The following is a 144,179-nucleotide window of genomic DNA, read 5'->3' as shown; positions in this document are numbered from 1 at the left end:
ATTAAAAAAAAAACTTTAAAGAACATACAATTCAACACACACACACACACAAAAAACCCACAAACAAGTCAATTAAAAACTGGGCAGAGGACCTAAATAGACATTTTCCAAAGAAGATATACAGATGGCCAATTAATCAATGTAATGTCTCTTTTTACAAAGAGGAATATATGCATATATTCCTTTTGTAATTAAAAATAATTTTTAAAAAATCAGAGAAGGGTGAAATAATTATCCAAGAAGAAAGTAATGGAGATCATGTTCTTTTCTAACAGCTTTTTGAGATACAAATCACTCTCCATACACTCATTTAGAGAACATAATTCAACTCGACCATTCTCTTACATCGTTCACAAAGATAAACTTGAAATGGATGAAAGACATCAATGTGAGGAAAGAATCCATCAAAATCCTAGAGGAGAACATAGGCAGTAACCTCTTTGACAGTGGACACAGCAACTTCTTTCAAGACGTGTCTCCAAAGGCAAAGGAAACAAAAGCAAAAATGAACTTTTGGGACTTCCTCAAGATCAAAAGCTTCCGCACAGCAAAGGAAACAGTCAACAAAACAAAGAAGCAACCCACGGAATGGGAGAAGATATTCGCAGATGACACTACAACAAAGGGTTGATTTCCAAGATCTATAAAGAACTCCTTAAACTCAACAACCCAAAACCAGATAATCACGACAAAAAATGGGCAGAAGACATGAACATACACTTCTCCAAAGAAGACATACAAATGGCTAACAGACACATGAAAAAATGTTTATCATCATTAGCCATTAGGGAAATCCAAATCAAAACCTCATTGAGATATCACCTTACACCAGTTAGAATGGCCAAAATTAACAAGACAGTAAACAACAAGTGCTGGAGAAAGGGGAACCCTCTTACACTGTTGGAGGGAATGCAAGTTAATGCAGCCACTTTAGAAAATAGTGTGGAGATTCCTCAAAAAATTTAAAATAGGGGCGCCTGGGTGGCTCAGTGCGTTAAAGTCTCTGCCTTCGCCTGAGGTCATGATCCCAGGGTGTTGGGATCGAGCCCCGCATCGGGCTCTCTGCTCAGCAGAGAACCTGCTTCCCTTCCTCTCTCTCTGTCTGCCTTTCTGCCTACTTGTGATCTCTGCTGTCAAATAAATAAATAAAATCTTTTAAAAAATTAAAAATAGAGCTACCCTATGATCCTGCAATTGCACTACTGGTATTTAACCCAAAAATAGAGATGTAGTGAAAAGAAGGGCCATATGTACCCCAGTGTTCATAGCAGCAATGACCACAATTTCCAAACTGTGGAAAGAGCCAAGATGCCCTTCAACAGATGAATGGATAATGAAGATAAAGTCCATATATACAATGACATATAATGCCTCCCTCAGAAAGGATGAATACCCAACTTTTGTATCAACATGGACAGGACTGAGGAGATTGTGCTGAGTGAAATAAGTCAAGCAGAGAAAGTCAATTATCACATGGTTTAATTTACTTGTGGAGCATAAGGAATAACATGGAGGATATTAGGAAAGGAAAGGAAAAGTGAATTGGGGTAAATCGGAAGGGGGATGAAGCATGAGAGACTATGGACTCTCAGAAACAAACTGAGGGTTTTGGAAGGGAGGGGAGTAGGGGGAGGGGTGAACCTGGTGGTGGGTATTAAGGAGGACATATATTTCATGGAGTACTGGGTATGGTGCATAAACAGTGAATCTTGGAACACTAAAAAAATAAAATTAAAAAAATGGAGAACATAACTCAGTGATTTTTAGCATATTTACACAGTTGTATAACCACCACCATGGTCAAGTTTAGAACATTTCATCATCTCCAAAAGAAAGCTGTATCCTTCAGCAGTAACTTCCCATTGTCCCCAGTTTCCCCCAACAACAACTAATCTTCTTTCTCTCTCTAAAGATTTGCCTGTTATGGACATTTTAAATAAATGGAATAATACAATATATAGTCTTCTGTGTCTAGCTTCTTTCACTTAACATATCTTTTCAAGGGTCATACATATTGTAGTATATATTAGTACTATACTCCTTCCTAGTGACAATATTATGGATATTAATAATATCCATATATTTAATAATAGGGATATGCTATATATTTTTTATTTATCAGCTAATGAACATTTGAGTTGTTTCTGTTTTTTGGCTGTTGTGAATAATGCTGCAATGAACAATCATGTACACGTTTTTCTGTGGACAGTTGATTTCCTTGTGTAAATGCGTAGAATATAATTTCTGAGTAAAATGGTAACTCTAAGTTTATCCGTTTTAACTGTCAGTTTACTAAAATAGCTGCCCCACCTTACATTCCTACCAGCAGTGTATAAGGCTTCTCATTTCTCCACATCCTTTCTAAAACTTGCTATTATCTTTTTTATTATAGCCATCTTAGTAGCTGTGAGTGGTAAAGTTGTATTTTTAATAGTAAATTCTCTTAGGTAATTGCCATATATATCATTGGGATTTTGATTAAGTACATGAAAAAATCCATATGATAGAACACTAAGAAACTAAAAATTGTGATCCAGACTCATGTTAATAAATAAGGGAAGTTATCCATGATACAGTGAAGTTTGCACAGTACCATCCTGTGGTTTTCTCTAGTTGATACAATTACAAGTTTGCATTTTCTTATGTTTTGTAACTTTTTAAAAAAGATTTATTTATTTATTTTGGGGGGCAGGGAAAGAGAGAATCTCAAGCAGACCCTGTGCTAAGCGGAGAGCCCAGTGTGGGGCTTGATTCCATGACCCTGAGATCATGACCTGAACCAAAATCAGGAGTCCAACGCTCAACTGACTGAGCCACCCAGAGAACTCGATATCTATAAACTTTTAAAGTAAGAAAGAATAATGCTATATAGTATTTCCAAAAACAATGAGGATTTATTTCTACCAAACTGCAAATTATCTTTAAGCAAGAAAAATGTCACTTCTATTCCCTTTTGCTACATGCATAAAGGTTATAAAATGGCTGCTCAATATAATATTTTTATTTTATTTTATTATTTTTAAAAGATTTTATTTATTTATTTCTGGGGAGGGAGTAAGAGAGACAGAGAGAGAATACAAGTAGGAGAAGTGGCAGGCAGAGGGAGAAGCAGATTCCCTGCTGAGCAAGGATCCCGATGCAGAACTTGATCCCAGGACACCAGGATCCTGACCTGAGCCAAAGGCAGATGATTAACCAACTGAGCCACCCAGGAGTCCCTATATTTTTCACTTTTTAAAAAAGTTTTATTTATTTATTTGAGAGAGAGAGATCACAAGCGGGGAGAAGTAGATTCCCTGCTGTTTTATTTATTTATTTATTTATTTATTTATTTATTTATTTATTTATTTGAAAGAGAGAGATCACAAGCAGGGAGAAGCAGATTCCCTGCTGAGCGGGGAGCCCAATGCGGGACTCAACCCCAGGACCCTGGGATCATGTCCTGAACTGAAGGTAGACACTTAACCAACTGAGCCACCCAGGCGCCCTTCAATTTCAAATTTAAACAAATATATGCCTTATTTAACTTCATGACTAAAATATTTGAAACATGCCCTTAAGATCTCAGAAATGTATTTTTTAATAGAGAAAAGTAATTTCTTCTCCATCTCTCACATTTCAAATTAAGAATAATTATTTGGTGACTTTGCTTTGTAATTTCACTTCAGACCTATAAACATTTAAGGTCCTTGAAGATGACATGTCAAATGCCACAGTCTTTGGTGGCTCTTTATCCCCTTCTGTTTCTCATAGATATGTGCTACTGCTGACCGTTTTGATAATTAGGACTTGGTTTTCTGGCCCCGCACTCTTCTAATCCTCAGCCTGCATATGTAAGTCATACTTGACCTCCTTCATCAGCACAGACCTTGAGGCTTTACTTGCTATCTCTGATGGTCTCCTCACTCCCACACGCCACCTACTGGCTCCACTTTGATAAATCCCATGGCTCCATCTTTAAGCCTCACTTTCTTTTGATTTCTGTCTGTACATTTTGGAAGTTATTTGTGGTTCCGCTATTATACAGTAAATTACTTAGCAATTTTTAAATATCATCCAGTAAAGTATTACCTACAAATTAGCAAACCAGCAAATACTATCGAAGGGGAGGCATGGGCAGGGGATGTGCTTAAGGCGTAAATGAGAGAGACACCCTCCAACTTCTTAATCTAATTCTTTGGATTGCTTTCTCTGCATTTGACAAGTTTTTGGAACTTTAACTTCAAAAATAATTAGGATACATTTAATCCTATTTTATTTTTATTTTTAAAAGATTTTTATTATATATTTGACAGAGTGAGAGAGACCACAAGTAGGCAGAGAGGCAGGCAGAGAGAGAGGGGGAAGCAGGCTCCCTGATGAGCAGAGAGCCCTATGCGGGGCTCAATCCCAGGACCCTGAGATCATGACCTGAGCCGAAGGCAGAGGTTTAACCCACTGAGCCACCCAGGCACCCCTTCATCCTATTTTATAGTTGAGTGATTTTACACTGTATATATGCACATATATATACACACACCACATCTTTAACCATTCATCAGTCAATGGGCATTTGGGCTCTTTCCATAATTTGGCTGTTGTGGAAGATGCTGCTATAAATATCAGGTACATGTATTCCTCAGAATTAGTATTTTTGTAAATATCCAGTAATGCAATTGCTGGATCATGTGGTAGTTCTATTTTGAAAAAAAATTTTTTTTAAAGATTTATTTATTTATTTGGCAGACAGAGATCACAAGTAGGCAGAGAGGCAGACAGAGAGAGAGGGGGAAGCAGGTTCTCCGCTGAGCAGAGAGCCCGATGCGGGGCTCGATGCCAGGACTCTGGGATCGTGACCTGAGTGGAAGGCAGAGGCTTTTTTTTTTTTTTTTTTTTTTACCATTTTATTTTTTTTCAGTTATTTATTTTCAGCATAACAGTATCATTATTTTTTCACCACACCCAGTGCTCCAAGCAATCTGTGCCCTCTATAATAACCACCACCTGGTACCCCAGCCTCCCACCCACCCCCCGCCACTTCAAACCCCTCAGATTGTTTTTCAGAGTCCATAGTCTCTCATGATTCACCTCCCCTTCCAATTTACCCCAACCCCCTTCTCTCTAACTCCCCATGTCCTCCATGCTTTTTGTTATGCTCCACAAATAAGTGAAACCATATGATAATTGACTCTCTCTGCTTGACTTATTTCACTCAGCATAATCTCTTCCAGTCCCGTCCATATTGCTACAAAAGTTGGGTATTCGTCCTTTCTGATGGGGGCATAATACTCCATAGTATATATGGACCACATCTTCCTTATCCATTCATCCGTTGAAGGGCATCTTGGTTCTTTTTACAGTTTGGCGACCGTGGCCATTGCTGCTATAAACATTGGGGTACAGATGGCCCATCTTTTCACTACATCTGTATCTTTGGGGTAAATACCCAGGAGTGCAATTGTAGGGTAATAGGGAAGCTCTATTTTTAATTTCTTGAGGAATCTCCACACTGTTCTCCAAAGAGGCTGGGCCAACTTGCATTCCCACCAACAGTGTAAGAGGGTTCCCCTTTCTCCACATCCCCTCCAACACATGTTGTTTCCTGTCTTGCTAATTTTGGCCATTCTAACTGGTGTAAAGTGATATCTCACTGATGGCTAGTGATGATGAACATTTTTTCATGTGTCTGATAGCCACTTGTATGTCTTTATTGGAGAAGTGTCTGTCCATATCTTCTGCCCATTTTTTGATATGTTTGTCTGTTTTGGGTGTGTTGAGTTTGAGGAGTTCATTATAGATCCTGGATATCAACCTTTTGTCTGTACTGTCATTTGCAAATATCTTCTCCCTTTCAGTGGGTTCCCTCTTTGTTTTTTTGACTGTTTCCTTTGCTGTGCAGAAGCTTTTGATTTTGATGAAGTCCCAAAAGTTCATCTTCGCTTTTGTTTCCTTTGCCTTTGGAGGCATATCTTGAAAGAAGTTGCTGTGGTTAATATTGAAGAGATTACTGCCTATGTTCTCCTCTAGGATTCTGATGGATTCCTGTCTCACATTGAGATATTTTATCCATTTTGTGTACGGCGTAAGAGAATGGTCGAGTTTCATTCTTCTACATATAGCTGCCCAGTTTTCCCAGCACCATTTATTGAAGAGACTGTCTTTTTTCCACTGTATATTTTTTCCTGTTTTGTCGAAGATTATTTGACCATAGAGTTGAGGGTCCATATCTGCGCTCTCTACTCTGTTCCATATGTGTGTCTGTTTTTATGCCAGTACCATGCTGTCTTGGTGATCACAGCTTTGTAGTAAAGCTTGAAATCGGGTAACGTGATGCCCCCAGTTTTATTTTTGTTTTTCAACATTTCCTTAGCGATTCGGGGTCTCTTCTGATTCCATACAAATTTTAGGATTATTTGCTCCAGCTCTTTGAAGAATACCGGTGGAATTTTGATTGGAATAGCATTAAAAGTATAGATTGTTCTAGGAAGTATAGACATTTTAACAATGTTTATTCTTCCGATCCAAGAGCATGGAATGGTCTTCCATCTTTTTGTGTCTTCTTCAATTTCTTTCATGAGTGTTCTGTAGTTCCTCGAGTACAGATCCTTTACCTCTTTGGTTAGGTTTATTCCCAGGTATCTTATGGTTCTTGGTGCTATAGTAAATGGAATAGATTCTCTAATTTCCCTTTCTGCATTTTCATTGTTAGTGTATAAGAGAGCCACTGATTTCTGTACATTGACTTTGTATCCTGCCACATTGCTGAATTGTTGTATGAGTTCTAGTACTTTGGGAGTGGAGTCTTTTGGGCTTTCCATATAAAGAATCATGTCATCTGCAAAGAGAGAGAGTTTGACTTCTTCATTACCAATTTGGATACCTTTTATTTCCCTTTGTTGTCTGATTGCTGTTGTTAGGACTTCTAATACGATGTTGAACAAGAGTGGTGAGAGTGGGCATCCTTGTCGTGTTCCTGATCTCAACAGGAAGGATGCAAGCTTTTTCCCATTGAGGATGATACTTGCTGTGGGTCTTTCATAGATAGATTTGATGAAGTTCAGGAATGTTCCCTCTATCCCTATACTTTGAAGCGTTTTAATCAGGAACGGATGCTGGATTTTGTCAAATGCTTTTTCTGCATCAATTGAGAGGACCACGTGGTTCTTTTCTCTTCTCTTATTAATTTGTTCTATCACATTGATTGATTTGCGAATGTTGAACCATCCTTGTAGCCCAGGGATGAATCCCACCTAGTCATGGTGGTTAATCTTTTTAATGTGCTGTTGGATCCTGTTTGCTAGAATCTTGTTGAGAATCTTAGCATCCATATTCATCAGTGATATTGGTCTGAAATTCTCCTTTTTGGTAGGGTCTTTGCCTGGTTCGGGGATGAGGGTAATGCTGGCTTCATAGATTCAGGAAGTTTTCCTTCTGCTTCAATTTTTTGAAACAGCTTCAGGAAAATAGGTGTTATTTTTTCTTTGAAAGTTTGGTAGAATTCTCCGGGGAATCCATCAGGTCCTGGGCTCTTGTTTTTTGGGAGGTTTTTGATCACTGCTTCAATCTCATTACTAGATATCGGTCTATTCAGGTTGTCGATTTCTTCCTGATTCAATTTTGGGAGTTTATAGTTTTCCAGGAATGCATCCATTTCATCTAGGTTGCTTAGCTTATTGGCATATAACTGTTGATAATAACTTCTGATGATTGTTTCTACTTCCTTGGTGTTCATTGTGATCTCTCCCTTTTCATTCATAATTTTATGTATTTGAGCTTTCTCTCTTTTCTTTTGGATTAGTGTCACCAATGGTTTATCGATCTTATTGATTCTTTCAAAAAACCAGCTTCTAGTTTCATTGATACGTTCTACTGTATCTCTGTTTCTACCTCATCGATCTCAGCTCTAATCTTGATTATTTCCCTTCTTATGTGTGGAGTTGGTCTGATTTGTTGCTGATTCTCCAGTTCTTTAAGGTGTAGAGACAACTGCTGTGTCCTGGTTTTTTCAATTTTTTTGAGAGAGGCTTGGATGGCTATGTATTTCCCCCTTAGGACCGCCTTTGCTGTATCCCATAGGTTTTGGACCAAAGTGTCTTCATTCTCATTGGTTTCCATGAATTGTTTCAGTTCTTCCTTGATCTCCTGGTTGATCCAAGCATTCTTAAGCAAGGTGGTCTTTAGCTTCCAGGTGTTTGTGTTCCTTTGGAACTTTTCCTTGTGATTGAGCTCCAGTTTCAAAGCATTGTGATCTGAGAAAATGCAGGGAATGATCTCAGTCTTTTGGTATCAATTGAGTCCTGATTTGTGACCCTGTATGTGTTCTGGAGAAAGTTCCATGTGCACTTGAGAAGAATGAGTATTCTGTTGTTTTAGGGTGGAATGTTCTGTATATATCTATGAGGTCCATCTGGTCCAATGTGTCATTCAATGCTCTTGTTTCTTTATTGATTTTCTGCTTCGATGATCTGTTTCTGAGAGAGGCATGTTAAGATCTCCAACGATTAGTGTTTTCATATCAATATGATTCTTTATCTTGATTAACAGTTTTCTTATGTAATTGGCTGCTCCCATATTTGGGGCATAGATATTTACAAGTGTTAGATCATCTTGGTGGATAGTCCCTTTAAGAATGATGTAGTGTCCTTGGGAATGCAAGCTGGTGCAACCACTCTGGAAAACAGTATGGAGGTTCCTCAAAATGTTGAAAATAGAACTGCCCTATGACCCAGCAATTGCACTACTGGGTATTTACCCTAAAGATACAAACCTAGTGATCTGAAAGGGCACGTGCACCCGAATGTTTATAGCAGCAATGTCCACAATAGCCAAACTATGGAAAGAACCTAGATGTCCATCGACAGATGAATGGATAAAGAAGATGTGGTATATATACACAATGGAATACTATGCAGCCATCAAAAGAAACGAAATCTTGCCATTTGTGACAACATGGATGGAACTAGAGCGTATCATGCTTAGCGAAATAAGTCAAGCGGAGAAAGACAACTATCATATGATCTCCCTGATATGAGGAAGTGGTGATGCAACATGGGGGCTTAAGTGGGTAGGAGAAGAATCAATGAAACAAGATGGGATTGGGAGGGAGACAAACCATAAGAGACTCTTAATCTCACAAAACAAACTGAGGGTTGCTGGGGGAAGGGGGGTTGGGAGAAGGGGGGTAGGGTTATGGACATTGGGGAGGGTATGTGCTTTGGTGAGTGCTGTGAAGTGTGTAAACCTGGCGATCACAGACCTGTACCCCTGGGGATTAAAAATATGTTTATAAAAAATAAAAAATTTAAAAAAATGATGTAGTGTCCTTCTGGATCTCTGACCACAGTCTTTAGTTTAAAATCTAATTTAAAATCTAATTTGTCTGATATGAGAATTACTACCCCAGCATTTTTTTGAGGCCCATTGGCATAAAAGATGCTTATCCATCCCTTCACTTTCAGTCTGGGTGTATCTTTAGGTTCAAAATGGGTCTCTTGTAACAACATATGGATGGGTCCTGTTGTTTTATCCAGTCTGCAACCCTGTGCCATTTTTGGGGCGCATTTAGGCCATTCACGTTGAGGGTGATTATTGATAGATACGTTTTTATTGACATCGTGTTACCTTTGAAGTCTTTCTTTCTGTAGATTGTCTCTATATTTCTGTTCAATGATATTCTTGGGCTTTTTTCTCCTTTAAAGAAGCCCCCTTAATATTTCCTGCAGTATTGGCTTGGTGGTTGCATAGTCTTTTAAGCCTTGCCGGTCTTGGAAACTCTTTATCTCTCCATCCATTTTGAATGTCAGTCTTGCTGGATAAAGTATTCTTGGCTGCATGTTCTTCTCATTCAGTGCCCTGAATATATCTTGCCAGCCCTTTCTGGCTTGCCAGGTCTCTGTGGACAGGTCTGACGTTATTCTGATGGGCTTTCCTCTGTACGTAAGGATCTTCTCTGTCCTAGCTGCTTTCAAGAGGTTCTGCCTACAATTATAATTCTTCATTCTTACTATTAGGTATCTCAAGGACTTTTGAGAATCTGTAATCTTGGGGGGAAAACTTTCGGCCTCTAGTACATGAACGCTGGTTCCATTCATGAGATTTGGAAAAATTTTCATGAAGAACTTGTTCCACTATATCTTCTAGACTTCTTTCTTTCTCATCCCCTTCAGGGATTCCAATAATTCTGACGTTGGAACGTTTCATGGCATCACTTATTTCCCTGATCCTATTTTCGTGGCTTCTAAGCTGTTTGGTCCAGGCTTCCTCCTGACCCTTTCTCTCTATCTGTTTGTCCTCCAGATCACTAATTCTATCTTCTGTCTCAGTTACTCTAGCGTTGAGAGAATTTAGATTAGATTGGAACTCATTGAGAGCATTGTGAAGCTCATCCCTGGTAGCTTTCAGCTCTTCCCTAATATTGAAAACATGATCTCTGGTCGTTTTCAGTTCAGCCTTAATCAATTCTGTTTGGTCAACCATGGCTTTCTCCAACCTAGCTATTGCTTGGATAATTGTTAGCCTGAATTCTCTTTCCAACATATTTTCTATGTTGATAGCCATTAGCTCTGTTGCATAAGGTCCATCCTCTGTATTTTTCTTCTGTTGGGCATTCCTCCTCCTAGTCATTTTGGTGAGAGATGGCTGAACGTGTGTAGCTGGGTGTTTCGACTGTGGTGCAGTCAAGGTGCACCCTGGAATGCTTCTGAGCAATCAGGGTTCCCCACCCAAATGAGAGGAAAAAGAAAAGGAAAAGAAAAAAAGAGAGAGGGAGAGAGACAGGAAAGAAAGGTGAGATAAAAGAGAAGGTTTAGCCCAAATGGGCCCCAAGGTAAGATTTATTAAGTATACAAACAGACACAGACAAACAAAAAAACTGATAAAAGTATATGACAAGAGAAAAAAATATATATATATACATATTTGCATATATGCAAATAAAGGAAGAACCTCGTCAAAAAGAACCCTGAGTGTAAGATTTATATACTATCAGGACAAACACAAAAACACAGAAATACTGGTGGAAGAAAAAGATGGGAGAGTGGTTGTAAATTCTCAGTGTGGGTGAGGAAGGTTGTTTTGATTCTTCCTGGATGTATCTTGATATCTTTGTTAAAGGACTCAACTTTCCTAAGATAAGGGGGGATTAGGAATTGGTTTACCTATAGGGGTGGCATTGATTGGGGAAAGGGGATTACCTTGAAGTTTAACTCTATGTGAATATTAGAAAATAAAAATTTAAAAAAGGAATAAACTAAACTAAACTAAAATTTTAAAAAAATGAAATTAAAAAAATAGAAATGCAAAAGGAAAACACTGGTGTATGTATCAAAAAGTTCAGGTTAGAAGGTTATTATGGAATTTGATGTACTGGACATCTCACTGTGATGGTAAATAGGTTAAAAAATTATCTATATAATAATAAAAAATTAACTATATTTAAAAAATGAGCCAGAATAGTGGGATCGAATTAATAATAAAAATTGTCCTATGAAATAGTGGTGGTTGTTCTCTTGTCATCTTTTTTTTTTTCCTTTCCCAGTTGGTTTTCTGGGGGAGGGGCCTGCCACGTGGGTTTTCAGTCCCTGAAGTTCTCTCAGCTAAGTCCTCCCGCCCCCCTCAAGGGGTTGGGCTCTGAGGAAACTGTTTTTTTCAGGCTTTTGTTCACTTTTGTTTTTCTCTCTCGCCTTGACCGCTTTTGATGGTTTTTGTAGGCTTAGAGGAAAGCAAAGTGCACCTGACCTCCCTCTCAGAGAGAAGCCTCAGTCTGGCTGCAGAGCCCATATAAATCCCCCCTTGGCCGCTGGCAGAGCAGGTTCCTAGTCACGGTCCCTGGGGACTCAGGATTTTTTGCTTGTACCCGAAACCACGGCAGCAGCAGCTGTCTGGGCAGCTCCAGACTTCCAGAGAAGTTCCAAGCAGCGATCACACACTGAGATTTTCCCGCTGGCCCGGGCTGGGAGTGCCTGGTCTTTCTGGTCTGAGAGCACCGGGCTGGCATTTTTGTGCATCTCTCTCAGGGGAGGGCGCAGGGCACGACTCGGATTCTGATGGCACAGCAGGGCACTTTCGTGGGGACTGCAAGAAGGCTGTGCTTCTGTTGGCTGGCGAGGCTCCCAGCCCCTCACGTGAGCCAGGCACCACGCACTCTCAGGCACGCTGGTGGTTCAGGGACTGAGACCTGGTTTCTCCGCCGCACTCTCTCTGGCTCTGCGCCAGGGGTGGCTGTCCTGGGTCTGGGGACTTAAGCCCCGACCCTAACGCTCTGATTCCCGCAATTCCCCCCACCCCCCACCCCGTGATCCTTTGCTCTTTTTGAGTGCTTTCTACCAGACTCCCCAGTTAATGCTGGTCCCCAGACACAGGGCACTCTTGTATTGGGATATTACTTTCTAACGGGTCGCCTCTGGTGGCTCCCTCCCCCTTTTGTTTATCTTCCGATATCAGTCCGACTTTCCCACTCCGCTTTACCTGCCCACTGGCGTCTTCTGCTCCAGTAGAGATCCAGACATGTATAATTCTGATCTCAGGCTGATTTCGTGGGTGATTGGAGATCTTTGGAAGGTAATCAGCTCACTTTAGGGTGCAGTTTGAACGGGCGCCTCCTCCTACTTCCCTGCCATCTTGTCTCCCCCTTCGGAAGGCAGAGGCTTTAACCCACTGAGCCACCCAGGCGTCCCCTATTTTGAAATTTTTAAGGAACTTTCATACTGTTTTCCAGAGTGGTTGTACAAGTTTGCATTCCCATTAACAGTGCAAAAGTGTTCCCCTTTCTCCACATACTCACCAATACCTCTTGTTTCTTGTGTTGTTAATTTTAGCCATTCTGATTCCTAATTATAGAGAACAAACTGATGGTTACCAGAGGGGAGGAGGGACGGGGGTGGGTTAAACAGGTGATGGGGACTAAAGGGTGCACTTGTGTGAGCACTGGGCATTGTATGGAAGTGTTGAATCATTAAATTATATACCTCAAACTAATACTACACTGGATGTTAACTAACTGGAATTTCCATCTCAGTCTGAATTCATGAGTATTCAGAATGCTTTGATAGTTATCTAGCTAAATTCAATGGACCAGATGAAATGAGGGGCCCTATTCTACCACCATCTTGCCTCCCTTCCAACTAACTGGAATTTAAATAAAAACTTAAAAAAATAAGTAGGTTAGCAAAAATAAATGAGTTACATATATCATCAAATGATTTTGAACAAGGATGTCAAGGCTACCCAACAGGCAAAGGATAGTCTCTTCAACAAATATTTAAATAGTGCTGGGAAAACTGGATATCCATATGCAAAAGAATGAAGTTGGATCCTTACCCTATACCATATACAAAAATGAACTAAGAATGGACTAAAGTCTGGGGTGCCTGGGTGGCTCAGTGGGTTAAAGCCTCTGCCTTCGGCTCAGGTCATGATCCCAGTGTCCTGGGATCGAGCCCTGCATCTGCATTGGGCTCTCTGCTCAGGAGGGAGCCTGCTTCCTCCTCTCTGCCTGCCTCTCTGCCTACTTGTAATCTCTGTCAAATAAATAAATAAAATCTTTGAAAAAAAAAAAAAAGAATGGACTAAAGTCCTAAACATATAACCTGAAACTTAAAACTCCTAGAAGAAAGCACAGGGGGAAACTTTCATGACACTGCATTTGGTCGTGATTTCCTGATTTGACATCAAAAGCAAAAACTCAAAAACTGGACTACATCAAAGGAAACAGTCCAGAGAGTGAAAGACAATCTACAGAATGGGAAAAATATTTCCTAACCATATACCTGGCAAGGAGTTAATATCCAGAATATACAAAGAATCTCTACAACTCAACAACAGTTAAAAAAAAAAAAAAACCTGATTTAAAAGTGGGTAAAGGACTTGAATAGACATTTCTCCAAAAAAGGAAATACAAATGGCTAACAAGCACATGAAAAGGTATCACTAATCATCAGGGAAATGCAAAACAAAACCATAACAAGATATTACCTCATACGCATTAGGATGGCCACTATCAAAAAAAGAACAGAAAATAATGAGTGTTGAAAGGATGTGGAGAAATTGAAACCCTTATGCAATGTGGGTAGGAATGTTAAATGGTACAGCCACTACGGAAAACAATATAGAGGTTCCTCAAAATATTAAAAAAGAGTTACCATATGATCCAACAATTCCACTTCTGGGTATACATCCAAAAGAATTGAAAACAGGATCTTGAAGAGATATTTGCACACCCATGTTCAAACGCGACATTATTCACAACAGCCAAGAGGTAGAAGCAACCTAATTCCACTTTTTTACCAAGTATGTGCTATACTGAATGCTTAAAAATGGTTAAGATGGCAAATTGTGATATATGTTGTTTTTTCTACCACAATAGAAAAATTAATTTATTCTATAATCTGAGAAATTAAAAATGAATAAATAAAACATTGGATCAAAGAGAAACTAGTAGGGGCACCTAGGTAGCTTAGTTGGTTAAGCATCTGACTTCAGCTCAGGTCATGATCTCAATCCTGGGATTGAACCCCACACATTGGGCTACTGGTTCAGTAGGGAGTCTGCTTATCCCTCTCCATCTCTCTCTCTCTGTTCCTCTCCCTGCTCATGCTCTCTCCGTCTCTCTCTCAAATAAATAAAATCTTTACAAAAGAGAAAGGAAAACTAGTAAAGAAATGGGAGCAGATTACTGGAAAGTAGCTAAAATAATATGACTAGTATTTAAAGAAAAGAATACATACATCAGGAGATGGAGAAATTATACAAGACTGAAGGAGAACAGGGAAATAACTGGATCTTAATTATAGCCAGAACACTTGTCACTGGAGAAAAAAAGAGGACCCCTCCCTCTTTGAAGAACATTCTGGACAGTCTTGCCTAAGGACTATCATCTCACTGAGCAGGTAGTCCATTCCTGCAGCAGCTTCCCCCTCTAAATTTCCCTCACCTACCTGAGTATAGGTCTTTTGATGACTCCTTCTCAACAAACCAAGGCTCATTATCTTGTTCCAGAAAGGAAACCAAAGTTGGTTTAGGAAGAGAGAGTCCTATTGACAACAACAAAAAAGGACTTAGTTACACCAACCATATCCAAACTTCAGACCCAATTCCTTGGTAAAGAAGGGAAAAACTCAGAGAAATATGTCAAGATTGTCTAAAGGGTGGGGAAGATGAAGTTTAGCCACAGTATGAAAGGCTGCCATTTCAATTCTATAAAGTTCAAATTGCTCGGTTCAGATGCATAAAGTCATAATGGCATCCAGAAAATTTACAGCAGAGGATGGAGGCCTTTTAGGTAGGTTTTTTTCCTAGTACCAACTACTATTTACTATTGGGTAAATTCAAAAAACCTATGCTATATGCATATACAAAAGTTGTCTATACACAAGTCTATATATATAAAGAGGAATCTCAATTACTGGTGCAGGGGAGAGCTTCCTTAGTCAATGAGACAAAGTGGCTGTAGTTCTCCAACGTCACATCTCTGTACAAGTTCCTCTGCTTCAAGTCCAGAAATTTGCCCTCCTCTGTGAGAAGTCTACAGCCACATTCCTGAACATCACTGCTTGCTGAAAAAACAAGGCTATGTGTTACTTGTGAAATTCATCATATATCTCTACTTCACTAAACCCCAAATCTGATGAGGGATGACTTCCTGGTTCCTTGAGGGAAGTGCTCCTATTAAAAGACTGAGCACAAGGTTTGCTGATCAATTCACTGAATGAGTATATAAAGACTTAAAAAGAAGAGAACGGTCTGGGGTGAGGCTCTGGACTGTGAGTCCCACCACTGTTGGGATGGAGAAGCTTAGAACCAGGCTCTTGGAAAGAAATTACTGTAATCCTGGGAAGAAGAAAACACCAGTAACCTCAGTCATGACTCAGGATTACACGCACTGTTCTGTTCTACTCTTTTCTTTCTTCTCTCTTCAGCTTTATTCCCTCTTCCCGTAGACCCTTAGAGACAGGCTGAGTTCAGAGAAGACGAAACTAAGGAAGGAAAAGAAAAGGCAATGAGAAGTAAGACTTACTAAGAGCTCTCTGGATCATCAGGTTAGATATGACTCCCATCACTACAAGAGCATCTATCTGACTTAAAATAATTCATTTAGCTATATGTTTATATTGTACAGTTTTTTGCATCTTTACATTTTGCAACAAAAATTTAAAAAAAAATAAAAGAATATCACTTTCAGTCTCTTTCCTATTCCTACTTTCCTTGCTCATGCCATCTACTCAACACACATAAACACAAGGGACATATGAGGGAATGTAGAACATAATAGCTGTCTCCTACACTAAGGACCAGCGTTATACTTCTTGAATGGATGGCCTTCCAAACACATAGCAAAAAAAAATTCGTCATACAAAGAACTAAAAAAACTTCGACTTATAAGGACAAAGACAACCAACAGATGCAAATGCCAAAATGACACAGATGGTTGAAATTATCAGTGACTGTAAAGAAGCTTTTATAACTCTGCTGATGAATACTCTTGACATGAAGAAATGTAGAAGATCTCAGATTCTGGGAAATGGTAGATTAGGAAGGACTAGCAATCGGTCTCCCCATCTAGACAACAATTGTGTTGGGAGAATCTGATGTAACTTTTAGAACTCTGGAGTCTGCAGCACCTGGGAGGCTCAGTAGATTAAACATCCTACTCCTGATTTTGGCTCGGGTCATGATCTGAGCCAAAATCATGAACCCTGTTGATGTCAGTCTCCACGCTGGGCGTGGAACCTTAATAAGATTCTCTTCTTCTCCCTTTGCATCCCTCCCCTCCCCCAAAATTGGGTGTGCACTGTTTCTCTCTCATGAAAGAAAGAAAGAAAGAAAAAGAGAAAGAAAGAGGAAAGAAAAGAGGGGTGCCTGGGTGGCTCAGGGGGTTAAGCCTCTGCCTTCAGCTCAGGTCATGATCTTAGGGTCCTGGGACTGAGCCTCACATCGGACTCTCTGCTCAGCATAGAGCCTGCTTCCCTTCTCTCTCTGCCTGCCTCTCTGCGTGCTTGTGATCTCTCTCTCTCTGTTAAGGAAAGAAATAAAATAAATTTAAAAAAAAAGAAAGAAAAGAAAATGAACTCTGGATTCTATTGAAGACTTGCAAGGAAAGGGTTGCATAATAAATTCTAGTCACTTTTGGTCAATTTCAGCTCTTAGCAAAGTAGTAGATATCCAATGACCATCCCCAGCCAAGTGGCAGGCGCCTGTGCATATGTTCCTGGAGCTGCTTGCACATAGCTTCCAGGAACCAGGATGAGAGAAAAGGACCCTGTCCTCCAAATATTGGGGATCTTTCCTCTGATTGCTGATTGTTGCTTCTGATTGGAGATATGCAGACAAAGAAGCAGGTTATTGTTGCTACAATTCCTTCTTTGTTGCAAGCCCCTCCCTCTCTAGCTCAAGTGACTTCCAAGAGATTTAAAAGACCAGCATCCCTTTACTCTCTCTATGTGTTTCATTTTTTCCCCTTCTTGGGAGGAGACCTCAAAGTCTATGACATTCAAGAACAACTGTATATCATTGGTTGGAAGAACAAATATTGTTAAAATGTCTATACTACCCAAAGCAATCTATAGACTTAATGCAATCCCTATCAAAATACCAACTGTATTTTTCACAGAACTAGAACAAACACTCCTAAAATTTGTATGGAACCATAAAAGACTGGAATAGCCAAAGAAATCTTGGGAAATAACAAAACTGGAGGTATCACAATTTCAGGCTTCAAGTTAAATTATGAAGCTATGGTGATCAAAACAATATGGTCCTGGCCAAAAAAAAAAAAAAAAGACAGACACCTAGATCAGTGGAACAGAAAAGAAAGCCCAAAAAGGAACCCATAATTATGTGGCCAATTAATCTTTGACAAAAGAGGAAAGAATATACAATGGAGAAAAGACATTCTCTTCAACAAATGGTGTTGGGAAACCTCAACACGACATGCAAAAGAATGAAACCGGACCACTTTCTTACTACATCAAAACAAACTCAAAATGAATTAAAGACCTAAACATTAGACCTAAAATCATAAAAATTCTCAGGGAGACCACAGGCAGTGATTACTCTGACACCAGCTGCAACAGCATCTTTCCGGATAGTTCTCCTGAGGCAAGGGAAATAAAAGCAAAAATAAACAATTGGGACTACATCAAAATAAAAAGAAAGAAACAAAAAAAGAGGAAAGAAAAGAGGGATGCCTGGGTGGCTGAGTGGGTTAAGCTGAGCGAAGGAAACAATCAACAAAACTAAAAGGCAATCTATGGAATAGGAGCAGATCTTTGTAAATTACATATCTCATAGTATCCAGGGGTGCCTGGGCGGATCAGTCATTAAGTGTCTGCCTTCCACTCAGGTCATGATCCCAGGGTCCTGGGATTGAGCCCTGCATCAGGCTCCCTGCCCAGGGGAGCCTTCTTCTGCCTCTCCCACTACCCTCTCTCACTGTGTCTCTCTCTATCAAATAAATACAATTTTTTTAAAATTTAGTATCCAAAATATATAGAATACATTAAGATCACAATTCAACACAATTATTAATTATGATAGTGCTTATCCACAAAGAGGAAAATGTCTTTTTTTTTGCATTATTGAGAGGGTCAGGCAAGTAACAGAAGGTATATATAGTAATCTCACCTTTTATACTATAGAACCATGCAAGTAAAAATTTGGAAATGCATTCTTGAAAATAACGAGTAATTCTGGATGATGAAATTATAGATAATTTGAATCTGATTCTTTATAATCTCAAGTTTCTGATTGCTTTTCATTAAGTTTGTAACACTGTCATCAGAAGAACAGACTATAGGGGCGCCTCGGTGGCAGTGGGTTAAGCCTCTGCCTTTGGCTCAGGTCATGATCTCAGGGTCCTGGGATTGAGCCCCACATCGGGCTCTCTGCTCAGCAGGGAGCCTGCTTCTCCCTCTCTCTGCCTGCTTGTGATCTGTCAAATAAATAAATAAAATCTTTAAAAAAAAACAGACTATAAAGTCATTTTTATTTTGTGAAAAAAATTTAACCAGAGATAGCATAAGAGCACCCTACAGGGTAAGAAAATTATGACTAGGCTGTAAACACATGCCTGTGACAGGAATATAGGCCATTAAGAAAATAAGTGTAACTGAAGCAAACACCACCATCATGTTTTAGAACATTAAAAAAAATTACACAAACACTAAAAACAATATGTATTAGTTGTAAAACAAAATTCTATTACATATCTAACCATATCCCCACTGTTTTTTTTTTTTTTTTGTTTTTTTGATATTATCATCTTAAAGGTCGTTCCAAGACTTTGATTTTAGGCCTGGTCTTTTACTTTTAAAAAAATGATTTTATTCTTATTACTTTGGCATGAGGGTCAACCCCCACTCTGTGATTCTCAGGAAAGTATTGGGGTGGGATAGTGAAGCACAAAATCAAGTTGCTGAAAAATTTGTAGTTTACAGTTTGAAGGGGATTTTCATCCCCTGGAAACTACTCTAAGTTTAATAATTAATTCTCTCAATCACATGAATACACTGATCAACATCTTACTTGCAAGAACCATCACAACCTACTGTAACCGCCTGCCCTTCCCAGAGGAACTTACTTGTAAACCCCGGATATAGGGGCGGGCCAGGCCGGATGGAGACATCCAATCAGTGGGGCGGACATATATTTACTGAGGTGAGTTGAAATCCCATTGGCCACCTGTGTGTGGGCCGGTATCAACCACCTCTATAAAGGTTAGTCTGCAAGGCTGGGGGTGCGGGGAGTAGTAGGAGGAGTCAGAATAGCTGTTAGGATAGCCGTTAGAATAGCTGTTGGAATAGCCGTTAGGGTAGTCTTTGGGAGAGTCAGAGGATCGTGGTCCTCCCCGTCATCGTAGTGGTAGGCTGCAGCACCAGGTGAATGGTCTCGCCACCAACAGCTTCTACGCCAGCAGTCTCGCCACAGGAGCAGCCTTGCCACCACCAAGCCCCCACCGGCCAGGAGCGGCCTCGCGGGTCCCCACCTCCCCCAGCCCAGCCGTGAGCAGCCTTGCCACCCCAGGCCAAGGCGCCGCTGCAAGCGGCCTTGCAGGAGCGGCATCATTCTGGGGAGTGGCCTGTCCGGGGAGCGACCTCGTCAGCAGCGGCCTCGTCCTGGGAGCGGCCTTGTCCAGAGTGGCCTCTTCTTGGGAGCGGCTCCAACCGGGGAGTGGCCACGTCCAGAGCGGCCTTATCCGGAGTGGCCTTCTTGGGAGTGACCTTGTCATCGTCTCTTCGTAAGAGATGGCCCCTACCAGTCAGTTTGATTTTTGATGCTTGGCCCGAAATAAAGCTTTGCTTGATTTTCGCTTTGTGTCAGTCTCGCTCCTTTGATCTCAGGGACACTAACACCTACTGCATATGTTCACTCCCCCCCCCATCTAAAGCAAGAATCAAGTAGATGTGGCCCAAGACAACACAGACTAGGCTGCTCAACCTCAAGCCAGAACTGGCTGCCGCTAAGAATGCCTGATAAAAATTTCCTGCAAAAAACCATGCCCAGGGACGCCTGGGTGGCTCAGTTGGTTAAGCAGCTGCCTTCGGCTCAGGTCATGATCCCAGCGTCCTGGGATCGAGTCCCGCATCGAGCTCCTTGCTCAGCAGGGAGCCTGCTTCTCCCTCTGCCTACCATTCTGTCCGCCTGTACTCGCTCTCTCTCCCTCTCTCTCTCTGACAAATAAATAAAATCTTTAAAAAAAAAAAAAAAAAAAAAAAACCATGCCCAAGCCTCAGTCCCACTCCTCCCATCAGGAGAGGAGGGATATCAGAACTGACCAGAATCTGTCCTGTTACAGGGATCTCTTGGGACAGAGTATTGGAGTCACAGTGGCAGTCGGAGGCACTCCATAACCATACACGCAATGCCACGGTCACGGTAACAATCGCACACTCACCTCGCATACACACACGATACCTGTACCGTCATAGGCACCGCGCACTCGCAGACACGGTTTCTCGGAGATAAACCATACCGGGGATGCACACAGTCATACCAGCAGAGTCATGGGCTCCCCGCACCTACACACACATACACGCAGTCGCACAACGTCACAATCATACACCCACCACGGGGACATGGTGATTGTCAAATGCAACGTCACAGGAGCCGCGCACCGTCACACCCAGCCACCCCATCCACAACCTCTAACCCTCAGCCCGCTAGCGGCCTGAAGCTGTGCACCCGCTCTGTTTCCACGCGGGGTCAAGTTGCCTCACCTCAAGCCACCCCGGGGTTAGTTCCAAACTAGCCCAGCTGAGCGACGCTTACTGCAGTCTCCCAGGACTCTCCACAGGAAGGTTAAGGTCCCGCCCCCGTGGGAACAGACTCAGAGCTGATGCGGAAAGTTGAGTAGGTCCGCAGAACCTCTGGGAAATGTAGTCTGCAGCCAAAGTACGCGAAAAAAATGGCGCCACCTGGGAGGGATTTGAATTCCTGTCCCCACGCTTCAGGAATCTCGGTCTAGAATCGGAGCGAGGCTCCCAGGCGTGGCCCACTCGCCTGAGTATGCGAGCTTCTGCATCAAGAAGCAGGAAAGAACTCCCAAGTCCCTGAAAGAACTTGATATGGGAAGTTGCAGAGCTATCTGAAAACTGTGGTCTGGAGATGAGAACACCAGGAATCTGGTGAAAGGGACTTTGTAGTCCACCGAGTGTGGGGATGGGACTTGGCCTTACTAGAGGTACTCAGAGGTTGATTTCCTGGGTAGGCATTTTTATGGTGGCTGTGATGTGTGGTTAGTCAGGTGGGTGATAAACACTTGGCATTTCAGACCCTGTTTTTAAAAAAATGGCAACACAAAATTCAACTGAGTCAATTTGAAGATTTGATTGGCTTTATTGAATATTTTATCAGCAAAAGATAAGTTTATTTAGAAATGAAAGACAATCACAAACCAAAGCGAAACCGTTACGCAAGGCCAGGAACAAAGGAGAGGTGGTGAGCTTTTTTTAAGGAGAAAAGAGTGAGTTGGGAAGGCTGTTATAAAAGTCCGTTGGAGAAACTGGGAATTAAAAGTATGGTGGCTTCTCATTGGCTGAGCTGTTGCCCTGGGGATAAGGAAAGTCTGTTCCTTGGCTGGAATAGCTGTTTCTACGTGCAAGGTCAAGACAGTCTCTGACCCTTGGTCTGCAACTGACTACTAACGCTAGGGCAGCAGTGTCCCTGCCTAAACCTCCTGAATACATTTTAGTTAGGTTTCCCATTGCTAATTTTCACAGAACCATTCATGAATTGGGCAGCATCCCCCCCAACAAGTAAATAGGAACTCAAAGGAACTGTGGCAAAATGGAAGACATTTATAGGATGAAAGGGGGAAAGATAAAGAAAGAAAGGATTACCTCATCTTCTTTTGGCTTATGTGGCAGATTACCTCATTGGTGCTGACGGGAAAACTCCACAGACTGACCAGTTAAGACTATATTCCCTCCTAGGGTTTGGCGCTCAGTGCAGAGTCTGCTTGAGAGTCTCTTCTCCATTGGCAACCCTCCCCTCCCAACTTGTGCTCTCTCTTGTAAAAAAACAACCTTGATATAGTCAAGATACAAAACATGCCCATTCCCCTAAGGATCCTTCATGTTTTCCTAGTCAGACTTTTTCCCCTCCCAACTTCACCCCCTCTTTAATCCCTGATACCCACTGCTCTTCTCCATTTCTCCATTTTGTCATTTGAAGATCTTTATACATAAAATGGAATCACACAGTAATCTTTTATGCTTTTTTTTTCCACTCATAATTATATATTTATACAGACTATTGTGTGAATCAATAGATAATTTCTTTTTATTGCTGAGTAGTATTCCATGGTATGGCTATACCACATTGTAACCATTTATCATTGGAGGATATCTGGATTATTTCCAAATTTTGGTTATTATGAATAAAACTGCTTTATTCATGCACAGAGTTTTTAAATGTGTTATGAAATATACATAATATTTGCCATCCTAACTTTCTGTAAGTGTACAGTTCAGTACTGGACCACTCTTTTACACCATACCTAAAAATTAACTCAAAATGGATTAAAGGCTTGAATATAAAACCTGAAACTATAAAAATCCTAGAAATAAACAGAGCTGTTAGCTCTTGACATTGGTCTTGGTGATGATTTTTTGGACTTGACACCGAAAGCAAAAACAATAAATAGACTACCTCAAATGAAAAAGCTTCCATACAGCAAAGGAAACCATCAACAAAATGAAAAGGCAACCTACTGAATGAAAGAAAATATTCGCAAACTTCACATCTGATAAGGGATTAATATCCAATATATAAAGAAGCCATGTAACTCAATAGTAATACAAAAAATTTCAATTAAAAAACGAGCAGAGGAACAGAATAGACATTTTCCTAATGAAGACATACATATGATCAATAAGTACATGAAAATATGCTCAACCATATCAAGGAAATGTAAATAAAAACCATAAAAAAAAAAAGGGGGCGCCTGGGTGGCTCAGTGGTTAAAGCCTCTGCCTTCAGCTCAGGTCATGATCCCAGGGTCCTGGGATCGAGCCTCACATCGGGCTCTCTGCTCGGCAGGGAGCCTGCTCCTCCTCTCTCTCTCTCTCTGCCTGCCTCTCTGCCTACTTGTGATCTGTCTTTCAAATAAATAAAAATCTTAAAAAAAAAACCATAAGGAGATATGCCCTCATACCTGATACAATGACTATTATCAAAAAAACAAGAAATAAGCATTGGCAAGGAAGTGGAAAAAAAAGGAAATTTTATGCACCATTGATGGGAAATGTGAATTGGTTTAACCACTATGGAAAACAGTATGGAGTTTTCTTAAACAATTAAAAGTAGAACTACCAGATGCAATTCTACCTCTGGGTATTTATCTGGAGGAAATGAAAACACTAACTCAAAAAGATTTATGCACCCCATGTTCATTGCTGCACTATTTACAAGAGCCAAGACATGGAAGCAATCTAAGTGTTCATCAATGAATGAATGGAAAAAAAAATGTGGTATATTTGGAAAGTGGAATATTATTCAGCCACAGAGAAGGAAATCTTGCCATTTGGGACAGCAGTGCTGGATCTTAAGGGCACTATGCTAAGTGAAATTAGGCAGAGAAAGACAAATACTGTTTGATCTCACTTATATACAGAATCTAAAACAAAACAAAACCCAAATTCATAGGTACAGAGAACAAATTGGTGGTTGCCAGAGGTGACGGATGTAGAATGGGTAAAATGGGGAAAGGTGGTCAAAAGTCCAGTTATAAATAAGTCCTAAAGATGTGATATACAATATGGTAACTATAGTTAGAACTATTATATTTTGTGTATTTGAAAGTTGCTGAGAGGATAGATCTTAAAAATTCTTATCACAAGAAAAAATTTGTAACTATGCGTAGCGATAGATGCTAATGAGACTTGTGATTATTTTACAATATATACAAATATTGAGTTCTGTTGTTGAAAAAAATCAGTTGTATTTATATACATTTGTAATGTACAACCTGAAAATGAAATGAAAACACAATTTCATTAACAGTAGCATCAAAGTAATATACTTAGGAATAAACTTAACAAAAATGTAACACTTAGAAAACCACAAATCATTTGGTTAAATAAATTATAAAAGTCTTTTAAAAATTTTTATTTATTTGACAGACAGAGATCACAAGTATGTGGAGAGGCGGGCAGAGAGAGGGGGAAGCAGGCTCCCCACCAAGCAGAGAGCCCAACACGGGGCCTGATCCCAGGACCCTGAGATCATGACCCAAGCTGAAGGCAGAGGCTTAACCTACTGTGCCACCCAGGCACCCCAAATTTTAAAAGTCTTAAGCAAATGGAAAAACATCTCGAGTTTACAGATAGGAAGACTTAATATTGTTAGGATGGTAGTACTCCCCAACTTGATCTATAGATTCAAAACAATTCCATCAGAATCACACATGACTTATTTGTAAAAACTGACAAGCTGATTCTGAAATTCATATGCAATTGCAAGAAACCTAGAAGAACCAAACCAATCTTGAAAAAGGAAAACAAAGTAGGAGGACTCCTACTTCTCTATTTTAAAGTTACTATAAGGACAATCACACACTATGATATTGGTACAAGGATGGGGATGCAGATCAATGGAATATAATTAAGAATTCAGAAATAAACCCATACATCTATAAGATCAATCAATATTGACGATTAAGTTGAGAAATACTGAGCAGGCTTTTAAATAAAAGTGCTGCAACAACAGCACAGCCACCTGCAAAGAATGAAGTTGGGCCCTTATCTCTCATCATTTACAAAAATTAACTCAAAATGGGTCGAACTGCTAACTTCAAGAGCTAAAAATTTTTTAAACTTATATTTTGCTAGTTAACATACAGTGTAATATTGGTTTCTGGATTAATATTCAATGATTCATCACTTACCTATAGCACCCAGTGCCCATCACAAGTGCTGTCTTTAATACCCTTCCCCCATCTGGTCTATCCCCTACTCCCCTCCCTCCATCAACCCATCAAACCCCCAAAGGATACTTAAGTGTTGGCTGAACCTGGTATGAGTAGAAGAGGGTGACGGAAATAAAGTAGAATAAATAGGACTTGATGGAAGAAAAGTTTCATGAGAATTATTTAGGACAAGAAAGAAGAATATGGATGCAGCTATTACAGAGATGAGAGTAGAAAAGGACTATGAGGAAGAGAGTAAAATGTGAAATAAAATGGTTGGTTATGAAGATTGTATGCTTCAGATTATGACAAGCCTAAGATTCAAATTCCAGTCCTGAAAATCACCATCTGTGATCATGAACTAAGGACATGTTCTCTATCCACAACATATTCTACATCATCAAAAATCTTGATAACAGTATTTTTTTCAGGAGTGCCATAGGAGGGTCGTCCATGTCAGGAAGATCAAGGAAAACACATGTAAAGCTTACACAAAATAAGTCCTCAAAAGCTATTACATTAAGCACTTACCAACTCATTCTTTGAGGCCAATATTAAACATAGAGTTACTGTATGACCCAGTAATTCCACTCTTATACATACACCCAAGAACACTAGAAATGTATATTCATGTAAAAATTTGTACACAATTGGTCATTGCAGCATTATACACAATAGCCAAAAGTAGAAATAATCCAAATGCCTCTAAATAGATTAAGGGACAAAGAAAATGTGGTATACCCATACAACAGAATTTGTTAATAAAAAATACATGCCACAACACAGATGGTCCTTGAAAACATTATTCTGAGAGAAGAAGCCAGTCACAGAAGACCACACTGTATTTATAAGAAATGTTCAGAATAGGCAGATCTGTAGACACAGAGGGTAAATTAGAGTTCCTTAGGGTTGTCAGGGTTAGGACAAATTGGGAGTGATTGTTGGTAGGTATAGGGTTTCTTTTTGGGGTGATAAAAATATTCCTAAATTAACCAATGTTCCTAAATTGCCTCACCTAGAACAAATTGACTACCCCTGCAGTTTCGCCAATGATAAACCATCATCACCCTGGTTTTCTCCAATGGATTTTCCCTCAAAATAACTTTCCAACTTCCTCCTTTTCCATGAAAGAGTTGTTTCTCTTCTTTGTTAGCTGGACTTGTCTACCATTTTAGCCGAGGGTTCTCCTCCTGAATTGCAATTCTGTTATTCCCAACAGACTCATTTTGGTGGTAAAATAACTTACTTTTATTTTTAAGGTTAACAGATACAAGTTCCAGAAGAGTCTTGGGTGGGGCTCCACTCTTCACTGTGGACAAGCTTCGTGCAGTCACCTAAGACAAGCTCGATGGAAGTGGCCTCACCCTTTTCACCTCTAGACTACATTTCCCAGAAGTTCTTGCGGCTCTGATCAACTTCCGTGGGAACGCAGCAACATTTTTCTATTTCTTTAGAAACATGTGGCTCCTAGGCACTAGCAGGGCCCATAGAGGGAGCTTATCTCCAGGATGTGTGGGCTGTCTCTCCTGGGAACCTGGCTCGGAGACTGCGCGTGGATCTAGAAGACCCCTTGCAGCGATCTGGAGATGGGAGTGGGGGTATCGGCTTGGCTCAGGCTTATGCGCCAGCAGGAAATCCAAGCGCCAGACGCCATCTTGTCTGAGCCGACCTGCTTCCGGACTACATTTCCCAGAGGCCTCCGGAGGAATAGGGCCGCTCCTTCGCTCGCTTGCCCGATCCTCGGCCTCCCGGCAAGGGGAATTACAAGGTGAGCGGCCTAAGCGTTGGGGGCTCGACCAGGCTGCGCTGGTGCATCCGTGGGTTGGGGAGGAGCAGCCTGAAGGGGCGGTCTGGGCGGGTCTGAAGTCTCTGGCGCGTAAGAGTTCGTCAGACTGGGGGAAGGGAGGAACAGGGTTCCATGTGTGCGACCGTGACCTTATGTGACCGTGCGGCGCTCTGTGTAGTGGTGTGATTGTCTGTCCCTGTAGTGGGTGTGTCATTGCGACTGACCATGCGCGAACCTCTGTTTGCAGGTGTGGCTGGATATCCCTGTTGTAGGTGTGTGGTTCTGTGACGCTCCGTGTGTGTAAGGTGTGGCTGTCCCCACCGGTCGTCTGTGAGTGTATGTTCGTTTTGTGTGACATTGTGTGTACGAGATGGGGAATGTAAAGAATCTGTGATTATGCGGTCATGAGTGTTATCTGAGTGTGTGTGTGTGTGTGGTTTTATTTGTATGAATGTTAGCACGCTGAGCCTACTGGATGTCTGACTTTATGAGGACGTGTGAGTATGAACATGTAACTTTTTGTGACACCGTGTGTACAGTTGGAGGGTGCCTGTTATTGTTCCCAGGGTGGCAGTGTGTGTTGTCCCAGTAGTTGTGTGAGGTCCAGAGAAGATTTTGGTTCTGGACAGCAGAAATTTCTTTCCTTCTGACATGCTCAGACAGGAATGCTCTGAACAGCCTAGACTCTGACCTCTCTTCAACCCTCCTCTCCATGGGAGGGGGGGGCTGTGGTGGAGGGAGTAGGTGTGAATCCAGAGCTACTACTGCTCTGGTCAGTCTGGGCCACAAGAAAGGCCTGGCATCTCATGATTCCTTTCTCGTTCCTCAGCTCTGCTCTTCTCAGTTAGGTCTCCAGAGGAAGAAGGAGGAATGAATGTTGAGGAAGCCAAATAAAAGGTGCTAGGGGGTTTCCTTTTTAAGCTTTTCTTCTGGATGGCATTGTTTAATGTGGACTCAACTATGTGACCTGGACAAATTTCCATTAAAGAAAATGATAGGAACCTCAAGGGGTGGACACACAGATCCCAAGAGTTCCCTTCATTTTTTTCTACATAGTGTTCACTTGCTAATTTAGAAAATAGCTCAATTTCTCCAGTGTATTAAGCTTGTGCTTCTTTTTAAACATGCACATACACACATACATATGTACATATGATTATTTTAAAGAATTTGGAAAATGGGAAGTTACAGAGAGCAAAATAAACTCCTGCCACCCAAATACAACCATTGCCAATATATTGATCGATTTCCTTCTAACACATTTCATGTGTACAGTATACATTATTTTCAAGATCAGAATCTCAAAGCATTTATCATTTCATATTTTATGTTTTCACTAAAATTTATAGCTATTATATAATTAATTTTTCCTTGGTTAAAAATTCCTGAATATTACATATTTCCACAAAAGTGTTTAAAATATAGACATACAGTTTAAGAATTATAAAGGAAAACACTATATAATAAAAACTTGTGTCAGCCCTCCAGAAGCCTCTGTTCTTCCTGTCCCCAGAATAAACTTATTCTCTTCACCTCTTTAGGTAACCCTTATTCTGACTTTGGTGAATAATGTATTTTCTTGTTGTGTTTCAAAAAAAAAAAATCAAACAATTTATCATATATTTAAACATCCATAAGTAATATAGTTGTGTCTTTTATAGAAATTAAATTGTTCTGGGTAATATTGTTTTGAGTCTTGTTTTTTTACCACAATATTGCATTTTTTAGACTTATCCTTATTGTTATAAACCCCAGTTATATATTTGGACATTTGTTTTTTCTTGTTTTGGGTTCACTTAAAAGAGTTGCTCTAAACATTTTTAAAAAAGATTTTATTTATTTGACAGAGACCACAAGTAGGCAGAGAGGCAGTCAGAGTGTGGGGGGGAAGTAGGCTCCCCACTGAGCAGAGAACCTGATGCAGGGCTGGATCCCAGCACCCTGATGTGTCCTATCCATACGATGGAATATTATTCAGCAATAAAAGGGAATGAAGTTCTGGTAACACACCACAATATGGATATACCTTGAAAACATAATAAATGAAAAAAATCTAGTCACAAAAGGCCACATATCATATGATTCCATTTATATGAAATGCTATACAAGTCAATAGAGGCAGAAAATAGATTTGTGTCTGCTTAGGGCTGAGGGAGGAGGGGAAAAAGGAGATTGCCTGTTAATGGGCTTTCTTTTGTAGAAGTGAAAATGTTCTAAAATTAGATCATATGGATATAGTAAAAAAAAAATAGAATTTATGTATTTTAAGTGATTGACTTAGATAACATGCAAAGTATATCTCAGTAAAGCTATTTAAACAAAAATCAAAGCTAACCTAAAATTAGTGGAGGAGAATCTAGATAAAACCACGTTGGCCATGACCTGATAATTATTGAAGCTAGTACATGGAGGATTTTCATACTGTTTAAACTCTACTTTTGAGTGTGTTTGCAGATTTCTGTCATTAAAGGGTTAAAGAAAAATAGAACTAACCTAATGCCCAATGAAGCTAATATGTAATACTAGAAGCATTCACAGTAAAATCAGGGAGAAGGCACTATCAAAAGTATTATTTAATCTTTTTTTCCCCCACTAAATCCATTAGAAAACCAGTACTCCATAGGAAACAACTGCTTTATTTTTTCCCCATAACTTCTATTAAGCTTCTCTGGGCCAGTTAATTTCCTGCCTCTGGATAAGTCTTTCAGTCACAGTTGAAAAATAAACATTCCTCTGGTTCCTTTCAGTCACAAAATTGGTCTAATTTTAGTAATTAGGATGTCTGTTTCACTGTACTAATTTATGCCATAAATTTTAGTTTTTAAAAAAAAGTTATAAAAGTTACACCTTGTTTTATGTGGCAAAAACATATAGGCAAAGTTGTTGCTGTTGTTATTATTATAATTATTATTTTAGAAAAACTGAACTGTAGGGTAAGAATGAGGAGTGCCTCTGTGTATGGCTGAGGTGAGGAGTTCTGGGGGGATGGGAGTTCACAGACTGTCTTGGGCTTGAGAAGAGAGAAGACTTCATTAGGGAAGTCTTAGTCCTTCTGATAAGAGCATACTGGGTTCCTGAACAAAGGGTACCATTTGGGTGAATTTGCTTGAGGACCTGAGTGAGGACCACAGAGGAGGGATCTCCTTAGGCCGGTCAAAGCAGCTATGTCTTGGGTTCACTGAAGTGGGACAAGGTCTGGCCTGAATCACTTGGCTGACGCAAGAACCTGGATTAATCAGATGAAGGAGAGGGAATAGGAGTCTGTATTCCTTGGAATCCACTAGTCAGGATCCATTTCTCTAGAGCTAAGGCCTTGGACTTCTGGGGTTGAAGAAGTAGGATTTATCCCATACTCCCACTGACCACAGTTATGTCATAATACCTGGAGTGATCAGCTGAAAGCCAGTGTGGTTTTCTAGAACATTTCTTTGCTTCCCCAGTCTGCTTTCTCAGAATACTATCCTTTCTCAGGAAAACAGCCCCAAGAAGGATTCATCCTCTCCTGAATACTGAAAGCCATGGCCCAGGTGAGTTGATGCTTTTTTCTTACCTTCCTGACATTTAGTTTCAAAAAGAAAGAAAGAAAAGGAAAGGAAAAAAATTTTCTAATGGTTATGTGACTATTTGTTTTCCTACTCCTAACTTTTTTTTTTTTTAAGATTTTATTTATTTATTTGACAGAGAGAGAGATCACAGTAGACAGAGAGGCAGGCAGAGAGAGAGAGAGAGAGAGGGAAGCAGGCTCCCCGCTGAGCAGAGAGCCCCATGCGGGACTCGATCCCAGGACCCTGAGATCATGACCTGAGCCGAAGGCAGCGGCTTAACCCACTGAGCCACCCAGGTGCCCCACTACTCCTAACATTTTTGACTATCAGGTTCCCTTTTCCCCTTCAGGATCCTTGGTCTCCTTTCCCCATCACTCTAACCAGATAATACATCACCATTCTTAAGTGCCCTCTTCTTTTGACCCAGCATTAATATTTTCCTCTGGCATCTCTTTTCTCAGCCCTCTCCCAGGAGCTATGATGGAAAGGAAATGAATTCTTTTTTTTTTTTTAAGATTTTATTTATTTATTTGACAGAGAACACAAGTAGGCAGAGAGGCAGGCAGAGAGAGAGAGAGAGAAGCAGGCTCTGCACTGAGTAGAGAGCCCGATGCGGGGCTCGATCCCAGGACCCTGGGATCATGACCTGGGCCGAAGGCAGAGGCTTTAACCTGCTGAGCCACCCAGGCACCCCAGGAAATGAATTCTTATAAAAAGAAATGAGAGTAGTTTTGTAGAATGAACTTAGTTTTTCCAGTGACTTGAAGAGATGGAGAAGTACAAGTTGCTTAGGTGGGAGCAAGCACAGGTTTGTTCTACGGATCGGTATTTACCAGTCAGAATAGGAAATGATGTTGATAGTTCCAAATGTTCCAAATGCGACACCTCCTGGTTTATGAGCTTGGAAGATTGTGGTCTCGGTAGCTGATCCTATAGGTCTCTGTGACTTTTAGGGCATCCATGAACGAATTTCAATTTAAAGTTGAACAGGAAATGTGGGTCATGAGGAATTTCCATATGACTCACCAGTTTGTTTGTTGTTGTTTTTAATCTCAGAAATAAAGATACTCCCTAAATGGAGATACTTGCATCTCTTTTAGCTATTTACAATAGAATACATCCATATTTTAATGAATATTCCTATATTGCTATCTTGATTAATCAAATTTTTCGACATTTTGTAGTTATTTTTTTGCAAGGTATGTGTGCATTTAGATTTGCTATATCACACTCTACTTCCTTATCCCACAACAGTTATATCACAATTTTGTTTAAAGCAATGCTATTTGTGTGCTTAGATCCTTGCAGATATTCTATTCTCTACCAACCCCCTTTAAAAATTTTCATAATAATGAATTTCAGACATAGGAAAGTGGAGGAGTTAAGAACTCCCATAGACTTACCATTCAGCTTCACCTCCCAGTCAATCTTGTTTCATTTATATTGATACCTGTTTCTTCCTTACACATTACCCTGCCCTCACTCCTATATGCAGGATTATTTTGAAGAAATACAAATTGTATTTCTAAAAGATAAGGATTATTTTTAAGAACAACCATTATGCCATTATTGCCTCTAGAGAAGTTAGAAGTAATTTCTTAGTATCATCAGTATCTAGCCAGTGTTCAAATTTTTATAATCGTTGAATTCTTTAATTGCTTATTTGAATTAGAATCCAAATAAGGACTGTGCACTGCAGTTCACTGAGGTCTTTTGAATCTCTTATTTTGTAGGTACCCCTTCCATCTATTTTCTTTCTGTGTATGTTTTTGTTAGAAAAGGAAAAAAAAATGGTTTGTTGTCCACTCTTCGGATTTTGCCAATTGCATCTCTGTGGCATCATTTAACTGTTTCCTGAAAATTGGTAGTTAAGTCTAGATGCTTGATCAGATTCAGTTGGGATTTTTTTTTTTTTTTGTCATGAGTATGTCATAGGTGGTGATATGTGAGTCTATCAGGAGGCACATTATATCTAGTTCTGTTCCTTTTTGTAATGTTACCCACCATTGATGGTTACTGTCTAGACTAGAGGTTTCAGAATGATATTTTAATTCTGTCATTCCTCCTTCATAGATTAGGTGAAATTCTCTTTATAAATTAAAACTTCCCATCAACTGTCTGGTTACCCTAAAGGATAGTCTATCTAGGAAAGAATATTTGAATAATGAGTTAGTTTCTTAGAATCCTAAAAAGGTGACCAGAAGATTTTTTAATTCATTGTTGTTACTAGCTCATAATTTAAATATTTTTTAATCTATAGGTCCATTATATTAGATCCTCATATTATACCGTTTTTGGCCATAGAGAGGCTCTTCAAGTTGGTGCCTGAGTCCTTGTAACATGATTCTAATAGTTTTTGATAGCTCTCTTGCTTTCTGATACAATAGAATAGTTCAGACTCATCCTGTGCATTTCTGACTCAATCCTGAAATCATCTCTTTCCCCAAAGGACCTTGGTTCTTTTCATTTGAATATGATACTTAAGGACTACAATGTAGATACTGGGGTGTTTATTTGTACTGGATAAATTATTATTTCTAGGCCTTTTCAATAAATAGAATCAGGAACTTGTTTGTTTTCAATATAAAATAAACTGATTACCCTTTTTGTTCAGTTAACATATAATGTTATATTTGTTTCAGGTGTACAATATAGTGATTCAGCAATTCCATATATTACTCAGTGCTCATCAAGATAAGTGTACTCTTAATCCCCTTCATTTATTCCACCCATCCCCCAACAACCTCCGCTCTAGTAACCATTTGTTTTTTCTCTGTGGTTTATAGTCTTTTTTTTTTTCTTTTCTCTTCTTCTTCTTCTTTTTTTTTTTGGTCTCTCTCTTTTTTTCCTTTGTTGGTTTGTTTCATTTTTAAAATTTGACATATGAATTAAATTATATGGTATTTGTCTTTTTCTCTGACTTGCTTATTTTCCTTAGATCCATCCATGTTGTTGCAATGGCAAGATTTCATTCTTTTTATGGCTGAGTAATATCCCATTGTCTATATAAATACCATACCTTGTCCCTTCACCTATCAATGGACATTGAGGTTGCTTCTATAATTTGGGTATTGTAAGTAATGCTGCCATATAAACATAGGGGTGCATGTATCCCTTTGAGTTAATATTTTGTATTCAGTAATGCAATGACTGGATCATAGAGTAGTTATATTTTTAGTTTTTTGAGGAACTTCCATACTGTCTTCCACAGTGGCCATACCAGTTTGAATTCCCACCCTAGCGCAAGAGGGTTCATGTTCTCCATGTCCTCACCAACACCTGTTGTTTCTTGTGTTGTTGATTTTAGCCATTCTGACAGGTGTGAGGTGATATCTCATTGTGGTTTTGATTTACATTTCCTGATGAACAGTGATGTTGAGCATCTTCTCATGTATCTGTTGGCCATCTGTATGTCTTCCTTGGAGGAATGTCTGTTCATGTCTTTTGCCCATTTTTAAAAATTGGATTGTTTTTAGGATGTTGATTTGTATCAGTTTTTTATATATTTTGGATATTAACCCTTTGTCGGATATGTCACTTGCAAATATCTTCTCTCATTCTATAGGTTGCCTTTGCAAACTTTGTTGATTGTTTCCTTTGCTATGCAGAAACTTCTTATTTTCACGTAGTCCCAATAGTTTACTTTTTCTTTTATTTCCCTTGTCTCTGGAGACATATCTAGAAAGATGTTACAGCTGATACCAGAGAAGTTACTGCCTGTGGTCTCTCCTAGGATTTTTATGATTTTAGGTCTCATGTTTAGGTCTTTAATTCAGTTTGTTTTTGTATATGGTGTAAGAAAGTGGTCCAGTTTCATTCTTTTGCATGTCGCTATTGAGTTTTCCCAACACCGTTTGTTGAAGAGACTGTCTTTTCCCCATTGTATATTCTTTCCTCTCTTGTCAAAGATTAATTGGCCACACAATTGTGGTTTTGTTTCTGGGCTTTCTGTTCTGTTCCATTTGTCTATGTGTCTATTTTTGTGCCCGTTCCATACTGTTTTGATTATTACAACTTTATAATTTAACTTGAAGCCTGAAATTGTGATAACTCCAGTTTTGTTATTTTTTCAAGATTGCTTTGGCTATTCCAGTCTTTTGTGGTTCCATACAAACTTTAGGAGTGTTTGCTTTAGTTCTGTGAAAAATGCTGTTGGTATTTTGATACGGATTGCATTAAATCTGTAGATTGCTTTGGATCCTACAGACATTTTAATGGTATTTGTTCTCCCAGTCCATGAGTATGGAATATCTCCATTTATTTATTTATTATTCATCTGCAATTTCTTTCATCAGTGTTTTATAGTTTCCAGAGCATAGGTCTTTTGCAACTTTGGTTAAATTTATTCATAGATTTTCTTTAAGATTTTATTTTTGGATGTATTCTCTACAGCCAACATGGGGCTCAGACTTAAAACCCCAAGATCAGGAGTCACATGCTCTACCAACAGAGCCAGCCAGGTACCCTCTAGAAATGTTATTATAAAATTAATTACTCCTGCATCTATTTTTAAGATCCAAAGATACTGATTAAGAGTGATACAATACAGTCATTCATTTGCTTTACCCCACAGTACAAGTGCAATAGTCTCTGATTATTTCTTTTATTACACAAGTAATACATATGTTTATTGTTTCAGGCATCAGTGATGTTCAGTGATGTGTCTGTAGACTTCTCACAGGAGGAGTGGGAGTGCCTGGACCCTGGTCAGAGGGACTTGTACAGAGATGTGATGTTGGAGAACTATAGCAATCTGCTGTCAATGGGTAAGGGCTTCTATACCAGTAATTTAGAGTTCTCCTCTGGCATGTTTCTTCCACAGTGAATTTCCCAGCTGCTTTTCAAGTTACCGGCTGAATTTCTGCTCCCTATTCCCAAATAAGTGGTTTGAGCTGCAATGCAAAGGAAGAGTTGGAAATGGGCAACTCCAGTGACTGTGGCAGAATCTTCGACCTCTTTCTTTGGCTGTTCCTGTAGTGGCATCTCCTCTTTGGTCATCAAGGGACTGGATCTGATTTCTGGATCTGGTTTACCCACAGCGTAACCATGTCCCATATCTTTTCTTGTGAGCAGGACTTTACATTCCTAAACCTCAAGTTATCTCCTTATTGGAACAAGGAAAAGAGCCCTGGATGGTTGGCAGAGAGCTGACAAGAGGCCTGTGTTCAGGTGAGTGAGAAGCGATTGGGTAGGAGCAAGGCACCACAGGTAAACCCAGCACTTTTGAGGTGTTGTCTAGGCTTGTGGGAAAAAACCAAGTCCTCTTAGAATGAGTTTACAAATGACCCATTTCATTCCTTCTTTCACTTACTACTCTTTCTGCTACTCTTCTCCAACAACTGCCATAATTTCAAATAGGAGGGGCTCTTCACTTCCCCTCCAATAAAACACTTTTACCCGGGGCACCTGGGTGGCTCAGTGGGTCAAAGCCTCTGCCTTCCACTCAGGTCATGATCCTGGGATCCAGCCCCCGCATCGGGCTCTCCGCTCAGCAGGGAGCCTGCTTCCTCCTCTCTCTCTCTGCCTGCCTCTCTGCCTACTTGTAATCTCTGTCAAATAAATAAATAAAATCTTAAAAACAAAAACAAACACTTTCACCCATATTTTAGATTCAGTTCCTTGCTGCTTTCCTTCCTCTCACCTGAATGGTTTGTGTGTATGCATGCCTGCACATGCGTGTATGCACTGCCCTGCCTCCAAGTGCTGGTCTTCGTGAATATTACTTGCCAATGACTTGTTTTATCAGTTGGTTGTGCATTTTTCCTTTACCCAGTGTTTTTCATTTACTGATTTGTGCAAAGGAGCCTGCCAGGTGCTGTTGTTTGCTAATCATGTCACCTATTAAGAACTTGGGAGTCGAAAAGTAGTGCTAAAATATATCCATGAATAGGGGGCACCTGGGTGGCTCAGTCAGCTAAGCGACTGCCTTTGGGTCAGGTCATGATCCCAGGGTCCTGGGATCAAACCTCACATCGGACTCCCTGCTCAGTGGAGAGCCTGCTTCTCTCTCTCTCTCCCTCTGCCTACCTGTGCTCACTTGCTCGCTCTCTCTCTCGCTCTCTCTCTGTCAAATAATAAAATCTTAAAAAAAAAAAAAAAATATATATATATATATATATATCATGAATAATTTCCACCAAGTAGAGTCTAGTAAAGAGAATCAGGGAGCTCAGAGGGAAGTCAGAGGCTCAATATGCAGAAGTGGAAAATCTGTACTGAATGAATAGTTGGGAGGCTTGCAAGTGATTGCGGTCACCTCCTGTGATGACGATGTTGGGGAAAATGAAAAGGCCTATAATGGAAATGAAGAGGTGGCAGAGAAGGCGAGATTTAGGATAAAGTGTTACCTTATCTTAAATGCTCCAGAAGAGCATTACTATATAGTAAGTATTGGTCCCGGTGCTGGGATTACAGCATTGAATAAAACATTCAGAGTTTTGCTCTGGTGGAGCCTGTGTTCTAGAGGGTGAGGGAGAAAAAACAGATATGTTTTTAATGTCAGATAGTGGGAAGTGGTATGAAGGGAGGTTAGAGAAGGCCTCTTTGATGAGGTGATAATTTAACCAAGACCTGCAGGAAGCGAGTAAACAAATGTTGTTAAGTATCTGGTAGAAGAGATTCAGGCAGAAGGAAAAGGAAGAACAAAGTCCCCGAATGAGGAGCTTTTTAGCTCTTACCATTGTGACTGGAACGGAATAAGCAGAGGGACTTGTGGGAAAGGAGATCAGCAAAGTAGCAGGATGTACGTGTGTTTGTGTGTTTGTGTGCTAGGTGCATGTGAGAGGTGGGGTGTACCTGCTGATGATTTGGGGTCCTGTGGGCCTTGGCTATGGGCTTTGGATTCTTTTGAATAGAATTTAGGGCATCTGTGAACTTGGATAAGAAGAAAAAAATACATCTTTATATTTAGTAAACTCAAACTGAAAATTGCATATCTTCCTACTGTGGTGTTTGGAACAAACCATAGCAGTATTAGTAGTTCCTGTGACTTTGACATGAATGGAAATCACAGACATTTTCATATCGTCTTACTGTTAATGTAGACATATTGAAAAATAATTCATGCTGTCAGTATTTCAGAATTACTGTAGTAGTAGGCTCAGTGCTAGGTCTTACAATTTAATGTATTAAGAAAACTCCAGGGTGTCTGCATGGCTCAGTTGGTTTTGTCTACCTTCAGCTCAGGTCATGAATCCAGGGTTCTGGGATCGAGGCCCACATCGGGCTCCCCGCTAAGTGGGGCATCTGCTTCTCCCTCTCCATTTGCCCCCCACTCCCTGCCCCACCACTCATGCTCTCTCTCTCTCTAATAAATAAAATCTTTGAAAAGAAAAGAAAACTCCAGATGGAGGGAAGATCCCCCTGTAAAGGCCCTTCTAGGAGGGGAAAGCTTGATGTGTTTGCAGAACTGAAAGAAAGTGGGGTTACTGGGCCAATGAGCAAGCAAGAGTGGAGTGTGAGTCAGGATTGGAGATCAGTTGGTCTTTACCAGTGAGTGTGAGGAGTTTGGTTTCAAGCAGTGGAACACCAGGCCACGTTAATTTGGGTTGCCAAATGGATTAAAGAGTGTGAGAACTTGGTGGGGAGATGGGTTGGGAGGCTACTTCAGTGGTCTGAGTAAGAGATGATTCTGGTTTGGAAGAGAGGCCATTGGCAGTAGACATAGAAGAGGATAGTTTTACAGAGGTTCCATGCCCTCTCCCTGTGGAGTCAAGTTATATCACCTTCCTGGCGCATCAAGTGTGTTCACCAACCAGAAAGTCTGAGCTTTGGTGTACAGAGTTTTTATTGGGATTTAATCACACTGGCATGACTGAGTGTGTCATTGGCCACTCAATCTCTGGCTCTTTTCTCCTCCGCAGAAGTCCAGTAGCTGTAAGTCCCAACCCCCTAATAACATGCTGAATCTTTCTGGTGACCAGTCCTACAACTATCTAGGTATTGCCATGAGTCACTTCATTAGCATAGCAAAACCCAGTCCTATCACTCAGGAAATTCCAAAGGTTTTTGAAGCTCTGTGTTAGAAACCAGGGACAAAGACCAAATTTATTCTTTATCATACTGCAGAGCCCAGAAATCTTCCCCAATGTGTATTTGTTCCTCTCAGGAAGCCTTTAATAGAGGTCAGGAAATTATCCACTTTTTGTGGTACATATAGTATGATGGTTTCTTACGTGTACATACATGCATGCTTATATACATGTATGTATGACTTGTAATCTTTTCATATGCCCAAGTATTGTATGTTTACTATCCTTCCCTTCTGATTCTGATGCACATCAATATTTGAGAATCATTGTGGGTTCCTTTTTCTGTAGTCTCCTCCCTCACAATCTGCATTAGATCTCATTAATTTCAGTGCGTTTGGGGGGTCTCTTTTCAGATTAAACAGATGTACTTGAGAACTGTATGTCATTTACTGTGAAATACTGTTTTCACTTTAATTTTCCTATTTCTATTATAAAAGTTTAACTTTTCCCAAATGGGTGGTGGGAGTAGGGTGGTAAGAATATTTACCATTTCATTTTCTTTCAGATCTGGAATCAATGTGTGAAACCAAGTTACTGTCTCTGAAGAAGGAAGTTTATGAAATAGAGTCATGCCAGAGGGAGATAATGGGACTTACAAAGCATGGCTTTGAGTACTCCAGTTTTAGAGACATTTTGGAATATAGAAACCACTTTGAAAAACAACTGGGATATCAAAGTGGGCATTTCAGCCAAGAAATACTCACTCATGAATACATGCCCACATTTATTCAACAGACATTCTTTACTCTACATCAAATAATTAATAATGAAGAGAAACCCTATGAATGTAAGAAATGTGGAAAGGTCTTTAGTCAGAATTCACAATTTATTCAACATCAAAGAATTCATATTGGTGAAAAATCTTATGAATGCAAGGAGTGTGGGAAATTCTTTAGTTGTGGCTCCCATGTTACTCGACATCTGAAAATTCACACTGGTGAAAAACCCTTTGAATGTAAGGAATGTGGCAAGGCTTTCAGTTGTAGCTCATACCTTTCTCAACATCAGAGAATTCATACTGGTAAGAAGCCCTATGAATGTAAGGAATGTGGGAAAGCCTTTAGCTATTGCTCAAATCTTATTGACCATCAGAGAATTCACACTGGTGAAAAACCCTATGAATGTAAAGTATGTGGGAAAGCCTTTACTAAGAGCTCACAACTTTTTCAACATGTGAGAATTCATACAGGTGAGAAGCCCTATGAATGTAAAGAATGTGGCAAAGCTTTCACTCAGAGCTCAAAGCTTGTTCAGCATCAGAGAATTCATACTGGTGAAAAACCCTATGAGTGCAAGGAATGTGGCAAGGCCTTTAGTAGTGGCTCGGCGCTTACTAATCATCAGAGAATTCACACTGGGGAGAAACCCTATGATTGTAAGGAATGTGGGAAAGCTTTTACCCAGAGCTCACAACTTCGTCAACATCAGAGAATTCACGCTGGTGAGAAACCCTTTGAATGTCTTGAATGTGGGAAGGCCTTTACTCAGAACTCACAACTTTTTCAACATCAGAGAATTCATACAGATGAAAAACCATATGAATGTAGTGAATGTGGAAAGGCCTTTAATAAATGCTCAAATCTTACGCGACATCTGAGAATTCACACTGGTGAAAAGCCCTATAACTGTAAGGAATGTGGAAAGGCATTTAGTAGTGGCTCAGATCTCATTCGTCATCAGGGAACTCATACTGATGAATAATAAAAGTTAAAGCTCTTGTTACCTAACTGATATTTTAAACAAACAAACAAAAAAAATCATGTTTGGTAGTTACACTTTCACTATTTTTTGTTTTTAAATTTTATTTCGTATTTCTTTTTAATTCAAATGTATTTCAGTCTAAGTTATGAATTAAGATTCTAAATTGACATTTGCCCATCCCATGTCCCCCAATCTTGTACTAAGGACAGTTGTTCAGTAATTATTTTCTTGCCCCTTATTTTATTTTACCTTCTTGGTGAGACATTCTTGTTTATATTTGCTTGAATTTATTTTTCTTCTCTGATCTATGTGTTTGTGCTTACACCAATATCATGCTGTTTAAAATTGTGTGACCTTGTATTTTTTAATTGTAGAATTACAACCTTGTTTTTGAAGTCAGTATTAATCTTTCATTTCATTTCACAAATGAAAGATTCTGAATCTTTCATTTCACAAATTTGTATTTTCTTACATAAAATGGAAAATCAGAAAACCAGCAACTAAAAACCAAGATTAACAGTAATCATAGCAACTATCAATGGCTACTCTGTAAAGATGATAGAGCAAACCTCCCAGATTCTGTTTTTAAAATCATGGTATGCATGCGTGTTATCCCTTCACTTGTTTTTATATCATGCCAAAAAATATGGTTGCCATTTTATTAAATACAGATTTTTTAAATGAGTTATATATACTTAATTACTTTTCAAAGTGACTTTATTACTCGTGTTCTATTTGCATCTAAATGTTTGCAGTTATGAAGTATGCCCTGATTTTTGACCTTTGAATCTTTCTTTTAAAACACCTATTTCAATCGCTGAAATTATGCACATTTTCTCCCTGTAAACTATTTTGTTCCTTTTTATCCACCCCAATCTCATGCTAGAAAGGTAATTAACCAGTTATCAATGTGTTTACATCTAGTTTTTGTCTTTACTTTTCACTTTTATATGTTAGTGGCATTTTATTTCTTATGTATTATTAAAGATAATCATGCTGTATGTGTGGGTTTGTTGTGAGGATTCAATGAATTAATAAATGTAAAGTGCTTAGAACTATTCCTATTGCATAGTAAATGCTTAGTAAAGTTGTCCACTGTGTTCCTTGGTACACTCATTTTCAAGTTATCTTTATTATTTGTAGAGATTACTTTTTTAAAAGTTTATTTAAGGGGCGCCTGGGTGGCTCAGTGGGTTAAGCCTCTGCCTTTGGCTCAGGGTCCTGGGATCAAGCCCCTTGTCGGGCTCTCTGCTTGGCAGGGAGCCTGCTTCCCCCTCTCTCTCTGTCTGCCTGCCTCTCTGCCTACTTGTGATCTCTCTCTGTCAAATAAATAAATAAAACTTAAAAAAAAGAATAAAGTTTATTTAAATAATCTCTATACACTATGTGGTACTTGAATTCATGACCCTGAGATTGAGAGTCACACACTCTTCCAACTGAGCCAGCCAGGTGTACAATATTGGAATACTAGAATATAAAATCCTTTACTCAAATCCTATTTGTGTAAAGGACTTTAACCATGTTGTTTACCTTTGTCTAAGAGAATTCCTAATGGAAAAAAGAGATGAATGTAATGAGATATAGGAAAGGTTTTCTCATCACTCATTATTCAGCATGAAATTTTAAAAGAAAAAAAGAATTTGTGGATAGTCTTCCTTCAGACTCCATCTTCTATGCCTGCACAAGATTAATGCCAGTCTGAAGCCCTGTGAGTATGACGAATAGTTGAAAGCATAGCTGTCAAAAAACAGGAAGAGATAAGAATATGATTCCTAATAATTAGTTCTTCCCAAAACGGAAAACATACAGGCCACAATATTTGACCAGAATGGAAGAAACCATAACAACAGGATAGCCGTCAAATACCTGAATTTTAACTTAGTGCTCCCTATTGATTAACATGGGTTAGGGAACTAAGTCCTTAATGTACATATTATTTAATGTGAAAATGCACACAATTGAAAAACCTGTGAATGGCATGTTGTATTGGAAGTTTTATAAACCATTATGCATGTATATATTCAAATGCTAGAGGGGTCATTACTAAACATAGAACTCAAGGAGCTTAAATAAGCAAAAACAAGTCTAAAATTTGAGTAGAGAAAGGCATTCTTAGTTATGCAGAAATAAATGAAAAAAGTCGACAAACTGAAATAGAAAATTTGATTATTTGACAAAAAAAGTAGACATTTTAGTCACTTGTGTGGGGAAATAAGGATGATAGATGAGCAATACTGTGCAATTGAAATGACTACATATTTTAAAGGACTTTATCTTTCTGGGTTATGACAATGTTCTGAGATTTGTGGCGTATGGTTGTACAACTTTGTGAAGATACCAAAAACTACTGAACAGTATACTTTAAAAGGGTGAATATAATAGTATATGAATTTTATCTCAAGGTAAAATACTATAGATATTTTTATACCATATGTGAAAATCTGGACAAAGTATGGGGATTTTTATAAAGAAATTGAACTGACATCAGAATTGACTAGAGCAGGGTGCCTCTGCCTTGGTTCAGGTCATGATCTCAGGGTCCTGGAATCGAGCCCCACATGGGGCTCTCTGCTCAGCAGGGAGCCTGCTTCCCCACTGCACCCCACCCCTGCCTCTCTGCCCAATTGTGATCTCGGTCTGTCAAATCAATAAATCTATATATCTATCTTTTAAAAAATTGACTAAGGCAGAGGTGTAAAATCTTTTTTTTTAATTTTTAAAGATTTTATTTATTTATATGACAGAGATCACAGGTAGGCAGATAGGAGGAAGCAGGCTCCCTCCTGAGCAGAGAGCCCGATGCGGGGCTCTATCCCAGGACCCTGGGATCAAGACCTGAGCTGAAGGGAGAGGCTTTAACTCACTGAGCCACCCAGGCGCCCCAGTGCTTATATAATTTTATCATGTATATAAGTTTCTTATAGCCACCACAATATACAAAACTGTTTAATCACCACAAGGCTACCTTGATGCTATCACTTTATTTTTTTTAAGATATTATTTATTTATTTGACAGAGATCACAAGTAGGCAGAGAGGAAGTCAGAGAGAGAGAAGCAGGCTCTGTGCTGAGCATAAAGCCTGATGCAGGGCTCGATTCCAGATCCCTGGGATCATGACCTGAGCCAAAGGCGGAGGCTTTAACCCACTGAGCCACCCAGGCACCCCGATGCTACCACTTTATAACCTTGCAAACAACTTCCCACATCCTTAAGCCCTGGTGACTATTAATCTGTTCACCATTTCGATAATTTTTAAAATTTCAAGAATGCCATATAAATGGAGTCATACAATATATAGACTCTTGTGACTGGCTTTTTTTTTTCCCTCAGCATAATTGCCTTGAAATCCATCTGAGTTGTTGCATATACCAATGGTTGAGTAGTATTCCATGATGTGACTATGCCACAATTTTTTTTGTTTTTTATTTGTGTTTTTTTTTTAAAGATTTTATTTATTTATTTGACAGAGATCACAAGTAGACGGAGAGGCAGGCAGAGAGAGAGAGAGAGAGGGGAAGCAGGCTCCCTGCCGAGCAGAGGACCCAGGACCCTGAGATCATAACCTGAGCCGAAGGCAGCGGCTTAACCCACTGAGCCACCCAGGTGCCCTTATTTGTGTTTTTTTTTTAATGTGCCACAATTTTAAAAACTATTTCTCCATTCAAGGATATACGAATTATTTCCAAGTTTTGGCTATAACGAATAAAGCTAATATGAACATTCATGTACAGACTTTATGTAAACACAGTTTTCAGTTCTCTGGGATAAATGCAAAGTAGTTCCATTGCTAAGTCATATGGTAAGTGCATTTTGAGATTTATAAGAAACTGCTGAACTATTTTCAAGAGTGGATGTGTTGTATTATTATATTATATATACTGCAATACATAGGTGATCTAGTTCTCCACATCCTCACTCCCCTCTGCTGTTGTCACAATATTTTAGCCATCCTGCCCCTGAAGTAAAGTAACCTTGCAATAACAAATCTTATTATTATTATTATTTTTTTTTGCCTAGTACAGTTTTCTTGTTCCTGCTCTCTTCTGACTATAAAATCTCTTGCTTTGTATGGCTCTTTGGAACTCCTTTTTACCTACTAGATTGAGTGCTACCCAATTAAGGAATGTGGAATAAAGCCAGGGAGATCTTTAAGTTTTGCCCAATTGAATTTTAATATAGCAGAGGTCTCTAGATGCCTGGCATCTCACCCTGGGATGATTTAGCACAGATAAGGCAGATAAGGAGATGGTTGGGATATATAGATCCTGGTTTGGTTGGTTTATATGTAAAAGACATGCTTCTTGCTAAGTAAGCCCTTTGCTAGCTCTAAGAATTGATCGGCCTGGGAGGGAATCTCTCTCCAGGACTGTAAGGCTCCCAAATGCCCAAACATCAGGAATACAGAAAATAAGAAAACATACTTAATGCAACTGGGCTTGTGGTAAATAGATGCCAAAGAGACACAGACAGAATCTAAGAAAACACAGAACTCATATATACAATAGAATCATACTCATCAATAAAAAGGAGTTAGCTATCGATAGGTGCAATATCTTGGCTGGAACTTAAGGGCATCGTGCTTGATGAAAAAAAAGCCAATATCAAAAGGCACACCTTGTGTGGTTCTATTCGACATCTTCAAAATGACCAAACTAGAGTGACAGGGAGCAGGTGAGTAGCTGCCAGGGGACAGGGACATGGATGGGTTGAATAGGTGTGGCTATTAAGGGGTAGCAGATGGGGCTCATCTGAGGTTATGGAACTGACTGTGGTGGTGGTTCCCGGAATCTATACATGAGGTCAGCATGCCCCACACAGCACACACAGACACATGTGAGCATATGTACAAACTGATGAAAATGGAGTATGGTGTGTAGCCTGGTTAACAGTATTATACAGAATCAGTTTCCTAGTTTTGATATTGTATCACAGTATATGTCACTGGGGGGAAGCAGGGAGAAAGGTTCAGGACTGAACATACTACTTTTGCAACTTCCTGTGAGTTTATAATCATAAGAGATTAAAACTTAATCATAATTTAAAAAGTAAAAAATATAAGTAAAGATGTAAGAGTCAATACCAATCCCAGACCAACCTAAGAGTCTTATTTTTGTTCTATGTTTCATTTTCTTGTACAAATACCTTTTTCTCCCAATTTTCAGACTTGCAGAGCCGCTCTGGCCTCAGCCTTTCCATCCCCACAAAGGCGTCTTGGGTGTGGGGGCTGGGGCTCCTGCTCCCAGGCATAGCCATCACCGGGGAGCTGAAGACTGTCAAGACTGTTGCCATGTGCACAGCCTCCCCTCTGGATGGCCTTGTCAGGGTGTCCTTGCAGGCCCCACGGTTTCGCGGTGGACGCAGGGACTTACACAGCTTGTGGGCAACCCGTGCGCATGCGCAGTGCTCTGACTGGGCTGGGTGGGCGTTACCTGTGTGACGTCTACTTGGACAAAGAGAGTAAACAGAAAATAGCTTCATTTTTGTCTCTCATTGTCACTTTAAATATGCTCAGTGGAGCTAGATCTTCCCTGATCCCGCAGTAAAATTTATTTAAAGATCATGATTTTTTTTTTAATCACTTCTACCTACTACAAATGGTTTCAACTCAGTAATAAAAATGTCCAGTCTTTATGGCTGAGTGAAAATTAAGACTCCTTCTTCTGCTTCAATCTGTTTGCAGTTTATGGTAAATTGCTTTTTCCAAAAATGAGTGCAACTATATTTTTGGTCCCACTTGGTCTTCCAGACACTTGCCACTTTTCCCATCAGGAAGTGGAGACAGTTTCCCCTTTCCACTGAAGCTGGGTGGGCCTTATAAATTGCGAGTACAGTGGAAATGATGCTATGTGTTTCTGAGGCTAGGTGTGAAAAGTGATATAGCTTCCAACTGGATCTTTCTTGGGACTTTTTCCTAGAACCTTGAGCTGCAGTATAAGATGTCTAAGGCTACCATGTTCTTAAGAAGCCCAAATTAGCCCACACAGAAAGACACATGGAGAACCCTAAGATTACATTAAATAAGAGAGATGTCCCACCAGCTCCCAGTGGCTTTTGGAACTCTGCACAATTTTTCAGGTTCAGCTATCATGAAAAATTTGAGCCCGAACTGTCCAGCCAGATTGTTCCAGGATTCCTGACCCAGGGTAATCATGAAAGATAATCAATTATTGCTGTCGTTTGAAACCATTAAACTGGACAGACTGGATATTCAAACAGACAATGATAGATCATATATGACAACAGAATTCTGATCTACAAACTTTGTAGCAACCAACTAGTTTCCAATCAGGAAACCAAACTACAACCTTGGCAGTGATCACCCTACAACATTTAGGCTTTGGACAATGACTGCTAGCTCCTCCCCGCCCCCACCCCTCGCCTCTGTTCTGTGTTCAGGACCAACCAGAAAAAAACCAAATTCGATCCCCAAACCAGCCATATAATATGCAATGCTTCTTTATGCCAATAACCTCCAGTGTATTTCTGAAGCCTTCCTTTTTTCTCTCTAAAGTTTTCCTGCTCCCCTGCCTGCCTTTGAGCTCTGCCAAACGCAAGTGATGGTGGCTGTAATACCAGTAATTTGAAACAACCTAAGGATAACAGGACAATTACATAAGTGGCCTGTAGAATTTACAAAATACTGCTGAAGTACACTTCGTGTTCAATATATATTTGATTGAAAAAGCAGGTTAAGATGATGAAAAATATTCACATAAAGCATATAAGCTTAAATACAGCTACGTCTGAATAGAGTGATTTCAGGCATTTTTTACACCTGATTGCAGAGGGCGGAGACACGTATCTGTTTTTGTGCGTTTGGCTCCAGCCTGCACCACCGGCACGTCTCCTGCTGAGACCGCGAGTTCACCTGCCCGGGTCTCTAGTCTCCGGGAGGGACTACGAGCGCGCCCCCCGGCCTCCGCGGGGGCTTCTGGGAGTTGTGGTCCAGCCGGTAGGCCCCGCGTCCAGCCGCGGGCCTTCTGGGTCTGCAGCGCGGGTCGGCTGGGTTGGTTCCGGAACGCGGCACCTGTAGGTCTCGTGGCGGCCTCGGTGCCCAAGACCTCCAGACGGACGCCCAGAGAGGTGAGTCCCCCCGTTTTACGGGTCGAGGGCGGCGGGAATAGCGGTGAGTCCCCGGGTCGTGTGAAGGGGAACCGGGGAAAACCGAACGTTCGGGGCTCGCGGTGTCTGGAGGGAGACATTAGGGGGCTTCTGGGTTCCACTGAGATGCGGCGGATGACTGTGTGTTCCCAAGTTGGTGAGCTGTAATGCATCCTTGGGTTCGGTGGGGCGGGAGGGGGGGCGGCAGAAACCGGGAGCCTTTGGTTAAATCTCTCCAGGCATTTTGGTTTTGGGGGAAGCTGGGTCATGGCAACCCCAGGCTGGTGGGGAGAGGACAGTGAGGTAGGGTACGGCGGCGTGGGGAGGGTCGGGGGTGGAGACTGTCTAGGTCTACCTGTTCTAGGGTGTTTGTGGAAGTGGCTGGATCTGTGCCTTCTGGGGTTTGAGAGATGAGGGAGGAGTTAGTAGTAAGTGGTTGCTCCTGGATGTGGTATGTGGTGGGGAACTTGAGTCTTCTGAGTGAGGCTGTGTTCTGGCATCCCTGGATTTGGAAATGCAGCTTGGACATTGAGGAAAGGCAGCAGAGTCTTGTTTCCCCGCTTTTGTTGTAGATGTTCCTATGAGACCACCTTCACCTCTGACTCAGAGGGCTTTTCCAAAAGTGAGTCAAGAGATGGTTATTAGAAGGATGGGCAGGCTGTTCTGGACACCAGGCTAAACCAGACCCTCCATGGATTGCCAGAGAACTCCCCCACTTTGCATCTAAGAAGTCCTAGAGCTCAAAGAGGTCAGTAGCTTCTTAGAACTCCCAGGTGCCATGGAGTTAAATGACCTTCCCCTGGAGCCTTGGCTCTGGAGATGGCAAAGTCAGGAGTGTCTCATCTGGTAATCACCTGCACAGGTATCTGCAAAAGAGAATTCTCCATACTCTTGGCCAGAAAGGCTATAGGGATGTTGTTTTCACTTTGTTGTCTCAGTGGAAGCTATAGGCCCAGATGTTAAAGGCGGAGTGCCCCAGTTGTGAATTTGGTATCCCAGGTGACCCCTGAGTCACAGCCTGGCTGTATCTCCCCAAAGCCCCTCTGAGTGCAGAGATTGCAGGATACCTGTGTTCTATATTCTTCATGGTCTTGCAGGTGATGTTGGTTCTTGACGCTTTTTTTTTTAAGTTTTTATTTTAATTCCACATAACATACTGTGTTTTATTAATTTCACGTGTACAATATAGTGACCCAACATCTCCATACATCATCCTGCACTCATTAGGACAAATGCAGTCATTAATGCGCATCATCGATTTAACCCATCCCCTAACCTTCTTCCCTCTGGTAACCATCAGTTTCTACTCTATAATTGAGTTGGTTTCTTGATTTCTCGCTCTCTTTTTGTTTTCCCTTTGCTTGTTTGTTTTGTTTCTTATGTCTACATATGAGTGAAAGCATATGGTATTTCTTTTTCTCTGACTGATTTTATTTTATTTTACTTAGCATTATACTCAGTAGTTCTATCTATGTCATTGCTAGTGGCAAGATTTCATTCTTTTTTATGGCTGAATAATATTCCATTGTGTGTGTGTGATACTGCCTCTTCTTTATCCATTCCTCAAATGATGGACACTTGGGCTGCTCATATCTAGCCTATTGTAAATAGTGCTGCTATAAACATCAGAGAGCATGTATCTGTTTGAATTAGTATTCTTGTGTTCTTTGCATAAATATCCAGTAGTGCGAATGCTGGATCATAAGGTAGTTCTATTTTTATCTTTCTGAAAAACCTCCCTGCTGTTTTCCATAGTGGCGACATCAGGTTGCATTCCTACCAACAGAGCAAGAGGGTTCTTTTTTCTCCATATTCTCACCACACCTTTTGTTGTGTTGTTTTAGCCATTCTGACAGGTGTGAGGTGTTCTTTCATTGTACTGTTCATTTGTATTTCCCTGATGATGAGTGATATTGAGCATCTTTTTATGTGTCTGTTGGCCATCTGTATGTTTTCTTTGGAGAAATAGCTGTTTATGTCTTCTGCCCATTTGTTAATTGGATTATTTGTGTTTGGGGTGTTGAGTTTTATTTAGTTCTTTATAGATTTCTCGGATACTAGCCCTTTATTGGATTTGTTATTTACAAATGTCTTCTCCCATTCTGTAGGTGCCTTTTGGTTTTCTTTGTTTCCTGTGCTGTGTAGAAGCTTCTCATTTTGATATAGTCCCAACAGTTTAATTTTACTTTTGTTTCCCTTGCCTAAGAAGAAAGAAATTGCTATGGCCAATGACAAAGAAGTTACTTCCTGTGCTCTTTTCTAGGATTTTTATGGTTTCAGGTCTCCATTTAGGTCTTTAATCCATTTTGAATTTATTTTTGTGTACGGTGTAAAAAAGTGGTCCAGTGTCATTCTTTTGCATGTTGCTGTCAGTTTTCCCAACACCATTTGTTGAAGAGACCATCCTTTTCCCATTGCATAGTCTTTCCTGCTTCATCAAAGATTAATTGACCATATAATTGTGGGTTTATTTCTGGATTTTCTATTGATGCTTTTATTTTCCTTTTAGGTGAGGTTGGATCTGCACAGGCTGGCTATGAGGATTTATGGCATGTGACTCAATTTCCATTTCTCCCAGCTCCCTATTCTGCCTTCTTTGGACTCTGCTGGCCCAAAGTGATCTGTAAAAAGAGGAGAAAATGGCCCTCAAGTTCCTGGCAGCAAGACACCCAGCAAGTGGGATGTAACCTCTTTTGTGCAGTAGTCCCCGTCCCCAGTCATGTGACATGTGTTTGTTCACTTCCTTGCAAAGCCCATCAGGACTCTAAGACAAACATGAAACACAGCACAACTTTAAGATACTCCAGAGGAAAGCCCACTCTCCCTCCTCCGTGCACTCACCCTACCCCATGACCACATCAGAACTGTGGCACACCTTAACCTTCCATTAGTTTAGGCCACAATTTAGGTCACAAATGGTCCAGTATCTTTTCCACAAGCCCCAGTGTCTACTTTGGACACTGAGAAGTGCTGTCCTTCCTTGAGGGCTTTGTAGGCCTTGTTAAGGTTTTGGGTTTTTACTGCAATGGATTTTAAAATTTAAATGGCACCAAATTTACAGAAGAACTGCAATAATAGTACAAAGAACACCAGTATTGCCTTTACTCATATTCATCAATTGCCAGGGTTTTTTTGGCCACAGTTACTTTATCATTGCATCTCTATGTATTTATCATTTTCTGAATCATTTGAGGGAAGTTGTAGACATCATGTCTTTCACCTATAATTACTTTGGCACACATCTTCTATATGCAAGAACATCCCCTTAAATGACCATAGATTTAGAAAATTTAACACTGATTCAGTACTATTGTCTGATCTCCAACCCATAATTAAAATTTGCCAGTTGTCTTAATTACTTTCTTTACGGCTTTTTTCCCCTGTTACCTCTCTTTAGTCTTCTTTATTTTTTATTTTTATTATTTTTTTTAAGATCTTTTCTTTTTTTTTTTATTTGACAGACAGAGATCACAAGTAGGCAGAGAGAGAGAGGGAAGCAGGCTCCCTGCTGAGCAGAGAGCCCGATGCGGGACTCGATCCCAGGACCCTGAGACCATGACCTGAGCCGAAGGCAGTGGCTTCACCCACTGAGCCACCCAAGCACCCTCTTTAGTCTTCTTTAATCTGGAACATTTTCTTTAATGTTTCTCTGCCTTTTTTTTTTTAACTCTCTAATTTCATTTTATTTTTTCAGTGTTCCAACATTCATTTTTTATGCACCACACCCAGTGTTCCACGCAATACATGCCCTCAATACCCACGACCAGGCTCACCCATCTCCCTCCCTTCCAAAATCCTGTTTGTTTCTCAGAGTCCACAGTCTCCCATGGTTCATCTCCCCTTCCTATTTCCCCCATTCACTCTTCCTTTCCTTCTCCTAATGTCCTCCATGTTACTCCTTATGCTTCGCAAGAAAGTGAAACCATATGATAACTGACTTTCTCTGCTTGACTTATCTCACGCAGCATAATCTCCAGTCTCGCCCATGTTGATACAAAAGTTGGGTATTCATCCTTTTTGGTGGGAGGCATAATATTCCATTGTATATATGGACCACATCTTCTTTATCCATTCGTCTGTTAAAGGGCATCTTGGCTCTTTCCACAGTTTGGCGACTGTGGCCATTACTGCTGTGAACATTGGTTCTTGATCTTGGTTTATGATGGGTGCGGGCTCAGCTATTCTATAGAATGTTCCTCAATTAAGATTTATTTGATCGTTCTTCTTGATTAGATTTAGGTTTTACACTTTTTGCAGAAATGATGCAGAAGTGATGTGTCCTCAGTGTGTCATTATCAGATAACATATAATATTGATTTGTTTCATTACAAGTGATACTAACTTTGATGACTTAACTAAATTAATGTAGGGTTGGCAGCAGTCAGTTAAGTGTTTGACTTTTGATTTTGGCTCAGGTCATGGTCTCAGTGTCCTGGGATTGAGCCTGCATCGGGCTCCATGTTCCGTGCAGATTCTCCTTGGGAATCTCTTTCTCTCCCTCTCTCTCTGCCCCTCTTTCCACTTGCACTCTCTTTCTCTCAAAATAAAATAAAATAAAATCTTAAAAAAAACCAATGTAGGGCCTGCCAGGTTTCTCCACTGTGGAATATTTGGGGTTTGGAACAGAAGAGGCAGACCTCTTAAGCCAGCTGTCACTGTCATGTGGAAGGTATATGGAAGCCTATGAGGACAGTGAAAAGATTACCAGGGCTACCAGGGTTGACGGGAAGTGGTGGGTAGGAAGAGTGCAGAGGATTTTTAGGGCAGTGAAAATACTCTGTATGATACCATAATAGTGGGTACATATCATTATACATTTGTCCAGACCCAGAGAATATACAAAATCAGGAGTGAACATGATATAAATTGTGGACTTTGGCTCATTATGATGTGCCCATGGAGGTTACTCAGTTATGCTGCATGTACCTACAGGGGACATTGAGAATGAAAGAGGCCATGCATGTGTGGAGGCGGGGCTTATATGGAAAATCTTTGTAGTTTCCCCTCAATTTTGCTGTGAACCTTGAACTGCTTAAAATAAAGTCTTAAAAAACCTACATAACATCACATTTACCATCTTACCCGTCTTTAAATGAACAGTATGGTAGGGTTAACTATATGAACATTGTTGTGTAGCTAATCTCTAGAACTTTTTAATCTTTCAACACTGAAACTCTGTACCCATTGAACAGTAACTCGCAATTCCCCCCCACTCCCCACTCAGTCCTTCACTTCTTTAATCACGGTTTCCCTTAAGTCTGTGAGGATGGCTGTATTGGCCCTTTTGAAGTCTTTTTCTGATGAATCTGACACCTGGTCATTGTCACAGGCAGTTTCTATTTCCTGCTTTTGCAGGGTGTGGGTCATACTTTCCTGTGAACCTGCATGCCTCATCGTTTGTGATGAAACTGGACATTCTAGATAATATATTGTAGCAACTCTGGGTACTGGTGTTGTCCCTCAGCCCAGCTAAGCCTCATTATTTGCTTACTCATCTGCAACATGCTCAGACCTATGAGGTCATAGATTTACTTTGTTTCTCAACAAAAAACTACTTTCTAACTTACAAAATGACATATTAAGAGTTCTGGTAGGGGCATCTGGGTGGTTTAGTCAGTTAAGTGGCTCCTTCAGCTCAGGTCATGATCCCAGGGTCATGGGATCAAGTCCCACATTGGGCTCCCTGCTCAGCAGAGAGCCTGCTTCTCCCTCTCCCTCTGCCTGCTGCTCTGCCTACTTGTGCTCTCTATCTCTCTGTCAAATAAATAAATAAAATCTTTTGAAAATAAAATAGAGTTGTGGTAAATTTTTCCTCATGCTGAGGAGTCTAGTTCTTTAATTTAAATTCCAGCTTCTACTGAGAGAGCTGGTTGGCTGGCTCTCTTGCAAGGCTGCTTTTGTGTGCATAGAAAGAACTAGGGGTGCCTGGGTGGCTCAGTTGGTTAAGCGGATGCCTTCAGCTCAAATCATGATCTCAGAGTCCTGGGATCGAGTCCCACATTGGACTCCCTGCTTGGCGAGGAGTCTGCTTTTTCCTCTGCCTGCCATTCCCCTGCTTGTGCTCTTTCTCTCTGTCAAATAAATAAGCAAAATCTTTAAAAAAAAAAAAAAAGAAAAAGAAAAATTCTTGGAAAGGAAAAGCTACTTGAACAAAAAGGAGTTTAGGAAAGTGGTACTTCAGGCAGCAAATTTACAATAGTGAAATCTTTATAATAACCATAACTGATTAGGAAATTAATAAATGAAGGAGAAAAGATTCTATTCACAAAAGCAGAAAAAATATCAAACTCATTTCCTTGAACCTAAGGGGGAAAAAACATGCAAGATCTTTAAGAAGAATGCAATAAACTCCCTGAAGGACAAGAAATTTACCCATTTGTTTTTTAGATTTTAAGAGGTGATTTAAAGTTACAGCTGTATTTAGAACAATGATAAGTTTTTTTAAAAAAGAATATTATGGAAAAATAAATGTTCCAGAAGTCACTGGAAAATGTATATATAAAACACACACACACATACAAACTTTAATTAGTGTCAAGAATATCTCATCTGTAATATATGTAAACATTTAATAAACTCTTGGATTCATCACTCTTTGTGTGTTTTGGATTTTAGATCTGGATTTCTTTTTTTTTAGTGGGCCAGAAGTACAAAGGAACAGTAGAAAAATTATGATAGCCTTTGATATAGTAATAGTAATACAATCTAGTATGTAAATCAAGAAATGGTAGGCTGTCAGGGATCTTTGGCCCTTTAAGAGTATTTACTTTTTAAAAGGCTTTGTAACCTTTATTATAAATGTTAATGAGGGTAAGGTAATTAAGGAAATTTTGGAAAACTACAAAAGACAGAAATAAAGAAGTTGGGGTGCCTGGATAGCTCAGTCCATTGAATGTCTGTCTTCGGCTCAAGTCACCACCCGAGGGTCCTGGGATCCAGCCCTACATCAGACTTCCTGCTCAGCGGGGAGTCTCTCCCTCTGCTATTCCCCCTGCTTGTGCTCTCTGGCTTCCTCTCTGTGTGTCAAATAAATAAAATCTTAAAAAATAAAGAACTCCCAATTCCAACAGTTTTTAATAAAAGAATAAGATATAGAAACTGAAAGACCTCCCATTTCTCCCCAAAGGTAACCATTATAAACAACTTGATATCTCTTTCCAGACCTTTTGCATTTACTTGTAACCAACATGTGTGTATGTATCTGTTTTTTTTTTTAATCTGCAGTCTGCATTTTTTTTCTCCGAACATTGTAACACGAACCTCTTTCTAATGTAATCTATAACATTATCTTCTCTTTAAAGAATTTTTAAGACTCTCTGTTATTGTGTAACTTTGCTAACTAGAGTTTTTTAGAATCACTGTAATTTTATAAATTTGTACAAAGACTTTAAGTGAATGTGCATTGCATACAACAAATTATACAAATAATAAGGTAAAGTGTGGAATTTTTATATAATTGCACATTGAAGAAACCACCACCCAAATAAATATAGAATATTTCTGCCACCTTACAAAGTTCCCTTTGTGCCCCGCCCCAGTAAGTTTTTCCATAGGGAACCACTATCTCTGATTAGCTTTGCCTGTTCTAGAAGTTTGTACTCACTTCTTCACTTAGCATAACATCCGTGAGACTTGTCCAACTGAATGTTAACATTCAGTTATTTCATTTCTTAGTGTGTAGTCTGTATTTGTTTAAAAACATTTTGCTTATTAAACATAGTGCCTGTTAAAAGTAATAGATATTGCTGAGTAGAAAAGTTAAACATTTGTAAACATACAGTTTATAAACAGTTGTAAACATACAACTGAGTAGAAAGTTAAACATGAAATTAATTAGCCAATGTCTAGTTTCCCATCCAATGAATTGATGATCATTTACTTCTATGTATAAAAGTCATACTTTAACCAACTGAGTCACCCAGGCGTCCCTATGTATAAAAGTCATACTTTAAAAAAAAAACTTACAAAAATGCATCTTTACAGACTGGCTACTTTCTTTGTGAAGTTCTATTAAATTTACCTTTGTCAGTATATACAGAGGTGCCTCATTCTTTAGCAGATGCACAGTATTGTATGGTCAGGTGTGAATGTACTTTCTGATGGTTGAAAGCTCTTCATGGCACCTGGGTGGCTCATTGGGTTGGGCCTCTGCCTTTGGCTCACATCATGATCTCAGAGTCCTGGCATGGAGCCCCGAGTCAGGCTCTCTGGTCAGTGGGGAGTCTGCTCCCTCCTCTCTCTCTGCCTACTTGTGATCTCTCTCTCTGTCAAATAAATAAATAATTTTTTAAAAAGATTTTTAATTTATTCATTAGACAGAGATCACAAGGAAGCAGAGACTCAGGCAGAGAGGGAAGGGGAAGCAGGCTCCCCGCTGAGCAGAGAGCCCGATGTGGGGTTTGATCCCATGACCCTGGGCTGAATGATCATGACCTGAGCTGAAGACAGAGGCTTTAACCCACTGACCCACCCAGGTGCCCCAATAAATAAAATCTTTTAAAAAAAAAAAAAAGAAAAGTCTTCACTGTTACAAATGTCTGCTACAGTAATTATCTCTGCACTCATATCTTCATGCTTTTGTGCAGGTCTTACACATAGAGTTGGAATTGTGGGGCCGAAGGTGTCTTGTACATTTAAAACTTTTTTGTAGTAAATGGAACTTTTTGTATTGAGGATTAGTTCACACATGATAAGCTTCACATATTTAAAGTGTTAATTTGATATATTTTGAGGTGTTTTTATACACTTGTGAAAAATATCATCTCAATCAAGATAAGGTTTCTATCACCCCTAAAAGTTTCCTCATTCACTTTTGAAATCCCTACTTTCTGACCCTCAGGTTGGTGTATGGAAAATTTCTGTCCCTCCACAATTTTGCCGTGAACGTAGAGCTGCTCAATTTGATGGATAAAATGAAATTGTTCCCCCCAAGAAGACTGTACCTGTGTATGTTCCAACAGCATATGAGATCATTTTCTCATAGGCCCTAGTGATACAATTTTTGGATTTTAGAACATTTACTCATCTAATAGTAAAAAAGAGAAATTCAAGAATTCCCAGATTTACCTTTGGAGAATTGCCAATTTATAATCCCAAGGTGAGAGGTTCAGGACACCTTCACAGAGGAGGCCGTATTTGCTGCCCTGTGACTTGATCAGTCTGTGAAGCTGTAGTCTTGGAGAGGTTAGAACTGGTACCCCTGGTAAATGGGGCCATGCTTTGTACACAGTAGGTGCTTAATAAATGTTTACTACTTTAAATGTGCTTTAGATAACTGTGCTCTTGCTTAGATAGAGAGTTCAAACATGAAGTCTTGGCTGCTGGGACATCTCTCCTGCCTATAGGAACAAAGGAGCTCCCCCACCCCACCCCAGGAATTCCATCTTGGGTGGTGATGATGACACTTCTGGAAACTTCTTCCAGATATTCCAGGTGGACTTTGGAGAGGCTAAAGAGAGATCCCCCAATAGAGACACTGGGGCTGAAGGGATTTCCCTCATAACAGAGAAGGCAAGATGTAGGAACAGGTAGATGCTGGAGTGATCTCAAATCTGAGGAGAAAGGTGAGAGATAAAGCACACATCAGGCACACATAGTAGGTATTTGGTGCATTTTTGGAAGAAGAAAGAATCTGATTTGGGGGGGGGCATCTGTAAAAATAGAAAAAGAGGAAAAGACATGCCAAGGGAGGGCATGTCAGGTAAAGATAAACAAGGACAAGTGTCACCAGCTGAATGTAACGTGCTCCCTTCCACCATCTTGATAACTAAGATGCTGGTCTGCTTCGGGCAGCCAGGTTCATTTCACACTCCTTTCTTCTTCTCCAGTACTGCCTTCTGAGGGCTCTGCCTTTCCTCCAGAAGAGGAGGAAATGCCCATATTACAGGTGAGTTGGAGTCTGCCTTCTCACCCTGGTGAAATATCACCTACACACCTCATTTTTAGGCTTGGGAAAGGAGGGCAATATAACACATATAGTGTGCTGGCCCTGGGCCAGACATGTATCACTGTACTTCTTGTTTCATTCTTGAATAATTGTCTGAGCATCACTTGTAGGGTATAAAATGGTATATTATACTTTGGAAAGCAGTTTCAGAGTTTCTTATACAATTAAACATACAATTACCATTGAACCATACATTCCACTGTAGGTTTGTTTTATCCAGAAGAAATGAGGTCCACACAAAAATCTGTACGTGAGTGTTTTTTGGCAAAAGATTTATTTATTTATTTATTTATTTATTTATTTGACAGCGAGGTAGAGGGCACAAGTAGGCAGAACGGCAGACAGAGGGAAAGGGAGAAGCAGGCTCTCCACTGAGCAGGGAGCTAGATGCAGGGCTTGATCCCAGGACACTGGGATTGTGACCTGATCTGAAGGCAGACACTTAACTGACTGAGCCACCCTGGTGCCCCAGTGTGACTGTTCACAGAAGCTTTATTCATAATAGCGCCAAACTAAACCCAAATGTCCATCAGCTGCTAAATGAATAAACAAAATATGTTAATCCATATAATTAAGACCGACTTAGTAATAAAAAAGGACAAACTACTAATGCATATAATGACATGAATGAATCTCAAAGACATTATGCTGAGAAGGATAAGCCAAACACAAAAGGGTACCATGGTATGTGATACCATTTACATGAACTTCTAGAACAGGTTAAAAATCTATAGAGACAGCAGACCACTGGTTGTAAGAGCAAGAAGCAGGGGCAGGAATGAACTGGGAGCAGCATAAGGGGGCTTTCTAGAGTGATAGAAATGGTTTATATCATGGTTCAATTACCCAGGGCTATTCTTTTGTCAAGAGTCATCAACTCGTATGCTGAAGATTCACATAATTCATTTTGTGTAAATTTGTACCTAAACTAGAAAAAAAATTGTAAACAGAAACAATAAAAGAACAACTCCCCTCTCAAAAAAAAAAAAAAATAGGGGCACCTGGGTGGCTCAGTCATTAAGCGTCTGCCTTCGGCTCAGGTCATGATCCCAGGGTCCTGGGATTGAGCCCTGTATCAGGCTCCCTGCTCAGCGGGAGTCTGAGTGAATCTCAAGCTTATTCTCCCAATTCGTACAATGTGGTGTGGACAGCACCTCTGGAATTGTGTAGCTTTTCATGTACTCTGACTGAAGTTTGAGTCTTCCCATCAAAGAAATTTTAAGGGCTGGAGAGCTTTAAATGTATCTCATATATTTTTTCCATCTTCTACATAATATAATGCAAGCAGGTGCATGGATGTTTGCCCAAATCATGACCCTAGAAACTGCCAGGACTTCTTATAGTTGTAAGGATTCACGGGTACATGTCAGCTGCATTCCTCCATAGGAATGGGTATCAGTGTGGATGACTATGTCTGTCGTTTTAGCAGGTGACATTCAAGGATGTGGCTGTGGACTTTACCCAAGAGTAGTGGGAGCATCTGGACCCTTTCCAGAGACACCTGTACAGAGAAGTGATGTTGGAAAACTACGGGAATCTCATCTCCTTGGGTGAGAACAGCATCTTCCCAAATCCATCTGCTCTCTCAGCACTTCAACCCAAGGGATTAAATCCTAAGGGGACTAGCATTTAGGGTCATATTCCAGATCCCTTATGGCAGAGCATATCAGATTTGAGAGTGCAGAAAAATACCTGATTGTTAGAAATGCCAGTTCCTGTCTAGATTAAAGACAACTAAATGCAATGCTAAAAAATGTCCAGGAATAGAGTGCCCAAAGGGACATAATTGAGATGATTGGCATTGTTTGCAAATTAGCTAGATTAAGTAATAATATTGTGTGAATGTTAAGTCTGATTTTGATGACCTTGCTGTTTTTACGGGAGAGAATGTCCTCGTTCTTAGGAAATACCTACTGAAGAATTGGGTCATAGCGAGCCATGGGGTCTGTAACTTTCCCTCACATGGTTTGGAAAAGAATTGTGTGTGCGGAGGGAGAGAGAATAATAAAGTAAATGGGCCGAATATTAACAACTGGTGAATATGAGTCAAGGTTCTTGGTGTTACTCTTGCTGGTGAATATGAGTCAAGGTTCTTGGTGTTACTCTTGCTGGTGAATATGAGTCAAGGTTCTTGGTGTTACTCTTGCTACGTTTCTATAAAATACGAGGTTATCCAAAAAACCTACAACCATGGGTTCTATCACCAACATTGCATGGATCTGGGATGGGGTCTGCATTTTTGACAAGTTTCTTCAAACCATACTTGGGGCTCCACTTCCTGACCTCATCACTGCCTGTTCACTACACTGAGCAATATTACTGTTTTATATTGCAAATGGGTCTCTCTTTTTTTTTAATTTTTTAAAAAGATTTTATTTATTCATTTGACAGAGAGAGAGATCACAAGTAGGCAGAGAGGGAGGCAGAGAGAGAGGAGGAAGCAGACCTCCCACCGAGCAGAGAGCCCGATGCAGGGCTCGACCACAGGACCCTGAGATCATGACCTGAGCCGAAGGCAGAGGCTCTAACCCACTGAGCCACCCAGGTGCCCCACAAATGGGTCTCTTTACTGAAGTTCCCCAAAATTCCTGGAACTTCTCGTTTGAGAAATAAATACACGTTTTTATGAGTGTATAAGTAAATACAAAACGTGATATCGGTGTACAATAGATTTACTCACCTTTCTCAGTCAGAGGATCTTCACAGATACCAAAGCCTAGATCTGACTTGTGTTAGGGCCTTCAGTCACACTGCAGGGCCCTAATCCACAAGTCTTTCCCCTCAAGCAGGGCATATACAGTACAAACCAGAGATGATTTTCCATTTTGAACCAAGAAGATGAAGTATGGGTGGAGGAAGAAATGCCAAGAAGCTCCTATTCAGGTGAGAACCAGCCAGCCAGGAGTAAATGCCATCAGTAACCACAAATCCATGAAGAGATGGGTAGCAGTTTTAAAAATACATATTATTTGGGATGCCTGGGTGGCTTAGTTGGTTAAAGCCTCTGCCTTTGGCTCAAGTCATGAATCCAGAGGCCTGGGATCGAGCCCTGCATTGGGCTCTCTGCTCAGCAGAGAGCCTGCTTCCCCTTCTCTCTCTATGCCTGCCTCTCTGCCTACTTGTGATCTCTGTCTAATAAATAAATAAAATCTTTTAAAAAATACAAATTATTTGACTTTTTATGTTTTCAATTGAAAATATGTAAATATTTTTTGATTGGAGACAAGTACCTTTTTTTAAAAGATTATTTTTTATTTATTTGACAGATGGAGATCACAAGTAGGCAGAGAGGCAGGCAGGGAGAGGAGGGGAAGCAGCCTCCCTGCTGAGCAGAAAGCCAGATGCGGGGCTTGATCCCAGGACCCTAAGATCATGACCTGAGCCGTAAGGCAGAGGCTTAACCCTCTGAGGCACCCAGGTGCTCCGAGACAAATACCTTTCTTATAAGAGCATTAAATGCTCAGGCTCCTTACATGCTTATGAATCAGCCTTACCATCTTATTTGTTCCTCATTAAAATTTTTGACAGGTGTTCACTCCATATTTGATGTGTGTGTGTGTGTGTGTGTGTGTGTGTTAAGCTCTACACCCAACACATGGCTTGAATTCATGACCCTGAGATCAAGAGTCGTATATTCTCCCAACTGAGCTAACTAGGTGCCCCTGTTCATTTCATACTTGTAAAAGTTATATTTTTAACTTTTTGATAATTATGCTTTAAAAGCGCTAACACATTTGTAGTTCATGGAATTTAATCCAGTGTTTTAGTAACACTTAATTTCCTCACTAAGGAGAGGGCCTTCTATATGTTCCTTTTACCACTGAAACAAAAATGAAAAACCCAAGGTCAAGAGGACAAAAACCAACAGCCCAACATTTCTCTACTTTACAGAGCTTTTTGGTCTTCCCAGCACTGCCTGAGAGTGTGTCCAGGTGCACTGTGCATCCTTCGACAAAACCCCTGCTCACTTTTGTCATCTCATTTTTTGGTCCCAGGTGTCAAGGATGAGAATGATGGGATTCTCCCTTGGCAAGTATCTCCAAGAGAAAAACCCTACCGTGTGGGGCTTTCTCAGTGTGGCCAAGACTTCAGACAGCTCAGAAACCACCTACTTCACCAGCAAACCCATACAGGAGAGAAGCCCTTGCCATATAATGGGCGTGGAATAGCCTTCAGTGTAAGGACAGCCGACCTTAACCTTCCCAGGCTCCTATCCAGAGAAAAGCCCTACCAGTACACGGAGCGTTCCAGAGTCTTCAACTCATGATCCACTCTGAGAAGGCACAGGAAGGACCACGTGGGAAAGAAACCTCACACATGTGAGGAATGCGGGAAGGACTTCAGCTGCAACTCTAACCTGTCCATCCACCCACGAGTCCACATGGGTGAGAAGCCCGATATGTGTCAAGTGTGCAGGAAGGACTTAAGCTGTAGCTCCAACCTCTCGAACCACCAGCGTGTCCACATGGGCGAGAAGCCCTTCAGATGCCGTGACTGTGGCAAGGACTCCATCTGCGTGGCAGCCCCGCAGATCCACCAGAACGTCCGCCCAGGAAGGAAGCCCCATGCTTGCGAGGTATGTGACTGGGGCTTGACTTCACGCTCTGCACTGGCGTGACACTGGCAGGACCATGCAGGAGACAAAGCCTACGTGTGTGACACATGTGGCCAAGGTTTCAGCCAGAGGGTCAACCCAGCGCATCCATACTGGGGAGAGACCATTCTGGTGTGAGGCCTGTGGGAAGCAGTTTGGCCGGAGCAAGGACCTGGGCCTCCACCAGAGGGTCCACACCAGAGAGCGGCTTTATAGGTGTGGGGCTTGTGGGAGGGGCTTCAGGCACCGCTTATCCCTCAAGAGACACCAGGGGGTGCACACAGGGGAGAGGCCCTATCCCTGTGCCATGTGTGAGAAAGTGTTCAGTCAGAGCTGGGGGGAGTATCAGGCTGTGTCTGCTGAGATGCAGGGCCTGGGTCAGGCTTAACAGTATAGGGCACTTATTTCTGTTTGTGTGGGAAAGACATCATAAGTGTGCAGCTAAGTAGATTTTCATGAAGCCAACACACCCCTGTTGGAGCTCCTGGCTAGAGAAACAGAACATTTCCAGCTTTTCTTGGAGAACGTCTGCGTGCTCCCTTCGGCTTGCCACTCCACAAAGGAAATCACTCTCCTGACTTCTAAAATGTATATTAGTTTTGTAAGTTCTAGAATATCATGTAAGTGGAATTACACAGCATGTTGTCTTTTATGCAGGACCTCATTCACTCAGTGTTTGCAGGAATCACCCATGTCCTTGTATGTACACCAGAGATCACCCATTTAGCATTCCATACAACACAACTCAACACAACTGCCTTTTGTCCGTTTGCTTGCTGAGGGACATTTACATTTGGATTGTTTCCAGGTTTCAGCTGTTGCTGTGAACATCTGGGTACACACATATTTTGTGTCGACGTACTTTAATTCCTTTTGGGCATAAACCTAGGAGGAGAATTGATGGGTATTCTAAGACTTTTTAAAAAACTGAGTTTATTGAAGTCCTAAAACCCATGATGAAATTTTACTCTATGTCAATATACAGAAAATAATTATGCAATTTAACAATATTATACATTGGATTTTTACATGTACCTGGAAATTTTCAAACAAATATAGAAATAGAACAGTGTAAGCAAATTCCTGTCCCCATCATCTAGCTACTCGTGATGAATTGTCTCCTTTATTCTACCCTCCTCCCTTACATACACAATCCTGGAGTATTTTATTTTATTTAAGATTTTATTTATTTATTTGAGAGAGAGACAGTGAGAGAGAACATGAGCAAGGAGAAGGTCAGAGGGAGAAGACTCCCCATGGAGCTGGGAGCCCAATGTGGGACTCGATCCCGGGACTCCAGGATCATGACCTGAGGTCGTCCAACCAACTGAGCCACCCAGGCGCCCAATCCTGGAGTATTTTAAAGCAAATCCTAGACTATGATATTGTTTCATCGCTAAATACTCTAGTATATATCTTCAAAAAATAAATATTCATTTAAAACGTTTTTTCAAGGAATCACCCTTTGCTTTAAACTTTCTTTTTAAGATTTATTTATTTATTTGGCAGACAGAGATCACAAGTAGGCAGAGAGGCAGGCAGAGAGAAAGGGGGAAGCAGGCTCCCTGCTGAGCAGAGAGCCCGACGTGGGGCTTGACCTGAGAACCCTGAGATCATGACCTGAGCTGAAGGCAAGAGGCTTTCACCCACTGAACATCCAGGTGCCCCTAAACTTTATTTTTGTAATTGAGGTAAAGTTCAGGTAACATAAACTTTACTATTTAACCTTTCCAAGAGCACAGCTGAGTAGTTTTGAGTAAATTTACAAGGTTGTCTAACCACTACCACTATCTCCTTCCAGGGCCTTTTCACCAGGCCAAAAAGAAAGCCCCTTCCCATTAGGCAGTCACTCCCCATTCTTCCCTCCTGCCTACCTCTGGCAACCACTAACTTGCTTTCTGTCCCTGTGAACTTTTCTGGACATTCGACATAAATGGAATCATGCAGCATGTGGCCTTTTATGGCTGCTTTCACTTCCCATAATATTTCCACGGTTTATCCATGTTATAGCAGGTGTCACTGCTACATTTCTTCTTACAGCTGAACAATATTGTATTGTATGGATATAGCACAGATTTTATCTATTCTTCAGTTGATGGACATTTGAGTTGTTTCCAGTTCAGAGCTATTATGAAAAATGTTACCATGAACATTCATGTACAAGGTTTTCATTGAGTATATGCTTTTGATTCTCTTGGATGTATATGGAGGAGTGGAATTGGTGGATCATATGGTCATTCCATCTTTCACTTTTCGAGGAGCTGCCAAATTGTTTCCCATAGTGGTTATACCATCTTACTTTGCCACTAGCAATGTATGGGGGTTCCAGTTTTTCCACATTTTCAACAGCAGTTGTCATTCCCTGTCCTCCCCCTGCCTTAAAAAAAAAATCCTAGTCCCATTGGTAGCTGTGAAGTGGTATCTTGTGGTTTTGATTTACGTTTCTGTAACTACTAATGATGTTGAGTTTCTTCTCCTGTGTTTATTGGCCATTTGTATATTTTCTTTAGAGAAATGTCTCTTCAAGTCCTTTGTCCATTTTATTATTTTTTTTAAAGATTTTATTTATTTATTTGACAGATCACAAGTAGTCAGAGAGGCAGGCAGGGGAGGGCGGTGGGGGAAGCAGGCTCCCCGCTGAGCAGAGAACCTGATGTGGGGCTCGATCCCAGGACCCTGGGATCATGACCTGAGCCAAGGGCAGAGGCTTTAACCAACTGAGCCACCCAGCTGCCCCTCTTTGTCCATGTTAAAACTGGATTATCTTTTTGTTGTTGAATTGTAAAAATTATTTATATGTTGCTGTCATTTGCAAATATGGTCTCCCATTCTGTGTGTTTTATTTTCACTCTCTTGGTGATGTCCTTTGATGCACAAGTTTTTAATTTTTTAAAATTTTATTTTATTTACAAGTTTTTAATTTTGATGAAGTCTAATTTATTTGCTTTTTTCTTGATATTTGTGCTTTTGATGTTCTATTTTAAGAAATGGTTACATAATAGGGGCACCTGGGTGGCTCAGTGGGTTAAAGCCTCTGCATTCAGCTCAGGTCATGATCCCAGGGTCCTGGGATCGAGCCCCACATCAGGCTCTCTGCTCAGCAGGGAGTCTGCTTTCTCCTCTCTCTCTCTCTCTGCCTGCCTCTCTGCCTACTTGTGATTTCTGTCTGTCAATAAATAAATAAAATCTAAAAAAAAAAAAAAGAAATGGTTACATAATAGAAAGTCACAACATTTTATACTTATATTTACTTTTAAGAGTTTCATAGTTTTAGCTCTTACATTTAAGTCCTTGGCCCATTTTTAATTAGTTCTGTATATGGTGTAAGGTGGGGTTCCAAATTCATCCCTTCACAAGTTGATACCCAGTTGTCTCAGTACCATTTGTTGAAAATGTTATTCTTTTCCCACTGAAGTCTTGCATACTTTTTGAAAATCGATTGACCTTAGATGTATGGGTTTATCTCTAGCTTCCCAGTTCAGTTTCATTGATACGTGTTTAGCCTTTGTCAGTACCATACTGGTTTGATTCTGCAGTATTGTAGTAAGTTTTGAAAACAAGAAATGCGAGTCTTGTAATTTTCTTCTTCTTCTTCTTTTTTTTTTTTAAGATTTTATTTATTTGTCAGAGAGAGAGAGGGAGAAAGAGCAAGCACAGGCAGACAGAATGGCAGGCAGAGGCAGAGGGAGAAGCAGGCTCCCTGCCAAGCGAGGAGCCTGATGTGGAACTCGATCCCAGAATGCCAGGATCATGACCCGAGCCGAAGGCAGCTGCTTAACCAACCGAGCCACCCAGGTGTCCTTGCAATTTTCTTCTTTTTCAAGATAATTTTGGCCATTATGACTCATTTGTAATACCATATAAATTTTAGGATCAGCTTGTCTGTTTCTGGAAAAAAAAAAAAAAGCCATTGGGATTTTGATAGGGATTGCATTGGATCTGCAGTGGCTTTGGGAAATATTGCCATCTTAACAACATTAAGGCTTAGAATTCATGAACACAGGGTGTCTTTCAATTTATTTAAGTCTTCTTTAATTTCTTTCAACAGTGTTTTATATTTTGCAGTATACAAGAATATTATTCTTTTTAAAAAAATTTATTTATTTATTTGACAGAGATCACAAGTAGGCAGAGAGGCAGGCAGAGAGAGAGGGGGAAGCAGGCTCCCTGCTGAGCAGAGGCCCGATGTGGGGCTCGATCCCAGGACCCTGGGATCATGACCTGAGCCGAAGGCAGAGGGTTTAACCCACTGAGCCACCCAGGTGCCCCAAGAATCTTATTCTTGTTTTAAATTTCATTTTGGGATTGTTCATTACTAATATGTAGAAATACAACTGACTTTTGAACATTGATTTTGTATCCTGGAACTTTGCTGAGCTCATTTATAATTTCTAATAATTTTTAGTGGATTGTTTAGAGTTTACTATATACAAGATCATATTATCTGTGAATAGAAGTAGTTTTGCTTTTTTTCTTTCCAATTTGGATGACTTTTACTTCTTTTTCTTGCCCACTTGCCTTGGCTAGAACTTCCAGTATAATGTTTAAGAGAAGTGGCAAGAGGAGACATCCTTGTCTTTCTTGTTCCTTGTCTTAGAGGAAAAAGCTTTCGCTATTAATTTTCACAGATGCCCTTTTTTCTTTGTTCTATTAATATATTTCATTCATGGATTTTCCCATGTTGAACCAGCCTTACGTTCCTGGGATACATCCCACTTGGTCATGGTGCATAAGTTTTTTGCATGCAGCTTAATTCAATTTGCTAGTATTTTATTGAGGATTCTTGGCATTTCTATTCATAAAGAATGTTGGTCTGTAGTTTTCCATGATGTATTTATCTGGTTTTGATATTGGGGTAATACTGGCCTTATAGAATTAATTTGGAAGTATTCCCTTCTTTTTAATTTTTTTGGAAGAGTTTCAGAAATATTGGTGATAATTCTTTAAATGTTTTGGTAGAATTCACCAGTGAAGCCATATGATTCTTTTATTTGTTAGAGGTTTTCTTAGTCAATTTGGGGTGCTATAGTAAAATAACCATAGATGTGGCCTAAACAACAAACATTTATTTTTCATAGTTCTGAAGCTGGGGAGTCCAAGGTCAAAGTGCCACCAGATTCAGCATCTGTTGAGGGCCTTCTTTCTGATTTGCAGACAGTTGCCTCCTTGCTGTATCTTCATATGGAAGAGGGAGAGTCACATAGAGAGCACACTCTCTGGTTTCCTCTTACAAGGGTACTAGTCCTGTTGTTGGAACTCTGCCCTCATGACTTCATCTAAGCCTAGTTATCTCTCAAAGACTCCACCTTGAAATACCTTCATGTGGGGGATTAGGACTTGAACATATGAATTTTGAGAGAGACAAAAACATTCATTCCATAACAGAATGTACTGGCTTTCTGATTCAATTTCCTTATTTGCCATGAAAAGACTGTTACATACTCCTTTTGAATAGGTTATGGTAGTTTGTGTGTTTCTAGGAACTTGTCAGCTTCATCTGAGTCATCTGATTTGTTTATAAAATTGTTCATAATGTTCTCTTATAATTTTTTCATTTCTGCAAGTTTAATAGTAATGTCCCAACTTTCATTCCAGATACTAGTAACTTGAATCACCTATTTTTCTTAGTCTATCTAATGGTTTATCAGTTCTGTCAATCTTTTCAAGGAACCAATTTTTTATTTTATTGATTCTCTCTTGTTTTTCTATTTCTTGTTTTATGTATATCCTTTCTAATATTTATCATTTCTTTCCTTCTGCTTACTTTGTGTTTATTTGCTCTTCTTTTTCTAGTTTCTTAAGGTAGAAAGTCAAGTTATTGATTTGAGGTCTTTCTTGTTTTTAATGTAGCCATTTATAGCTGTGAATTTTCCTCTGAGTACTGCATTAGCAGAAGCCTTGAAGTTTTGATGTGTTTATGTTTTCATTCATCTCAAAGTATTGTCTGAATTCTGTTGTGATTTTTTTTTTCATTGATCCACTGGTTGTTTCAAACTGTGTTTAATTTTCATGTAGTTGTGAGTAGTCAGATTTCCTTCTCTACTGATCTCTAATTTCATTCCATCTGGTCAGGGAAGATACATTATATGGTTTCAGTGCTTATAAATTTACTGAGGAGTGTGTGTGTGTGTGTGTGTGTGTGTGTGTGTGTGTGTCTGTCTGTCTGTCTGTCTTAGCATGTGGTCTGTCCTAAAGAATGTTCCATGACACTTGAGAATAATGTTTATTCTGACGTTAGGTGAAGTGTTTTACATATGTCTGTTAGTTCTAGTTGGTTTACAGCCTTGTTCAAGTCCTATGTTTCCTTGTTGATCTGTGTGTGTCTTTTAATAAATATGGGGCTTGAGGTCTTCAACTATTATTGTTGAATTGTCTATTTCTTCATTCAATCCTATTGGGTTTTGCTTTGTATATTATATGGCTCTATTGTTAGCTGCATATATATTTTTGATTGTTGTGCCTTCTGAAGACTGACACTTTAATTAATATATAATTCATTGTCTCTTTAACCTTTTCTCATTTAAAGTCTACTTTTCTATGCTATTATAGCCATCTCAGATCTCTTTCAGTTACCAACTGCCTAAATGTAATTTTCCATTGTTTCACTTTGAAACTATATGTGTCTTTGGGTCTAAAGTGAGTCTCTTGGTGTGGGTGCCTGGGTGGCTCAGATGGTTAAGCATCTGTCTTTGGCTTAGATCATGATCTCTGGGTCCTAGAATTGAGCCCCGTATCAGGCTCCCTGATCAGCAGGGAGTCTGCTTCTCCCTCTCCCTCTACCTTTCCCCCAACTTGCCCTTGCTTGCTCTTTCTCTCTTTCAAGTGAATAAATAACATTTTTAAAAATAAATAAATAGGGATGCCTGGATGGCTTAGTAGACTAAAGCCTCTGCCTTTAGCCCAGGTCATGGTCTTACAGTCCTGGGATGGATCCCTGCATCAGGCTCTCTGCTCAGCAGGGAGCCTGCTTCCCCTCCTCTCACTCTGCCTGCTGCTCTGCCTACTTGTGATCTCTGTCTGTCAAATAAATAAATAAAATCTTTAAAAATAAATAAATAAAGTGAGTCTCTTTTAGACAGCATGTAGTTAGATCATTTAAAAAATCCATCCTGCCAATATCTGCCTTTTTGTTGGAAAGTTTAATCCACTTACAATTAAATACTGGAACGCCTGGGTGGCTCAGTCAGTTGAGTGACCAACTGTTGATCTTGGCTCAGTTCAAGATTTCAGTCCTGAGTTCAGCCCCGCTTTGGGCTCTGCACTGGGCATGGAGCCTACTTAAGAAATAAATAAGGGCACCTGGGTGACTCAATCAGTTAAGCTTTTGCCTTCAGCTCAGGTCATGATCCCAGGGTCCTGTGATGGAGCCAAACATTGGACTTCCTGCTCAGCGGGGAGCCTGCTTCTCCTTCTGCCTTTCCCCCATGCTCATGCTTGCTCTCTCATGCTCTCTGTCTCTCAAATAAATTAAAAATATTTCAAAAATTAATTAATTACTGGGGCACCTGGGTGCAGTGTGTTAAGCATCTGACTCTTGGTTTTGGCTCAGGTCATGCTCTCAGAGTCATGGGGTTAAGCCCTGGTTCAGGGTCTGTGCTCAGCATGGAGTCTACTTGAGATTTTCTCTCCTTCTCCCTCTGCCCCTCCAGCTTGTGCGTTCTCTCTCTCAAATAAATCTTTAAAAATAAATAAATAAAATAAATAAGTACTGATAAAGGATTTCTGCCATTATGCTATTTGTTTTTTATGTTATACATATTTTGTTCTCAAGTTTATTACTGCCTTTTACTTTGATTTTTTTTTTTGAGTGTACCATTCTGATTCCCTCTTTATTTCTTTCTCTATGTACTTTTAACTTATTTTCTTATTGGTTATAAGGGGGATTACAGCTGACATCTTTTTTTTTAAGTTTTTATTTTAATTCCAGTTAGTTAACATACAGTGTTATATTAGTTTCAGATATATAATATAGTGATCCAACACTTCCATTCATTACCTAGTGCTCATCACAACAATTGTACTCCTTAATACCCATCACCTATTTGACCCTTACCCCTACCCCTCTCCCCTCTGGGAACCTACAGTTTGTTCTCTATAATTAAGAGTCTGTTTCTTGATTTCTCTCTCTCTCTCTTTTTCCCTGCCTCTCTCTTGTCCTTATGCTCATTTGAGTCTTAAATGCCACATATGAGTGAAATCATATGGTATTTGTTTTTCTTTGACTGACTTATTTCACTTAGCATTATACTCCATAGCTCCATCCATGTTGTTGCATATGGCAGGATTTCATTCTCTTTCGTGACTGAATAATAAGCTATTGTATATATGCACCCCAACTTCTTTATCCATTCATCAATCAATGGACACTTGGGCTGCTTCTCTTGTAAATAATGCTGCTATAAACAAAGGGATACATGTGTCCCTTTGAATTAGTGTTTTTATATTCTTTGGGAAAATACCCAATAGTGTGGTTGCTGGGTCATAGGGTAGTTCTATTTTTTTTTTTTTTTTTTAGGATTTTATTTATTCATTTGAGAGAGAGAAAGCATGAGTAGGGGGGAGGGGCAGAGGAAGAAGCAGACTTCTTCCAAGCAGGGAGACCTGAGGAGGGGCTCAATCCCAGGACCCTGGGATCATGACCTGAGCCAAAGGCAGCTGCTTAACCAACCAACTGAGCCACCCAGGTGCTAGGGTAGTTCCATTTTTAATTTTTTGAGGAACCTCCATATTGTTTTCCATAGTGGCTGTAATAGTTTGCATTCCAACCAACAGTTCTCCATTCTTGCCAACGCTTTCTTGTGTTGTTGATTTTAGCCATTCCAACAGGTGTGAGGTGATCTCCCATTGTAATTTTGATTGCATTTCCCTGATGATGAGTGATGATGAACATCTTTTCCCATGTCTTTTGGTGAATTGTATGTCTTCTTTGGAGAAATAACTGTCCTTCAGCCCATTTTTTAATTGGTTATTTGTGTTTTGGCTGTTGTTTTGGCTGTTCTTCATATATTTTGGATATTAACCTTTTATTGGATATATCATTTGCAAATATCTTCTCCCATTCCATAGGTTCCCTTTTACTTTTGTTGATTGTGTTCTTCACTCCACAGAAGCTTTTTATTTTGGTGGTGTCTCAGTAGTTTATTTTTGCTTTTTGTTTCTCTTCCCTCAGAGGACCTATCTAGAAAAAGTTGCTATAGCCAATGTCAGAGAAATTAATGCTTGTGCTTTCTTCTAGGATTTTAATGGTTTCAGATGTCACATTTAGGTCTTTAACCCACTTCAGATTTACTTCTGTATATGGTATAAGAAAGTGGTCCAGTGTCATTCTTGTGCATGTTGCTGTACAGTTTTCCCAGCACCATTTGTTGAAGAGACTGTCTTTTTCCCAGTTGATAGTCTTTCCTGCTTTATTAAAGATTAATTGGCCATATAATTGTAATATGTTCCCCTCTAAACTTACCTTGTTCAGAGTTTTTATCATGAATGGATGTTGTACTTTGTCAAATGCTTTTTTCTGCATCTATTGAAATGATTATATTGTTCTTACTCTTTCTTTTTTTTAATATGATGTATCATGTTGATTGATTTGTGAATATTGAAACACTCTTCCAGGAACAAATCCCACTTGATTGTGGTAAATAATTTTTTAATGTATTTTGTTGATTTGGTTTGCTAGTATTTTGTTGAAGATTTTTGCATCTATGTTTATCAGAGATATTGTCCTGTAATTCTATGTGTGTGTGGTGTCCTTATCTCTTTTTAATATCAGAGTAATGCTTCCTTCATAAGATTAATTTGGAAGTTTTCCTTCCTTATCTATTGTTTGGAATAGTTTGAGAAGTATAGGTATTAACTCTTCTTTAAATCTTTGTTAGAATTCACCTGCAAAGCCATTTGGCCTTGGACTTTTAAACAAAAGTTGGGATTTTTTTGATTACTGATTCAATTTTTTTACTGGCTTTTGGTCAGTTCACATTTTTTATTTCTCCCTGCTTCAGTTTTGGTAATTTATGTTTCTAGGAATTTATCCATTTCCTCTAGGTCGTCCAATTTGTTGGCACATAATTTTTCATAATATTCTCTTATGCTTGTGTGTATTTCTGTGGTGTTGGTTATTTCTCCTCTGCCATTTGTGATTTTATTTTAATCCATTGTCTTTTTTTTTTTTCTTGATAAGTCTGGATAGAGGTTTATCAATTTTACTGATTTTTTTCAATAAGTCAGCTCCTCTTTTCATTAATATGTTCTATCCTTTTAATTCTGTATCATTTATTTCTGCTCTAATCTTTATTATTTCCTTCCTTCTGCTGGTTTAGGTTTTGTTTGTTGTTCTCTTTATAACTTCTTCAGGTGTAAGGTTAGGTTGTTTATTGGAAATTTTTTCTTGCTTCTTGAGATAGACCTGTATTGGTATAAACTTTTCTTTTAGAACTGCTTTTGCTGTATCCCAAAGGTTTTGGACTGTTGTAGTTTCATTTTCATTTGTTTCTATGTGCTTTTAAATTTCTTTTCTGATTTTCTGGTTGACTCATTTGTTGTATAGTAGCAGGTTATTTAATATCTCTTTCTACACACACACAAACACACAACTCACTCACACACTTAAACACTTTCCAGGGGCACCTGGCTGGCTCAGTTGGTAATTGTCTGCCTTCAGCACAGGTCATGATATAAGGGTCTTGGGATTGAATCTCGCATCAGGATCCCTGCTCTGAAGAAGCCTGCTTTTCCCTCTCCCACCCACCATCCCTGCTTGTGTTCCCTCTCTCCCTGTGTCTCTGTCAAATAAACAAATAAGATCTTAAAAAAGAAAAAAAAACGCTCTTTTGAGGTTTTTTTCTCAGATTTGGACTGAGATCTCTGGAGATTTGAAATAAGATCTCACAGGATATGGACTGAGATCTCAGGAGATTTGGACTGAGATCACCTGACTTCCTTGAGTTCTTAGAATATCTGAAATGAGTTCTCATGAGATTTCAACCCAAATCTCTTGAGAATTGCTGGAATTCTCAGGAGATTTGCACTGAGATCTCTTGAGATTTGAAATAAGTTCTCACGAGATTTGGACTGAGATTGTGTGATTTCCCTGAGTTCTCACAATATTTGAAATGAGTTGTCATAAGATTTGTGTAGAGGGGCGCCTGGGTGGCTCAGTGGGTTAGTGCCTCTGCCTTCAGCTCAGGTCGTGATCTCAGGGTCCTGGGATCGAGCTCTGCATCGGGTTCTCTGCTCAGTGGGGAGCCTGCTTCCTCCTCTCTCTCTGCCTGCCTCTCTGCCTACTTGGATCTCTGTCTGTCAAATAAATAAATAAAATCTTTAGAAAAAAAAAAAAAAAGATTTGTGTAGAAATCTCCTGAGAATTGCCGGAGTTCTTAGGAGATTTAGACTGAGATCTCTCGAGATTTGGAATAAATTCATAGGATATTTGGAATGAGTTTTCACAGTATTTGGGTAAAAATCTTATGAGAACTGCCTGAGTTCTCACAAGATTTGGACTGAAATCTCAAACCTCCTTCCAGCGTTTCGCACTGCAGCTGACCACTGCCTCCAGTGGCGGGAGCCTACATTTCCATTTCTCCCAGGGTCTCACAAAGCAGCTTAGCACTGCTTCCAGTGACACAATTCTGCACTGCCATGCCATCAAGCAGGTCTCATAATTCAGCTTTCCACCACTGGAGGCAGTGTTGAGCTCCAGTGCAAAAGATGCTGAAAGGGGGCAGTTCAGCTTGCCACCAAGGGAGGCAGTGCTGAGCTGCAGTGCACTGGACACTGGAAGATGGGCTGCTGGCACGTCTGGACAATGGATGCAGTGGACAGATACAGTGCAAGGCGTGGGAAGGAGAGGCAACGTGGATTTCCTCCATTGGAGGTAGTGCTGAGTTGCAGTCTGAGTGATGGTGGAAGACTTGCCAGTGTGGCTTGAGACCACTGGAGGTAGTTGTGAGCTGCATTGTGAGACTCTGGAAGTGGTGAGTTGCTCTGCAGAGCAAGAGTCACTGGAAGGCATGGCAATGCTGCTTGCCACCACTGGAGGCAGTGACAAGTTGCACTGCAAAAGACGCTGGAAGACGAGTCAGTGCAGCCTGTCAGCGCTGAGGGCGGTGGTGAGGTGCTGGGTGAAAGATCCTGAGAGGTGATGCACTGCAGCTTGTTTCTACAGGATGCAGTGGTGAGCTGTATAATCTGTTTACCCAGGCTCAAGAGTGGTGGTAATAATCCCTAGAGTTGTCCCCCAACTCAGCATTGTGCCTCGTGTCCCCAGGTTTGGTGGTAATGGGCTGTTAGAACGGTGCAGGAGGGACCTCCCAGTGGGGGTCTGGAGCCTGGAGGAAACCAGACCTGACTCACATTGCATTTGGAACCAATGAGTTGAGTGGGGGTTTGTTTTGGTTTTGGAAGAGTAACTTCACTTCCCCAAAAAGGACAATGCATCAGTCAACTTTAGAATGAAACTAATTACTACTTAAGAAACTAGCATGTGTCTCCCCTTCTCCCAGGAACTGGAGCAGATGTGCAGGCCTTAGGTCAAAGGTGCCTTCTTATCCCTGCCTGACAACACTTCCCCATTCTGGCTCCACAAGACCCAAAGTTTTGAAATCAGCCTCTGAGTCAGTCATGCAGCTTGTCCCAGGATGTCAGCCTTCAGAGAAATAAACAGGTATGTTCGGTGCAATGTCACATCCATGTTAAGATGGGAGGTAAAACTTCTCTTTATCCTCAAACCTCCTGAGCATTTCTCTTGTCTCTAGTGGAGCCACAAAGTCAGATGAAGCAGCTGTCAGCAGTCTAGAATGGGTGCCCGAGTTCCTTAGTTTCCCTGCAGGGAACACATGGCAGAGGATCCTATTTTCTCTGCTTCATTTCTGGATTACAAAGGTACTTGGAACATCTCTTTCCGAGGCAATCACTTTGATTAGAAAGGGAAGACAAGATTTACTCTTTGTGTGTTTTTAATATATAATGTGTTCTTTCATCTAATAGTATTTATTCCATTGGGCCTAGATTGTGGTGGTGTGGCCAGCATCTATAGTTAGGTGGCTGTTTGCAGTCAGATAGAGACTTGGATGGTGTCTGGTCATTTGTCAGAGACAAGTGTTTCCTAACTGATTAGTCTTTTCATCCAGAGAGTTACAATGAGGGCAGAGGAAGAATTCAAAATGATTTCAAGGGGCCTTCTATGATTTAAAAGTTAAGCTTGACTTTCTAGTTTCACTCAGTGGATCATCTAGATATCTGGACATGCCGTATTTTCTCTGTAGTTCAAGGGGTGGTGAAGTCAGAAGGAGAGTGTTTGGGAATTTTCCTGGATAGAAACATGCCAGTGGCTTCAAGAGGCTTGGCCTTGGGAACCCTGGGTGGATTTTTGGAACTGCTTGCCTGTCGCTGCATGAGTCAGGTTATCCCACAGGTTTTCCAGTCCCTCTTTAGGGAATTGCTTGCAGGAAATGTTGTGCATAAAGCGGAACCCTCCTGCACTGTTGGCGGGAGTGCGGGCCGCTGCAGCCACTCTGGAACTGAGTGTGGTGGTTCCTCCAAAAGCTAAGAATCAAACAACCGTAGGATCCAGCAATCGCACTTCTAGGTATTTACCCAAAGGACACAAAAATGCACATTCAGTGGGGGTCCAAGCCCCGTGGTGTTTGTAGCAGCATGAATAACAACAGTAAAACTGTGGAGGGAGTCCCAGTGTCTGTTCACTGGTGAACGGAGAAAGAAGATGTGGGAGACAGATACACAATGGAACAGGACCCAGATTCCCAAAGAACAAAACCTCTGTCCGCAAGGATGCAGGTGGACCGAGAGTGGGTTAAACTAAGCAAAATCTGTAAGGAAAAACAAAACCCACTGACTTCGCTCCGCTGGACTTTCAGAAAGAACACAGATGACCATAGCGGAGGAGGACAGGCACATGCGGAGGCAGACTCAACTTTAGAGCACAAATGGGGGTTGCTGGAGGCAGGGGCACGAGGGGAAGGGGTAACTCGGTGGCGGCTACAGGAAGGGCACTTGCGATGAGCCCCGGCTGTTGTCTGCAGGTGAGGAATCACGAAATTCTCCCCCTGAAGCAAAGGAATGAACACTGCATGGAAACGAACTGGAATTGAAGTCAATGAAGGAAAAAAACCATGTTGTGCTTCATGAAGAGCTAGGTAGAAATGGAGCGTTTTCCATTCTCCTGTTCTGTAGATGATAGTTTTCAAACACCCCGGGATGGGCTGTGCTAGTTTCTGATGGCACAAGGAGTCCTCGGAGAGCTGCTGTGAAAGGTTCAGATCTCAGAGCACATTCACGCTCCATTGATGCGCCGCTGGCTCTGTTTGCCCAGAGGGGAAGGTGAGTGCTGAGAAATAGGACAGAAGAGGAAAGGAGGCGTTCACCATTCAGGAGGGAGCCTTCTGCCTCTCATGAAAGCCTTGGGCCAGTGTAATTTTGGAAAGGGCAGATCCTGGAGTTTTGTGGCATACAGGAGAGTTCCAGGTCTGGAGAGAGCTGCCAGGTGTCCCGGAGGAGAGCAGAGTGCATTCTTCAGGAGGCTGTGTTTCCTCCGGGTGACAGTTGTGACAGGTCAGGGTGGTGAGAAGGTTCCTGGCTGAGGACAGGTGAGGCCCAGGTGGAGAGCTGGCAGAGCACCTTCTTCTGAGCCACCAGCCTCACCCAACATGCACAACCTCACCGTCTGTCCCTGTCACTCCGGTTCAGACCTCTCCTTGTTGCCAGGCCGAGATGCTGGTTTGTCTTTTGTTCTTTGTGTGTGGGTGATGTTTCAAAAGTTAGATGGTGGGAATAATGGGTTGTCAGAACATCTGCTCTTTTATTTCCTGCTCTTTTTCAATCACTGAAGTGAATCAGACCTGCTAGTGGAAGAAGCAGTCTATGTGGTTTCTTTTTCCTGTTTTGTTTTTTAAGATTTTATTTATTTATTTTATAGACAGAGATCACAAGCAGGCAGAGAGGCTGGCAGAGAGAGAGGGGGAAGCAGGCTCCCTGAAGAGCAGAAAGCTTGATGCGGGGCTCAATCCCAGGACCCCTGGACCATGACCCGAGTCAAAAACAGAGGCTTTAACCCACTGAGACACGCAGGTGCCCCTCTTTTTCCTGTTTTAATTAAATAATGGGAAAACAATCTTCTGAAATAGTTAAAGAATCCTTTGTGGGTGTTCATGTTTTTCTCTTCCATGAAGCACTTTCTGGTATTAGAAATTATTTTTTAGGAGTGCCTGGGTGGCTCAGTTGTTAAGCCTCTGCCTTTGGCTTGGGTCATAATCCCAGGGTCCTGGGATCAAGTCATGCATTGGGCTCCCTGCTTAGGCTCCCTGCTTCTCCCTCTCCCACTTCCCCTGCTTGTGTTCCCTCTCTCGCTGTGTCTCTCTCTGTCAAATAAATAAATAAAATCTTAAAAAAAATATCTTTCCAGATTTTTTTCTTGGGGTTGACTTCTAGTTTATAGTGCTATGGTCAGAAAAGATGCATGGTATGACTTTGAGCTTCTTGAATTTGTTGAGGCTTGTTTTGTGGCCCAAGATGTGATCTATTCTTGAGGATGTTTCGTATGCTCTTGAAAACCCTCTGCTGTTTTAGGATGAAGTGTTCTGAATATATCTGTTAAATCCATCTGGTTCAGTGTGTCATTCAAAGCCATTGTTTCCTTGTTGATTTTCTGTTACAGTTAACATCTTAAACCTATAATAGTCTAGCTTGAATTAATACTAACTTTGCCTCAGTAGCATACAAAAACTCTCTTCCTTTATAGCTCTGCCACCCTCTTATTATTGTCACAAATTATGTTTTTATACCTGGGTGCCATCAACAGAGACTTATAATTATTGCTTCATTATTGTCTTTTAATTCATATAGGAACTAATACAATTATAGAACAAAAATATATGAACACTGACTTTTTCTTAAATATTTTATGTATTTATTTGATAGAGAGAAAGCATTAGAAGGGAGAGGGTCAGAGGGAGAAGCAGACTCCCTGATGAACAGGGAGCCTGATGCGGGACTCAATCCTGGGACTCCAGAATCATGACCTGAGCTGAAGACAGTTGCTTAACCAACTGAGATACCCAGGCACCTGAACACTGATTTTTATATTTATTTATATAATTATCTTAACTGGTGTTCTTTATTTCTTCATGGGATTGAGTTATTGTCTAGTGACATTTTAATTTCTGTCTGAAAGACTCTCTTCTGATAATTTTTTGTTGAAAACCAGAACTCCTGACATTATAATGTGGCAACTCTGGAGATCATATTTGCCCCCTTACCCTGGGTTTACATTGGCTGCTTGTTATAGTTGTTGATGTCCATTTGTGACTTTTCTGAATGAACTTTGCAAAGTCTAAATCTTTCATCATATATGGCCATGGAAGTCTCTGTTCTATTGGTTTGTGGGGAACTAGTGATCAATAGAAATTTTCTTTACCTGTAACCAAAAACAATCCCCTAGTTTTTGAAGATGGTGTGTGTGTGTGTGTGTGTGTGTTTTGGCGCACTTTCAGTACTTAAGCATTTTGCAACTATGCCTTAACTTTCATTTCCTGGTTAGACAGAGCCTGAAGGTAAATCAGAGGTGAATCTTTGGGTCTTTTCTAGAAACAACTCACAACAATACAAATAAAAATAACACAATCCTGGAATCGTTGTCCTACATTCTTCCCACTGAGCCAGCCAGTTGCCCCCAAAAGTCACTTCTTTCTAAGATAATCTATAAATTCTAGGCAATCTCAATCAGAATACTAGCATCAGTTTTTAATAATAGAATTGACTAGCTCATTCTAATTCTCAGTTGGAAGACAAAAGGGTCCTGAAGAGCCAGAAAAAAAATGGAAGATAATTATATAATGGAAGGATTTGCCTTATCAGATCCCATAAAGCTTCAGCATGGTTTTGGGACAGTAACACAAACATAAAAGAGAGATGGAAAGAATGGTTGTTCTGTTAAAAAAAAAAATTGGTGTGTGGACAGCTGTTTATCCATGGTGGGGGGAATGGTTACATCTCTACTTCACACCATGCTCCCTTCTGCAGCACATATACTAAAATTGGGATGATATAGAGAAGGTTAGCATGGCCATTGCATAAGGATGACATGGAAATTCATCTGTACCTTACACTGTACCCCGAAAATCAACTGCAAAAGAAATGTAAAAATCAGAAACTTACAGAATTAGAAGAAAATAAAGAAGTGCATATTTTTAAATTTGAAGGATAAGAATACTTTTGCATGTAAGAAACAAAATTCAGTATCCATAAAGAGAGCGATAAATGTAATTTAGTAAAAATTGAATATTTTAAAAGTCCAACGATGGGGTGCCTAGGTGGCTCAGTTGGTGGACGACTGCTTTTGGCTCAGGTCATGAACCTGGAGTCCCAGTATCAAGTCCCACATCGGGCTCCAAGCTCCATAGGGAGTCTGCTTCTCCCTCTGACCTTCTCCCCTCTCATGCTCAGTCTCACATAAATAAATAAAATCTTTAAAAAAAGAAAAAAAAGTCCAATGATGCCATCCCTTCCAGCCAAGATGTGTACATTGAAATTGAAAGCTCTGCAACCAATTCCAATTCAGGCCAAGGGAGCAGAGACTGGGGACTAATGTCTCCTCAAACCCCCCCCTAGGGGAGAGCTGCTCCTGGTACAGAGAGGGAAACCTGATTAGGCAAATGTATGGTATAAAAATAAAGATACTGCCTTAGTTGATGCATCTCCCACCCTTTCCACCTGCCACCCTGCCCCAAGCTTCTACCATGCTCCAATTCTGTCATCTCCCCAAGTGTCTCAATTTAAAACCTTGAGGAAAAGACACATCTAATCACAGCCTGGCGAACCTGAGTGGCTCAGTCTGTTGGGTGCCTTGGCTCGGGTTGTGATCCTGGGGTTCCTGGGATAGAGCCCTACGTCAAACTCCCTGCTCAGCTGGGGAGTCTGCTTTTCCCTCTACCTCTGCCCCTCTCCTGCTAATTCCCAGTCTCTCTCTCTCTCTCTATCTCTCCCTAAAAAAAAGAAGAAAAAAACCAGAAGAAGAAGATGAAGATGAAGAAGATGAAGATTGAAAGTCCGGGTGAGGCGCCCAGAGCAAGCGTTCCTGCCAGGAATACCGCGAAAAACCGGTTATTCTTTGTAGGCGTGTTGGCTGCAAACGCTTTTTATTGGTCAACGAGAGGTGAGCCCGCCTCCTTTGCACATCCATTGGCTAGGAGCTCTGTCTATATTTGAGATACCTGCATTCTTCCTTTCTTTCCCTGTGTTGCTTTCAAACGGAGTCCAGTGTATTTAACTGTGTCTCCCATTGACCACTGTTTCTGGAGGCCTGCCTCCAAATGAAGGCACAGGCAAACACGAGGCCGGAAGAAGCTGGACAGGCAGGTGGCATTGAACGTGGTTCCAGAGCTTTACGTTGTGCTGGCAAGAGATCGCCGGACGTGGGATGCTGGGGACCAGCGCCGCGTGAAGTCCTCTGGGTCAGTCCTGTGTGCCTGGGAATTCGGCAGTCGCGGTGGCGAGGGTCCCAACTCGGGCTCTATACTCAAGCAGTAAACCTACAGCTCTTTCTGCTTTCCAACCGGACTTGGTGGGCACCTGCACAGAGACTGATCTACAGGGTTTCCCACCTCCGACTAGCAGGGTCTTGATATTAAAAGGAAAAGAGGGCATTTTCCAGCCCACCCAGGTAAAATGCCCGTTTATTTTCTGGCAGGTGGCTTTTTGTTTGTTTGTTTGTTTGTTTGTTTAATATTTTATTTATTTATTTGACAGAGAGCACAAGCAGGGAGAGGGACAGCGAGAGAGGGAGAAGCAGACTCCCCACTGAGCAGGGAGCATGTTGCAGGCAGGGCTGGATCCCAGGACCCTGAGATCAGGACTTCAGCAGAAGGCGGATGCTTAACCGACTGAGCCATCCGGGCGCCCCTTGGCGTGTGTTTTTTGCAGGACGCCCTTTGTGAAGCCTTGGTGGATGGATTCAAGTTTATTAAATGAATAAATTCCTGGTTAAGAGTGCATTGAGGGGCGCCTGGGTGGCTCAGTGGGTTAAGCCTCTACCTTCAGCTCAAGTCATGATCTCAGGGTCCTCCGAGCCCCGCATGGGGCTCTCTGCTCAGTGGGGAGCCTGCTCCACACACCCCCCACCTGCCTTTCTGCCTGCTTGCGATCTCTGTCAAATAAATAAATAAAATCTTAAAAAAAAAGTGCATTGATACCATAGCGCCCCAACATTCCAAAAAAAAAAAAAATCCAATTCTTGTTAGCTGTGTTATTTAGTGGAACATCTGTGATAAGGACAGCCAGTTACAGTGGCTTTGGGGATTTTATGCTATTAATGAAACCGTTTAGTTTTGATTGGCTTAAGCTTCATAAAATTTATTTTGAGAAATTGCTGTGAAAGGCACAACAAGTTACTTTGGAATTCTTTTAAGTTCCTGACTTTGATACCTCAGTATTAGTATTATTTACTATTATTTTTAACATTATTTTTGGGGCAGATGTACATAGTTTTTGTAGAAAGAACAGCCAGTTAAGGAGGTTATGGGATTTTTGGTTTGTTTAAAAACTATAACCCTGGTTTGATTCTTTTAGTAATAGGTAATAGCACCACCTTCCCAAATCCTTTAAAATATTACTCAGTGGATCTTTAATTTTTGTAGGATTTATTTCATAGCTTTGGATGAGAGACCTCATGCAGGCTTAGGTACCCATGCCAAATGAAATTTTATCCTTGGGTATGATGCATTTTCTTCTTTGACATGCATTAGTTTAGAAGTGTGTTTAGTTTCCTGAGTTTTCCTTTTCTCCCTGTTCTTCTGCGGTGTCCAGCTTAGAACAAATACTGACAGAAAAGAATAACCTGAGGGATTTGGAGAGATACTTTTTACTTACCATTGAGATTGATTTTTAGTCATTGTGCATCAGGCACAGGCCTGGGAGGCCAACATTCAGATCTCAGATCTAATCTTTATTATCTGTCTGACCTTGAACCCACCCATGAGCTTCTCTGTGGCTTTGATTCCTCATGGGGAAAATGGTAGCCTCCAGAGTGACTTGCTGCCAGCTTCACGTTGATGATCCAGGGGAAGGGCCTGGCCTCCATCCCTCCTTGCTACTCCAGCCTTTGTCTTGTTAATTGAAGAAATACTGCCATAAACACATCTTGGAGATGTGTCTGGCTTTTACCCTCCTAAGGGTTTATGGAGAAACCCCTTCACATTTGCAATTGCTTCCTCTGGTGTCTGTCATTCCTAACCCACCTGACTCGATCTGGTATGATCTTAATTGTGTGTGTTTGCATAGATAGAATTTTGGCTTACCTGTCTCTTCAGAGTCTGATTTCCCCTACCCCCTAATCCAGGATGTGGAGTTTCTCTGGACTCCTTCCCAGCCCATCCTAGACTCCTGTCCTCTTCCCCCTCCCTCCCCATCACTGCAGCTTTATTGCTTAAACATTTCATAACGGACATCCCTTTCTGACTTTGTATTATGTTAAATTATATTGATATCCTCTGGGTGTCTGTGCTGTATTACAGTTCATGGAGGCAGGTGGGCCTACGGAAGAATTTGCCTTCTGTTGCTGAAGGAGGGGTCACAGAGAGTTGTTGAGCAGAGATGGGGAGACACTGGGCTGATGTTTCTTTAAGGGTTGCCCTAAGGGGGGGGGGGCTGGACCTCCTCAGGCAAATCTTGTTTTTATTCTTTTAGGTCTGAATTGTGGGGAAATCTTGTAGAGATTGAAGAGGTAAGTCTAAGCCTTCAACATTCACATTGAGAAAGGCACAGGAGAGGGCTGCAGTTTTGGCTGGCAAAATGGTAGATAGGTGGACAGGAAGAAAATATAACCCAGAGGGAGAAGAGAAAATGCCACTCAGAGATCAGGGCAAAATCCCAAAGTGTCTCTTTCCCTGTGGTTATCACCAGGATGTGGATTCCCCTCCCAGCTCCACCCCTGCAGTGCCAGTGAAGGACAGCGGAGCTGTGGGGATGAGGGTGTGATTGGTCCATTCAAATGCACACACAGATACAGGCGTGGCACCTCCTGGCCCCGCTGCCCCACTGGGGAAGTTCAGTGCTTCTCAGTGCGCAGCATATCTTTATTTTCAGTTGACACATCTGGTCTATATGGCACCTGCTGGTTTGGTTTTGATCTCATGTCATGGTGATAATTGAGACAGTGACGCTTAACACTTTAAAATTCTTTAGTTTGCGGGTATGTGCTTGGGAGATAGTTTTTTATTTTTTTATTTTTTTTTAAAGATTTTATTTATTTGGCAGATAGGGAGCAAGCGAGAGAGCACACGCATGGGGAGCAGAAGGCAGAGGGAGAGGGAGAAGCTTCCTGCTGATGACCTGAGCTGAAGGCAGACACTTAACTGGCTGAGCTCTCCAGGTGCCCCTGGAGTGTATTTTATCCCTACACCATTTCTCGATTCAGACAGACTAGCTGTGTTTCTAGTGCTTAATAGCCACATGTGATGCGTCATTGGACAGCTCTAGGGAACGATTTTATGAACTCACTCCACCTCTCTTCTTGCCTCCTTTATTCTCATGGACCTCCACATCCCTGGAGCCTGTGACTCCTGCCTCTGTTTCCTCTCTTGCCATTTGTTGCATTCCTTTTCTGATACAGAGACTCATTTCCAGTCTTAATATTCTGCCCTGATTTCTTCTGTCTTACTTTCCTTTGAGAATCACAGGTTTTTTTTTTTTTTCTTTTATCCTTCATCTCAGCCTTTCCCCATAAGATGTGCCATGCTTTTTTGTCTTGGTTGGGCATTTATTGGCATTACTTACTAATAATCATTTTCTTTGTCCCATCAGTTACATTAAACACTTGCCCCGTTTTTTTTCACAGATCTTTCTTGACAGATCTCCAGATTAATTTTAGAGTTAAACTGGAAAACTGGAATGCATGAATTTAGAGGTGTGTAGCCCCCTTATGCTTATGTTTCTGCCTTGATTTTTAAAATAGCATATGTAGCTATATATATATTTTAGAATATAAGATCTCTTAACTATTGCTTTGCTTGTTGACTATTTTTAATAATTATTTTTATATCTTTTACATCTTTTAATATCTTTTCTATGTGTTTTAGGGTTTCCATTAAACTGATATAAAATTTTGTGTTTTTTTTTAAATGAAAAATAAACATTTATTTTAAAAAATTTCTACTCGAGTGGATATTTTTACCTAGGAAAGTCCATAAAAATGGGCATATTAGTGATGTTCCTTTCTGTGCTATAATGGAATGTTATCAGGAAATAGGGTGTCAGATACCAGGGATGGTAGAAAGTAGGGGTTCTCAGAGTGCCAGTGTTCTGGGTTTTTTGGAAGGTCTATGTGGGTCCGGTGGTTGGGCATATCACTACCTGCCTCAGTGGTACATTTTATTTGTAGACATGATGCTGTCAATGTTCTTTCAGCATCTTGGAGGTTTTTACGTTTGAGAAGTTTCCAGAAAACGCCCTACACCCAGGGTTCAAGTCCCTTCTGTGGCCAATTTGCTCTTTCGTTCCTCCCCCTGACCTGGTGTTAGAGTAAAGCCCAGTGTGCGGCTTGGACCTGCAGCATCAGTGTTGCCTGGAAACTTGTTAGCAATGCAGATTCTCAGGTGCCATACAGACACTGAATTAGAAACTTGGGGGGAGGCCCAGCAGTCTGTGTTTACTAAGCCCCCCACATGCGTCTTTTGCAGCAGCTTTTGAGAAGCTTTGTATCAGGCAATGTTTGAGTTCATGCTGACTCAGTCACAGATACCCATGTCTGCTCACTGCCTGGCCTTTGAGCCACCATCTGGATCCCCTGGGAATCCCTTCCCTAGAGTTTCTAATCCCTCCTCCTTGAAGTCTGTCTTGCACAGCCTCTGCACTTCCTGGTTTTTGCTTCTCATGAGTTCTGGGGTATGTACATCCGTGTCTGTGAGGCTGTGGGAGAAGTGGCCCAGGCCGGAGTAGGCATCTACTGCTGCGGGGGGTAGTAACGTGTTCAGAAGGGGGCGAGGAGCTGTGTTTATGTCTGACTAATACTCTCTAACTGCTTTGTCTTTCCTTCATCTCCTGTTGACTTCACAACCTGACTGGAGCTTGTGTAAACATCTCTACTGAGTGGCGCACAAATACAAGTATTTGCGTGAACATATACAGTCTACATATGTGGGTCCACTCCCCTTACATTATCATTTACTTATCCATTACTACGACTCTCCGTGATTCCTCTACTTTATTTTCTGTCTCTGTGATTACTTGCTGTTCCCATGATTTCTCTACCTTATTTTCTGTCACTGTATCCATCTCTACTTGAATGTATATAAATAGTTTATTATAAAGGTATATAAGTATTATGTTTACTTTGTGTTTTTTTCTCTCACTATGGAACCTCCAGCCTGCTGGAGTTTCACTGTGGGACCAGTAGGTCCCTTTGGGAGGCCCTTGCTTCTCCTGATCTCTGCAGCGGGACTGCCTTCTCCGGCTAACTCTTTAGGAACAGAAGGTGTTGCCTGCCACCCTGTGGCTGCAGGTGACATAGCAGAGGTGTGTGCAGCCATTTTTTACCCTTGAACCCGAATTTCCACTTTAGTAGATTTAAGGGTTACGTGTCTTTCTTTTTCTTTCTTTTTTTCCCCCTTCCTCCCTTCCTCCCTCCCTCTTTCTTTCTGTATTACCTTTGCTTCTTTTTTAAAGATTTATTTATTTGACAGAGAGACAGTGAGAGAGGGAGCACAAGTAGGGGGAGTGGGAGAGGGAGAAGCAAGCTTCCAGCTGAGCAGAGAGCCCCAGAATCTTGGGATCATGACCCGAGCTGAAGGCAGACACTTAATGACTGAGCCACCCAGGCATCGCCCCCTTCCTCTCTCTCTCTCTCTTTGTTTGTGTGTGTGTGTGTGTGTGTGTGTGTGTGTGTGTGACAGGATTGTGCTTATTTCCCCCATCTCCCTCTTGAGGGACTATTTGCTGTCACTCCCCATTTGTCTGCTCCCCATTTGCCCATCACCTGCTGATTATATCCATGTTCTCCCCCCATCTGTGTGCAGGATGGGAAAGGCTCTCCACTTGACTCCATTTTTTATTCAATGCCAACCCCTGAATATACCTTTCAGGGGTATCTGTCATATTCCAATCTAGCCACGATCCTTGTGTGCACACCTCCCAAAAGACCGTCTCTCTGTAATGATTCTGTGCACAAACTGCCCTCCTCCCTGCCTCCTGCATCCCCATAAATGCTCCACCTCCACACTCATCTGATTATTTCTTTCCTCTCTCATATCCTACTTTAATGTTAGTTTTCTGACCTGAAAGGTGATTACTACTCCTTTGTTTTCGGCCTTAATTTCTAGGTCATAGATCACTTTCAGGCTAAATTCTCACAGAATTCAGAGAAATATTTTACTTACTAGATTACAGTTTATTATAGAGAGATAATATAAGAACAACCACATGGGAGAGATGCATAGGGCAAGGTACAGGGAAGGGTCACAGAACTTTCATACTGAGTGCACCCCCTCCCCAAATCTCCATCAACCTGGAAGCTCTCTAAACTCCCATTGTTTGGGGGTTTTATGGATGCTTCATTACACAGGCATGATTAAGTCATTGGCCACTAGTGACTGATTCAACCTCCAGTCCCCTTTCCTTCTCCGAAGGAAAGAAAGGGGAGTAAGTTCGTAGAGTCACATCATCACCTGACCTGCTGTTGTATTATGTTTGCCTTTTTAAGGTAACCTATCAGCCTGGCTCTCTCTTCACTGTGTACACACATGTCTACATGCAGGGATCTGGATTATCTCAGGATCCCACCTCCAACCACCTCCCACTCCCTGCACCTCAATCCCTTCTCTAACACTCTCAGTTCTTCCATTTCATGTTTCCTCTTCACAGCCCCGTGCCTGATTTTGGTTCTTATTGAGTTCTGTCAACAAGCATTCCACATTCATGGATATAAAACCCTCTGTGAGCTGTGCCACCAGGATTGGAATAGGGCACAAGGCTGATCCTTCCTGAACATCATCCTATTGGGGTAGGCTGATACTAACATGCAAACTGTTTTTTTTTTTTTTTTTAACTTTTCCAAGTAAAGGGATATTGGAAGAGATTCTGGAGTGGGATGTGAAGATTCAAGAGTAGTCTTTGAATATTTGCATCATCATGATAGGTCTGGGAGGTGCTTTGTGGGTGTGGTTTGGGAAGTTCAGATATCAGGGAATTGTGGATATTAAGGAAGTCAGGAAAGAAAGGATAACTCACAATGCAACAATTCTGGATAAGCTCCCAAAGTCCTGTTTCTGGCTACTTAATGCCAGAAGCCAGGCCCTCACTTCCTATCAAGACTACAGGCCAATAAGTGCCAATGAGGTTCATATAATGTCAGATCTATTCATGCATTTCCCTACAGCTGGGACTTTGAGGGCAAAATATGAGGGGGCACCAGAAAAACTCCAAGATAAGCATTTTGAGGTAGTATCTTTGAAAATAAAAATTAATGCAAAAAAAAAAAAAATTCATGGTGAACGAAACTGTCATGTTCTGTTTCCTCTTCATACCGATGCCCCCACCTCCCAACCACAACCCTGGTAAGTTTCCTCTAAGTGGCACCTGTCACGTGGCTTCTAAAAACAACAACAACAACAACAAAAAAAACCAACCACCACCACCACCCAGGGATTTCTGGATCAAGTCACACTTTCTCATCACACTACTACTTCTATCACTAGGGGGCCGTTTGCTCTTGGCCTCAGTCCTCCTTCCCCATCCACAAATATCTCCGAGATACAGGACCAGAGCCATCCACCGCTATGCAAGGAGTTAGCCCAAGCCAATCCCGCTCTCCTAGAAAATAGCCTTGGCGTTCCCTGTGCGGACTGCCGCACCAAGGCCGGTGTCGCTCCTATCCCGGAGTCCCAGCAGAGCATCACTCCACGGCTTCGTCCCCCAAAAGCTTTGCCCTGAGCCGCGCCCACTCGCTCCAATCTGGACCCTGGTTTCTGCTCCTGGAAGGGCACACAGGGCGGAGCCTTGACATGGGTTACCCCCCAGCTCACCCGCGCTGCTGAAGGTCAGCGCGCAGTCTGTCCCATCCGCCTCCGTAACACCGGTGGGGCGCCAGGACCACATTTTCTAGAATCCTAAGGGATTTCTGCGACTCTCGTGGTCCGCGAGATCTCACTGGCCTTCGGAGGAAAAACATGCACACCTTGCGGTTTGGGCATCTTAACAGTGAGCTCCTAAACTTCGTTGTATGTGACGCGCAGATGTCAGAGTCACCCTGCCACCACAACCTCTCCATCCCAAAGACTACACTTTCCAGGGGCCCGCGCGGCCACTTCCGCTGTCCGACGCGCTCTCCTAGCTGTGGCGTTGACGTGGCAGGAGCGCTTCCGGTTGGTGGGTCCCGCCCACTCGCTAGTTGGCGGCTTGGGAAGCCTCTGTCTTCGGGTAGTTCTCCCAGTTCTGCGCTTACTTAGTTACCGAGCGTCAGCCTCGAGATCTGCAACGTGCGCCTCGCGTTCTGTGAGTGCCCTATAGTCATTGCCTTGTCAGTCAGCACGTCCTTCTGCTTGTCCCTGTTTTACTCGTGAGGACACAGGTTGCCCCTGAACTCGGGCGCTCTTCCGTAGGCACCTCCAGACCAGTATCTTTTCATTCCAGCCCATAGAGTTAGAGACAGACCCTTATTCCTCTGCTGGGGGACATGGGCTTCATTCCCTGGCCAGAGCTTGGGCTGTACTTGAGGGTGCTCTGTCACTCTGAACCCCTTTCCCAGGGCTCTGGAGGGGGATTGCATTGTGCTGGTGATTTCTGTGACACTGACCCCCTAGGTGTGGGACTACGGCACATACCCGCCTTGACTCCCGGGGAGGGGCTTTTCCATCTAGGAACGCTCTCGTTTCTCTTCATATCCCCAGATCTATCTTCTGAGACTTTGCCCTTCTCCAGGGAGAGCATTCAGGAGACCAGGAAAATGGCCACGGGGCTCCTGAAAGCAAAAAAAGAGGTGAGAATTTTCATCAAATTCCATGTTGGCTGCCATCAGGATGCATCTGTTACTTTTTCTTGCACTGCAGGCTGTCTTGTTGATATTGGGCAAAGTTCCCGCCTGTTCCTGGAGGAGGGGTGGCTCATCTTACATGGGAGTCCTCCCATCAGCGTTCCTTTCCGCTCCATCCATATCTCAGTCATCCGCGAAGTGGTCAGTTGTAAACAACACACGGAGCAGTTTAAATAAAAATACAGGAACATCCAAGCTTGACTGTCCAGTGGTAGGGGTGCAAGACAGGGCCAGCAGAGATGCTTATGACCTGAAGTGGTTAGGGAGGGCTTCTGCAAGAAGTAGGGCTCCCTGAACGGCCCCTGAGGGTTTGTTAAGTTGGAGAGTTGGCAGAGCAGAAAGGAGAGAAGGAAGTATGGTTAGCCTGAGGCTGGCCACACTGCCCTTGCTACAGTGTGGGAAGATTGTAGTAACTAATGGCGTTATTTAAGGTTGATTTTTAACTATGTGCTGGTGAAGATACAGACACGTGGAACAGAGGAGAGCTTGATGGTCTGAGCTGAATTTTTTATTGAGAGCGTTTTCCACATCTGGCAATGGGAGATTTCACCAGAAATTCTGGATTGCCTGCCTCTCTGAAAACAAATTGCACTGTGGTGTCAGGGAATTCATACTGAACAGTGTCTTCATTTGGACAGGTCCTGCAGAGTTTACTTGTGCACTTTCCACAATATCTTCCAAACTGAGATTGAAACCACTGACCAGCTAACATTTGGCCTGCCTCCCTCATTTATATTACCTACCTCGCCCCTGAAGGATTTTCATTTTCCACCTCTTAGTCTCGGTGGCTAGGTTGAGTACCAGACTGAGGAATATAGATTTTGTCTTTGAATAATCTAGATTTTGAAGGATTTGGGGAAAGAATTTGTCATAAGGAAATCAATGACGTGGATTTATAGGAACTTAAGGGGAAACTTTCTAACCCCTGTGAATGGTGGCTATGATGACCTGGACTTAACTGAATGTGATTAACATTTATTGAGCACCAGCAAAGTTGCCAGGCTGGCTTACTCTCAGTTTTGATATGCATTAACTTGGTTATTTCAGATCTTCCTTGACTATCCTTATGAAAAAAGGAAAGTTTAAACAGGAAATGAGACCTCAATTTATTCTTTTTTTTTTCCTCTGTGATCTTGATTTATTCTTAATCCTGGTCCTTTGTGGTAAAGATTTACAATCGCCTGGATGTTATCAAAACAACTTGGAGAGTTCTGTGTTTCTCATTTTATTTCCTTCATTTGAAAGTGTTAGTACCAAGAATTAATAATAAATCTAGTTCAGGGAATTTCCGAAGGTAACATTGAATATTTTGTGTGTATTTTCTTCACTACTCATAATGTTAATGGGAAAGCATTCTGATTTCCTGGGAAAAGTCAGGCATTTGTGTGAGTTGATTTTTTTCCTGCCCCTAATACTTAAAAAAAATAAAATTGGGAGAATTGATCAAAGGGTACAAGCATTTGAATGGATAAGTTGTTTAAGATGAAACTTCTTGTGCCTAGAGGAGTACCCGACACATACAAAATGTTGAGTGCATAGAGGAACAACAGCCTTAAATAAATTTGAAGGACTTAAGTAGCAAAGACGTTTCTGTTGTTTGTATTGATATATTATTTAGGGCATATTAATTAACTACATATTTCAGAGGATTTGAGTAGACTGTCTAGGTACTCTGATATGGATGACATCTGAATTATACAAAGCAATTTAGACAGATACACAGTAAGGGTATTAGGGCACTGTCAAGGACCTTTGCCTGAGAGAATAAATTGGAATTTGTAACAAATGAGATGGGCTTGCAGGCACATGATGTTACTAATCCTTAGCATTTTTTCACTGATTCCATTGAACAAATTTGCTGTCTACTGTGTGCAGAATACTTGATGGACGACAGTGACAGTCAGTAATGTGTAAAGGTACAGCCTGTACACTTGTGGGCCTTCCATTTTATTTTGGGATTCTGTTACCATTGGGGTTTTGTTTCATTTTACACACACTCACACACACACAAACACATTTTGACAGACCTTAATGATAAAATCAGTATATTAAAGCTAGTGCCAGTGGCACCTGGGTGGCTCAGTCCGTTAAATGTCTGCTTTCAGCTCAGGTCATGATCCTGGGGTCCTGGGATCGGGTCCCAAGTCAGGCTCCCTCCTCAACTGGGGAGCCTGCTTCTCCCTCTCCCCTCTGCTCATGTTCTCTCTCATAATCTCTGTTGCTATCGCTGTCTCTCTCAAATAAATACATAAATTAAACATTTTTTAAAATAAAAAAAATAAAGCTGGTGTCAGCTCTCTACCCAGACCCATATTTTATCGGTGGAGGAACAGCCAATATTTAAACCACTGGAAGTGATTTCTATAATGTAGTGCATCGAGTGGATGAACCCATCCATTATTTTCCAGTTTGGGGGATTGTTTTTATTATTATTTTTTAATTGCATTATAGTTAACCTACAGTGTTACATTAATCTCAGGTGTATAATGTAGAGATTCAGCACTTCCATACATCACCCAGTGCTCATCACAAATGCCCTCCTTAATTTCTATCACCTATTTCACTCCTCCCGCTGCCTCCCCTCTATTTCCCCTCTAGTATCCATCAGTTTGTTCTCAATGATTAAGATTCTATTTCTTGGTTTCTCTCTCTCTTTTTTCCTCTGCTCGTTTATTTTGTTTCTTAAATTCCACATATGAGTGAAATCATATGGTATTTGTTTCTCTCTGACTATTTTGCTTAGCATTACACCCTCTAGCTCCATCCATGTTGCAAATGGCAACTTTTCATTCTTTTTTATAGCTCAGTGATATTTCATTATATATATATATATATATATAATTTATATATATATAAAGAAGATGTGACATATATATATATGTGTCACATCTTCTTTATCCATTCATCTATTGATGGACACTTGGGCTGCTTCCATAATTTGGCTATTGTAAATAATGCTACTATAAACATAGGGGTGTATGTATCCCTTTGAATTTTTTTTTTTTTTTTTTGTATTTTCGGCTAAATACCCAGTAGTGTGATTACTGGATCATAGGGTAATTCTATTTTTTTAACTTTTTTTTTTTTTTAATGTAAGAGAGAGGGAACACGAGTACGGGGAGAGGCAGTGGGAGAAGCAGACTCCCCACTGAGTGGGGAGAACAGTGTGGGGCTTGATCCCGGGACTCCAGGATCATGACCTGAGTTGAAGGCAGACTCTTCGCTGACTGAGCCGCCCAGGTGCCCTTATTTTTAACTTTTCAAGGAACCTTCATACTATCTTCCACGGTGGTTGTACCAGCTTGCATTCCCACCAGTGGTACAAGAGGGTCCCTTCCAATTTATTTATTTATTTAACTTATTCCCAATGTTTTAATTAATGTAAATTTTGCTTCTGTGATCAATTTTGCTTGTGAAATTCTTTTATAGATTTGTATTTATTCTCACAGCAAAAATATGATAAGGTGAGTTTCAAAGCAGTTGGGACTCACCTAGTTGGAGCTTTGGAACTCTGTCTGTTCTAAAACATTTGATCCTTTTGATTATTTCTTCTGTTTTTGAGGCCCCCTTCTTCCATCATGATGTCTGCTTTATGTTTTGCAGGGTTTTCGTTTCATTTTTATTGCTATGCTGTGCAGTTGTGCATCCTCAGGGTAGAACTGCCAGCACAGATCTTTTTCTTTTCTCATGTGAATGTTTACAAGAGTGTCCTGGTTGGTTTCTACGTGTTGATATGGTCCTTTGCTCCCACTGCATGTTTCTGTCTTTCTCTTTTACCCCAAACATTACCGGGACATTACTTTTCTGTTCAGAAGCCCTTCTTCAGTGGCTCACAACAGTGTCTTAGGTACTCAGAACATGCCTCATATCACATTTATTTATTTGAGAGAGAGAAAGAGAGAAGGGGGAGGGGCAGAGGGAGAGAATCTTTAAGCAGACTCCCCACTGAGTGTGGAACTGGACTAGGGGCTCAGTCTCATGACCCTGAGATCATGGCCTGAGCTGAAATCAAGAGTTGGATGGTTAACCAACTGTGCCACCCAGGCACCCTAGGACACTCCTCGTTTCAAATGTGTTGTGCTGTTTCTGACATCATATTCTGGTTATTAATTCTGAAAATGTGCTTATTACACCTTTAACTTAGATTAAGTCATTTTTTAGGAGCTTGGCTGGAGAAAGGAAGACAAATAACTGTTTGAGTTGTTCAGAGGAATCTATCCTCTTTTTCATGTAATGATTTCAGGCCCGGGAGTAAGAGAAAGATGGAAGGACTGAATCTAATACTTGCCAAATCTAAGGAGTTTCTTTTTTTTTTTTTTTTTTTAAGATTTTTATTTATTTGTCAGAGAGAGAGAGAGAGAGAGAGAGCGTGTGAGCCCAAGCAGGGGGAGCAGAAAGCAGAGCAGACAGAGGAAGAAGGAGGCTCCCCACTGAGTAGAGGTCTCGATTTGGGACTCAGTCCCAGGACCCTGGGATCAGGACCTGAGCTGAAGGCAGAGGCTTAACCAACTGAGCCACCCAGGCACCCCTAAATCTAAGAAGTTTCTGACAGCACGAGCATCACAGCAAGTCAAGGATGATATTGGTTATAAAGTATTTTTCATCTACCATGACATTTCTTTACCAGTGTATCAGTTAGCCCTTGCTGCATAACAAACTACCCCAAGCCTTACTGACTTAAAATAATTCATTAGCACATTGTGTGCTAATGAATTATTAGTGTTTTGAGCTGGGCACAGAAGGGTGTTTGGCAGGCTTCACTGGGGCATGCTCGTGTCGCTGCAATCCACTGGCGGTTTGGCTGGGGCGGGATGGCTGTCTGTATGTGACAGTAACAAGCTAGTTGCTTAAGGTACTTTGGTTCTTGTTTTTTTCCATGTCTGTATTCCCCCTGAATTATGCTTACAAACTACTCAGTTGCTTCTTCAACTCTGCTCTTTATATAAGTTCTCATATGTAGCTAGAGGCATCCAGCTGAAGCCTTTAAGGGGGTTCCTGGAGATCTCATTAGCCAGATCTGGAAATCATTAGGTATTTTCCAAGTGAGACAGGTAACAGTGTTGCTAGTACCTAAAAGGCATGGCCTTTCTCAGGCTGCCCTAGTGGTTTCCTTAACCACTTTTCCAGCCTCCACTAACAATTTGTTTACTACTTTTCCCAATTGTGCACATAACCTCTGCTGTTCCTGTTCCCATAACTAATGTCACATGTTTTTTGTAATTGTGTTGACATTTCATTTCTTTCTTCTGTGGGTAATTCTGTGGGTCAGCATTTAGGCTTGGCACAGCAGAGTGGTTCTTCCTTCAGTTTACCTGGGCTTACTTCTTACTGTTGTCAGTGGGCTGCTCAGATGGAACAGGATGGCCTTATACAGCTCGTGGTTGACAGGCTGGTCTTCTGCTGAGGTACCTCAGTCCTTGGTTTTCTGTGGCCTCGTCAGCAGACAAGTTCCATTTACTTACATGTTGGCCTCAAAGTTGACTGCTCAGAAAGAAACAAGGCCAACCCCAAACCCAAATGCCTTCCAAACCTCTGCTTGCATCATGGTGGCCAATGTCCAGTTGGCTAAAGCATGTCCCATGGCCAAGCCTAGTGTTAGTATAGGAGGAAAATGCCTAAAGGGTAGAAAAAGAGAGGCATGATTTACTGGGCGGTGGGGGAAGGAGGTGGGGGGGTGAAGGTGGCCATTGCTACAAGATAGGATGTTATACCTTTTGGCTGTTGGAAAACCCCACTTGGGCTGTTCTAAACAATAACTGAGCCCACCTGAGAGAAAGTCCTGAGCCAGGACACACTTTGGGGTTGGTCCTTTCCTGCATAAGCTTATCAAGGACTGGGATTCTTTCATTTCTCCATTCTACGCTGTTCATGGTGTCAGCCTCATCACACTAATTCCCCTCACAGTTGTAAGATGTTTATTATTGGCAACTTTAAGTTGCATAACAATCCTAAAAGGAAAGTCATATTTTAATACCCATTTTTAGAAAATTGAGACAGAAATGTCAAGTTATTGGTGCAAAGTGGTGGGAGAAAGAGGGCTGTCATTTGAGCACAGTCTGTCTCCAGAGTGTGCTTTAAGCCATAGTATTTCTTAGACTTTTCTAAGATCAGACTTTTCTCGGATCAGAATCACCGAGAAGCCTTGTTAAAACAGGTTGCTGGGCCCCACATGCTAGAATTCTGATTCAGTGTTTCTGAGATTGGGCCTGAGAATTTGTATTTCTAACAAGTTCCTAAGAGATGCTGGTGCTGCTATAGGTTTAGGGACTGCACTCAAGGCCAATGCACTGAACTTGGCTGCCTCTGTTGGGTCATTTGTGCCCACGTTTATGAGCATTAGGAAAAATACTGGCTCTGCATTAGTCCATCTTAAAAATGTAGACGTCTTCTGCTAGGATCCAGCAGCGGTCTACTGTGTCTTATTGGTTCCAGTTGGCCACCAATCCATTCTTCAGCTGACAAAGGGATAGGTCACATTTATGCCAGTCGGGCCTCCCCTTGGGTTGGCTGTAGTGCCCCCAGCTGCTAGCTGAGTTCCTTCTCAGTGAAAGAGGTTTGGAATAGGTCCTGGAGAGTCATCCATTTAGTGTTTCCATACCCACTGCATGTGTGGTTCTCTGCCAAAGAAACCATGAATTTTTCTAGGGCTGTGCAAATACCGGTTGCATTAAACTTGTTGAAAGAATGTAAGTTGGGGGGCGCCTGGGTGGCTCAGTGGGTTAAGCCGCTGCCTTCAGCTCAGGTCATGATCTCAGAGTCCTGGGATCGAGTCCCGCATCGGGTTCTCTGCTCAGCAGAGAGCCTGCTTTCCTCTCTCTCTCTGCCTGCCTCTCCATCTACTTGTGATTTCTCTCTGTCAAATAAATAAATAAAATCTTTAAAAAAAAAAAAAAAAGAATGTAAGTTGGTCTGCAGTGCTGCTTCTTTGTTAGAAATTTTCTAGTTACTTTTGCATGCACACACATGTGTGTGTTCATTCCAAGAGGGCTGTAAAATCAAATAACCGCCGGGACTAGGCAGATATCTGAATGAATGGTCTTTTCTCTTCAATATTTAATTATGAAAAGTTTCAAACCTACAGAAAAAATATAAAGACTTTAACATTGACTCACATACCCACCACCTAGATTCAACAATGAATATTTTGCTACACGTGCTATCCACTTGTACACTCATCTACTCATCACGTACACTTGTGTGTACTCATCAAGTATATCACTCAAATATTACCTTCAGTGCACAGTAGAGGATAGAATTTTATATTCCTTTGGCCGTTCAGACCCTCTGTAGTCTGCCATTACCTGCCTGCTCTCTTTTCTAGCTAGCCACTTTTCATTCCTTATTTCCTCCCATCCCATATGTCTTGTCTGGAGGGCCTATCCCTGTTCTTTCTTCTTGATCCTTCAAAATCCTGCCTGCCCTTTACAACTAAGATCATACCTTCTTATAAAACCTGCTGTGATCTCTCTATCCTCCATTGACCTTTCCCTCTTGAGATTCCTGTGGCCTGGTGATTTTAAACCATGACTCTACTTAGGAGCCTTTAAAAGTATAAAAGCTCTATCCCCAGAGAGTCTGATTTTATCCATTTGTGGAGAGACCCAGGAGTCCATAGTTTAAAACACCACAGTTAGTTCTAAAGTACAGCTAGACATGACGGGTGAGAACCATAGCACTCAATCATCCTGACTGGTCTTTATTTATAATTAATTGCTTTGATGGAGGGCTGGCTTCTGGGATTGCTCTTACTATAGGCAGGGGGAGGACGCAAGGTGGGGTCCTGTTTTAAGATCATTCCACAGTCAGGGCAGAACACTTGTGTTTGGGAGACAGTGTCATCCCTCAAGGAGGGATAGTGTTCTGAGAGGGATGCAAAATTAAATCAGTGGGTTAAAGCCTCTGCCTTCGGGTCCGGTCATGATCCCAGAGTCCTGGGATCGAGCCCTGCATCGGGCTCTCTGCTTAGCCAGGAGCCTGCTTCCTCCTCTCTCTCTGCCTGCCTCTCTGCCTCCTTGTGATATATATCTCTCTCTGTCAAATAAATAAATAAAATCTTTTTTAAAAAAATTAAATCACCAAAGGGACCAGGCAGGTAGCTAAATGAAATGGGTAAGGTAGGAGTTGCAGCAATCTGCGAATAACATGGGTGGGCTAATGGACCCCTAGTGTGAGTCACCTTCGGCCATCTGTGGCCCTGCAGCAACGCAAAGCCCAGAGTGAGTAGTCAGATTTATGGACTTTTTTTTTTTAAGATTTTATTTATTTATTTGACAGAGAGAGAGAGAGATCACAAGTAGGCAGAGAGGCGGGCAGAGAGAGGGGGAAGCAGGCTCACTGCTGAGCAGAGAGCCCAATGCGGGGCTCGATCCCAAGACCCTGAGATCATGACCTGAGCCGAAGGCAGAGGCCTAACCCACTGAGCCACCCAGGCACCCCTATGGACTTTTTTCAACAGAGCTCATGAGTTGATGTTTTCATAGGAAATCATCCAACATATAAGTGATATAAGGAAAATGCTTTATATGGCTCAAAGTAACCCTATCTGGACTGCAGATTGTGTCCTCTTTTAAAATCTTTTTTTTTTTTAATATTTATTTATTTTAGAGAGAGGGAGAGAGGGTGTATGCAAGCAGGGAGAGGGGCACAGGGAGAGAGAGAATCCCAAGTAGACTCCCCACCAAGCATGGAGCCTGATGTGGGGCTTGATCTCACAACCCTGAGATCATGACCTAAGCCAGAGCCAAGATATGGACACAAGTGATTGAGCCACCCAGGAGCCCCAGATTATGCTCTCTTTTGAAAGACAAAAAAAGCTGTCCTACAATGAGCTAGGAAAAAATCCCAGAACTAGATCCCTAGACTCCTTGGGGCTTGGGTTCTGTACACCTCCATGCCAAGACACCTCACCAAAACCTTCATGCCAAGGGCCATTATATATTCCCACACTCCAAAGTAAAGTCTTCTAGGTAGCAGAAGAGCATTTGAAACTTCATTAGGGGAATAATAATAATAAATGCACATTCAGTCATCTAAAAATATTTGACTGCTTGGTGTTTGCAGGCTCTGCTTTGGGCACCAGGACAATAACAGTGAACAATGCCTATGGAACTTAGAGTCTGATAGGCAGTCAGAAAATAAAAATGAGTAACACGTTATCTAGAGTTAAGGGGGTACATTAAAGCAGTAGAGAGGAATAAGAACCTGAAGAAAAAATTTTCATGGAACAGCTAGGGAAATCCTCCCTGAGTGCTTAACTGTGTGCAACAGTCCTTTGTTTTGAGTCCTTACATTTATCAACTTCTCTGATCCTCAGCACAATTCTATGACATAAGCACTGTTTTTTCTTGGGAAGTGCTGAAAGGTTGACTAAATTTGCTGATGGGCACTCTACTTGGGGACAGTGTGATTTGAGTCCATAGTCTTCCCACCTATGCACTTGCATTCTTCAGGTGGGATCAAGGCAGTGGGAGTATGAGCAAGGTGGAGGAATGGGTCCTGCTATGAAATATACATATTGGTAGGTCCTCACCCCCAAGAGACTCAGCTGCCTCAGGTAAGTAGAGCATAAATGCTTAGACCAAATAGTCTCTGATACTCTTCAAGCTCAGTAAGATAATTATTTTTTACTGTTGTTTTTTTTTTTAATTTTAATATAATTTTTTATTTTTTATAAACATATATTTTTATCCCCAGGGGTACAGGTCTGTGAATCACCAGGTTTACACACTTCACAGCACTCACCAAAACACATACCCTCCCCAATGTCCATAATACCACCCCCTTCTCCCAAACCCCCTCCCCCCGGCAACCCTCAGTTTGTTTTGTGAGATTAAGAGTCACTTATGGTTTGTCTCCCTCCCAATCCCATCTTCTTTCATTTATTCTTCTCGTACCCACTTAAGCCCCCATGTTGCATCACCACTTCCTCATATCAGGGAGATCATATGATAGTTGTCTTTCTCCGCCTGACTTATTTTGCTAAGCATGATACGCTCTAGTTCCATCCATGTTGTTGCAAATGGCAAGATTTCATTTCTTTTGATGGCTGCATAGTACTCCATTGTGTATATATACCACATCTTCTTGATCCATTCATCTGTTGATGGACATCTAGGTTCTTTCCATAGTTTGGCTATTGTGGACATTGCTGCTATAAACATTCGAGTACACGTGCCCCTTTGGATCACTACGTTTGTATCTTTAGGGTAAATGCCCAATAGTGCAATTGCTGGGTCATAGGGCAGTTCTATTTTCAACATTTTGAGGAACCTCCATGCTGTTTTCCAGAGAGGTTGCACCAGCTTGCATTCCCACCAACAGTGTAGGAGGGTTCCCCTTTCTCCGCATCCTCGCCAGCATCTGTCATTTCCTGACTTGTTGATTTTAGCCATTCTGACTGGTGTGAGGTGATATCGCATTGTGGTTTTGACTTGTATTTCCCTGATGCCGAGTGATATGGAGCACTTTTTCATGTGTCTGTTGGCCATCCGGATGTCTTCTTTGCAGAAATGTCTGCTCATGTCCTCTGCCCATTTCTTGATTGGATTATTTGTTCTTTGGGTGTTGAGTTTGCTAAGTTCTTTATAGATTCTGGACACTAGTCCTTTATCTGATATGTCGTTTGCAAATATCTTCTCCCATTCTGTCAGTTGTCTTTTGATTTTGTTAACTGTTTCCTTTGCTGTGCAAAAGCTTTTGATCTTGATGAAATCCCAATAGTTCATTTTTGCCCTTGCTTCCCTTGCCTTTGGCGTTGTTCCTAGGAAGATGTTGCTGCGGCTGAGGTCAAAGAGGTTGCTGCCTGTGTTCTCCTCAAGGATTTTGATGGATTCCTTTCTCACATTGAGGTCCTTCATCCATTTTGAGTCTATTTTTGTGTGTGGTGTAAGGAAATGGTCCAATTTCATTTTTCTGCATGTGGCTGTCCAATTTTCCCAGCACCATTTATTGAAGAGGCTGTCTTTTTTCCACTGGACATTCTTTCCTGCTTTGTCGAAGATTAGTTGACCATAGAGTTGAGAGTCTATTTCTGGGCTCTCTATTCTGTTCCATTGATCTATGGGTCTGTTTTTGTGCCAGTACCATGCTGTTTTGATGATGACAGCTTTGTAATAGAGCTTGAGGGCCGGGATTGTGATGCCACCAACGTTGGCTTTCTTTTTCAATATCCCTTTAGCTATTCGAGGTCTTTTCTGGTTCCATATAAATTTTAGAATTATTTGTTCCATTTCTTTGAAAAAGATGGATGGTACTTTGATAGGAATTGCATTAAATGTGTAGATTGCTTTAGGTAGCATAGACATTTTCACAATATTTATTCTTCCAACCCAGGAGCATGGAACATTTTTCCATTTCTTTGTGTCTTCCTCAATTTCTTTCATGAGTACTTTATAGTTTTCTGAGTATAGATTCTGTGTCTCTTTGGTTAGGTTTATTCCTAGGTATCTTATGGTTTTGGATGCAATTGTAAATGGGATTGACTCCTTAATATCTCTTTCTTCTGTCTTGCTGTTGGTGTAGAGAAATGCAACTGATTTCTGTGCATTGATTTTATATCCTGACACTTTACTGAATTCCTGTATAAGTTCTAGCAGTTTTGGAGTGGAGTCTTTTGGGTTTTCCACATATAGTATCATATCATCTGCGAAGAGTGATAATTTGACTTCTTCTTTGCCGATTTGGATGCCTTTAATTTCCTTTTGTTGTCTGATTGCTGAGGCTAGGACCTCTAGTACTATGTTGAATAGCAGTGGTGATAATGGACATCCCTGCCGTGTTCCTGACCTTAGCGGAAAAGCTTTCAGTTTTTCTCCATTGAGAATGATATTTGCGGTGGGTTTTTCATAGATGGCTTTGATGATATTGAGGTATGTGCCCTCTATCCCTACACTTTGAAGAGTTTTGATCAGGAAGGGATGCTGTACTTTGTCAAATGCTTTTTCAGCATCTATTGAGAGTATCATATGGTTCTTGTTCTTACTTTTATTGATGTGTTGTATCACATTGACTGATTTGCGGATGTTGAACCAACCTTGCAGCCCTGGAATAAATCCCACTTGGTCGTGGTGAATAATCTTTTTAATGTACTGTTGAATCCTATTGGCTAGTATTTTGTTGAGTATTTTCGCATCTGTGTTCATCAAGGATATTGGTCTATAGCTCTCTTTTTTGGTGGGATCCTTGTCTGGTTTGGGGATCAAGGTGATGCTAGCCTCATAAAATGAGTTTGGAAGTTTTCCTTCCATTTCTATTTTTTGGAACAGTTTTAGGAGAATAGGAATTAGTTCTTCTTTAAATGTTTGGTAGAATTCCCCCGGGAAGCCGTCTTGCCCTGGGCTTTTGTTTGTTTGGAGATTTTTAATGACTGTTTCAATCTCCTTACTGGTTATGGGTCTGTTCAGGCTTTCTATTTCTTCCTGGTTCAGTTGTGGTAGTTTATATGTTTCTAGGAATGCATCCATTTCTTCCAGATTGTCAAATTTATTGCCGTAGAGTTGCTCATAGTATGTTCTTATAATAGTTTGTATTTCTTTGGTGTTAGTTGTGATCTCTCCTCTTTCATTCATGATTTTATTTATTTGGGTCCTTTCTCTTTTCTTTTTGATAAGTCGGGCCAGGGGTTTATCAATTTTATTAATTCTTTCAAAGAACCAGCTCCTAGTTTCATTGATTTGTTCTATTGTTTTTTTGGTTTCTATTTCATTGATTTCTGCTCTGATCTTTATGATTTCTCTTCTCCTGCTAGGCTTAGGGTTTCTTTCTTGTTCTTTCTCCAGCTCCTTTAGGTGTAGGGTTAGATTGTGTACCTGAGACCTTTCTTGTTTCTTGAGAAAGGCTATTTTTTACGGTTTAACTGTGTGTGATGTCTTCCTCTTCTCCCTGCTTAGATTTAAAGCTCCTAATGTGCAGGGACTTATGTTTTGCTTTCATCCCCAGTAGCAGCTAGCCTAGAATGTTGACAGTAGTAGGTGCATAAATGATGCTGGCTGGATAGAGAAAGGAGAATAATGGTGTTTGAACCCTTGGCCCTAAGGTCATGTAGGGAAAGGAAAAGAAAATAATTTTTCCTCGACCTATTTTGGGTTCATTGGCTAGCACCCTATAAATTAGACCAACAAAAGACAGATCAACAAGAGAAAAACAAACAGAAGGTTATTAACATACATCATAGATACACATGGGAGCACTCAGTGATGAGTAACTCAAAGGGGTGGTTAGAACTTGGGCTCATGGGATGCCTGGGTGGCTCAGTTGGTTAAGCCGCTGCCTTCAGCTCAGGTCATGATCCCAGGGTCCTGGGATCGAGTCCCACAATGGGCTCCTTGCTTCTCTCTCCACATGCTTCTGGGAGGCTGCTTCTCTCTCTGCCTCTGCCTGCCACTGCCTGCTTGTGCTCTCTCTCTGACAAATTAATAACTAAATAAATAAGATCTTGAAAAAAAAAAAGAACTTGGGCTCATATAACATCTTAACAGAAGAACAAGGACTTTTTAGAGAGTTGAGAAGACAAAGGAAGAGGATTTTGAGTGAGGATGGCAAATAGTGGTCGAAGATAAGGGGTAGTTAGTAAGGTTTGTTGTTTGGATTCCTTCAGTGCCATCTCCTGGCTTAAAAGGGTGTAGAGTTGTTTCCAGAGATTAACTTCTACTCTTCCCGGTAGAGCGGGAAGATACTTTCACAAATTTATATTCTGCTTTTAGTCGGGCAGGGGGAGGGCAGAGAGCTTTTCTTATGTCTGCTTCTTCTCAATGCCTTCAGCCCAAAATAATCCAAAATGGATGATGACGATGATGATGATGATGATGATGATGATGATGATGATGATTTTGGCATAAGCCAAAATGTCATAATTTGGAATGGCATATTCTGGTACCTTTCATTCATAACCCAAAGTAGGTCTTAGAAATCCCTACCTCCCACAGGGAAGCCTTTTGATTCTTCATCCTGAACAAGGTGAACTCCTGGATGAACAGTGGTGTGTTTTGTGTTAAAGGCATTTGTGGCATTCGGGGATGTGGCTGTGGACTTCACCCAGGAGGAGTGGAGGTTGCTGAGCCCAGCTCAGAGGACCCTGCACAGGGAAGTAATGCTGGAGACCTACAGCCACCTGATCTCACTAGGTAAGGATGGCTTCCCTCCCCACTTAAAATCTGTCCCACAGAGTATTTTCTGCACTCACAAGGAAAGGCTACCCATGAAGCAGCTTTGTCCTAGTGTTGGGCTTAGGAACAGTAATCCCCCTCCCTCAGGGGAAATCTGGATTTAGTGGAATTGAAAACAGGGAGATTTACTCATGTTGCCCCTAACACTGCATTTCCATGCCTCTTTCTCAAGGCTGGGGCTCTCTTTTTGCTTTTCTTGTTTGAAACCTAGGTGATTTTCCTTCACCATGTGTTAATATGTGTTAATATGCTGTTTTCCTGACCAGAGGCATGTTTACTTACTCAGCTCTTCTGAGGAGAGTTCACAGTTACAGTTACAGGCCCTTTGTACCACCCTTTGGATTTCCCTACACATTTTGGCTCTGACATACAAAATAGCCCCTTGAACCCATGACCGAGAATCTCCTTGGTTTTTGTTTGTTTGTTTTTTGTTTTTTCCCCCACGAGCAGATGTTCCATTTTCCAAACCAAAACTCATTTCTCAGCTGGAGCAAGGGGAAGAGCCCTGTATAGAGGAGAGACAACATCCACTGGGCCTCTGTCCAGGTGAGTGTGACGCAGGGTAGATGGGACCGTCCGCAGCTTGGAAGATAGGAAAGAAGGGTACATGGTACAGGGAAGAAGCTCTTCTCAGGCCTCCTAGATCATTGGTAAGTCTGCCTGGCATAACCTTCTAGAATATCTTTTTCAGTTGAGCAAGGGGCTTTCTTGGTTTCCTTGTCTCTTTCCTCCACCAGGAAGCCTCCCTTCTTTACCTGGCTTGCCTTCTTCATCATGTTCGTTCTTTCCTCATTCATGGGCTTCTTTCTATTCTCTTGATTTTTTTTTTAATTTTATTTATTTATTTGACAGACAAAAGAGATCACAAGTACGTCAAGAGGCAGGTAGGGGGGCGGGAAGCAGGCCCCTGCTGAGCAGAGAGCCTGATGTGGGGCTTCATCTCAGGACCCTGAGGCAATGACCCGAGCTGAAGGCAGAGGCTTAAACCCACTGAGCCACTCAGGCACCCCTTTTCTCTTGATCTTAAAAACTACATCTATCCTGTGGACATTAAGTCTGCCACCCTTCAGATACTTTCTAGTTTCCTATAGGTGAGATGTAATTGATTATTTCTACCTTTCCAATTCCCATAATTTAAAAAAAGTGTTAGTAGTTAAGATTACAGTAAGCTATGAATAATAATTTAAAAAGTGTGATCATGAGCCGACATCCCAGCTTAAGAAATAAAGCATTACCTAAATAGTTGAAGTTCCTACTTCCGTACCTCCCCATACCCCTGCCCAAAGGGAGCTGTTTTTTCAAAATTAGGAGTTATAAATCTCATGCATGGTCTTTTGCTTTCTTTCATATGTGTGAATCCCTCAACCATCTACAGTGTTGTTTGACATATTTTTATTTTTATTTTTCTTTAAAGATTTTATTTATTTATTTGACATAGAGATCACAAGTAGGCAGAGAGGCAGAGCAGAGAGAGAGAGGGGAAGCAAGCTCCCCGCCGAGCAGAGAGCCCAATGTGTGGCTCGATTCCAGGACCCCGAGATCATGACCTGAGCTGAAGGCAGAGGCTTAGCCCACTGAGCCACCCAGGCGCCCCTGTTTGACATATTTTTAAACTTTTCATTAATGTCATCATATTATGTATATCCTCCTATAGTTTGTTCTCTCTGCTGACTCTGAGTTTGTGAGATGAACCCATATTGATATATGTTGTTCTGGTTCATTCATTTTCACTACTATATAGTATTTATTGTATTACATGCATAGTTATAACACAATTCATTTATCCATTTTATTTTGTTGGACATCTATGTTTTTACCAATATTGGCTATTAAAGAATGCAGCTATCGGGGTACCTGGTTGGCTTGGTTGGTTAAGTGTCTGCCTTCGACTCAGGTCATGATCCCAGGCCCTGCTCAGCCTGGAGTCTGCTTCTCCCCCTCCCCCTGCTTATGCACATTCTTTCTCTCAAAATCTTAAAAAAAATTGCAACTATATACGTTCTAATACATGTGTCCTTGGGCATATAAGCGCATTTCTCTAAGATAGATGCCTAGGAGTAGAGTAGCTGAGTCAAAGACTGTGCACTCATTCCTCCTGCCTAGGTAATGCCAAATTGCTCTCAACAGTTGTTTCATTAGTTTGCAAAGCTGCCATAACAGAGACTTATGTTTCTGACTCTCCTTTGGGTATGAAATGGCCTCTCACACTAGTTTTAATTTGATTAGCATTGAGTTTGAGCATCTTTTCATATGTTCTTAGGTTGATTAGCATTGGTGTTTCCTCTCCTGTGAATTCTCTGTTCAAATATTTTGCCTGCTTTTCTTTTTCTTGTTCATTTGTAGAAGAATTTAAATCCTGGAAATGACTGTTTTTTTTTTTTGTTTTTTTTTTTTTGTTTTTTTTTAAAGATTTTTATTTATTTATTTGACAGAGAGAAATCACAAGTAGGCAGAGAGAGAGAGAGGAGGAAGCAGGCTCCCTGCTGAGCAGAGAGCCCGATGCGGGACTCGATCCCAGGACCCTGAGATCATGACCTGAGCCGAAGGCAGCGGCTTAACCCACTGAGCCACCCAGGCGCCCTGGAAATGACTGTTTTGTCTGCTGAATGGATTATGTCCATCTTCCTCCAATCTGTGGACTGCCTACCTGCTTTATAAAAAGCTGTTTAGGGGCTCCTGGTTGGCTCAGTTGGTTAAGTGTCTGCTTTGGCTCAGGTCATGGTCCCAGGGTTCTGGGATTGAGCCCCATGTTGGGCTCCTGCCTGCTTCTCCCTCTCCTCCCTGCTCTTGCTCTTGCGCTATCTCTGTCACCATCTCTCAAGTAAGTAAATAAATAAATAAAATCTTTTAAAAAATAAAAAGTTGTTTAATTTCAAAATAATTTAAGTCTCAGTTTGTAAAGATAATACAGCAAGTTCCCATCTATTCTTTTTTTTTTTTTTTTAAGATTTTATTTATTTATTTACAGACAGAATTCACAAGTAGGCAGAGAGGCAGGCAGAGGCGGGAGGCGGGGGGGAGCAGGCTCCTTGATGAGCAGAGAGCCTGATGTGGGGGCTCAATCCCAGGACCCTGAGATCATGACCTGAGCTGGAGGCAGAGGCTTTAAGCCACTGAGCCACCCTGATGCCCCAAATTCCCATCTATTCTTTACCCAGCTTTCTCCAATTTCAAAACCAGGAAATTGACATTGGTAACAATACTATTAGATCATCTACAGACTTTCATCAGACTCAGATTTTATCATTCTTACATGTACTCTTTTGTGGTTGTTGTATAGTACTGTGAAACTTTGTCACCTACATAGAATGATGTAGGATACATCCGCAGAAAGGATACAGGATATTCCACCACTCCAAAGAAACCCCTTCATGTTACTCTCCCTCCACCCTTAACCTCTGGCAATCTCTGATCTGTTTCCCATTACTTTCATTTCAAAAGTGCTATGAAATTCACCCAGTGTTTTAATGGCCTTTCATAATAATTTCATAAATTTTTAATGAGTTTGAATTTGTCAAACTTTTTTGATGTTGTCTGTGTATGTGTCTGTCTGATTTAAGAAGTCCTTCTCTCTGTCAAGATCATAAAGACATTATTTAGATTTTCTTCTTTAAATTAAAAAATTTTTTGCTTTCTACAACTTAGGTCTTTGTTCTGTCTGGAATTGATTTTGTGAGTGTTGAGAGATATGGATCTGTTTTTATAGATTTCTAAATGCATCACCATCAGACTTGACCCCATTTCATGAATAATTCATCATTTTCCCCAATTTACCTTGCCACCTCTCGTATTTTGAATTTCAGTAGATGCCTGGATCAGTGTCTGAACTCTGTTTTATTCCAATGCAGTATCTGTTTATGCCTGCACAAATATCACACTGTTTTAATTTCCTATAGCTTTATAGTAAGTCTTTATGTCTGGTAGGGCAAGTCCTCCCGTCTTATTCTTGTGTTTGTAGCTTTAGCCCAGTGGGCTTTTGCAATCAGCTTGTCAGATTTCAGAAAGTCTCCTGTCAGGATTTTGTTGTAGTTGCATAGAATATATATATTCAGTAAAATACATGTATTAATATATTCATTAATTTAGAGAGAATTGACATCTTTCACAGTTGGCATCTTTTACAATCTCTTAGTGTGGTGTCTTCTTTTACTTATTTATTAATATATCTTTATTACTACCTATTGCTAGGTCTTACTTTTTTTTTTTTTAAGATTTTTACTTATTGGGATGCCTGGGTGGCTCAGTGGGTTAAACCGCTGCCTTTGGCTCAGGTCATGATCCCAGGATCCTGGGATCGAGTCCCGCATGGGGCTCCTTGCTCAGCAGGGAGCCTGCCTCTCTCTCCGCTTCTGCCTGCCTCTCTGCTTGCTTGCGTGCTTTCTCTCTCTCTCTTTCTGACAAATAAATAAATAAAATCTTAAAAAAAAAGATTTTTACTTATTTATTGACACACAGAGAGAGAAATCACAAATAGGCAGAGAGGCAGGCAGAGGGAGAGTGGGAAGCAGTCTCCCTGCTGAGCAGAGAGCTGATGCGGGGCTCGATCCTATGACTCTGAGATCATGACTGAGCCAAAGGTAGACCCACCCAGGCACCCTGGGTTTTACAATTTTTAATGTAAATGTACATCTTTCTTTACATTTATACATAGGCTTATTTTTGTTGTTTTGAGAGTTATGTTTTTAAAAACTAAATTTTTATAATTTCTGGTTACAATGTAGAACTAAAATTCATTTCATCATACTGATCATACACCCAGCAGCCTTGCTGAGACATTTAATTAATCCCATAATTTGTCCTGTGTATGTTCTTTGGAGTTTCATATAGAGACAATGGTTTCATCTGCTTATTTTGCCTTTCATTTTTGATTTATTGATCCCATCTATTGTATATATTATGTCTGAACTTGTATTTAATATTTCCTTTCTATTCTTACTTTGGACTTATTTTGCTATTCTTTTCCAAGTTTTTGAGATAGATGCTTACCATGATTACTTTTCAGGCTTCCTTCTTTCCTAATACAAGGATTTGAGACTGTGCATTTCCTTCTATTCTTTTTTTTTTTTAAGATTTTATTTTTAAGTAATCTCCATATCCAACATGGGGCTCGAACATACAACCCGAAGACTAAGAATCATGCGCTTCACCAACTGAGCCAGGCATAGAAGCCATTTCCTTCTATTCTTTTATTTTTAATTAATTAATTAATTTTTTTTATTTGACAGAGATCACAAGCAGGCAGAGAGGCAGGCAGAGAGAGAGGAGGAAGCAAGCTCCCTGCTGAGCAGAGAGCCCAATGCGGGGCTCAATCCCAGGACTCTGGGATCATGACCTGAACCAAAGGCAGAGGCTTTAACCTGCCGAGCCACCCAGGCGCCCCCCATTTCTTTCTATTCTTTTTTTTTTTTAAAGATTTTATTTGTTTACTTGGCAGACAGAGATCACAAGTAGTCAGAGAGGCAGGCAGAGAGAGAGAGGAGGAAGCAGGCTCCCCGCTGAGCAGAGAGCCCGATGTGGGGCTCGATCCTAGGACCCCGAGATCATAACCTGAGCCGAAAGCAGAGGCTTTAACCCACTGAGCCACCCAGGCACCCCCATTTCTTTCTATTCTTAACACATATTTTCAGCTTCTGTTCCACCTCTGAATCCTGACTTGTGGCACCTTAAGCCCTTAAGCACCACTATTTCTGCTGCGGTTGTGTGTGTTGGGAGTGCTTAGTAGCAAGAAAATTCCAGTCCCTCCCTTTTTACTGCAGCTTTTTAAATGTAAACTCTACTCCAATCAGTTGCTGGTCACTTTTGGGTGTTTTCCAGTGACTTGAAGTAATTATTTGTTGTATTTTATCCAGTTTCATCATTGTTTTCTGCAGGGGATTCTTGTGACTGATTCAGTCTGCTGCCATTTTCAGAAGTAGTCATCATCCAATATGTTTTTGACTTGACATTTGGAAATTACTTCAAAATTAAAGAACATTTGCAAAAATAAAAACAGTACAAAGAACACTTTTATCCTCTATATACACACATATATGGAAATATATATGGCATATATGTTATTATAAAATGGCATTAGGGCACCTGATCGGCTCAGTTGGTAAAGCATGAAACTCTTGATGGGGATGGGAGTTCGAGCCCCATGTTGGGTATAGTGATTAATGTTGGATGTAGTGATTAATCTTTAGGGGCACCTGGAGGCTCATTCATTAAGTGTCTGCCTTCAGCGCAGGTTGTGATCCCAGTATCCTGGGATCGGGTCCCACACTGGGCTCTTTGCTCAGCAGGGAGCCTGCTTCTCCCTCTGCCTCTGCCTGCTGCTCTGCCTACTTGTGCCTTCTCTCTGTCAAATAAATAAATAAAATCTTTAAAAGAGAAGAAAAATCTTTTTAAAAAAGTTAAATGGCATCATAAAATCACCTATTAATATTTTATATTTGGTTGTGTGGTATCTTATATGCATGTTCTCCCTTCTCCTTTCCTCTCTCAATATATACGTGTATATACTTATGTGTATGTATATGGGTGTATGTGTGTGGGTGCATGGGTGGGTGCATTCATATGTGTATGTTTGTTAAAAGGTACTATACAGGGGCGCCTGGGTGGCTCAGTGGCTTAAAGCCTCTGCCTTCACCTCAGGTCATGATGCCAGGGTCCTGGGATCAAGCCCCATATTGGGCTTTCTGCTCAGCCGGGAGCCTGCTTCCTCCTCTCTCTGTCTACTTGTGATCTCTCTCTACCAAATAAATAAATAAAGTCTTTTTTAAAAAGGTACTATACAGTGGCTAACAACATAATTAAAAAAACTTTTTTCTAAGAAGAGCTGTATTCTCATATAACCATAGTAGTTACCAACCTCAGTAAATTTAACTTTGATACAATAATTTTATCTAATACCTATTTCTGATATTATAATTTTGTTAGTAGATGCAGTAATATCTTTTTAACTCTCCAGAAAATGATCCAGTCCTGGTTTCAGTAGTGCATTTACATGTCATGCCTATTTAATCTCCCTTAATATAGATCATTTCAGTAAACTTGCTTTGTCTTTTATAACACTGACATTTTAGAAATATAAAGTCTTACAGTTTTTTTAACAACTTCATTAAGATATAATTTGTGTACCATAAAATCTTGTTATTTTAAGTGTACAGTTGCATTATTTTTTGTAAATGTTTACTGTTGTATGGTCATTACTTCCATGTAACTTTAGAATACGCTGTCATCCCAAAAAGCTCCCTTATGCCCATTTGCATCTATCTCTCCTCCCATCCAAGCTCTGGGGAACCACTGATATGCTGTCTCCATAGATTTTCTATTTCCGGACATATTCTATAAATGGTATCATAAAATGTATAGTCTTTTGTATTTGGCATAATATTTTTGAGGTTCAGTAATCCATTTCTTTTTTTCTTTCTTTCTTTCTTTTTTTTTTTTTTTTTTTTTTTTTGAGCGAGAGAGTGTGCCTTTGTTGGGGGGGATGGGAAAGGGAGAGGAAGAAAGAGAATCCCAAGCAGACTCCATGGTCAGCACAGAGAAGGGGCCAATCCCACGACCCTGAGATCATGACCTGAGGTGAAATCAAGAATGGGAGGCTTAATCCACTGAGCCACCCAGGTGGCCTAGTTCTTTTTTATTGCCATATAATATTCCATTGTAAGGACATAGCACATTTTGTTTGCCTGTTCACAGGTTGACAGATGTATAGGTTGTGTCTGCTTTTTGGCTATTGTGAATAGCATGGCTAAGAACAGTCATGTACTAGTCTCAGTGTAGGCCTATGTTTTCATTTTGAGGTAGATAAGGAGGTGTAAAATTTCTGGGCTGTAAGGTATATTTATACTTAACCTTTTAAGAATCTGGAAAATTATTTTCCAAAGTAACTGTACATTTCTGTTAGTATTTCTATTTTACATTTCTGATTTCTATTTTTACATTTTCTATTAGCAGTATGTTTCTCTACATCCTTGTCAGCACTTGGAATTGTCTCTAATTTTCATAACAGACATTCTAGTGGGTATGTAGTGATATTTCATTGTGGTTTTAATTTGCATTTCCCTAGTGACTGATGATGTTCATCATTTTTTTTTAAAGATTTTTTTTTAATTTATTTGAGAGAGAGAAAGAGAGCATGAGCTGGAGGAGGAGTGGGGAGGGAGAACCAGACTCCCTGCTGAGCAGGGAGCCTGATGCGGGGCTCTATCCTAGGACCCTGAGATCAGGACCTGAGCTGAAGCCAGACACTTAATCGACTGAGCACCCAGGCGCCCCCTTTGCATACCTTTTTTTTTTTTAAGATTATTTATTTATTCATTTGATAGAGATCACAAGTAGGCAGAGAGGCAGGCACAGAGAGAAGAGGAAGCAGGCTTCCCACTGAGCAGAGAGCCTGATTCTGGGCTCAATCCCAGGACCTTGGGATCATGACCTGTGCTCAAGGCAGAGGCTTAACCCACTGAGCAACCCAGGTGCCCCGTCCCCTTTGCATTTAACAAAATAGCTACTTAGTTCTTCTGCCCATTTTTAAATTGCATTGTTTTATCTTCTTTTTTGAGTTGTAAGAGTCTTTCATATATTCTGGACATAGTCCTATATTAGATAGATGGTTTTCACATACTTTCAACTTTAAAATCAAGTTTCAGAAAAAAGACAAATCTGTGTCTTGTCTTTTCATTCTCTTCATGGTGTCTTTTCAAGCATAAAAGTTTTAAACTTCAGGACATCTGGGTGGCTCAATCGATTAAGCGTCTACTTTCAGGCCAGGTCATGATCCTGGGGTCCTGGGATCGAGTCCTGCATCGGGCTCCTTGCTCAGCAGAGAGCCTGCTTCTCCCTCTGCCTGCTCTGCCTGCCACTTCCCCTGCTTGTGCTCTCTCTCTTTCCCTAACAAATAAATAAAATCTTAAAAAAAAAAAAAAAAGGTTTAAACTTTGGTGATGTCCAATTTAACAAAATTTTAGATAGATTGTGATTTTGGTGGTGTAACTAAGAACTTTTTGTCTTTTGTTTAGAATGTTTGGTTTGTTCGTATTTAATATGGTTTAAGTCTGGCATTTTGCTACTTGCTTTTTATATGCCTCATGTTTTCTTATTCCCCTACCTTTTTGGCATATGTATATATATTTATCATTATTTATTATATATGTTATATATATAATTTTGTAGCTATTTTCTTAATTCAGCTCTAGGAATTAAAAATGCATCTAATTTAGCATAATTAATTAATACTAACTTTGTTCCAGTAAAATATACATATTATAAAACCCATAATATGGTGTTACAGTTATTACCTTTTATAATAATTTTATGCATTTCAGAGAAATTAAGAGAAGAAAGGAGAAAAATAGGCATATGTAATCTTTTATATTTACCCACGTACTTACCAGTTTTGGTGGTCCTCATTTGTTTCTGTGGATTTGAGTTAGTGTCTGGTGTCATTTCTTTTCAGCCTGACAGTCTTATTTAGTATGTCTTATAAGGCATGTTTGCTATCAACAGATACTCTCTGAGTACTTGTTAATCTGTGAACATGTGTATCAATTTCATTATTGAGGCATAGTTCTGGGAGAATAGAATTCTTCCTTAGTAGCTTTTTCACCTTTATTTCCGCACCTTGAATAAATCATTCCATACTCCATTGTCTCTGAGGAGAAGTTAGCTCTAATCATATTGTTTCCTGCTGTGCATGTTGAATCATTTTCCTTTTGCTGCTCTCAAGATTTTCTCTTTCGTCTTTTTTTCTGATAGTCAACAATTTGTCTATGATATGTCTCTCTGGGGCTCTCTTTATGTCTTTCTTTTCTTTTTTAAAAAAGATTTTATTTACTTATTTGAGAGAGAGAGGGAGAGAGAGAGCATGCACAGCAGGGGGGAGGGGCAGAAGGAGAGGGAGAAGCAGACTCCCTGCTGAGCAGGGAACCCGATGTGGGGCTCCATCCCAGGATGCCGGGATCATTATCTGAGCTGAAGGCAGATGCTCAACTAACTTAGCCACCCAGGCACCCCTGAAGTATTTTTTTTTAAGATTAAAAAAATATATATTTTTTTAAATTTTTTAAGTTCTAGTTGATTAGCATACAGTGCTGTATTGGTTTCAGGAGTAGAATTCAGTGGTTCATCACTTACATACAACATCCAGTGCTTATCATAACAAGTGCCCTTCTTTTTTTTTTTTAATATTTTATTTATTTATTTGACAGAGAGAGATCACAAGTAGGCAGAGAGGCAGGCAGAGAGAGAGAGAGGAGGAAGCAGGCTCCCCGCTGAGCAGAAAGCCCGACGCAGGACTCGGTCCCAGGACCCTAAGATCATGACCTGAGCCGAAGGCAGCGGCTTAACCCACTGAGCCACCCAGGCGCCCAAGTGCCCTTCTTAATACTCATCTCCCATCCAGACCATCCCCCACCCCCCTCCCTCCCTCCCTCCCTCAATCCTATTTGTTCTCTTTTGTTAAGAGTCTTTTCTTTTTAGTATAAATAACTTTTTTTTTTTTCAGTGTTCAGTGATTCATTAGTTAACTATAACACCCAATGCTCATCACAGCACGTGTCCTCCTCAATACCCATCATGCTGTAACTCCTCCCCCCAACTTCCTCCCCTTTGAAACCCCCAGATTGTTTCTCAGGGTTCATAGTTTCTCATGGTTCATTTCCCTCTCTGATTTCTTCCCTTTTGGTTTTCCCTTCCTTACCCGATGGTCCCCTATGCTATTCCTCATGTTCCACATATGAGTGAAACCATATGATAATTGTCTTTCTCTGTTTGACTTACTTCGCTTAACATAATCCCCTTCAGTTCCATCCATGTCAATGCAAATGTTGGGTATTCATCATTTCTGATGGCTCAATAATATTCCATTGTGTATCTGTACTACATCTTCTTTATCCATTCATCTGTTGAAGGGCATCTTGGCTCCATCCACAATTTGGCTATTGTGGACATTACTGCTATGAACATTGGGGTGCATGTGCTCCTTCTTTTCATTACATCTGTATCTTTGGGGTAAATACTTAGTAGTGTAAGTGCTGGGTTATAGGGTAGCTCTATTCTTTTTTTTTTTTTTTTTTTTTTTTTTTAAGATTTTTATTTATTTGACAGACAGCGAGAAAGGGAGTACAAGCAGAGGGAGTGAGAGAAGGAGAAGCAGGCTTCCTGCGGATCAGGGAGGCTGAATCCCAGGACCCTGGAATCATGACCTGAGCCAAAGATAGACACACAAACAACTGAGCCTCGCAGGTGTCCCTAGGGTAGCTCTATTCTTAACATCTTGAGGAACCTCCATACTGTTTTCCAGAGTGGCTGTAGCAACTTACATTCCCACCAAGAGTGTAAGAGGGGTCCCCTTTCTCCACATTCTCACCAACATTTTTTGTTTCCTGTTTTGTTCATTTTTGCCATTCTAACTGGTATAAGGTGGCATCTCATTGTGGTTTTGATTTGAATTTCCTTGATGGCTAGTGAGATTGAACATTTTTTCATGTGTCTGTTAGCCATTTGTATGTGTTTTTTAGAGAAGTGACTGTTCATGTCTTCTGCCCATTTTTTTTTTAATTTTTTTATTTTTTATAAACATATATTTTTATCCCCAGGGGTACAGGTCTGTGAATCACCAGGTTTACACACTTCACAGCACTCACCAAAACACATACCCTCCCCAATGTCCATAATCCCACCCCCTTCTCCCAAACCCCCTCCCCCCGGCAACCCTCAGTTTGTTTTGTGAGATTAAGAGTCACTTATGGTTTGTCTCCCTCCCAATCCCATCTTGTTTCATTTATTCTTCTTCTACCCACTTAAGCCTCCATGTTGCATCACCACTTCCTCATATCAGGGAGATCATATGATAGTTGTCTTTCTCTGCTTGACTTATTTCGCTAAGCATGATACGCTCTAGTTCCATCCATGTTGTTGCAAATGGCAAGATTTCATTTCTTTTGATGGCTGCATAGTACTCCATTGTGTATATATACCACATCTTCTTGATCCATTCATCTGTTGATGGACATCTAGGTTCTTTCCATAGTTTGGCTATTGTGGACATTGCTGCTATAAACATTCGGGTGCATGTGTCCCTTTGGATCACTACATTTGTATCTTTAGGGTAAATACCCAATAGTGCAATTGCTGGGTCATAGGGCAGTTCTATTTTCAACATTTTGAGGAACCTCCATGCTGTTTTCCAGAGTGGCTGCACCAGCTTGCATTCCCACCAACAGTGTAGGAGGGTTCCCCTTTCTCCGCATCCTCGCCAGCATCTGTCATTTCCTGACTTGTTGATTTTAGCCATTCTGACTGGTGTGAGGTGATATCTCATTGTGGTTTTGATTTGTATTTCCCTGATGCCGAGTGATATGGAGCACTTTTTCATGTGTCTGTTTGCCATCTGGATGTCTTCTTTGCAGAAATGTCTGTTCATGTCTTCTGCCCATTTCTTGATTGGATTATTTGTTCTTTGGGTGTTGAGTTTGCTAAGTTCTTTATAGATTCTGGACACTAGTCCTTTATCTGATATGTCGTTTGCAAATATCTTCTCCCATTCTGTCAGTTGTCTTTTGATTTTGTTAACTGTTTCCTTTGCTGTGCAAAAGCTTTTGATCTTGATGAAATCCCAGTAGTTCATTTTTTCCCTTGCTTCCCTTGCCTTTTGCGTTGTTCCTAGGAAGATGTTGCTGCGGCAGAGGTCGAAGAGGTTGCTGCCCGTGTTCTCCTCAAGGATTTTGATGGATTCCTTTCGTACATTGAGGTCCTTCATCCATTTTGAGTCTATTTTTGTGTGTGGTGTAAGGAAATGGTCCAATTTCATTTTTTGACTGGGTTATTTGTTTTTTGATTATTGAGTTTGAGAAGTTCTTTGTAGATCTTGGATATCAGCCCTTTATCTGTAAGTCATTTGCAAATATCTTCTCCCATTCTGGGGGCTGCCTCTTAGTTTTGTTGACTGTTGCATTTGCCTTGCGAAGCTTTTGATCTTGATGAAGTCCCGAAAGTTCATTTTTGCTTTTGTTTCACTTGCCTTTGGAGACGTGTCTTAAAAGAAGTTACTGTGGCTGATGTCAAAGAGGTTACTGCCTATGTTCTCCTCTAGGATTTTGATGGATTCCTGTCTCACAGTGAGGTCTTTCATTCATTTTGAGTATATCTTTGTGTGTGGTGTAAAGGAGTGGTCTAGTTTCATTCTTCTATATGTAGCTGTCCAATTTTCCCAGCACACTTATTGAAGAGACTGTCTTTTTTTCATTGATATTTTCCCTGATTTGTCAGAAATTAGAGTTGAGGGTCCATTTCTGGAGTCTCTGTTCTGTTCCAGTGGTCTGTGTGTCTGTTTTTGTGCCAATACCATGCTGTCTTGGTGATCACAGCTTTGTAATAGAGCTTAAAGTCAGGCTGCATGATGCCCGCTTTGTTTTTCTTTTTCATCCTTCTCTTGGTGATTTGGGTCTCTTCTGATTCCATACAAATTTTAATATTTTTCTGGTTCCAGATCTTTGAAAAATGCCAGTGGTATTTTAATAGGGATGGCATCGAAAGTGTAAATAGCTCTGGGGAGGATAGACATTTTAACAATGTTTATTCTTCCAATCCATGAGCACGGAATATTTTTCCATCTTTTTGCGTATTCCTTAATTTCTTTCATAAGTGTTCTGTAGTTTCTAGAGTATAAATCCTTTACCTCTTGATTCCTAAGTATCTTATGGGTTTTGTTGCTATCGTGAATGGAATTAATTCCTTAATTTCTCTTTCTACAGTTAAATTGTTAATATATAGAAAAGCTACTGATTTCTGTGCATTGGTTTTGTATCCTTCCACATTGCTGAATTGTTGTATGAGTTCCAATTTTTAGAGGTAGAGTTTTTTGGGTTTTCCACATGAAGTATCACATCATCTGTGAAGAGGGAGAGTTTGACTTCTTTGCCAGTTTGGATGCCTTTTATTTCTTTTTGTTGTCTCATTTCTGGGGCTAGAACTTTTAGTACTCTTTTGCTCTGGGCTTTTCATAAATGGTTTTTAAGATATTGAGGAATGTTCACTCTATCCCTGTAATCTGAAGAGTTTTTATCAGGAACAGATGTTGTATTTTGTCCAATGCTTTTTCTGCATTGGTTGAGAGGATCATATGGTTCTTGTCCTTTTTTTTATTGATGTACTCTATCACGTTGTTTGATTTGTGAATGTTGAACCACCCTTGCGTCCCAGGCATAAAACCCACTTGGTCGTGGTGAATAATCCTTTTAGTGTACTGTTGGATCCTATTAGCTAGGATCTCGTTGAATATTTTGGCATCTATGTTCATCAGGGATATTGGTCTGTAATTCTCCCTTTTGATGAGGTCTTTGCCTGGTTTTGGGATCAGGGTAATGCTGGCCCCCTAGAAAGAGTTCGGAAGTTTTCCTTCTGTTTCTATTTTTTGGAAAAGCTTCAGTAGAATAGGTATTATTTCTTCTTTAAATGTTTGGTAGAGTGCTCGCTTCAGCAGACATATACTAAAATTGGAACAATACAGAGATCAGCATGGCCCATGTGCAATGACATGCAAACTTGAGAAGCGTTCCATATTTTTGATCTCTCTGACATGAGAAATTTGAGAGGCAAGGCGGGGATGGGGGGAAGGGAGGGAAAATGAAACAAGATGGGACTGGGGAGGGAGACAAACCGTAAGAGAATCTTAATCTCAGGAAACAAACTGAGGGTTGCTGGAGGATAGGGGTAGGAGGGATGGGGTGACTAGGTGATGGACACTGGGGAGGGTATTGCTATGGTGAGCGCTGTGAATTATGTAAGACTGACGATTCACAGACCTGTACCCCAAAACAAGTAATACATTATATGTTAATACAAAATTAATTAATTATTTTTTTTAAATGTTTGGTGGAATTCCCCTGGGAAGCCATTTGGCCCTTGACTTCAGTTTTGGGGGCAGTTTTTGATCACTGCTTCAATTTTGTTACTGGTTATGGTCTATTCGGATTTCTGTTTCTTCCTCTTTCAGTCTTGGTCAATTTTAAGTTTCTAGGAAGGCATCCATTTCTTTCAGGTTGTTTAATTTATTAGCATACAGTTGCTGGTAATTTCTAATAATTGTTTCTATTTCCTTGGAGTTAGTCATAATCTCTCCCCTTTCATTCATGATTTTATTAATTGGAGACCTTTCTTTTTTCTTTTGGGTAAGTTTGGCCAGTGGTTTATCAATCTTACTAATTCTTTCAAAGAACCAGCTTCTAGTTTCACTGATCTATTCTACTGTTTTCCTGGTTTCTAGTTCATTGGTCTCTGCATTAATCTTTATTATTTCTCTTCTCCTGCTTGATTTAGGTTTTATTTGCTGGTCTTTCTCCAGCTTCTTTAGGTATAGGGTTAGCTTGTGCATTTGGGATTTTTCTACTTTTTTGAGAAAGGCTTGGAACTGCCTTTGCAGTATCCCATTGGTTTTGGACTGATGTGTTTTCATTCTCACTGGTTTCCATGAATTGTTTAAGTTCTTCTTTAATTTCCTGGTTGACCCATTCATTCTTTAGGAGGATGCTCTTTAACTTCCAAGTGTTTGAATTCTTTCCAGTTTTTTATCATGATTGAGTTCCAGTTTCAAGGCATTGTGGTCTGATACCATGCAAGGATAATCTCAGTCTTTTGGTATTGGCCGAGACCTGATTTGTGACCCAGTATGTGGTCTATTTTGGAGAAAGTTCTGTGTGCATTCGAGAAGAATGAGTATTCTGTTGTTTTAGAGTGGAATGTTCTGTATATATCTATGAAGTCCATCTGATCCAATGTGTTGTTCAAAGCTCTTGTTTCTCTGTTGATCTTCTATTTAGATTATCTATCCAGTGCTGAGAGTGGAGTGTTAAAATATCCTACTATTAATATATTAGTGTTGATCTGATTTCTTTATTTTGATTAATATCTGGCTTATGTAGTTGGCTCTTCCCATGTTGGGGGCATAGATATTTACAATTGTTAGATTTTCTTGTTGGATAGACCCTTCAAGAATGATATAGTGTCCCTCTGGATCTGTTATTACAGTCTTTGGTTTAAATTCTAGTTTGTCTGGTATAAGAATTGCTACTCCATCTTTCTTTTGAGGTGTGTTGGCTTGGAAAATGGTTCTCCATCCCCTCACTTTCGTTCTGGAGGTGTCTTTAGGTTCAAAATAAGTCTCTTATAGACAGCATATGGATGGGACCTGTCTTTGTGTCCAGTGTGCAACCCTGTGCTATTTCATGGGAGCACGTAGGCCGTTCATGTTGAAGGTTACTATTGGAAGATATGTGTTTATTGTCATCCTACTGCCTAACAGTAGGATGGCAAAAAAAATTTTTTTTAAGATTTTATTTATTTATTTATTTATTTGAGAGAGAGAGAGAGCAGAAGCTTAAGTCTGGGGAGAGTCAGAGGGAGAGGGAGACGCACACTCCCCAGTGAGAAGGAAACCCAATGGAGGACTTGATCCCAAGACCCTGGGATCAATGACCTGAGCCAGAGGCAGATGCTTAACTGACTCAGCCTCCCAGGCACCCTCTTGATGTTTTTCTTTTTTAAAAAAATTATTTATTTATTTATTTGTTTATTTGACAGAGAGAGAGATCACAAGTAGGCAGAGAGGCAGGCAGAGAGAGAGGGGGAAGCAGGCTCCCCCACTCGCAGGGAGCCCAATGCAGGGGTTGATCCCAGGACCCTGGGATCATGACCTGAGCTGAAGGCAGAGGCTTAACCCATTGAGCCACACAGACCCCCTTGATGTTTTTCTTGAAGTTTATTGAGCTTCTTAGACTTATAGACTAATGTTTTTCAACAAATTTCAGACTTTTTAGTTATTTCTTGAGACATTTTTTTCTGCTCTTTTCTCTCTCTGTTCTCTCCTTTGTGCATTCCCATTACAGATAGACTGACTTATCTGATTGTGTCCCACAGGTTTATGGGCTCTTTACTTTTCTTCAGTTTTCTTTCACCTGATTTTCAGTTTAGGTAATTTCTATTGATTTATCTTCAACTTCATTTGTTCTGTTGCAAACCCAAATATGCTGTTGTGCCTTCCTAGTAATTTTGTAATTTATTTTATTTTTTAATTCCAGAGTTTCCTTTTATATTTTTAATAGTTTTTATCCTTTATTGAGATTTTTTCTATTTCTTAAGTTACCATGCTTTCCTTTAAATTTTTACACATTGTTTCCTTTAGTTCTTTAAATACATTTATAGTAACAGCTTTGAACTCTCTTTCCCCCTATAAATCAACATGTGGGCCACCCAGCCACAGTTTCTATTGTCTGCATATTTTCCTTGCTCTGGGTCCCTCTTTCCTCTTCCGTTGGAAACTGGATATTTTAGATGTTGTAGCCCCTCTGATAGCTGGTGATGTTTCCTGCCTAGACGTTGTTGTTGTGACTTTTAGTAACTTTTCTAGACTAAATATATGGAATGTGTTTTCTCTGTGAAGGTGATGTTTCCGCTTGCTTGGTTTGTTATTGTAGTCTTCTGTTTAATTTTAATCCTGGCTTCCTGATTTCAGCCTTGTATCTGCAGAGCTCCATGATCTGCAACAATTAGCAATAGATTGTGTTCAAAGACTGAGCCAGTAAGGCTTCCTACCTCTGCCAGTGGAGAAATGAGTGGGGTGGGGAGCTCCTTCACATTTCAGATAGTTTCCAGGTCTTGTCTGGTTTTTTACTTTGCACTGATCCCTCTAATGTTCCCTCTGTACCTGATTATAGCCTCTGTATCAGGCAGGGTTATGTGCATAGCTCGGGCCCCTACCCATTTCCCCTGCTTTTGCAAACAGCCTGGGGTTGCGTGGAGTTTATCAAGTTCCTCCCTGGCTCTCTCACTTTCAGGTTTTCCCCTGCTACTTTTCTGGATCGTCTACCAGTCTATGTTTTTGTTTTTCTTTGGTTTCGTGTTTTTTTGGCTTTTATTTTTTGTTTGGGTTTTGGGGGGGGGGGTCCCCTGCCAAGTCTGCTACCTCAGATAGCAGTCACTGGTGGCCTTCCCTAAGCCACATTAATTGACAGGTCCACCTAGCACTGGTTTCTCACCTTCCCCCCAAATCAGGTGACTGCTCCTGTAACAGGAGCAGAACTGATCGTTTTAGGACCTGTCCTAATTTAACTGCCATACCAACCAAGCCGGGAATCAGAAGGGTGAGAGCTGGTCTAGGCAATAATGCTCTAGATTCCTGCTTTTCTTATCTGGGGCTCAGTGTTTTTCATGAATAAATACTTCTCCCTGTATCGTATGTGTTTGATTTCTTTCTTTTGTGTGTGTGTGTGTGTGTGTTTGATTTCTGAAAGCAAACTTTTTGCTCTGTCAGATATTGTGAAAAATAAGTTTTTGGTATGAGTTTTCTACATTGCAGTAGGACAAGGGGCCTACTTTCCAGGTCACATGCCGTCTGTTGCTCGGTCGGCTGGTTTGTTTGTTTGCTTATTTATTTATTTATTTCTCTTCCTTAGAAAGAAATCCTTAGAAAGGTAAAATCCATTTTTGTCTGGTGGGCCATACAAAAACAGGTTGCAGGCTGAATTTGGCCTACCTGACAAGTTTGCTAACTCATATAATTAAAAATGTAATTTATAGGGACACCTGGGTGACTCAGTTGATTAAGCCTCTGCCTTCAGCTCAGGTCATGATCCCAGCATCCTGGGATCGAGCCCCACATCAGGCTCCTTGCTCAGTGGGGAGTCTGCTTTTCCCTCTCCCTCTGCCCCTCATCCTGCTTATGCTCTCTTTCTCTCACTCACTCTCTCTCTTTTGTTCTCAAATAAATAAATATTTTTTAAAAATATATAGTATATAAAGTAAAATGAAAAATAGCTCTTGTTATGATGTGAGGGTGTCTGAGGGGGACACAGGTTGTGATATAAACATATTACAAATGACCAATGGGCAAAGCAAAATGGCCCTGACAACCCTACCCATGGCTACTCTGACTAAAACTATTCTTTCTTTAGCAGAATCAAAGCTAAACATTCCACCTTGTCCCCACTGCCCGCTGGCATTTGCTAGTCAGCAAGGCCTCAGCCAGCACGTGTGGTTCAGTCACTTTCCTCAGCTCTTCTCAAGTTTACGTGCAGGGAATCATCTCCCTCCGGGGAAACACTATCCAGAAGATCAAAAACAGCAGCAGAAGCGACTCTTTGGTGAAACCTGCTGGAGTGACAAAGCAGAAATTCAAGAGACAGAAGACTCCAAGCCCTTGTCCAAGAGCAAGGGTGGCACTTCAAAGGTGTTGACCTGCCCACTGCAACGACAGCCAGTAACGGTGGAACAAGACAGGGCAGTGACGGCCACAGGGCCCAGCCGAGACCAGAGGACAGACCTTGGGGAAACAGACAAAGTGTTGCACGGTGTAAAAGTCTCAGGATTGGGAGAAGTCAAATACGGGGAGTTAGAGCTAGGCTTCATGAAGGAGTCAAACCTGCTCAGCCTCCAGAAGATACACACAGGGGAGATACCGTACGTGTTCACCGAGTGGGGCCAGGGCTTTGGCAGTATGTCAGTCCTCATCAAAAACCGGAGGACACCCTCTAGGGACAAGCCTCATGTGTGCAAGGAGTGTGGACGAGGCTTTACCTGGAAGTCAAACCTCATCACACACCAGAGGACACACTCAGGGGAGAAACCTTACGTGTGCAAAGAGTGTGGACGAGGCTTTACTTGGAAGTCAAACCTCTTCACACACCAGAGGACACATTCAGGGGTCAAGCCGTACATGTGCAAGGAATGTGGGCAGAGCTTTAGTCTGAAGTCAAACCTTATCACGCACCAGAGGGCACACTCTGGGGAGAAGCCTTATGTGTGCAGGGAGTGTGGGCATGGCTTTCGCCAGCATTCACATCTCAGCAGGCATAAGAGGACACATTCGGGAGAGAAGCCTTATGTGTGCAGGGAGTGTGAGCGTGGCTTTCGTCAGAAGTCACACCTCATTAGACACTTACGGATACACACAGGAGAGAAGCCTTACATATGCACAGAATGTGGGCGCCATTTTAGCTGGAAATCAAACCTCAAGACCCACCAGAGGACACACTCGGGCATTAAACCTTATATGTGCCTCGAGTGTGGGCAGTGCTTTAGCCTGAAGTCAAACCTCAGCAAACACCAGACGTCACACACAGGGGAGAAGCCATTTGTGTGCAGGGAATGTGGGCGAGGCTTTACCCGGAAATCAACCCTTTTCACACACCAGAGGGCACACTCAGGGGAAAAGCCATTTGTATGCAAGGAGTGTGGGCGAGGCTTTAATGATAAGTCAACCCTCCTCTCACACCAGAGAACACATTCAGGGGAAAAGCCTTTCATATGCAGAGAGTGTGGTAAAAGATTTAGCCAGAAGCCAAATCTCTTTAGGCACAGGAGGGCACACTCAGGTAGCATACCTTTGGTGTGCGGGGAGTGTGGGCAAGGCTTTTGTGATAAGTTGACTCTCATCACCCACCAGAAGGCACATGCAGGGGGGAAGTCTCATGTGTGCAGGGAGTGTGGGCAAGGCTTTAGCCGGCAGTCACACCTTGTAAGACATCAGAGGATACATTCGGGAGAGAAGCCTTATATTTGTAGGAAGTGTGGGCGATGCTTTAGTCGGAAATCAAACCTCATCAGACATCAGAGGACACATTCAGGATAGAAACCTTGTATGTAGGAGTGTAGTGAAATCTTTAGCCAAGACTCATACTTCTTGAGATACCAGAAGTCACACCGAGGGCATTAGTGTGGCTTTAGTAATAAGTCAGGCATTGCCAGACACCAAAGTGGAGACATTTTATGTGTGATGGGAATGTTCATGAGACTAATGGTTAAGAGTCAACATCTCTAGTCCCTGTGAAGGAGAGCTGCCAGCACATTTTCAGAGCTCTGACATTCTCTAGTAGGGATGGTGGGTTATGGAAGATCTGTCAGGTAATGTGATAGAGGGGGTACTTCCAAGTAGGTTGAAATTAGGGAATGGAGGCTTTTCTAATGTCGTTTCCCAAGAATACTTGAACACTATACAGTAATCTTAATGTTGGAGAAACAGCAACACTAGAGCTCATTTCTCAATGTCTGTCTTAACCTTCTGAGAACAAGAGACTTGACAGAAATCACGGCTGATTTAATCTTGGTTTCCCAGAAAATGAGCCAGCAGAGTCCGCTTCAGGGAGAGTTTGGGAAATGGTGAATTCATGGGAACAGAGATGGTGCATGGGTAGAAGGTTTTATTATGCAACAAGCTAACTGGTGAGAAAAATTGTGACTATCCTAGCTGTAGATTTTAGGAAGAAGTATCCATTTTTGCTTATTTCCTGAGGCCCTCTCTGGTTTCCAGGTTGAATTCATACTAAAAATAGTTTTATTAGGCGTATTTAGACTAGAAATGTGTTCTGTGCTTTCATGAAGAAAACACACTCACATATACAGAAATAGAAAATGAAATTACTTTCCATTCTTCTTTGAATTACCATACTACATCCCACAGGTAATTCTTTGGTTTAAATCTTTCCAGCCATTGTAAAATACATGACTTTTCTGGTTGGGAATACTCTCTTTTTGAGAAGGGCGGTGTCGCATAGATTCACTTATAATTCTGAGCCAGGGCCCAATTTTTTTTTCATGGAACTTGACTAAATGATTCTGAGTTTTATTTGGAAAACAAAATTTTGAGGAATGGCAGGATAATATAAGAACTGTATAGTAACATGTCTTTTTCATCTGTGGACAGATATCTAGAATAGAACTGCATAAAAAATAGAAAAACAAACTCACTTTTATATGAGTACTTAGAAAGTGAGGAAGCAAGATTTCAAGTTATTATGAAAATAGCAAGTACAAGATTAGGTATTTGAGTTATTGGCTCTCAACCGAGGGAAAAGATAAACAGGTCTCAAAGTTTCAATATCCAAAGGATATTGAAAGGAAAGAAATCACTAGCTCAGATAATATGAGGTGCAGAGTTCTTTTTGATTTAATTTAATTTTTTCTAATTTTAAGTAGGCTCCATGCCCAACATGGGGCTTGAACTCACCACCCTGAGATTAAGAGTCAACATGCTCTACTGACTGAGCCAGCCAGGCACCCCAAGGTGTAGGAGTCTTAATTTTTGTTCAAATTCTAAATTTAAGTGGAGTGATCAGAACCTGGTGAAGAATTAGGAAACATTATCCTAGATGGAGCTGCTGGTGTAGCTTGCCCTCCTCTTTCCTTCCCTGGGATAAATCCTGGCCTGCTGTCATTTCTCCTTCTCAATAGAAAAATACTTTTAGAGTTTTAATCTCTCTGTATCCTAGAGTTGAATTATTTTTTTTTCATAAAATGATGTCACAAAAATAAGGATTCCCACAGTAAACATGTATCTTTTATATTTTTTAACTTTAAGAAGAAATATTTTAGTTTTCAATATAATCAGTCCATAAATCCAAAAGATTTTGCCTTAAATTATTTAAAATTCTCAACAAGAAATAGAGCACTGCTGGTATATGAAGATTCAAACAGATTCAAAGAGACTCCAACCTTGGGAGACATGTATATAGAACAGCAACCAACCAGACACTGGAAATGGTGGAAGGAGGCCCCATACTTTGGCCCTACCCAGTCCCCACCTATACTGAGTCTTAAACCTGCATTAGATCCTCTGCTTAGAACTTCTCAGAAGAGACAGAATGGGAACAGGTAACCTGAGTTCTCCACTTACCTGTGTGCAAGTTGGGAAGCCAATCAGATGGTGTTCATATATGTGAATCTTCAAAATCTTGTGGTTTCATTATTTTTTTTTTCCAAGCTGGACGAGCTGTCTACCGGTGCCCCATATTTCATATTCTACAATAATAGCTCTAGATGCTTAAAACCAACAGAAAAAGTGCCCAAGCCCAACTGCCCATCCTACCACTCCTATGGTTAAGTAATAGACTATACCGCATGAAGAAAATTTTGAAAAAAAGATGATGAACAGTATGAAATAATACCACTTCAAATCCATAAGCCTGTTATGGTCACTGAAATCTGTTTCAGAAGTGGGTGGCAGGGGTGCCTGGCTGGCTCAGTCAGGCAGGGGTGCCTGGCAGGCTCAGTCAGGAACTCTTAATCTCGGGATCATGAGTTTGAGCCCCACATTGGATGTAGAGATGACTTAAGGAAACAAAAGTAAAAGAAAAGGGGTAGCAGTAAGTTTTAATATGACTCTTCTATTTTAACTTATTATGAATCGGTGGTTCTCAAAGTGTGGTCAGAGGATGTTTGGGGACCCTTTCAGGTGATCTCCATGGTCAAAACAAATTTCATTATAACACTAAGACCTGATTTTTCCTGTTGTGCTGAAATTTGCACTGATTGTGGAAAAGCAATGGTGGGTAAAACTGTTGGGCCTTTAGCTTGAATCAGGAATTGTGTCACCAAACTGTACTACTTGTTGTTGTGTTCTTTACCAACACACACTTGTGGTAAAAACATGCTACTTCCACTTAAGAATGTTCTTGATAAAACAGTTAAAATTAGTTTTGTTGAACTTGATGCTGAGTACAAAATTTTTTTCTATTTTTATTTTAAAGATTTTATTTATTTATTTGACAGAGAGAGAGATCACAAGCAGGCATAGAGATAGACAGAGAGAGAGGAGGAAGCAGGCTTCCTGCTGAGCAGAGAGCACAATGCGGGGCTCCATCCCAGGACCCTGAGACCATGACCTGAGCTGAAGGCAGAGGCTTAACCCTCTGAGCTACCCCAGGCACCTCAAAATTTTTTCATTATACTTTTTATTTTGAGATAATTTTAGATCCACATCCATTTGTAAGAAATTATGTGGAGAAATCCCTTGAGCTCTTTGCCCAGTTTACCCCAATGGTAATGTCTTGCAAAACTATAATGTTACAGCCAGGATATTAAAATTTATCTTCTAAATATTTTATGTAATGAGGGAAAGACACATAAAGTTTTCCTTCATTCTGAAATACAAAGTTGTTTCCAGGAAATGCACTTTTATGATTGAGTTGTGAGCCAAACTAACCACCTTTTTATGGACACCCATTTTATTTGAAAAAACAATTGATGAATTTTGAATAAATGGATGAAGACCTGTATATCTGGTAAGCATCTTGTCAAAAATGAAGTGATTTATAAAACCTGACAATAAAGAAAACTGGTAGTAATTTTTGTTAATTTGACTTTCAGACAAAAAAGTTAGCATATTAAAATGTATCTGTGATGACCATGAACTTGACAGCTTTCTGATACTTAGTCTTTTGTGATGAGATTACTGATGATATTAATGTGATTTTGTAATACCATATAATATACTATGTCAACCTTTGGAAGGCCTGCCTAACTCCTTGGACCAGTATTTTCTGAATGATTACTGTGTGATGCCACAAAATCATCTGCGGTGATATTAAAGTATAAGATAGACAAAAGGATTTTAACTTAAGAGATGGAGGCTTGGGGTACCTGGCTCAGTTGGTGGAGCATGCAGCTCTTGATCTCAGAGTCGTGAGTTCAAGCCCCACCTTGGGGATAGAGTTTACTTTAAAAAAAACCTGCAAAAAAATTAAAATTAATACCAATCTTAGAGAGAGAGATAAAGGTCAGATTCCACATTACAATAACATTTAAGAAATTACCACTTGTTGATTTTTGGTGGAGTGTCAATAATATTGACAAATACCTGAAGAGGCCATTAGAATACTTCTTCATTTAAAAAATCTGGATGTGTAAGGCCAGATTTTCTTTCTTTATCTCACAGATGAAAAGCAAGAGCACATTGCGACACCTGGGTGGCTTAGTAGGTTGTGTCCAACTCTTGATTTAGCCTCAGATCAAGATCTTAGGTGTGTGAGATCAAGCCCCTTGTCTGGCTCCATGCTGGGTGTGGCGCATGCTTGGGATTCTGTCTTCCCCTCCGACCCTGTTCTCAACCTTAAATAAATAAACAAATAGATACATAAATAAATTATTTTAAAAGAAATAAAAATCTTGAAAAAAAAAAAAAGGTCGCCAGGCTGGCTCAGTCCATAGAGCAACTCTTGATCTCTGGGTCATGAGTTTCAGCCCTATACTGGATATAGAGCCTATTTACAAAAAATAAAAATAAAAAATATTTAGATGTTTATGGTCTATATCTCACATCAAACAATACTTCACATTAACACCAGAAAAAAGTTACACATTATAATACCTAACATACTATTAACATCTATGCCTTATATAATTTAAACTAGGCATGGGGTGCCTGGCTGGCTTAGTTGGTGGAGCATGTGACTCTTGATCTCAGGGTTGTGAGTTTGGTAGAGATTATGAAAAACAAACAAACAAACAAACAAACTTAAATTTAAACTAGGCACAGAAGAAAATTACCAAATAAGCAAAATAAATGCAAAGAAATTGCTTGTTAACACCTACAATCTGAAGTATGCAGCTCTCTCTAGACAAAACAGAGACATCTTGGGTAATCTTTATGCAAAAACTAAATTGTATGATTACTTAATCTCTTCCATGCCTGTAGCTATGTCTCTCTGAATATTCTTGCCTATCATTTTTCTATTTTTTTTATTAAAAAAAGCTCTATTCTTTTAGTCACATTTTCAATGCATTTAATAATTACTAACCTCTTGAAGCTAACTTTTATTTATTGCTTTTTGAAGCTTATTTAGTCATACTTAAAACTTTTCTACCCTTTTCCTTTTTTCTTCTGAAAGTCAAGGTTATAATTTTTATTTTTATTTTTCTCCTTTAGCCAAGAATTACTATTTGTACAAATGGCTTGATGGATGCATTCATTTTTACAATCTCCTAGTGTTTCATTTTTTAAAAAATTTTATATCATTATAGTCAATATATTTTGTGATTTCTTCCATCTTAATTCAGAAGGTTTAGTTTTGAATATAATCAAGTTATGTGAATTTTCATGTTACTTAAAAAGCAAATGTTTAATGTGTGTATGTATATTTTAACAATATTATACCAAAATTAACACAAAAAGTTGCAAACTTTAATGTTTCTCTATATAGTTACTGCATCATCTGTTGTTTTGTATTGATCATGTCTTTTATTAATTTATATTATATGCTTAACACATGTAAAATTAGATTTGTATGTAAATGTAGATATAAGTAATATTAGTAGAACAAAGACCATTGTATTCACCCCAACAGAAATTAGCTTTAATTATTTTTAAAAAGCTATAACTTCCATTTCTATAAGTGATTATAATAAATAAATTTATGATCATGTTAAGAAACTTTTCTCTAGGTATTCCCACTAAATTTTGCTTAATACATTTCAGAGCTATTTTATTTAGAGCTATAGAAATTAACATGTCTTCTTGATGGGTTTTCTCTTTTAAAACCATGGAGTGGGCGCCGGGGTGGCTCAGTGGGTTAAGCCTCTGCCTTCAGCTCGGGTTGTGATCTCATGGTCCTGGGATCGAGTCCTGCATCGGGCTTTCTGCTCAGCAGGGAGCCTGCTTCCTCCTCTCTCTCTGCCTACCTCTCTGTCTACTTGTGATCTCTCTCTGTCAAACAAATAAATAAAATCTTTTTTAAAAAAATGGAGCAACCTCAAGTCCCATTCACTGTTTCTAATTAGTCTGTTCTCAGTACTGTTTGCATTTACCTTTTTTGGTAGTATTTGCTTTTTTTTCTTTTTTAATCTCATATTTTTTAAAAGATTTTATTTATTTATGTGAGAGAGAGAGCACATGAGTGGTGGGGAGGGGCAGAAGGAGAAGGAGAAACAGACTCCCTGCTGATCAGGGAACCCTGTGTGAAACTTGATCCCAGGACCCTGGGATCATGACCTGAGCCAAAGGCAGATGATTAACTGACTGAGGCACCCAGGCATGCTTGGTAGTATTTGCTTTACTCACCTTTTCATTTTCATCTTGATATCTTTTTATGAGTTTATTTATTAATGAAAGGGGGAGAAGCAGGCTCCCCACTGAGCAGGAAGCCTGATGCGGGACTCCATCCCAGGACCCCAGGATCATAATCTGAGCCAAAGGCAGATGCTCAACCATCTGAGCACCCAGGCACCCTCATCTTGATATTCTTGTTTTGTGAGTAGAGTGTCCTATTCATGTACTGGGAGCCACAGTCAGAACAAGTAGGTAAGAAAGAGAAATAGGGGCACCTGGGTGGCTCAGTGGGTTAAGCCTCTGCCTTCAGCTCAGGTTGTGATCTCAGCATTCTGGGATCGAGCCCCATATTGGGCTCCCAGCTTGGCGGGAAGCCTGCTTCTCCCTCTCCCACTCCCCCTGCTTGTATTCCCTCTCTTGCTGTCTCTCCATCTCTAAAAAAAAAAAAGAGAGAGAAATAAAAGATATCTATAATGTAAAGGACTAAGTTAAACCATCTCTAATTGCAGACATCATTCTATATGTAGAAAATTGAAGTGAAACCACAAAGAAACTACTAATAAGCAAATAGAGCAAAGTTACAGAATACAAGATCAACAAACAAAAATCACTTGTATTTTCATACACCAGCAATGAACCATCTGAAAAGGAGAGTGGGGAAACCATTTCATTAATATCAAAGAGAATAAAATACCTAAGAATAAATTTAATGAAGGAGGTAAAAGACTTGCACACTGAAAACTAGAAAATATTAAACAAAACCTTTAAGACTAAAAAATTTAAGAGGACCTTAGGGCACTTGTGACGAGCCCTGGATATTATAGGAAGTGATGAATCACTAAATTCTACTCCAGAAACTAATATTATTAGCAAAAAACAGGAGTATCTTCATGACCTCCTATTTGTCAATAGATTCTTAGATTTTGACACCAAAAGTATAAGCAATAAAAAATTCAGATACATTGAACTTCATAAAATTTAAAACTTAATATACACCAAAGGATATTATCAAGAAAGTGAAATGACAATCTACAGAGTGGTACAAAATACTGGAAAATCATATATCTGATAAGGGTTTAGTATCCTGAATATATGAAGAACTATTACAACTTAGAATAAAATAAGGATACAATTTAAAAGTGGGCAGGGGTGCCTGGCTGGCTCAATAAGTAAGATCATGTGACTTTTAATCTCTGGGACCTGAGTTCAAGCCTAATGTTGGGCATAGAGACTATTAAAAAAGCAAAACCAAAAACAGAAAAAAAAAAAAAGTGGGCAAAAGTTGAGGTTGAATCAGTCAACAAGGGACAATGATTTCATCAATTGGGCCTATTAATGAAGTCTCCATAAAAAACGAAACAGGTGGGGTTCAGAGAGCTTCTGGTTGGGTGAATCCATGGAGATTTGGAAAGACTGGTGCTCAGAGAGAGCATGGAAGTTCCAGGCCCTTTCCTCGTACCCTACTCTATGCATCCCTTCCTTCTTACTGTACCTGAGTTACAGCCTTTTATAATAAGGCAGTAATCTAAGCCAAGATGGAGCTGTGTCTGCCTGGGTGCCATGTCAGCAAACTGAAACTTGGATAATTTCTGTGTCCTTGTGAATACTCTGACCAGAAATGCAATCCAGCCAGCTAATCCCCAAATGGCAAGCCAACTCTGGGCCTTCCCATTCCCAAGAAGGTTGACTATGTGGCCCCAGCCAATCAGATATTTTCTATTTGTCTCTTCCCTGTTCTTTATTGATTATCCTATAAAACTTTTCTGTCTTCCACTTAATTTGTAGTTTTCTGAGACTGTCCATGAAGTGTCAAATAAACTTTGTTCCTATCACCAAATAAATAAATAAATGCAAAGTTCTTGAGTAGACATCATTAGTTATTAAGGAAATGCAAATCAAAATCACAATAAGATACTTCACACCCATTAGGATACCTAAAATAAATAAACAAGGAAAGTAACAAGTGTTGGCAAGGATGTGGAAAGTTGGGAATCTTCATACATTGCTCATAGCAATGTAAAATGGTGTAGTTACTATGGAAAATAATTTGGCAGTTCCTATAAAATGAAACATACAGACACCATCTTATCTAGCAAATCATTTCTGGGTATATACCCAAAAGAAACAGGTACTCAGAACAAAATGTTTTTCTATCATTTTGTTTTATTTTATTTTCATCATGATAAACATACTTTTAAATCCTCATCCCCTATTTCTTGCTTCCCACCTCCCCTCTGGTGACCATCAGTTTGTTTCCTTTAGTTAAAAATCTGTTTCTTGCTTTGTCTCTCTCTTTTTTTCCTTTCCTCATTTGTTTTGTTTCTTAAATTCCACATATGAGTGAAATCATATGGTATTTGCCTTTTCTGATTTATTTCGGTTAACATTTTACTCTCTAGCTGCATCCATGTCATTGCAAATGGCAATATTTAATTCTTTTTATGGCTGAATACTATTCCATCGTGTGTGTGTGTGTGTGTGTGTGTATATATATATATATATATATATATATATCACATCTTCTATAACCATTCATCAGTTGATGGACACTTTGGCTGCTTCCATAGTTTGGCTATTGTAAATAATGCTGCAGTAAACATAGGAGTATATATATCCCCTTGGATTAGTGCTTTTGTATTTTGTAGTCGCAGTGTGACTACTGGATCAGAGGGTAGTTCTATTTTTAGTTTTTTGAGGAACCTCCATACTGTTTTCCACAATGGCTGCAACAGTTTGCATTCTCACCAACAATGAAAGGGGGTTCCTATTTCTCCACATCCTCACCAATACTAGTTGTTTCTTGTGTTTTTTATTTTAGCCATTCTGACAGCTGTGAGGTGGTATCTCATTATAGTTTTAATTTGCATTTCCCTGATGATAAGTGATGTTGAGTGTCTTCTCATGTATCTGTTGGCTATCTATATGTCTTCTTTGGAAAAATGTCTACTCATGACTTCTGCTCATTTGTTAATTGGATTATTTTGTTTTTGAGTGTTGAGTTTTATAAGTTCTTTATGTATTTTGTTTTTTTTTTTTTTTAAAGATTTTATTTATTTATTTGACAGAGAGAGATCACAAGTAGATGGAGAGGCAGGTAGAGAGAGAGGAAGGGAAGCAGGCTCCCTGCTGAGCAGAGAGCCCGACGCGGGACTCGATCCCAGGACCCTGAGATCATGACCTGAGCCGAAGGCAGCGGCTTAACCCACTGAGCCACCCAGGCGCCCTCTTTATGTATTTTGAATACTAATCCATTATCAGATATGTCGTTTGCAAATATCCTCTCCCATTCTGTTGGTTGCCTTTTAGATTTGTTGTTCATTTCCTTTGCTATAGAGAAACTTTGTGTTTTGATGTGGTCCCACTAGTTTATTTTTTATTTTATTCCTCTTGCCTCAGGAGACATATCTAGAAAAAAGTTGCTATGGTTAATGTAAGAGAAATTACTGCCTATGCTCTCTTCAAGGATTTTTATGTGTTTCGGGTCTCACATTTAGGTCTTTAATCCATTTTTAGTTTATTTTTGTTTATGGAGAAAGAAGGTGGTCCAATTTCATTCTTTTGCATGTGGCTGTCCAGGTTTCCCAGCACCATTTATTGAAGAGACTGTCTTTTTCTGATTATGTATTCTTGCCTACTTTGTTGAATATTACTGGTCAGTAATTACTTGACAGCTTGGGGGCTTATTTCTGGGTTTTCTATTCTGATGTATTGATTTATGTATTTTGTATGTGTGTATGTGTGTGTGCCAGTACCATACTGCTTTTGTTGCTGTAGCTTTGTATTGTAACTTGAAGTCTGGAATTTGTGGTAGTTTTGGGGTTTTATTTCAAGATTCCTTTGACTATTCAGGGTTTTTTTTCTGATTTTGGACAGATTTTAGGATTGTTCTTTGAAGTTCTGTGAAAAATGCTGTTAGTATTTTGATAGGGATTTCATTAAATCTGTATATTGCTTTGGATAGTATAGATATTTTAACAGTATTAATTCTTTCAGTTCTTTCAATCCATGAGCATAGAATGTCTTTCCATTTCTTTGTGTCATCTTCAAATTTTTAGAAGATTTTACTTACTTATTTGAGAGAGAGACAGTAAGAGAGCACATGAGTGGAGAGTGGGGGTGAAGGGAGACACAGGCTCTCCACTGAGCAAGGAGCCAGATTTGGGGCTCAGTCCCAGGACTTCATGATCATGACCTGAGCCAAAGGCAGTCGCTTAACCAACTGAGCCATCCAGGTGCCCCTCATCTTCAATTTTTTCATTGATGTTTTATTGTTCTCAGAGTGCAGGTCTTCACTTCTTTGGTTAAGTTTGTTGCTAGGTATTCTATTATTTTTGGTGCAACTGTACATGGGATTGTTTTATTAATTTCTCTTTCTTTTGCTTCACTTATAGAAGCATAACAGATTTCTGTACATTGATTTTGTATCTTGTGACATTACTGAATTCATTTATCAGTTCTAGTAGTTTTCTGGTGGAGTCTTTAGAGTTTTCTACATATAGTACCATGTCATCTACAAATAGTGAAAGTTTTGCTTCCTCCTTACCAATTTGGATGCCTTTTATTTCTTTCTTGTCTCCTTGCTGTAACTAGGACTTCCAGTATTATGTTGGGTAAAAGTGGCAAAAGGGTTTAAAGAGTGCATTTGTTGTGATGGGCACTGGGTATTGTATGTAAGTGTTGAATCACTATATGGTATACCTGAAAATAAGATTCTACTGTATGTTAACTAATGGGAATTTAAATAAATATATTTTTTTAAAGTATGAGAGTGGACATCCTTGTCTTGTTCCTCACCCTAATGGAAAAACTCTCAGTTTTCCCCCATTGAGGATGATATGGGTGTTTCCTATAAGGTCTTTATTATGTCCAGGTATGTTCCCTCTAAACCTACTTTGCTGAGGGTTGTTATCATGAATGGATGTTGTACTTTGTCAAATTATTTTTCCGCATCTATTGAAATGATCATAAGGTTTTTACCCTTTCTCTTGTTGATGTGTTATATCACATTGATTGATTTGCAAATATTGAACCACCCTGCATCCTGGGAACAAATTCTACTTAATTGTGCTGAATGAAGTTTTTAATGTATTGTTAAATTTGATCTGTTAATATTTTGTTGAAGATTTTTGCGTCTATGTTCATCAGAGATATAGATCTGTAGTTCTCTTTTATTGTGGTGTCTTTATCTGGTTTTGGTATCAGGGTAATTAGTGCTGGCCTCATAGAATGTATTTGGGAGTTTTCCTTTCTCTTCTTTCATTTTGAATATTTTGAGAATAGACAGTAAAACTTTTTTAAATGTTTTGTAGAATTCTCCTGTGAAGCTGTCTGATCCTGGACTTTTGTTTGTTGGGAGATTTTTGATTACTGAGTCAATTTCTTTTTTTTTTTTTAAGATTTTATTTATTTATTTATTTGACAGAGATCACAAGTAGGCAGAGAGGCAGGCAGAGAGAGAGAGGGAGAAGCAGACTCCCTGCCGAGCAGAGAGCCTGATACAGGGCTCGATCCCAGGACCCTGAGATCATGACCTGAGCCGAATGCAGAGGCTTAACCCACTGAGCCACCCAGGCACCCCACTGAGTCAATTTCTTTACTGGTAATTGGTTTATTCAAAATTTTAATTTCTTCCTGCTTCAGTTTTGGTAGGTTATTTGTTTCTTCTAGTTGTCCAACTTGTTGCCATATCGTTTTTCATAAAATTTCTTACAAATTCTTATATTTCTGTGGTATTGGTTATGTCTCTTCTTTCATTAATGATTTTGTTTATTTGAGTCTGGCTACAGGTTTACCAGTTTTGTTGATCTTCTCGAATAACCAGCTCCTGGTTCATTGATCTGATCTGTTCTTTTTTTGTTTGTTTGTTTCTGTATCATTTCTTTCTTCCTTTTTAGATTTTATTTATTTATTTGACAGAGAGAGACACACAGTGAGAGAGGGAACTCAAGCAAGGGGAGTGGAAGAGGGAGACATAATCTTCCTGCTGAGTAAGGAGCCCGAAGCAGGAGTTGGTGTGGGGATTGATCCCAGGACCCTGGGATCATGATCTGAGCTGAAGGCAGACGCTTAATGACTGAGCCCCCCAGGCGCTGCAGGTTCCCTACCATTATTATATTACTATCAATTACTTCCCTCATGTTTGTTATTAATTGTTCTATGTATTTGGGTGCTCCCATGTTGGGTGCATAAACATTTACAGTTGTTATATCTCATTGTCCCCCTTATTATTGTATGGTGTCCTTCTTTGTTTCTTGTTACAGTCTTAGTTTTAAAGTCTATTTTGTCCAATACAGGTAATGCTACCCCAGCTTTCTTTTGAAATCCGTTTGCATAATAAATGTTTCTCCATTTCCTCACTTTCAATCTTCATGTGACTTTCAGTCTGAAGTGAGTTTTTTGGAGGCAATATATAGATGGGTCTTTAAAAAAAATTTTATTTTTTAAAATTATATTTAATTTAAATTCAGTTAATTAACATATAGCATATTATTAGTTTCAGAGATAGAGTTCAGTGATTTATCAGTTGTATGTAACACCCAGGGCTCATTATATCATGTGTGCTCCTTAATGCCTATCACCCAGTTACCCCATTCTCCCACCTCCTTCTCCCCACAACTCTCAGTTTGTTTCCTATGAATAGGAGTCTCTTAGGGTTTGTCTCCCTCTCTGATTTCATCTTGTTTTATTTGTCCCTCCCACCCCTATGCTCCTTTGTTTTGTTTCTTAAATTCCACGTGAAACCATATGGTAATTGTCTTTCTCTGATTGACTTATGTTGCTTAGCAGCATAAAACCCTCTAGTTATATCCACATCATTGAAAATGATAAGATTTCATTTTTTGATTTCTAAGTAATATTTAGTTGCATACACACACATGCACCACATCTTTGTACATTTTATTAGGGTTATATGATTCTTTAGTTATAGGAATTTATTATATATTCTGGTTACAGGTCCTTGGTAAAAATGTGTATTTTGAATACTTTATCCCATCTTGTGGTTTGCCTAATCATTTCATTAATAACATCATTGGAAGTTTTTAATCTAATTAAATCTAATATATCACATTTTTCTTTTATTGTTACGGCTTTTTCTGTCTTTGCCTAACTCCAAGTCATAAATATATTCTCCTATATTTTCACCTAGCTATGTTAGATATCTCAGTTAATTTTTGTGAAAGATGTGATATAAGGGTTGACTATTTTTTTTTTCTTTGGACTATCCAGTTTTTCTAGCACAGTCTTTAAAATATTATCCTTTATCCATTGCATGCTTTTGTTGCAGTTAATGGGTGAAATTTTTCCACCTACTTCTCCTTGACTTTCCAACCTTACTGGGATAGGTAGCTAAGTAGACAAAAATAGTATAGTATCCTGGGGCACCTGGATGGCTCAGAGGGGCACATGGGTGGCTCAGATGGTTAAGAGTCTCCCAGCTTAGCAGGGAGTCTGCTTCTCCCTCTTCCTATTCCTCTCCCCCTGCTTGTGCTCTCTTTTCCTCTCTCTAATGAATAAATAAAATTTTAAAAATAGTATAGCATTCCAGGTGAGCCCTCTAAGACTTTTTGTGTCTTGATTTTACTACAGACTTCATTCATCATGTATAACCACATTGGATTACTGCATAAGATTTTATTTTCCTTGATTTAGATAAGGTAAAATATACAATATAAATAAGTATCAGGAAGTCATGTTTGTAGAGTGCTTTGGATAGATCTTTGTTAATCAGTGCAACTTCAGCCACCATAGAGCTCGGTATATAGTAAGACAATATTAAGCATATAATGTTTTGAGAGAGAATAGCTCCTCTAAATCAAATGTAAGGCCTTCATTTGTATAAATTAGGACTGAAACATTTTTTAGGCAGAATTGAAGAGATTATATTAAAATAAGTTTTAGATGACATCTGGAGGACTTAGCAGGTCTCAGGTAATACTGGGGAATGAGGCAGCAGAGCAGGGAGGGGAAACTGAGATATAAGGAAGGCAAGACAAGAGACTGTATGAATGACTGACATGTAATGAAAGACACAAAGAACACCTAGAGAAAAGGATAGAGGGTGAACAAGGGACAGAGAATGACCAGGGGATTCACAAAGGGAAAAAGAGAAACAGGAATCCAGAGAGAGGTAGAGTAGACAGAGGTATAAATGGGGGAAACACAGAGAGAGGAAGATAGAGATGTGGATCAGGGAGGGTGGGACAGAGGGAAGAAAATGGAAAAAGTAAAGAAGCAGTCATAGGGGCCACTGAGAGAGGAAACAGAGTGAAGGACAGAGGAATGGGGTGAGAGCAATGAGGGGACAAAGAGAAGGACAATGGAACAGAGAAACACACACGTATGGGGACTTAGAGACACACAAAGAGATTTTGTGTGTCTATCATATATCATAAAATTCATCATATTTAAGTATACAATTCAATGCTTTTTACTTTACAAATAATGTAACCGTTACCATAAGTCAATTTTAGAACATTTTCATGACCATAACAAAATCCTTCATGCCTACTTACAGTTAGTGCCCATTCCACCCCTATCTCTAGGCAACATGTATGTATAAGACTTTGGTCATGTTTTCATTTTCTTGGGAATGGAATTAATGGATTACATGGTAATTTTATGTTTAATTATTTATGTTTAACTGTTTTTCAAGGGGGCTTCATGATTTTACTTTTCCGTATATGAGGGTTCCCATTTATCCATATCCTTGCCAACATTTATTATTTTCTCTCATTTTTATATCCATTTAATGGGTATAAAATGGTTTTAATTTGCATTTTCATAATGACTAATGATGTTGAGTATCTCCTCATGTATTTAAGACCCGTTGGTACATATTCTTTGGGAAAATGTCTGTTCATATCCATTGCCCATTTTTTACATTTTACATAAACATGAGATGTTGGTTTCTCACTGAGTTGAAAGAATTCTTAATAAATTCTGGATATAGTCCTTTATCAGATATGCGTTTTGAAAATATTTTCTCCCTGTCAGTTGCTTTTCATTGTTGGGTGGGGTCTTTGGACACATGAGAGTTTCTAATTTTGTTGAAGCCCAATTTTTCATCTGCGGACTGTGCTTTTGGTATAGCATCTAAGAAATACTGCCTAACTCAAGATCTTGATGATAATATCTTATATTTTCTTCTAAAAGAATAAAAATTTTAGGTTTTTCATTTTAGTCTGTGATCCATTTTTAGTTAATGTATGTTTTGTTTTGTGTATGTGTGAGATATGGGTCTAAATCCATCTTTCTGCTTGTAGATAAACAGTTGCTCCAGCACCATTTGTTGAAAAGTCTACCTTTCCCCCAATGAACTGGGCTGGCAACTTTGTTGAAAATAAATTAGCTATAAATACAAGGATTTATTTCCAGACTCTAAGTTCTATTTCATCAATATATATGTGTGTCTATCTGAGGACAGCTTTTAGGTTTCACCAATCCATCTTCCCCTATTGCCCAACAGAAAGCCTGAATGCTTCTTCCTTTGACCCAGTGAGAAGTACAAACTATGGCCAGGATCCCTAGCTCAACCTCACCTCCAACCATGAAAACCCCAAGCCAGTCTCCTTTCCTTGCTTCCCACAAGCATTTTAGCACTTGTTTGAGATCCAATAGTAAGCCTCATTATGTGATTAACAAGCTTTTTTAAACCCGGTCAGTGGGTGTCTATTGTCATCAGTCTCGATATCCAAAATAAATATTATGTGGGTGTCCATATCATCTCTTTAGGATGATCAGATTTCCTAGCTAATGACCACCATCATCAAAGGTCTTCCTTATGTTGCTTTGGCTTCCTCTCTGGTGTTGCTGCCTGCTGGCAAGCACATACTTTGGACTGCTGCTGCTGGCTCATATGCTACTTGATCTATGCTGCTTTGTGCTACGTTGGCTAAGTTATACCAAACCTGTCTTATAGATATAACTGACCTAAGTTTGATGTTTGGATTACTGGTATTTAGGAATAAGAGTATGGGATTCAGGGCATCTTTTAAAGTGACCCTGGGTAGTGTGTCTCAGCACAGATCTATCTGTGTGCCTCTGTGAATCATGTGTCTGCATTCTAGCATAAGTTGTGACTGATACTGGCCTTGGGGGACTTAGAGGCACACAAAGGATAAATGTGGATAAATGGCCTTGGGGAAATGACTCTTAGCTTGTGATTATTCTTTGTGTGTCTCAACCAGGCATTTAAAAAAATTTTATTGTTATGTGAGTTACCATAAAATATATCATTAGCTTTTGATGCAGTGTTCCATGGTTCATTATTTATGTACAACAGCCAGTGCTCCAGGTAATACATGCCCTCCTTAATACCCAGCACCAGGGTCACCCATCCCTCTACCCCCTCCCCTCTAAAACCCTCAGTTTGTTTCCCAGAGTCCACAGTATTTCATGGTTCTTCTCTCCCTCTGATTCCCCACCTTCACTTTTCCTTTCCTTCTCCTAACATCCTCCATGTTATTCCTTATGCTCCACAAGTAAGTGGAACTATGTGATAATTGACTTTCTCTGCTTGAATTATTTCACTCAGCATAATCTCCTCCAATCCCACCCATGTTGATGCAAAAGTTGGGTTTCATCCTTTCTAATGGCTGTGTAATATTCCCTTGTATATATGGACCACATTTTCTTTATCCATTTGTCTGTTGAAGGGCATCTCAGCTCTTTCCACAGTTTGGCGATTTTGGACATTGCTGCTATGAACATTGGGGTACTTGTGGCCCTTCTTTTCACTACATCTGTATCTGTGGGGTAAATACCCTGTAGTGCAAATGCCAGGTCATAGGGTAGCCCTATTTCTAATTTCTTGAGGAATCTCCACACTATTTTCCAAAGTGGCCACATCATCTTGCATTCCCACCAACAGTGTAAAGAGGGTTCCCCCTTTTCCATATCCTCTCCAACATTTGTTGTTTCCTGCCTTGTTAATCTTTGCCATTTTAACTTCAACCAGGCATTTATTTCCATTCTGTAGAGTGCTCCGAGGGAAGACTGATACCCTACACATTGGGTGGTCACTCATGCAGACAAGAACAATTATTATGTGGCATGCTGAGATCACACTCATAAAAAAAAATGCTCACAAGAACCCTACAAAATGTCTCTGGTGCTGCCTATGCCTCTGTTGCCAAATGTATTTTGATCTTCAGGGTTATAGTGAAAAACACCCATCTTAACCCTGTGGCACAGTCAAGGGGTCAATTCAACAATTACTCTGGGGCAGGTCCTGAACCCTGATGATATTGATTTGAGGTACTCAAGAAGAAACTTATAAATATGAGAGGCTAGAGAGGGCCTCCCTGAACATGAGTGAATATGTCCACTATTCCAACCCACCCAGTAAAAAAATAATAATAATAAAGGAAAGAAAGAAGGAAGGAAGGAAGGAAGCACAGATAGAAGGAAAGAGGAAGGAAGGAGGAGGAGTCAAGATGGCGGAGAAGTAGCAGGCTGAGACTACTTCAGCTAGCTGGAGATCAGCTAGATAGCTTATCTAAAGATTGCAAACACCTGAAAATCCATCGGCAGATCAAAGAGAAGAAGAACAGCAATTCTGGAAACAGAAAAACAACCACTTTCTGAAAGGTAGGACCGGCGGAGAAGTGAATCCAAAGTGACGGGAAGATAGACCCCGGGGGGAGGGGCTGGCTCCCGGCAAGCGGCGGCGCGCACAAAATCAGGACTTTTAAAAGTCTGTTCCGCTGAGGGACATAGCTCCAGGGGCTAAACCCAGGCAAAGCCCACGCGGGGTCAGCATGGCCTCAGGTCCCGCAGGGTCACAGAAGGATCGGGGGTGTCTGAGTGTCGCAGAGCTTGCGGGTATTGGAACGGGAAAGCCAGCTACAGAAACAGAGCCGACAGTAAGCTCGCAGCTCGGGGTGACCTTGAACCGGTCGCAGGCTCGGTGAGCTCGGAGCGCGGCCGCAGGTCAGGCAGACGGGAGTAACTGGCGCTGTTCTCTGAGGGCGCACTGAGGAGTGCAGCCCTGGGCTCTCGGCTCCTCCGGGCTGGACACCAGGAGGCCGCCATTTGTATTCCCGTCCTCCAGCACTCTACGGAAAGCGCTCAGGGAACAAAAGCTCCTGAAAGCAAACCCGAGCAGATTACTCACCCCGGCCCTGGGTAAGGGCAGTGTAATTCCGCCTGGGGCAGACACTTGAGAATCACTACACCAGGCCCCTCCCCCAGAAGATCAACAAGAAATCCAGCCGAGACCAAGTTCACCTACCAAGGAGTGCGGTTTCAATACAAGGAGAGCAGCAGAATTCCAGAGGAGGAGAAAGCCAAGCACGGAACTCATGGCTTTTTCCCTGTGATTTTTTTTAGTCTTGCAGTTAATTTAATTTTTTTCTTTTTTCATTTCTTGTTTTTTTTTTTTCTCGCCTTTGGGTAAAATTTTTTTTTAACTGTTACCTTTTTCTTTTTTAACGATTTTTTACTAGTTTATCTAATATATATATTTTTTCTTTTTTATATTTTTCTTAGGTGTTTTCTTTTTTTTTTTAATTCTTTTCTTTTTTTTTTCTCTTTTTTCTTTTTTTTTCCTTCTTCCTTTTGAACCTCTTTTTATCCCCTTTCTCCCCCCTCACGATTTTGGATCTCTTCTAATTTGGTTAAAGCATATTTTCCTGGGGTTGTTGCCACCCTTTTAGTATTTTACTTGCCCCTTCATATACTCTTATCTGGACAAAATGACAAGATGGAAAAATTCAACACAAAAAAAAGAACAAGAGGCAGTACCGAAGGCTAGGGACCTAATCAATACAGACATTGGTAGTATGTCAGATCTAGAGTTCAGAATGACAATTCTCAAGGTTCTAGCCGGGCTCGAAAAAGGCATGGAAGATATTAGAGAAACCCTCTCGAGAGATATAAAAGCCCTTTCTGGAGAAATAAAAGAACTAAAATCTAACCAAGTTGAAATCAAAAAAGCTATTAATGAGGTGCAATCAAAAATGGAGGCTCTCACTGCTAGGATAAATGAGGCAGAAGAAAGAATTAGCGATATAGAAGACCAAATGACAGAGAATAAAGAAGCTGAGCAAAAGAGGGACAAACAGCTACTGGACCACGAGGGGAGAATTCGAGAGATAAGTGACACCATAAGACGAAACAACATTAGAATAATTGGGATTCCAGAAGAAGAAGAAAGAGAGAGGGGAGCAGAAGGTATACTAGAGAGAATTATTGGGGAGAATTTCCCCAATATGGCAAAGGGAACGAGCATCAAAATTCAGGAGGTTCAGAGAACGCCCCTCAAAATCAATAAGAATAGGCCCACATCCCGTCACCTAATAGTAAAATTTACAAGTCTCAGTGACAAAGAGAGAATCCTGAAAGCAGCCCGGGAAAAGAAGTCTGTAACATACAATGGTAAAAATATTAGATTGGCAGCTGACTTATCCACAGAGACCTGGCAGGCCAGAAAGAGCTGGCATGATATTTTCAGAGCACTAAATGAGAAAAACATGCAGCCCAGAATACTATATCCAGCTAGGCTCTCATTGAAAATAGAAGGAGAGATTAAAAGCTTCCAGGACAAACAACAACTGAAAGAATTTGCAAACACCAAACCAGCTCTACAGGAAATCTTGAAAGGGGTCCTCTAAGCAAAGAGAGAGCCTACAAGTGGTAGATCAGAAAGGAACAGAGACCATATACAGTAACAGTCACCTTACAGGCAATACAATGGCCCTAAATTCATATCTCTCAATAGTTACCCTGAATGTTAATGGGCTAAATGCCCCTGTCAAAAGACACAGGGTATCAGAATGGATAAAAAAACAAAACCCATCTATATGTTGCCTCCAAGAAACTCATTTTAAGCCTGAAGACATCTCCAGATTTAAGGTGAGGGGGTGGAAAAGAATTTACCATGCTAATGGACATCAGAAGAAAGCAGGAGTGGCAATCCTTATATCAGATCAATTAGATTTTAAGCCAAAGACTATAATAAGAGATGAGGAAGGACACTATATCATACTCAAAGGGTCTGTCCAACAAGAAGATTTAACAATTTTAAATATCTATGCCCCCAACGTGGGAGCAGCCAACTATATAAACCAATTAATAACAAAATCAAAGAAACACATCAACAATAATACAA

The 144,179-nt window shown here is 40.5% G+C and overlaps 2 protein-coding genes, 1 long non-coding RNA gene, 1 other non-coding gene and 1 pseudogene across 22 annotated transcripts; all 5 read left to right on the top strand.

The window, feature by feature from the left end:
• Positions 1-26,796: 26,796 nt before the first annotated feature.
• Positions 26,797-41,498, top strand: ZNF383 (zinc finger protein 383). Of its 13 annotated transcripts, none has more exons than XM_059153782.1 (7): positions 26,797-27,146; positions 27,994-28,061; positions 30,636-30,691; positions 33,352-35,169; positions 35,349-35,475; positions 35,783-35,878; positions 39,245-41,498. In XM_059153782.1, exons 4-7 carry the CDS (start codon positions 35,107-35,109, stop codon positions 40,438-40,440), a joined length of 1,482 nt encoding a protein of 493 aa, XP_059009765.1. In that variant the 5' UTR covers positions 26,797-27,146; positions 27,994-28,061; positions 30,636-30,691; positions 33,352-35,106; the 3' UTR covers positions 40,441-41,498. The 13 variants fall into 13 exon arrangements, with proteins under 13 accessions (XP_059009765.1, XP_059009763.1, XP_059009766.1 ...); XM_059153780.1 differs by having other exon boundaries at positions 30,605-30,691; XM_059153783.1 differs by lacking the exon at positions 27,994-28,061 and having other exon boundaries at positions 30,644-30,691.
• A 5,908-nt stretch (positions 41,499-47,406) lies between these two features.
• On the top strand, positions 47,407-84,126 carry LOC131818973 (uncharacterized). Of its 6 annotated transcripts, XR_009348990.1 has the most exons (7): positions 47,413-47,524; positions 57,370-57,428; positions 58,915-59,038; positions 61,484-62,064; positions 74,580-74,740; positions 80,087-80,463; positions 80,495-84,126. It is a non-coding gene; the product is annotated as an uncharacterized LOC131818973 (long non-coding RNA). The 6 variants fall into 6 exon arrangements; XR_009348989.1 differs by having other exon boundaries at positions 58,918-59,038; positions 80,087-84,126; XR_009348988.1 differs by having other exon boundaries at positions 80,087-84,126.
• LOC131819000 (U6 spliceosomal RNA) lies at positions 79,098-79,204 on the top strand. Its single transcript, XR_009349007.1, has one exon. It is a non-coding gene; the product is annotated as a U6 spliceosomal RNA (small nuclear RNA).
• Positions 84,127-88,446: 4,320 nt separating the features above from the next.
• On the top strand, positions 88,447-125,912 carry ZNF875 (zinc finger protein 875). Of its 2 annotated transcripts, none has more exons than XM_059153777.1 (5): positions 88,447-88,572; positions 88,968-89,056; positions 103,104-103,230; positions 103,723-103,818; positions 122,208-125,912. In XM_059153777.1, exons 2-5 carry the CDS (start codon positions 89,024-89,026, stop codon positions 123,878-123,880), a joined length of 1,929 nt encoding a protein of 642 aa, XP_059009760.1. In that variant the 5' UTR covers positions 88,447-88,572; positions 88,968-89,023; the 3' UTR covers positions 123,881-125,912. The 2 variants fall into 2 exon arrangements, with proteins under 2 accessions (XP_059009760.1, XP_059009758.1); XM_059153775.1 differs by having other exon boundaries at positions 122,205-125,912.
• LOC131818991 (U6 spliceosomal RNA) lies at positions 117,726-117,823 on the top strand (annotated as a pseudogene).
• Positions 125,913-144,179: the final 18,267 nt, after the last annotated feature.

This window comes from Mustela lutreola, chromosome 16, assembly GCF_030435805.1.
Source record: "Mustela lutreola isolate mMusLut2 chromosome 16, mMusLut2.pri, whole genome shotgun sequence".
Taxonomy (NCBI): Eukaryota; Metazoa; Chordata; class Mammalia; order Carnivora; family Mustelidae; genus Mustela; species Mustela lutreola.
This window is presented reverse-complemented; position numbering and strand designations above follow the sequence as displayed.

Bases quoted from the DNA above. Each gene is read 5' to 3' on its own strand.
- ZNF383 (XM_059153783.1), top strand. From the start codon at position 35,107: ATGGGGCTCAGACTTAAAACCCCAAGATCAGGAGTCACATGCTCTACC. The intron at 35,476-35,782 runs GTAAGGGCTTCT...TCTTGTGAGCAG, and splicing joins TAGCAATCTGCTGTCAATGG to GACTTTACATTCCTAAACCT. The intron at 35,879-39,244 runs GTGAGTGAGAAG...ATTTTCTTTCAG, and splicing joins GACAAGAGGCCTGTGTTCAG to ATCTGGAATCAATGTGTGAA.
- ZNF875 (XM_059153775.1), top strand. From the start codon at position 89,024: ATGGCCACGGGGCTCCTGAAAGCAAAAAAAGAG. The intron at 89,057-103,103 runs GTGAGAATTTTC...TTTGTGTTAAAG, and splicing joins TCCTGAAAGCAAAAAAAGAG to GCATTTGTGGCATTCGGGGA. The intron at 103,819-122,204 runs GTGAGTGTGACG...TTCTTTCTTTAG, and splicing joins TCCACTGGGCCTCTGTCCAG to CAGAATCAAAGCTAAACATT.